Raw genomic sequence first — 144,179 nt, 5'->3', positions numbered from 1 at the left:
GTACAAGAACAAAAACAGAATACATCTCATGCTACTCCTCCACGTACAACCCTACCACAATGGAAAATAAACAACCAACAAACAACCTGCAAGCAAGGGCCAAGGTAAACTTGGACCAGAAAAGAATGTCAACCCCACATCATAAGACACAGAACACAGCAACTTGAAAGACATTTTCAGAAAGACCCCCACCAATAATCAGAGCTAAATTTGAATCCATAACCAGTTATACCCCTTAAATAAACAAAGACTGAGAAAAATACCCCATGTACAAACAACCAACCCACTACTATGACCAAGACCTAAGAAACCGTCCCATCAATTTAATTGAGCTCCTCAATTTAGAGAGCGAGAGGACCCAAATACAACATCAGCGAACAACAACCTCATCCTAGAGAGAACCTCAGGAAAAGAAAACCCAATAAACACCACCACGATCGAAATGCAAGAAAGGATAGACAACAACAAACAAAGAAAAACACATACACTACACGTCAGCCTATTCAAAGTAAGATCCATGGACAAACACAAAACAGGAATGTATGACCTCTTAAATGAGGGTGGAACCGACTCACTCTTTATCACAGAAACATGTCAATCAGACAAATACAAAACAATCACCCACCCAACCATACCAAACAACTTCAAACTAATACATGCCAACAGCGAAAACAAAAGTGGAGGTGAAACCACAATGGCACGTAAAGAACATATCTGCACCACAGCACTCTCTCCAAATGACACAGAATCTCTCCTAATCAACACCAAGCTCAATGACCAATCCAACTCTTCGTCCTGATCCACAGACCGCCATCCTACTACTCGAATTTTGCAACCAAACTCACTGACTCCATTGCCAACCTTTCCGCTTTTCATGTAAACATTATTGTCCTGGGAGATTTCAAAATTTGATTCAAAAGAGAAAACAAAACAACAGCAAACTCCCTCAGACCCTACTGGAAACGCTCCACTTCAGGCAAATAGTGAACAAACCCACCCATGGTGCCGGACCCAACCTGAGTTCAATTTTCTGCAGAGAAGGACTCTCGACCACTGCCCCACCTGTGTCAGTAATATGGAGTGATCACTACTCGATCCCATTCACTTTAAAACTTCCAAAACGCATATACCCCAGAAACACAGTACTGCTTACTACCAACAGAAGAAACTGGGGGAGTCTTGATCTAGAATCCCTAATGGTACTGATGGAATCGACCTAACCATATTGCCCGGAATATTGTTCAAGACTCTTTGCCTTGTCCACAAGGTTTCTTGGGCCAGGGCTCACAATACATCAAACTCTTTCTTCTAAAATACCTTCCTTCTCGAGCCCTTCGCTCAGATACCTCCAACTCTCTAAGGGTTAGATGCTTCTCCAGGCAGAGAGTGCCGGTATATCTCTCTCCTCTGCAGGTGCCTCCCTCTGAAATGGCCTCCCTGCCCCTCACAAACTTTAGCCGGACTACCTGACGTTCCAGAAGCAGCTCAAAACTTTCCTCTTCTCCTTTGATTTTTCTCTCTCCCTCCCCTACTGACCTACCTGACCTACCTGTCTGCTGTACTGACTGGTTTTTTGGCTACCCTGAGAGTTTCACTGGGTATCAGGCTCTTTCTTGATCAGTCACCCTTGCACTGCCTCTGGGCCAACCATGCACTTGGGGGCTGTAAATGTAACCCTACAGTCCCTTGTTCTCTTTGCACTACCCAGAGCCATGCTGCCCTGCACGTTTTCCCCTCCCCTCTCCCTTGCACTTTCCCCTTCCTTTCCCCTTGCACTTCTCGTTCTCACACATGCACGATCTGAATGACAGAAGGCCTAGTCAGATTGTTTGTCTTGTCCACCCTCTATCTTCCCTCCCTTGTCTTGTTACGCCTAGAAACACTTGTGTAAACGGGCGTTTTAAATTGCTTATCATATCAAACCAAACATCTACCAGCTAAATAGAATGACCCCAGACTTAGAGGGGGAAATAACAATGCCTGGATTACAGAGGCACTAGACTGAACAGCACCAGCACTACCCTTCAAAGCCACTGGCAAATTAAATGTCAGCATGATTGTTCACAGAAGAACTGAGGGAACTCAGAAAAACAAACCGCAAACTGGAGAAAATATGGAGAAACTAATACAATCAATCAGACAAAATGAAAAACCAATGACAACTCAGAATGTACAAATCACCAGTCCCTAAAGCAAAAAAAAAACATACTAGACCACAAGATTCCGATCGGAAAGAAACACACAAAAATAACTATTCAAAATCATCAAAAAAAATCAAACCTGGCATCTTGCAACAAAGGTACTATACTATCACACTCCCTATGTGGCAGCATCACTAACCACCTAAGAACACAAATAAACAAAATAGAAACAATTCAACAGAGCATGGATGCAAGCCACAGAACATTAAATGAACTTACGGAACCTCCAACAACCAGCACACCACCAACTGCAACTACACTTGATTGTTTTGAACAAATATACAAAGAAGATCTCGACTAATAAAATACACCAACCTCACTGGATCCCCCAGTGACACATGCCCACCAGGCAACTTCAAAAAAATCCTCAACAACAGAACCCCAGCATCATACTTCTGGCTTCTGATGAACCTATCTCTAAACACAAGAATAGTACCTAAACCCTTCAAATCAGCATTCATCAAGATCCTCCCAAAAAGCAAAACAGGAGGGGCAGAATATCCCACCAACTACAGACTGATATTGATCCTGCTCTCCCCTGTAAAATTATTGGAGAACCACATTTACAAAATCGTACTCAACCACACAGAAACCAATGGAATACTCAACTGCTTCCAAGTCGGCTTCAGACCCATGAGAGGAATTGAATCAGCACTTCTATCTATATGGGACAACCTAAAAATAAACACAATCAGACACACAACTCTAATCTAGAGACTGGAGGAATGCAGCATAAAAGACTCTGACCTACAATGGCTAAAAGCTCACTAACCAAACTGAAATAACTTACCACCATTTACTTCTAACACCAAAAACATTTCCTGCAGTGTACCACACATTTGTAGCCTCTCCCCACTCCTTTTCAACATATACATGGCCCTCTTAATGAAACTGATTCAAACACACGGTCTGACCACCTAAAACTACGCGTATGATACCCAGCTAATCTTCAAGATAACCTCAAACCAAGACCCCAACAACACCCACAACAAATGCCTTATGGACATATACACCTGGCTGACAACCAACAATTTCAAACTAGACCTGACCAAAACCAAAATATTAATCTTTCTCCCAAGAGGTTAAAGCAACAGACATAAAACTGAACTGACAAACAGACATGGGAACCCAACTAGAAGCATCTGCCATAATAAAAAAACCTGGGAATACTCATGGACAACCGACTCTCACTAGAACCACAAATCAACACAATAGCAAATAAATGCTTCTATCTCCTGAGACTAATTAGAGGGATCCTTCCCTACCTCTCCTTGCTACCCTTGCAATAATCACTTGGGTATTATTAATAATTGACTATGCAAACGTCCTCTACCTTGGAATGCCAGAGTGTCTCACTAAAAAACTCCAACACATCTAAAACACTGCAGCAAGGATACTCCTGAAACTAAACAGAGGAGACAACATCACACCAGCACTTAGAAGCCTATACTGGCTCCCAGTAAAAAAGAAAAAAAAACACATTCACTTCAAAGCTCTCTGCATCTCTCAAAATTCACTATATGGACAAGGAGCTGAATTCCTCCAAGCCGAAATCAACTGCTACCAACCAGGAGTAAACCTTAGATGAAGGAACAACCTCCAAATCTAAATAAAAAACTAAGAAAAAAGGACATTTGGAGGAACCACATTCTCCTGTCTAATAGCCAGTCTATGGAACTCAATCCCGAGGAAATAGGAATAATGGAAGATCACCTTACCTATCGAAACCGACTGAAAACCTGCATATTCAACTCACCATGACCAGCAGAAAAAACATGCATCCCCCACAGTAATCACTGCAGACCCAAGATAATCAAGGGACAGTAAATATCCTGGAAACAACAATAAAACAACCACACATTACTAACCACAAACCGCCCCTGCTCCTCGCTCCTCTCCAGCAAAACCCCACTCATATCTCACACATCCTTGCGATTCCGCACACCCCACATATACCTCACAAAACCATACAGGCCAGCCCTACCACACCGAACAGTCAATTCACACATCTGCCAAGTGAACAAACAGCCGCAAACAAACAGCCTAGACACTGGAGGTTACCCTCCGGACACAAACGCCCCAGTGCGCTCATTCGAATCACACTCAGAAAGCAGAAATGCACAGACACCAGTTTCTCATGGTTCTGCAAGCACCAACAGATTAGCACAACCTCTATCCTTATCCTTCTTTCCTCCTCACTAACCTACCCTACCCACTTTCTCACAGAGCCACGTGAGACCATGCAAATGGTAGAGGTGCGCGGTACAAATCAACTTAACATAACATTTGTGCATACATGTAAATATACCCCATTTACTTCAGGAGATGCGAGTACAGCCTTCCTATTGACTACATTTTGGAAATTCTAGTCTCAAAAATCTCCCAAATGGAGTGCTTCAGGGTGGCAAGGTTGGCATGTATGTTGGCGTTATGGGAGCAAGGGCCTGGGGAAGTGCTACGCTCTGGATGCAGGATTGTCCAGAAAGTTTTGGACACTAAGAACACAGAGGCATGGCCTGGCACTTCCACTGTTGATGTGCACCCTCTACCCCCTATCAAAGAGAAGGATGACAAGCATTTGCCGCGGATCCCAGGTATCTGTTATAATTTGTATTTCTGTAAACATTAAGACCGGGGGAAACATATTTTGCTAAGAGCTTTTGCATCGCCTGTATGGGAGACAGAAAAGTATAACAGTTTTTCCAGTCGTATGTTAAATATGGGCAATGCCGCAGGGCCGCCCAAGGCGAGGCAGGGTAACTGATGTTACCATGTGGCAGGCCTGGGAGGCCTGGGAGAGGGGCAGCCCCCACCCCCAAGCCTGCTCCCCCCCCACGGACACAGAGACACGCAGTCTCCAGCATACAAAAGCAAGGGAAGGGTGAGGTGTGAACAATCACCTCACCCTTCCACCAAGCAACAAGGTGCTAAGCACCAGGAAGGTATCTATCAAGCAGGGCGCAGGGTCAAGGACCTGCCCCCCCCCCTCCTGGGGGCATAGACAGTCAGCTACACCGGCCTGGGGGCTGGACTACAGCTCCCCCACTATGCACATCAAAGACCCAGGGCTCCCCTGGGTCTTATAAATAAGAGCAGCATTCTCTAAGAAAACACTACTTGTTTGTGGACCCTCAACGGGGACCCAAACAAACAGGAGGTTTGCTGTGCACTCAGCGTCCTCCATTCTTTGTTTCTTTACCACAAAACCCACCCACCCTACAAAAGAAGGGAGAAGAACAAAGAAAAAACGAAGAAGGACACTGTACGGTGACCACTACAAGTCGTGGGACAATAAGGCGGCACGGGCCAGATGGGGTAACCTTTGGACCCGGTGCCCAAAAGTATGATGATATTATGATATGTGATTATTGTTATTCCATAACAATATCTGCACAATAAAATCCTACGGCCTTTTATTGCCAAAAGTTGAGAAATGTGTGCTCTTGCTTATTACTGGTGAGTGTAAGCGTTCGGCCCATACAATTTGCATGCATATGGGTTCAGCAGTTACTATGTTCCGCTGGAGGACTCTAGACGCTGCTGCCTCTTGCAATACGTTTTTGGGAGAGAAGTGCTAGTGCAACGATGCATATCTAACTCTGCTATAAAATCACAAACCATTTTCCAATGTCTTTCATCATATTTGCATCATTCAATAACTTGTATTCATATTATGTAACATAATCATAAGTACATTAGGCAACTGATCACTGACACCAGCATAAGAACGGATTGTACTTAGCATGCTGCATATCATGCACACTACCATAATAACATTACAAACATGAAGTCCTGTGTCGATTTTAGTGCTACTGGGGGTTGGGATACGCAGATGCTACTGCTCATCTGCGTGGGCTCGTGAAAGCCCTATGTCTTATAATGTGCCTCTGCATATGGAGGGCATCCTGCAGAACAGCAGTCCGAGTTTCAGCCCGCACCGCACACGCATGGACAGGCAGGTTGCCCTTCCTGCCCTGGGCCCATTACAAATGCAACAGAAAGTATTCCGGGACACGCCCTTCACTATGCTGCAGGTTTTTCTGCTCATGCCTGCACACTGGAACCCTTTAAGGCTTCCAGAATTCAAGTAAGCACATGCACAGAAGAACATTGCGACACTGTGTGCCTCGACCCACAGCGTCTCGAATGCAACCAGTCGTGTGCAGGAGAAGACTGTGGTAGGGCTATAAATGGCGTGGTGAAGAATTGTGGAATTAAATTGGATGAGGCAGCAGCAAATCAGGGGACGTACGACAGAAGACAATTGTTTACGATATTTATACTAGAGGAAAACATGCCCTGGTACTAAAACACATGTTCAATGCACTGTAGCCAGAGGGCAAGATTAGTATTATTTTTTGCTTTAGTGCGAATTGCATGTGCAGTAGTGCAAGATTTCCGAAATAAGGCCTTCATTGTTTGCTGTGGCAATGATTGAATTGATGGAGCAAAAACACTATCGATTTGTAGTTTTGCCTAGAAGAGAGCTGAATAAGTCAGCTAGAGGCCATAAAAAGGAAAGCTTGCATTACTGCGAGTGCATAGCACTATGCCAAAAATTACCCTCGCACAGCAAAGCAAATTATCTCAATGCCTTTTTGCACGGGGGACTACTCCGCCCTAGAGCTGGGACTACGGATTGCATTGCCCTGGTGCAAAAATGCATTGAAAGAATTGTTGTTTTTTTCACCACTAGGACATTTTTTGCGCTAGTGCTAACTAGAAATTGCACGAGTGCAAAGTTTGTGTAATATGGCCCTTGATGCCAATAACAAAGTAATTTCCAAGGCATCGGACACTGCCACAGAGTCCTGTGGGTGAAACTTCCCTCAGTGCTAGCTCTGAGAGGTACAAAATGTAGGAAGGCAGAGGAACCGCTAAACATTGCATGCAACTTAAATATGCTGGATGAAGCTATTTCAGTCAGGTTGTAGGAGTGAACAATGTTTTCATCTGTTGTCCTTTCTAAGAACAAGTGAGCAGGTGAAAGGAAACAAAGTCATGGGCGCCTCAGCAGCGAGAAAAGTGTAGCATGCTGTCTAGTGTGTGCTGCACACCAGAAAGTGGTAGACTGTGGTATTTCTCCGGTCATGTTTTTCAGTAGATATTTCTCATAAGGTTGGGCATGATAAATTGGGTGCGGCACTACTAAATCACACTACAGTCCACACCTTAAACCAACACTATGCAAGAAGCACGTTACCATCTCATAAACCAAGTTGAACCTCTGACCCTGACCACCAAGTCGTTTTGCATAAGTCTGTCTATCCTTTCCATTGTGTGCCTATTGAAGCACATTACAGACTGACAGGCGGACACCCCTTCTATCTCGAGGAGAAACAGGCCGTATTAGATGAAATTTAAAAAAAACGGGTTTTATAGCCTTCATCATTTTAAGGGCAGAGCTAAATCTGTGGCCCCGCTTTTTACCAGCAAATAGCAGTGTGCTGCTGCTAACATGAATGAGACCGCTTCCACGAAAACAGGTGACTGCAAATTGCTTTTTTACAAAGACAGATGTTTTGTCACCGTCTTTTAATAGTCTGGCGTACTACTTTTTGATCACTTTGATTTGAGGGTTAGAGAAAGTAAAGTAATCGGCCCATTTCAAGACAGGATTACAATGGACAGCTCTGACCAAGTGAACAAACAGTTATTATGTGGTGGTGGCATGCAACGGGGGAAGTTGACAGCGGCACTCACTATAACCCCCTTCAGGAGGCATCACGGTAGGAAACCACACAAGGCCCCTATGCAGTAAACGAGGAATAGGCATTGAATTAATGGTAAGAGCTGGCAATGAGATCTACCTGAGTCGTGACGCAAATGCAGGAATGTCATATATGTATATCATGATCAGGACACTGACCAGCTCTCACAAATATTGTACAGCATGTAACTAGATCTTCAGCGGTGGCAAATCTTGGTAATAGACCCTGTGCAACTGGACCTTTCTATGGACCCTGGATATACAGCCCGTAAAGCAGACTTAACGATTTCTTATGCTCCAAATACAGTGGGAATAGCTTGAATTCAAAGGCATCTGTTCAAAGCTGAAGTCCAAAATCTCGCATGTAGGTCATCAAGATAGATATGTGCATGTTACCCTTTACAAGTCCAACAAGAGCATGTTCGCTCCCCTCCATGTCAGACAACACTTACAATCCCACTCACAGGAAATCACAGCACAGGAAATCAGAGCGCCATGGAAGTTCAGACCAGCGATGAACAGCGTCAACATTCTACCAGATTATAGTGGGGCACCACCAGTGGGGAATTCAATTGTGTAATGGGCAAAGTGAACTCCCCACGCCAGCATAGAAGCAGCATAATTACAGTATGCTCTGAAATATAAAGGACTCTTTGCAATTGAGTGGATATCACCAAAAGAAAGAAAAACACTAATAGGAAAACAACTATACAACGTGAGACGATGAAGATAGAGAGAGCTTTGCTGTAGCAGTCAAAAGCACTAAAATGGATGATATGTCAACTCTAACCCCAGGGGCCACTCACAACCAAACCAGTAACAAAATGTCACTGGGAGGAGATGCTTTATCAAGCTTTGGATTATCTCATCAGACTAGTCACCAGCTCGATCGAGATTTTAGTGGGCTGAAGAGATTTAGGTGTGAAATAGAATCACATTGGCAGATTAATTGAGCAATAGCTCAACTGTAAACTGTTCCTGCATTCCAGTATTTTTGATAGGAATGTGTTTTAGTGCTCCTGCATTTCAATTTATATAGTCATAACCAGTCCAAACTGATAGAAAACTTGTATATAACACACCTAGGTCACTGCAGCTTTTCTGAATATGCATATGCACATAATGCGTTTCTGATGGCCCCTACACCTCATTTCCTTAGAAACATGTTGAGGCATACATGTCATGTATTAGGGAAACAGGTCCTTAGTATACAAACAAACATAAGTACAACTTCATGCACATCAACCACATTTGTATGATCCATAAACCAATATATGTCAAGGGAGGCAATGTCATTCGGCGTCCAACATCATTCATTTTGGGATTAGCATATCCAGTCATTTGGAATGGGATTTGCATGTTGCCAGTCCAGCTGTGAAGATGAGGTTCCAATGAAAGAGGTATCATAGAGGATTGTTATGAAGTGTGATCAAAAGCTCAACAGTTAATCTTGGAAAGTTGTTTAAGCCTATTTGCCAATTATGTAAATGGACTTGAGTCATTAACATTCCCAATGTTTTCCCATGATGTGGTCAAATTAACCTGTGGAAGTAAAATTGACCCATACGAAAACATGAACAGATTGATCTGCAATTTGCAATAGTAGTACTCATCAATTGAAAATATGTGGGGTTTACAGTTTTTAAATAAGTCATGGTTATCTAAGAAAAAAAGAACAAAGTGGATACTCGCTGCCTAATTCACTCATAGGAGAGAGACATAGGTGCATGAAGAGACATCATTTTACTTGACTAGGTACTGTCTGATCTAGAATGTTTTCAAAAAAATGTGTACACATAAATGTACACCAGAAATGCAGAATCAGAAATCATGATTAGAACAAGGTTAGGGTTCGAGTCGACATGCATGTTTCAACACATGGTTGTTGCTCTTTCCCATGCTTTATCGCAACAAATTATTGCTTCTAAAGTTCTGCTGTGGTACAGAGTCAATATGCTCTTGTGATTGAAAAAAGTAAACATATTTAGTATGCTTATTGTAGCAGCCTTTAATTTTAAACCATGAAGTCATTCAGCTCAAACATATTGTATTTGTTTATTCATTACAAGTGTCCAGTTGAAAGAGTGTTCAGTCTACTATTGATATGGATTTACATTAGACGCGACATGTATGGTCTACCACTCTAGAGGGCAAGGGCAGTTAAGGGAAATCTGTTAGTTAACCTTTTCTGATACCTTTGTTCCTCAGATAAATATTGATCTAAAATAAAATCAAAGCCAAGGGGAGCAAGATACACATAAATCATAGTGTCACGAAACAGGCTCCATCAAGATAAGTAACTAAGACAGTACCTATATTTGTGTAGCTTTATCTCTGCGAAGAGTCAGCCAGATTCCCTTCTAACCAGGAAGGATTTGGTTTACTGGATTTTGTGCTATATTATACAGATTTAATACTAAAGTTCTAAGGGGATTGGCTGATAACAGATGACCTCATTTGCAGATTAAGTTAGAGTGTGATCTGATGAATTTGTTAGCATCAAGGAGTACTATACATTTAGAAAAGTTCAAGGAGGATGAGATATGTGTTGGCCAACAGAAGTAAGATTATATTGAGTGAGAACATGCTATGAATAGCAATCACTGCATGTACATGTGGTGCATGTCTGTTTAATTTGCATGTTGTCACCTTTGAGGTTCTTGCTCTAGTTCTTGTCATTTATGATCATAAATATGAACTTACACAAAAATCCTCAGATGTTTCTTTTCCTGCCCTGATAAAACCCTCATGAGTAGTACAGGGACAACCTATCTGTTCCAACTTAAAAAAAAACACCCACAATCTGGAGCTCGTTAGAAAGCTCATTTTGGAGAACACTGGTCAATCTTCTTAAATCGACGCCAATGGTCCTGATTAGGTGCAAATTGTGTCTGAATTCACTTGAGGCAATTGTCGCCCGAAACAGCATTATGCTATACAGGAAAATCTTTGATCCATTCAGTCCTTCGATCTTTGCGTTAGCAAGAACAGAGATGAGAAATGGATCTTGCAAAATGTTGAACCAATGGGAAAGAAAATGCAAAAAAAAAACTTGTGGCGTGTGGCAGCTCCATAGAAGAACTGATACAGAATCCAACAAAAAAAGATTAGACAAAACGGACTGGATTTCAACTTTGGACAAAGCGCTTAAATATAAGCTTCCATGTCATCTGCCACCAACGGCAAGAAACTAAATGAAACCCAGCCACTTTTAAAAGAGGCATCCCAACAAAAACTTGAGACACATTCTCTTAAGGGCACAGTTAAACCTCTTACCCTCCAACGAGATTATGAAAATAAGAGGGCTTTCGTCTACAAACAACTGTCGCTTCTGTGATACGCCTTTCGTGATTGAACAATACGGCACCTCTTAATGACATGCCCAGGAACTGCTCGCTTCAGATCTCCTTACCTGATACACCATCTGGCTAAGCCCCACATAGATGAAGAGAAACTATGGTGAACTCATACGGTCGGAGGAGAAAAGACCTCAGCGGTAAAAATCTTGGATCAGATCTTTCGAAGTATTGACACACTAAACTAAAAGATCTCGCCTATTCCCTTGGAGATATTGTGAACAGCTGAATCTTGGACTCTTCGTTAGTACTTTAACAAACTTGTTTTAATGAAAACTTCATGTAACTTTAAGATTTCAGTGTCTTGTAAAAATCGCTTTAGGTGATTAAATCTCGTAATAATAACAAAAATAAATAAATAAGAAAAACACCCACATTTCAGGTAGTCCAAACCCACATGTTATACATTAAGGAGCCATGTGGCTGAAGTTCATGCAGTCTTGTGCAGCTTTCAGGCATTGCACAAAATACAAAAATATAAGCAATAAACACACACATTTTAAAACAGATATAACAATAATAAATAAAACCATATGTAACCATATTAACATGATTATAATTATAATATACCAATGCACATACATATTTATATTGTTTGCTCCCTTCCTCTCAACCACAGGGAGTGGCAGATTTTAAGTCCCCCTCACCTTTAGAGGGTTTGGTTTCGGAGCCTGAAGCCCCCAATGTGGAAGAGTCTGCAGTCTTATCTGACTGCAACCTCTCTTCCGCTGATCCACAGGTAGGGGTAGGGCTAAGTCCAGTCCACTTTGTGGGTTCCATTTTAAAAACTAAAACTCGCTTTGCAGACCTTCCTCCAGCTTCTGCACTGCATTTTGTGATAATGCTGCCACTGCTTTCACTGCCAGAAACAGACTGACTTCCTGTTTCCTGTTTATATCTGCTTCCTGATGAAGTACGTCCAGTTACCTTTCGTGATTTAAGCACTTTGCCATGGTGTCCATCCATCTAGGCATCTAGAGCTAATGGCAGACAGAGCAAATGGCTCCTGCAACTATCTTTTCTTGTTTCATTCTTTGTCCCGGGTAAACCCTATTTTCCACTGCATGCCACTTACATGCCTGTAACAAAGCAAACAAACAACATTCAAATTAAACTCCAACAAATCACTCGACTTAAACAACAAATCACATGCACTTGCAAATGCCATGCAAAAGTAACCCATCACCTCCAAGAACTCCAATCCACCACCAATCGTACATAGAACCTTTTTGACATTGTCATGTCCCTCTCCAAACCACCGTCCACAACTTCCACACCCTCATCCATGTCAGTATGCAACTCATACATGGACTACTTCAACTCTAAAATACACAAAATCAGGAACGCCCTTTACTATCCCACTCCCAAACATTCCAACACATGGGACAACATCCACCCCATTGACAGAGACACCCTTATCACACGTACTGTTACAACAAAACACTTCCTGGGTGATGCACACCTCAAGCCACATTCAATGTCATTATCACCTTTGATTCACACTGGTTCAACATCACCAACTCCTGTTTCACACATAGGACTATCCCCTCTGCGCTCACAACTGGACAAACTTCCTCCCTCTTCAAAAAAAACCTCTGTCAACTCCACACTCACCGAAAACTACTGCCCCATTATTATCCTGCCATAGCTCACCAGAATCATGGAATGCATCATCACAACCCAACTGCAACAATACTTCACCACTAACAACCTCTGCAATCTGCAAACACACAGTGTCTCCATTCCCCTCATCATTCGAACCTCACCGCAGGCATGTATGGGGTCCTGTGCTTTCCTCCCTGTCTCCACTCCTCTTCAACCTATATGTATATTCCCTTGGACAAACACTTAGTAACACTATGTCTGTTGCCACCAATATGCAGACACACATATACAACTTCCAAATCTGTTCCCATGCACAACTCCACTCCCTTAAAAGCTGTCTCCATCATCACCACCTGGAAGCCACACCCTTCCACAAGTTCAACCCTTCTCAAAAGGAATGCCTCCTCATCTGTGCTCCCAGGCACAAACCCATCCATACCCCCTGGATCAAAGTACTTACCACGGACAACTCATACTTGTACCTCTCCACACCTGTCCGTTGGCTTCACCATCAACCCCCATCTTTCCTTCACTTACCACATAGCTACTGTTACTAACACATGCAATTTTCAACTTCACCTCCTATTTAAGATCAGACATGTCCTTCCCCCTGACAACTTCTAGACTGCAGTCCAAGTACTGATTCTGTCTAATCTGGACTACAGTAATGCCCTCCTGACCGAACTCCCCAACAACACTCTTGCCCCAGGCAAGCCATACAAAATGCAGCAGTAAGACTCATCCTCCACCTATTCGAACCTCCATGCATCACCCAGCTCTCACCCAGCACCAAGAGCTCGCCATAACCCAGCAAACAGTCTTCATATGACTCTCGATTTTATTCAAAACCATCCACCTCAAAACCCATCTTATCTTCATGACAAACTCATACCCATCACCCACACAAACACCAGCAAAGTAAGCTAGCATATTCTACACATTCCACACTGCAAACTAACATGCCAACAAAAACAAGCATTTACAGAGTGGGAAACCGGAGCCTGAAACACCCAACTGCCTCACACCTGCACTGCACACTCCATCACCAATTTCTGAAAAGCCTCAAAACAAACCTGCTTCCCCAGATGTAACCCAGCACCTTCACTTCTCCTGTCTATCCCAATCTTTCTAGTATCCAGGAAACATTTTCTAACTTCTGTTTCACCTTCCACTTTTGAAACTTTTAACCTTGTAAGGCACTCCAAGATACTCTGGAAAGGGATGGCTTTGACAAAAAAAAATTGAAATACTTTAAATAAAATAAATATAATAGAATGTTCCGGTCTATCAGAAAAAAAAATGTGTTTTTTTATTTTTGGATGTTTTATACTTTCTTCGACCTTCTGCAACATGAAAACACTTGAATGTTCTACAGAAGTAAAAGAAGGCCTAAAGGTGTTACGCCTCGCTTTTGCTCACACATTCCTCTCTCCTCCTTTTATAAAAATGACCACTTGCATGAAAAAATCAGACAAAACTAACTCAGCCTTAACAAGTGTGTATAGTGATACTTAATAAATGTCCTCCACAAGTCAGCCATATTATTTTCATGATTAAAGGGGATAATCCATATAGCTGCAATGAAGAAAAAATATCCAAGGCACATTGTTCAATGTTTTGGTTCTCATGTGATTACCCTGAAATGCTGTAAGAACCTGTGGTGGCAGCACCAGACTGATATGGCTAGTCTGCGTCTGCAATGGTGAAGACTTCCTGAAATAAGCAATGGCAATGCCAACAGTTTGGGCTTTTGTGTAGGGATATGAAAGGCACTTTCCAGGCACTGCCATGGTGGTATTTACTGGCCACTAATGATAATATGTGCAAACAATTTTTATTTTATTTTGTTAATATACATACAGCATGTTTGCTTTGTATATACAACATAAAACAGTACAATTGCATAATAAAACATGATAAAACATACATAAAACACAGTTCATTTATAAGAACCATACATCTACATTATTCTGTTTTTTTGTTTTAAAATCTAGGATACACTCCATATTCCAAATGATAGCATACGACAATATATACCAGGGTAAAAAAGGATGGAACTCAGCTTTCATATATGGCAAATATTTCAGTGCATTTCCTATGAAATCTAACCATAACGAAGATAACATTTGCAACATTCCCATTCATGAACATTTTCCACAATACCTTTGAATCATCAACGTAAAAACTATTGCAATATGCTTGCATATATTGATTTCTAATTCCGTTTAGACTTATACATACTGTTATTATGTGTTCAAGTGATTCAGTCATATTTTCACCACATAACCTTCAGTTACGCAAATTCATGGGTAGACCCGTCATTGCTCCAACACATCCTAACACATCCCCTTCATTGAATTTTAAGAGTAAGTATTGTCGGATAACCCATGCTTCAGGGAACGCCACAATATACTTAGGTGAACCGGTTCTCTCATTTATATACTCGATAAAAGGACCACTATGTTACTTACAGGCAGTGTGACCATATTATTTTCGTGATCATGCCCTTTAATCTTCTTTTTTATCTAATATTTTATTTGATAGATATTATTAGAGAGAAGATTAAGTTCACATCCATTTTTCCATTTATTAAAAATGGTGAATATTTTCCCCAAAGTTCCTATTGAACTAAAAGTATCAAGGCTAAGGAATGCTGCTGCATAGTCACAAGTGACAGTATGTTGCATAAGGTCATCAAGTCAACAGCACACATAAAAGATATATTGATCATTATCGACTCGATGCTTATAAACTCGAATTCAAGATAGAAAAATTCTACTGAAAGAGCTTGCAGCATACGGAACAATATCCTTAGCATCTTTGCTTCAAATATTCTTAGCTCTTTACTTAACGATTGGCCCCAAATCTCACTTCCATATGATAGCACCAGTAGAATTTTCATTGTGTATAATAGCAGAACGGTTTTAACGGAGTCTCCAACATTTCTGCCGATGAAAGCACTCACAATACCTACCAATTTCCAACATTTCATTTTAGTGTTTTCCCAGTGAGCCTTCCAATTCAATTTATGATCGATGACCAGACACAAATAGGTAAAGGTAGTGACACGCTCTAATTTCTTGGAGTCCAAAGTCCAACACAATGAGACCTGTTTTTTGTCACTTGCAAATATCATTATCTTACTTTTTCAGTGTTTATCTGTAGCCCATTTATTTTAGAAAAACATCCTATCCCATCAAGCAGGGATTGCAGTCCTTTTGGTTTATGATCGAGTAACAGGACATCATCGGCATACCCTAACCAACTAATGCGCTGGGTGTCTACCTTAATCGGATTTAACAACTGATGATTAAAAGACATAGTCAGATCAGCCAAGTATAAGTTAAATATGGTGGCTGCAACTAAACAGCCTTGTTTGACCCCGGTACCTGTAGGAATGGCTGCTGAAAGCAGTCCCTTACCATTCAAGCGCACCTTCACACTAGTATCAGAATGAAGGAGGGTCAACATCCTTAGTAAGCCACTCTGAATATTCAAGGCCTTAAGTTTATGCCACAAGATATTCCTGACCACCGTATCGAAAGCAGCACTGAAATCTATATAAGCAGCATATACTTTAGCTTTTCGACGAGTCCAGGAATATTCAATTGATGATATAAGTATATTGTGGTTAGTCCTAGACTTTGTTTGAAAACCAGTCTGGTATTTACTCAAAATATCAAAGTTGTTTATCCATGTATTTAAGTCAGTGAGTAATATCCTTGCAAACACCTTTGCAGGGATATCCAGCATCGCTACAAGTCTATAATTACGGGGATCACAATGCTGCCCCTTCTTATAGATTGGAAGGATGTGCCTCTCTCGCCAAGACATGTGCAGAACACCAGATTTCCCGATATCTAAGAATAAGTGCCATCAAGCTACAGCCCATAGGGAGGGATTTATTTTCATCAAACTATTATTAATCCCATCCGGGCCACATGCACAAGAAGCATTTAGATGTTCAATGATACTCTGTACATCTGAGCAGGTGGCTTGACATATCCACGGTACATCAGGGATCTTTATCTTAGTGTTTTTTTCATCAACTGTTCCCAACGTTTTTATAATGTGAATGGCTCATACTTCTTCAGGGATATTATTGATGGGTAGATTGTGTTTTTTCTTAGCTCTCAATTCTTTCCAAATAGAATCTGTGTCATTAGTAATGGCCAGATGTGCAATAATGAGCCATTGTTCATTTTCACATATTCGCTAATATTGTTTAAGCCATCTTCCGTATTCACATTTGGCTTTTTTAATTTTGATGTTAGTAGCTATTGCATCAGTATGCCAAGATGAAGACAGAAGCAGTGACGAGATAGTTAAATATAGACTTTTCTTTTCATAATTGATTTTTGCATCAAAGTTTCAATGTTTTTTCGTTAATTCCATATTAGTACGTTCCTGGGCTGATTTATACTCACGGGTGGAAGCCACCTGACTCTTAATAGGTTCAATAGTTTGGGTAAATATCTCACTTATGTTCTGCATACTCTTATCATTTTTTTGACAGCCCTCTGTTAGGCGGAAACCTGTGCAGTTCCCTCTGGGACCACTGCAAAAGATTTAGGACTACAGGCGTTGGCGGTGAACCCACTTGGTAGCAGTCTGCACCACACAGATTCACTTGGTAGCTGTGGCTGAGCAGTCAGACTTCTCTCAAGAAAAGTTGAGCAGTATGTGGAGTATACAAAATAGGGCAATTCTTCACAGCAAGACAAGCAAACACGCAACGAGGCTTAGTGTAAAGATATCAAGGTATTTATTTATAACACAACATCTAGGGAAAACACTAAAGCAAATCACGGCAAACAAATCAAACACAATTACTCTACGAAGTAGAAAACGATCAATCCCCCTAACAAAATATCGACAACTCTAGGTTCTACTGGTACCACTTATTTTCAGACAGAGGTGTATACCTCAACCTAGATGACACTCGAATATTAGTTAGGAAGGGAGAGAAAAAGATAGGCAGGTTATGAAATCAACACAGTTCAATCCTACGCGGATAAAATGCAAGGCAGGAAGGCAAGAATCATAATAGATCATAAAGTTCAGAGGCCAGGCCCACTCGGAGAGAGGCAAGGCGCGATGTCCCAAAAAGTCTCTAGTGGAGATGCATTTAAGTCTTTATAGCAAATTGTTATCGGCACATTGAACCAGTTCAGAACAAAGAATGAGCAAAGCTTGGAGGCGACCCAGCGGAACGGAGAGGATTAAGACACCTCACACGAACCGAAAGAAAGGGAAGCCAGGCGGAGTGCTCCGTCACAAGGCACCACCTTTTGGTCACGGTACAGGGGTAGTGGCTATCCGGTTGCCGAGGTGCTCTGCACGGGCAATTCGACCACTGCGTCCTGAGGCGAATAAAAAGCAAAGGGGACTGGTTGTTCCCACCAGTCAGGGGAAGAGACTCTCCGGCAGGGAGATCTCCTCTGTCGTCGGGAAGTGGTGAGTCGGCTCAGCAGGGCTCCACCGGAGGTGTCGTCGTTGCAGGTCGGCTCAGCGTTACCCTCGTCGGATTCTTAGGTCCTGTGGCGACTTCTGAAGATCCAGTCCCAAAAGCCCTGCTTTTATGCAGAATACCCCCATTCATTCAGCCTAGCTGTCTATCAACACATGCTAAGTGGTGAGCGGGAAGGCTCACCACCTGGGCCAATCACTCCAGAGTGCGACCGGAGTTGGCAAGGCAACTCGGTCCAGGGTGCCTAAACCCCCTCCCACACCCCTGTGGTAACCCAGACAGAATGGCACCACTTTGGAGGGTCTCTGTACAGAGCCCGCCAAAAGTGGAACAAAGGGCTCAACCTTTGGTTTAGGAGTCACAGAGACGAACACAGATGCCATTTTACAAACCGAGTTCTGGCAGAAAATACTACTCGATAAACTTATTTAAGATAAGTAGATCGGTGGTACGTCAGAGATTAATGAGAAAAAGTATCAATCTCCAACAATGGGACGAATCCCATAGGGTTATACTTGGGGTCGAACATAACAAGTAGTTTCCACTGCCACCAGCCAAAACTCGACGAGGGCGGATGGGACAGTGCCCCCTCGAGTAACAGATCCAGGAGTAATCGAATTACCCCTAGTAGTACGTCCACAATAAGATGGTTGGTACTAGTTCTGTTAGTAAATTTAGCTCTAGTAAAGCTAATGGTGACTTTACGTGCCCGGGGAGACAGTAGTCAGTCCCTGGGTGTGGAGTCTATGGTGGGGGACCCGCTAGGGCGCCCCCGTGTTACGGCACGTAGGGTGCGGTGTAACACACATAGAAAAACATATGAGACCCTATGGAGTAAAAGACCCCATAGCCCATTGAACACATTGACATTTCAAAAGGAATTACACACATATATGTCCAAGAGTGGGAGAGAAGAGTCTCACTCTTGGCAGGATGGAAAAAAAAGAAACTCCAGAAATCCAGCAAAGCTGCTGGGGGACTCACTAGGTTAGGAAATTCAGCCTAAACAGAGAATTCTCCCTAACACCCTCAATGAAGAGAGGCATCATTTGCTCACAGACAATCTTGCCTTTGGCTAGGTTAGTAGGGTGCCATTGGATTCAGTTTCCACGGTTATTAATATAAATATTGCCATTATTATCATAATTCATCACACATGAGATTGAATCTTGTGTTTTAAACAACACACATAAATGCAAATGATCACTCTCATCGCGTGAGGCAATCCCCATGTCAAGTACCCTATCCAGCCCACAATAATTTGTGAACACATAATCAAGTGTAGAGGCACTTCATCCACTTACACGCATGAAGCTGCGTTGTATAGCTCCGGGGCACAACCCATTCAAACTCCTCATTTGATATTCAATGAGCATATTAGTCCAAGGACTATAGGGAGGCTTTTTTTTGCTCATCCCACTGGGTCAAGATCTCCCACTTACTTCTGACACCTCATCTGGCAAAATGATGTTAGCATTAAAGTCACCCATCATATATAAGGGACATTTTTGTACATACTTCACCACAATAATTGTTACCGCCTTTAGGATAGCTTTTGTCATAACCCGAGACGGTGGATCATATACATCAATAATGACTATAGTAGTACCAGGTTTGAAAGCTTTCCTGCCAACACAGATGTGGAGTCACACTGGATCTCAACTAGGGACCAAGGTGGGTTGACTATAATCAGCAATCCACCTTTAGGCCTACCGAGGAGGCCTTTCAAAGTAGGTTTTTGTATTGTCACCCTTCCATCAAACAAAACTTTCTCAGCCATCCATGTTTCTTGTAGCACAATGATTTTAAACAAATCCATGTTACTCCATAGCCCATTGTCCCCAAATAAATGGCTAAAGCTTCTAGTATTCCAGGTGTATAATATGTCAGTGTCATTGGCTTAGCTGAGGCAGATGGGACTTAAAGGCGATAGGTAACCACTGCCAGTATCCCGAGTCATCATTCTTATCAACATTGATTATTACATTATTCAGACCATAGGGAATACTACTATTTAAATCACCATTAGAACACTGTGTAGTGTGACTGTGAGGAAGTTGAGATCCCTTACTATTGTTTCCCACATCAAAACAAGAAGAGGACTCCCCTAATTGCTTACCAGTGGCACTTATATTATTTGGAGTATTACCATTCAAAGCGGCTAATCTTGGCTTCACTGAGTGTATGTCTACTATTCCACAAGAAAAACCCATTCTGAAATATGTGCAAAATGGTGCAAGTACCTGGGCATTTAATAGCTGCACCTGGCATAGTCTGTCCTTTCGAGTCAATAGTCTAGGTTGTTCACCAGAACCGTTTACCTCTAAACTCAATATGCCCTAACCACAAATAAGGATGTCTACCTCTGCTACTGTCCCTACTAAGTGTAACAATACTTTGACAATATTAAACGATACTCCACAATACTTAATACCCACCCTCACACCCACAGTTGCTGTGTGACTGGGTCAATACTTACACTATGTGGTCTGCTGGCAATGGTCGGCTGCTGCGTCCCCCAAAGCTGCCACTTCCCCATCCTGGTCTGCCTCGCTGACCTCGGGAAGGACATTTTCCAAGCTGCCTCCTGGTGGCCTTTACATGGGTACGCGTTCCCCGTCGTTCTTGAAATATGTGAGGGTCCTACAGTCTCTCAGGTTCCGTGGTGGAGGTCACGGCTTTCGCAAACAGCCATCAGCTATGTTACCAACTTGTTGGGCGGGACTACCAACTATGCCAGAGCGAGGCTGTGGGTCCAGGGACTCGGTGGGCCCAGCACCCTCCCCAGAATAAACAGAGGACACAGTCAGATGGCAAGTACAAACTGCAGTGTATTTCAAATGAAACCAACAGGGATCAATACAAGAACACAGGAGGTTCCAGGTAAATCTCAATGCTTCATGGCATGCAGGTCGGTTGTGTATGACTCTAGTGTCATCACTTGAGCCTTGAGTATGAGGAATAGGATATTGAGAGTTCAATAACTAATACTGTCACCTATTGATGTTATTCTACTGGCTCTTACATGTCAGGTGGCTAGCTTGTTCCATCCCCAAGAAACTTTCTATTGCATTGTTGCAGAATAGTGGGCTTACCATTGGTTCTTGCCCTTTGCCATCTACCCCTGGGATTTTAAGCTGTGATTGGTTACAGCTGATGCCCCCATGCCTGGGACTGGATCGAGTTCTCAGCTCGCCATGCACCTGTTCAAGGTGATGTGAACAATTACATGTATTGTAACTTGTGTGTACCATCTTTGCCTATGAGACTATGCTCCTTACGTCACAATACTTGTTCCAGTCCACGTCTGGTTTGCTGGGATCGGCTCCTCCTTCCCACCATGGAAGACTGTCCATTGTCTCGCCTGGCTGTATCACGTCATTAGAGACCAGAAATGTGAGCTCTGCAGCTTACATTTATGAGGATTTATTCAGTTTCTCTGCAGCTGGTCGCTTCGTCGTCTTGATCTTGAAATGTGTCCTTGTATCTCTAAGATTGGCTGTGGGCCTGTCTTGCACATCTTGATCTCTGTGCAGCTTGAGTTAGCTCGGCCTGTCTCATTTTCAGTGGCTTGAGGCCTGCTGTAATTTTCCTAAACCTTATAATGCAGCTTCTACATTGTCCATGTTATGCTAAATTCCCTATAGGTTAGTTGTATGTGGTTCGATCAGGTTCCATATATATACTCCTGTATATCCACACAACAATAGTGACGTCAGTATCTTGGCTTCTTGGTGCTTAGTTAAGGCTGTCCATATAGGCGTCTCTGTCCACGATCACTGACTCTTCCCACACACATGGAAAGATTTGCATTGTATTCTGTCTGTCTGGCTGGCCGAGAGGTTATCTTTCAGTGTACTTGTCAATCATTGGTGCACTCAGGATCAGTCCAAAATTAAATGGTTGGCTGCAAGCATTTCTGGCCTTTCGTCTTGTCATGAATTTGGAGGAGAGAGGGGTGGTCTCGGGACCCCCAGAACTCCCTCTTCATCCAAAAACAAGAAATACTTCCGGAAACCAGTTATGCTCAGTCACAAAGCAACCAGCCTGGTGAGGTTACTCTAATGGTGATAATGGGCATGACGTTAACCCAGATGAAGCCTAGGGATTCCGGGTGTGTGCATCATGAATTGCCAGACTCTGGGAATCAGAGTCTGAAGATTATAACATGGGATATTAGAGTGATTCAGAATCAGGCCTGGCATCAGAGCCTTTCAAGCTATTTCGTTAGAATCAGGCACTATTCTTTGTGGGCCTAGGGATTCCGGGTGTGTGCATCATGAATTGCCAGACTCTGGAAATCAGAGTCTGAAGATTATAACATGGGATAATAGAGTGATTCAGAATCAGGCCTGGCATCACAGCCTTTCAAGCTATTTGGTTAGAATCAGGCACTATTCTTTGTGCCCCTACTTCAAATTTGACAGGAGAGCTTAATAACTTTTTTTAAGCAGTCATTTTGGGGTTTAAAGCTTTCCTGGCCACAGGATGAGGTCACAGGGGAGGAGCAGAAGGTATCCATATTTTCCTTAAAGACGCATCAGTCCTCACAAATTGAAGGCTTGTGCACTTTAATCATGCACTGTTGGCCAAAGACAGACCTTTCCAAAAACCGTTCAATAGTCACAAACATGGTTCACCCTTCTTTTAGCTCTTTGGAGTGGAGTATCTAATATGCCTGGAAATTAATAAAGTTCAACAGTGGAATCTATCAAACCTTAAAGCTAAAACCACGGGAATTACTCATTCAATTTGCATCAGGAAATGTATTCTACTATTATAAACTATGCACCACACAGCTGCCTACCCTAACAGAAGTCCTTTACCGAGTTTGCACTGAAATCACTCTTCTCATTCCTTATGATACGTTGATTTTGCGATCAGATAAGTGCGCCTGGGATTTTTTAAAAAACTCACCAACTGAAAATGCTTGTGCCTCAAAAAACATGTTTACCATTTTTCAACTGCCTTTTTTTGTTTAAAATCCTAAGACTACACCAGATCAATGCCTTTTTATTATGAACATATACAGGTACATTTTCACAGCTGTAAATCAGTGGCGGCTGGTGAATTTTTTAACTGGAGAGGCGGAAATATTTGTCTCAGATATGCCACAGCAACCGAACATAGCGAGAGAGCCCGCACCAATGAAGTGGGGTTCAGGGGGCTTCTGCCCTGAGAATCTTTTTTAAGTAATGGTTTCAAATGGATAATTTTAGAGCAAATTCTTTAGAAAAATTGGGTAAAAAAGCTAAACAGTTTGCAATTGGGTTTTGAAGGGTAACTCATGAGAAAAATCCAATAGATGGAGGTTATCAACAGTGCACAGAAGCATTTCTCCAATACATTTTCCTGAGGCCTTTTCCCTCAATGTGTGCCAGTATAAAACATTTTTACACTGGCTTTGCCCATACATTTCCATGCTGGCTGCACCATTATACCCCGGTATTCCCATATAAGAACATACTCATGTTTGATTCACACATAATGCCAGTAATGCTGCTATAAGAAAACATGTCCATGTTTGTTCTGACAATATATGGCAGTATCCCCACGTAAGAACATAGTGCAGTTGGTTTTGCCACTAAAAATGCATGCCAAAGTATGAAACTGGCTGTACTAAAATGCCAGTCAAGCGACATAATACTTATCATGCTTGCTTTATCATAGATGCCCAATCCAAAATGTCATACCAGAATAAGAAATGGCTATACTGCGTGCATAAAAGTGCCAATCTTGCTTCATAATAACACTTATCATGCTTGCTTTACCAAAGTTGCCAAATACATAATGTCATACCACAATAAGAAATGACTAGACTGGCTGCATTGAAATGGCAGTCTAGCCACATTATAACAATTATGCTTGTTTTATCAAAGATGCCAATACAAAATATCACACCACAGTAAGAATAATACCACTGATGCTGCTTGCTTTATCAAAGATGTCCAATACAAAATGTCATGCCTGCTCCATGGTGCACCAGCGCCTTGCACTCAGACATAATCACATTAATGATGGATGTGATTATGTGTGATTGTGAGGCGCAGGGGGTCCCAGAGGGCAGATGCATGTCAGGAATTGGGGTCCTAGGGTACAGCCCGTAAAAACTGCCATGCTCGCCCCCTGAGGCCCTGAGAGCCTCACAAGCATACATTCATTGTCTGCGTGTGAGGTGCTAGGGGGCCCAGTCATGGTATTTTTTACTGGACATCTATCAGATCCCCATTAATAAATGCACCTCACATGCAAAGAAAATCAATAATGTTTACATGCAAGGCACTGGTGGGCTTAGGGGTTCGGAATGACATTGCATGTGCAGTGCTAGGAAACCCAGCAGACTGGGCTGGCATTCCTTAATGGGCATACCCAGTAAAAAATACCATGCCTAACCCCTGGGCCCTAGTGCCTCACAAGCACACAATTAATGTGATTGAGTGTATGTGAGGTGCTGGGGGTCAGGGGTCAGGCATGGCATTTTTAACTGAACATCTATCATAGATGGCTAGTAATAAAAATGACATGCCTACCCCCTGAGTCCCTAGCTCTTCACACATGTATAAAATCAATGTGGTTATGTATGTATGCCAGACACTCATGGACCAGGGGACGGGCATGGTATTTTTTTTACTGGCTATCAATCATAGATTCCAGTAAAACAATACCATGCCATTCCCCTGGTCTTCACAGCACCAAACACATGCACACAATCAACGTTATTATGTGTGTATGCAAGATGCTGGAGTGCCCAGGGGGCAGACATGATTTGTTTTACGAGACATCTATGATAGATGTCCAGTAAAGAAATGCCATCCCTATCCCCTAGGCCCCACTGTGCCAACGCAGACACACGCACTCAAAGTGATTATGTGTATGTATGGCACTGGGGAGTCACAGGGGGCAGGTATGGTATTTTTTACTGGACATCTGGACATCTATTAAAAATGTCCAGTAAAAAAATACCATCCCTGTCCACTGGGCCCCAAGCTGAGTTTGGCCAGTGGGGAGGGGGGTTGTTCAACAAAGACATTTTCATTCACGCAATCACCCATCATCATGCCCTCACTCATAACACAAGCATACACACATCCATACACATATTTAAATAATAAATAAATTAAAATACAAACATATATTTACACAAAATACACACAGTAAGCACTCTCTCATTCCCACTAGCATCCATACATTCACATAACAACACAAGCATGCATGCATCCATACACATAATTTAAATAAAAAATACATGAACATGAACAAACTTACCTTCTGCCACGGGTACTGACGTTTCCTCTCCAGTGCTCCAGCCTCTGCTTGCATGAACAGGAATCAGGAAGCGTCCTTGTTCCTGTACATGAGTGCAGGGGCCTGAGAGTGGATGAGCAGAAGCCCCACTCTAGCATGCTCTGTCTGTATGTGCGAGGAACACCAGCTTGCACATACAGACATGTATGTTCACAGCCAGCATTCCCAATGAGCTATTCAAGGTTGAGGAAGCAAAACACCCCCAGCCTTGCATGGCTCATTGAGCTTGAACTGCTGGGGAACTGTAACTGTCAAAGGGAATCAAAGTTTCCCTTTGACATTTCAGAGCGCTCCCTCAGCTGAGGTTGTGCTCAGTGTTTCACTGTGCTGGCTCCTCCATAATGGGTAAGAGGGGGCCTCGCCCATTATGAATGAGTCACCCCTGCTGTAGATAAGAGGGCCCCCAGGCATCATTTTTTGGTTGTCCCACTACCCCCCAGCGCAATGTGTAAGAATGGCCTGAAGAATAGTGGTGGGGACGATGGAGGCTGAGCTTCCCTGTGGAACTTCTATTCCATGCAGCCGATGCATGTCCAGCCGTGGTTACTTTGGGCTTATTAACAGGACTTCAATGGAGGACACACACAGTGCTTCTAAATCTAGTGACTGAAGGCAGGCCTGTTAAGACATTTTTATTACACCAGCAGCATGTTTACAACTCCAATTATGAGAATCTATGACAATTACTTTACAACTATTAACTCCTGATTAATACTTGATATTAGCTTGTATTTTCCACCTATTTACATCTTGTTTTGTATATCCATTATATTGTAGACTTTTTATATTGGATTGCACCTGTTGAAGGGAACTTGATTTCCCGAAATGCGTTGTGCTGTTATTTTACGAACATAAAAGAAGACTGTGGATTAAGAATCTATTTTTGATGAGTGTCCTTTCTAACCTTACAAAAGTAATTATCTTTGACCACTTATGTGAATGTCACACTGAACAATAGTTTGTATTAATGATTGACTAACAATTGATAATAATATTGGCTGATCTTCAGCATAAAAGTTGTTTCGGGGGGCGGGGAGTATCTGAAACTCTTCAGACACCATTCCCTATTCTACAGCTCCAATTAAGTCATTAACTCGCAGAAGAGTGCTTTGAAAAAACAAAAACGAGTAGGCACTTCGACTGCAAAGTCTGATGGTAAGGCTTCAATAAAGCAAGCTCAAAGAATTCCCATGAGGAGCGAGTTTTGGGCAGAGAGAGGCAGGAATCGGGGGAATGGCCATAGGTATTGCCATGACCATGGGCAGTGAGTGGGTGGGCTCATAACCAAACAACGCCTATATTACCGATGTTCCTCCTCATATGTAATTTCTCTGTGTCCCTCATCATATGCCATTCCTCCCTATCTTTACTCTATTGAAGAAGTTTAGGCCAATAGGTGCTACAAGCTACACCTAAACATGGTGGTGGTAAAGGTTGCCCATAACACTGCCAGTGGTCAAGTCTAATTAAAAAACGTCCAGATATCACATTTTTGGGCTGTAAAAACCTGTGTATCAACTTCAAAAATACTGTTATTGTGCTGTCTGCTAAAGTCCCTGTATACATTATTTTAAGTTGAATTTATCATTTTTGCTATTCGGTGGTGCTGAAAGCACTGACTACATGCCAAAACTAATGGCATGGGAAGTGAAGACAGGAGAGGGATATGAATAGGGAAGCACAGCATAGGGGTGTTGTTTGGTTATTTATCCACTCATTGAACACCCATGGCCAAGCTATTCCCTATGGACCTTCCCACTCATTACCTGTGCCTCACTGAACAAACACATGCCTCTATGTTTATGTTGAGTGTAGCTCTGTGCTTTCTCAGTATCCGTCTGAAAGGTAATAGCTTTGTAACTGCTATAAACTGGCTGAACCAGCACCTGTAAACCTAAAGCCGCTTGATCTTTAAGCGTGCGTCTTTGCATCTAATCAGATTGCAGTTTGGCTCTTGTATTGGCATTTCCCAGGCGCTGCCATATTATGCCCAGGTGCAAGCACCCTTTGCCAGCTGTTGTCATCTTAAGGCCAGCTAGTACCATTATGGCAGTGGTTGGAAAATGTGGTTCCCTTCGCTGCACAAAAGTCAAAACTGCTGTCTTTCCCAATGCTTTTTTAAATGTAAACTCATATTGTTGGTCAAGGCATTATTAAAATGGCTATGCTTGCATTTTGAACTTCATATGAAATAATTGTGTCTGTAAAGCGTGTGTGCAGCGTGATAAACACACTATAGCCTAGACGTGTCTGGAGAAACACAGTTCCCTGCTTAATTAATTGGTCTCTGTCTCTCTCCGAAGGCGAGCAGGTTGAACACTTCTTGATGAGTGTGTCTGAATAATGAATGTTTGATGACTATCGAATTATACTTCTCCTAGCTGTGGGGAGCCATGACCCTCGCCATCCTTCGAAGATGTACACTAATTATTTCCCAACTATTTGTCACCCCTCCACGGGGTGGCTGCCTCTGTTGTAAATAAAGAACTTCCAATGGGGAACAGGGTTTGTAAATGAATGTATAAAAACACTGCCAGTTTATAGATGTGAAAGTTCTCCCCCTATTGACCATTAACCGGCCAATGAAGATTCATGTTAATACCCAGTAGAGTTTCAAAAGGATGAAATACCTGTGCGCATCAAGAACATGCACGCCTGTGCCCTCTGACCCTTAATTCGCTAGTGTGAAATATATTCCTTTTTGGAGAGAATCTAACCTAATTGAACAAACTTTGAAAACCAACACAGCGGGGGTGTTTTAAAACTGAAATTGCATCCTATGAGAAAGAAAACAAAGGATACAAACCAATCATTTTAAGAATGAAGTCTTACACCCGGGGATTTCATATTTTGAAAATGGGGCACTTGAGAAGCCTGCTGTGGAACAGAAAAGACTCAATGGAAACCCTCAAACACCACAGAATTAATAAGAGGGGGTATACGTGTGTGCAGAATGTATTTGACCTTATTATTTATTCATTTATTTGTGGCAGAAATGTTATTGTAGTGTGTTACAGTGAACACAGCTGACACTTTTCTCGTTGGCGAGCCAGTATACTACATGAAATATCTTGTACGTTCCTCCTACATTAATGCTTTGGATAAAGTATCCAGAATATTCCATTGTGAAGCCTGTAGCCTTTCAATATAGCACAAGGGCATTTGAGTCAACATAAATTATTGAAGGCATTAGCAATAACCCATTCCTTTAGCGCCATCTCTGCCGCTTTACCTTCGTGTCTGTAATAGTCACACCATGTCCGTCTAAGTTCCAGAAGATCTTTCAACCAGTTGTTTTAACTGGCCATTGTTTTGTACATTACACCGCTAGGACTACATCATGAACCACCAGTGAAACTGAAAACCAAAGTCCACTGAGCAGGCATGCGAGTTTATATTTCCTATCACCATGCAAAATGTACAAATGCAGGCTTGCACCTGATGTGTCTCCAAGCAAACAAAAAGCTGATTTTTGCCACAAGGTAATTTATTCCAAATCGATTTAAATAAGGCCATACTTGCTGACTTGCTGACATGAATAGTTGTTTGACCAGAGAGCTGCAATTTCCCTTCAGGGTCGATTGTTTTAGAAGAAACCTAAGAGGAAATTAAATGGGCTATTTGTGGGGTTAACTGAAGTACTGTGTTCAATAGGATGAATGACCACATGCAAAAATTGAATACTTTTGAAGTAATCAAAGAACATGTACAGGTACAGTCCTGTATTATTTCAGACTCACCAACAAAAAGCCTAGACCTTGAATATGACCAATGTCAGATGTTACCTGCACAAAACACTGCAATATTTGTCTCTATTGCAGATACATCTGAAAGTTGTGATTCCCCTAAAATGCATGTTTCTATGTGTGCTGAGGTAGCTATTATGACAAAGGTTGGAACAAACTTCTGCCAGCCTTGATTGCTGCCTGAAAAGGCTGCCTGCTATTCATTGTTCTTGCCGTAGCCCATAGGACTTGATGGCAGCCAATATACCTGTCCCGCGAGTTTGGGCAGACCGATTTCTGTTCATCAAGCCACAAAAAGTCACTGATTCTCTCATCAAGATCTTCTTTCGGACGTTTGTCAGCCTTAAAAAGGAACCAGATCATGCTGTGTGTTGGATTTGCTTGGCTTTAAGAGCATGAGTGCACAGGGCATACCCACAGCTTGCTGGTGATATGTCTTGGAAGTGTAGTACAATTGACTATTTGTGATCCCTATTTACCGATGTGTGTGTTAGTGTATGTAGTCACCCATTTGTTATCTTCCCTTTGTGCTCTTACTGTATCTCATACAAAATGATGTCGCCATCCGTTCCCCTTCGTGCCACCTGAACACATGTATAATAGCCAATACCCCTTTTTCTTTTAGCATTCCTAACCCCATGTGTCTGTGGTTGTTCTACTAGACGTTGTGTGAGTTCTTCCGTTTATTTCACTTACCTTGTCTTCAAATTACTTCCTCGAAAATATGGTTCTCTTTTCTATTCCAACTTGTTTTTGAATCCTAAAAGACTTTCACATTTGTGTGTAAAACAGATAATCTTTTCTATCATAGTCACTTTGTGTGTGGGAGAAACCAATGTGAATGTGTATGTTCCCCTGGTCTCCGTCGCTTTGTTATGATTATCTAATGTTAGCTCTTCCGAAGTTGGGAATTGAAATCATAAAGTGGACAAGGATTTTACAGATGGGGACGGGGGGAGGGGGAGACACCCGCCTCCCAACTTTAGAAATAAATTATCTATTTATTAAGTCAGAGCACAGGGTGCGGAGCTACAGAGGTGGTAGTCTGGCGGTATGAAATGCCGGTGCTCCGGCTCCCCTCACTGCACACATGTATGGAACCAGGAAGCTCTCCTCGTTCCTCTATGCATGGAGCATGGGGGCCAGAGGCCTGAAGGCCAGAGGAGCATCGAGTCCAGAGGTGCTCGGTAGGTTGGAAACAGGTAAGAAAACATATAGTTTTTGTATTGCTATATTGTCCGTGCATGTGTGTCTGTGAGGCTTTCAGGTGTCAGCATGTATGAATGTATTTAGGTATTTATGCAATGTGTGCATGCAAGGGTATGTCTGTGAAAGAGCATGTATGAGTGAGTTCAGAGTCAGTGGTGAGATGTATGCATGCGTAAGAGAGAGAGAGGCGATAGTGAGAGAGAAGGCGTGAGGAAGAAAGTGTTTTTGTATTTGTGTATTGTGCGTGCATGTGAAGGGCTTGGATAGGTGTATGCATGAATGTATGCATCTATGGCTGCATGCTAGGGGGTGTCTGTGCCAGTGTGTGTGCATGAATGTATGCCATTTTGGGTGCATGCAAGAGTGTGTCTGTAAGCGTGTGTTTATGAGTGAGTTCAGGGTGATTGGTGAGGTGTATGTATGTGGAACAGAGAGAGAGACCGCACGAGAAAGAGAGTGAGAGAAAGAGAAAACACGAAAGAGAATGAAACAGTGAATAAAAAAGGTGTATTCTTTTTTGTGTGTATTGTGCATGCGAGGGTGTTGGATGTGTGCATGTATAAATGTATCTATGCGCACAACCGACGCTGTGTCTAAGTGCCTCTATATATGAGTTCAAGATGAATAGTGAAGTATATGTATGGGTAACAGGGTGAGGCATAGAGCAAAACCAAACGAGAATGAGACAGTGAACAAAACATCTATATTTATATTTGTGTTTTGTGGGCCTATGTGAGGGTGTTGGGTGGGTGTATGTATGTATGTATGTATGTATGTATGAATAGGTGCATGCAAGAGTGTGTCTGTGTAAGCGTGTGTTTATGAGTGAGTTCAGGCTGATTGGTGAGGTGTTTGTATGTGTAACAGAGAGAGAGTCTTTTTTATATGTTTATTGTGCATGGATGTGACAGTGTTTGATGTGTGTATGTATGCATGTATATATGTGCGCAAGCAAGGCTGTGTCTGTATAAGTGTATGTTTATTTGCATAATTTAAGTAACTTTGAGTCTCGCCCTAAATTACTAGGGGAATTCAGGCATGGACCCCTTGCTCACTATTCTTAGAGAGGCACAGCTCCACCCTACTGATGAGGTCCAACCAGACCGAAACATGTGTCTGCGGTTTCTCTTGGTACTCTTGTTCAGAGTAGAGCTGCAGGCCCCAATTCAGATAACATGTGCTCGTGACACCTCTGTTCCTCAAACCACAATGTCTGCTTCTCCCAATCAATTCTTGGATTATGTCTTCTCAACCAGGGCATACCCAAAATCACACCAAACTGAGGTGCCGCTATCAGATCGAATGTAATTTCCTCTCTATGACCTGATGAGCATACCATCTCCAGTTTCTCTGTTTGCTTCCGAATTGGTCCTGATACCAACGGGGAACCATCCACTGACTGCACTCCTTCCATCCTCTCCTTATCCAGCACTGGTAATCCTAACTGTTCAGCCAAAGTAATGTCTACAAAATTTCCAGTAGCCCCTGAATCAACCATTGCCCATACCTCCTTCTTAGACAAGGCAAAACACAATGTCACCAATATATACAAATGAGAGGTTTTACTTCCAACCGTGTTTGCTACCCATCTGGGGAACCTTACTTCACTCAGGCCAGTCACCTGTGTTCCCCCTAAGGCCGGCCCATCTCTTTTCCCGTTTCTTTCTTGCTCTTGTCCCCACCTACCCCTCTCTGAGGAGTATTAGGGCAGGTACGGATAAAATGACCTGCCTGTCCCCAATACAGGCACAAATTGTTACTTTTACTCTGCTCTTTTTCTGCTGCTGATAGGGGTCCTCTGATGCTACCAATCTGCATGTGTTCCACCTCACTCAACCTTCCTCCTCTACACCTATCTAATCTCACAAACGGGGCAGCTTCTGGTCTTTTCCTGTCACCTTTGCTCTCATTCATTCTGTGATCCAATCTTAATGCTAAGTCTATCATAGCTGTACATGTCCTAGGTTGCGGCTCCACTTGAGCAATGGCATCCTTTAGTTCTTCCTTTAATCCTTGATAAAATAACACCGTTTGTTTAGCCTCTGGCCATTCCGTTTCAATCACCAATCTATTAAATTGGGTCACATACGTTACCAGGTATCTAGTGCCCTGCTTCAACCCTAACAATTCCTTATCTTGTGACAAAGACACCTCCCGCTGATCAAACAGCCTACCAAATTCTGGCAAAAACCCATCCCAATTATAGAGCAAAGGGTCATCATTTTGAACCTGGGGAATTGCCCAGGCCACCGCATCCCCTGTCAAATATGATATTACAAATGCCGTTCTGGCCTGAATGGTTTCAAACGCTGTGGGATTACACAGAGAATGCAATCTACATTACATAAGAAACATCATATACTTCCGAGGATCACCCGCAAACCATTCGGGTGCTGCTAAAGGTAGACTACTAGGAGGTTGAACAATGACTGTTGTGTTTTGACATGTAGATTGTTCTCTAGCCTTAGACCCACTAACCCCCTCCAAGGAGGTTTGCTGAGCCACCAAACCTTGTACTTGTGCCTTTAAATGATCAGACTCTTGACGTACATGCGCTAATTCTAACTGAATATCTTGAAGAGCCTTTAGCACATCGGCCAAAGGCGGAGGAGTCGGGTCCATTTGGCTTGGGTGGTTGTAAGTATCCCAATATGGGGGTGGCTTATTATGTAACAATGCACACAAAAATGGAGGAGAGAAATCGACACTCTCCCCTGAACCACAGAAGCCGAATGAATTCGACCCTCCCACCATGGTTGGCACAGGCGCCTGATATTATACACAGGACACCACGTGGCAGCCAATGGGGGGGGAGAGGAGTTAGGGAGAGGTTATGTATAGGGTGTTACGAAGTTAGGAACACCGGATAGAGGGTTAGGGAACTCCTAAATTGGATAGGGAAAAGGGAAGCACAGGGAAAAACCTCCCTATCTAGTTAATTACTCATAAGAAACCTTCTGTAATACTCTCTTAACCCTGCCTCCTGACCTACTTCCAAGATTATCTAAACACACCTTAATACGTGTGAACATGTAGCAAGATGAACATATAGCAAGCAAGGATGAATACAAACAATGGAATTATATTCTATATATGAAACACATAACACATGGCTGATTGGGCAAGCTAAAGCAACACATAACACATATAGTAGTAGTATACATGCACAGACAGGGAAACAATGGTGACGTTTTACACCAACAGCTCCTACTGAATGTCCTGTAACATATTTCCCCAGTGTACTGCTGAGTTAACTGCACTCAACACGTTTTGCCATAGACACATTGCTTGTTTGATGATGCAAAGCAGATGGACATAGAAGCAATCTGCTATGTGCCCTATAACATAAGCGGTTTCACTATTCACAGTCTTGACAAGTATCTGCTTAAAATACACTTTGCTTTCACCCCGCAATGTGCCCGGTACTTATCTGAGCTCCGAGCCGCCCCACGGGACCACTCAGAGCCTGAAGAGAATGCCGTGAAATCCGCCAGCCTGCCCGCCCGCTCCGTCCTCGCTACAGCGTCCTCACGAGCAATAATTAGATCTCCATTCCGTGAAAGTCGTTCAGCGTCCAGCTCCAGCCGCACCCAAAGGAAAAACAAGCCACACCTGCGTGTGCGCACGTTGCTGCCTATGCTGCCCTTCATCAATTGCAGCTGGCAACGCGCGCTTGTAGAACTACAGTACTTCCCACGGAATGCTGGGAAGTATAGTTTTTTTCCGCACCAGGCTTAATAAGCAAACCTAGTCACTCCCCTGCGGATCCAGCCCTTATTCCTGACAGCTCTCATTAATGCCAGGTCATTGATAGCCCATGCCACCGAAATTGTTGAGTTAATCAAAATAGGTGATTATGATTTCCTAGCTATAATGGAAACTTGGCTTCACCAAGCGGCTGGCCCTGCCATGATGCTGGCCTTGCCCCCCATGTTAATATTCTCAGAGAAGATAGAACCAATTTTTGAGGAGGAGGCATGGCCATTATTGCAAAAAACAACCTAACCATAAAAATAGAAACACCCTTGCATACCAAATCTTGTGAATCCTTAACTGCCAAACTCCTAACATCATCCTCTCAATCCATTAACATACACCTTATCTACAGGCCACCAGGCCCTATTAGAGCCTTTGAAGAGGACATCTCTATGATCCTTTCAAACAACCTAATAAATTCATCCCAAACTATCTTACTAGGAAATCTGAACTTAGGTTTCAATGACCACAAAGACCTGCAAGCAACTAATATATCTAATGTCCTCACAGAACTTGGATTCACCCAAAGAATATCACAACCTACCCATGAGAAAGGCCGAACACTTGACTGGGTAGCTGACCATAATTGCAATATAACTATTACCCCTGTCAGCCCACAAATTTGGACCAACCATGCGCTAATAGTATTCCTCATAAATGTAAAAACCACCCAACTTCAGGAAAACACATTAGCTCCCTCCATGCCAATGAGAAATAAAAAAAAAACATAACCACAGACAAACTACTACCACTAATCCTCCCAACCTTAAACTCTCTACCTGACACACTAGATCCTACATCTCTTGTTAACAAATTTAACTCAACCATGGGCAAAGCACTGGATACCATTGCCCCAAAAGCACTGGATACCATTGCCCCATTGAAACCGAGAAATAGCAAGCCCAGAGCACACCTAAATGCCTGGTTCACCCCATACCTTAAGTCACTAAGGAAAGAAAAACGCAGGTGCGAATCCTCCTGGAGACTGTTTCCATCAGAGACCAATAAAGCAGCCCTCATCAACGCCTCCAACAAATACACAAGTGAAATATGGAGAGCTAAAAAAGACAGCTTCGGCAATAGAATAATGCAGGCTAAATCTGGTATGAAAGAGTTATTCACTATTCTAAAGGAACTAGAAAACCCTATCCCAGTACCTGACAACTGTGACAAAAATAGAAAGTGGTGTTCCAACATCCAAAAAGCACTGAATGATAAAATTGCTACCCTCCAACTCAAAATAGAAAAAGAATATATATATATATATATATATATATATATATATATATATATATATATATATATATATATATATATATATATATGCCTCCTACTACCACCAATCAGAGGGGCAAACTACCCACTACTCCTAAACCTGAACCAATATTTAACTTCACTAAAGTAACCATCTTAGAGGTTGCGAAAATAATACTTTCGCTCAAACCTTCAAACTGCTGAGGTGACATCTGCCCAGCACAACTAATACAATATGCTGCAAGAGATCTATCACCATTTATATCCAAACTCATTAATGCTTCCTTTTCATCAGGCATGATACCAAATAATCTCAAGCAATCTTGGGTCCTCCCGCTCCTCAAGAAGCAAACCCTAGACCCGGCCATTCCTATAAACTACAGGCTGATTACAACAGTGCCATTTTTACTAAAAATCCTAGATAGAATGGCTTACCTGCAGATCCAAAAATTCTTGCAGCTGCATCAACTCCTAGGTACACGGCAATCAGGTTTTAGACCACAGCACGGTACCGAAACTGCACTCATCGATCTCAAAACCCAAGTCGACGAACTGAGAGACCAAGGAAAAACTGCCCTACTCCTCCTACTGGATCGCTCAGCAGTGTTTGACTTGGTGGATCATAAAGTGCTCTGTACTCACCTAGAATCTGCTGCTCATTTCTCCTCACATGCCATAGCATGGATCAAATCATTCTTAAGTGATAGAATCATGAGGGTTTTCTCTACTTCACCAGCGGCTGACCCTGTACCCATTACATGTGGTGTACCCCAGGGTACCTGCGTCTCCCCCACCATGTATAACATTTTCACTAAGCCCCTGTGTAATGATCTGGACCTTCTAGGTGTCACCTACACTAACTATGCAGATGACACCCAGATTCTCTTCCCACTTTCGGGGGATTATGAACAGGATGTGGCCTTGGTGAATAAGATATACCTCATCATCCAGGCATGGATGGCCCGTCACGGTCTATGCCTGAATGATTATAAAACAGAACTCATCATATTGGGGACTACACAAAACATAAAAAAACTGAACCCAGATTACTCCTCCTTTGTTATAGATGACCATCCCATCAAAGTAGCGAAAGAGGTAAAAACATTAGGTTTTTACCTCGACTCATGCCTTACTCTAACAAAGCAAGTGAATGCAATGGCCTCTGCTACCTCTTACACTTGCAAGTTGATCAGACCAGCAAAACCCTACTTGTCCACTACTAGCTGCCTCACACTGGCTAGAGCACTGGTAGTATCCAAATTGGATTATTGCAACGCTCTATACCTGGGGTCCAATAAACATAATATGCAAAAAATCCAAATACTGCAAAATAATGCTCTCAGAGCTTCCTTAGGAATCCCAAAAAGAGAGCACATATCAGAAGTCAGAAGACAGTCCAACTGGCTCTCTACAGCTGATAAAATTAAACAGAAAACAGCCTCAATGATTTAGCTTTCAAAAGCATCAATGATTTAGCACCCAAATATTTAATAGAAAGGTTCAAAAGAAGAACCACTAACAGACCCACTAGAGAAGCGTACACCAACTGTCTAGCCGTGCCTTCTTTCAAATTGACTACTGCCGGAGGAAACATTTTCCCGGTCAAAGCAGCCCAGTTGTGGAACTGCCTGCCAACCTCTCTAAGGTCTGACCAGTCCTACCTACACTCCAGACTAAACCTCATTAAATGGCTCAATGAAAACGACCAATAATCTAGCCTCCCTGACCACTTGAGTCTTGCCTAACTGAAACCCTGCTGCTCACCTTGCACTCTGCATACCTGTATATATATATATATATATATATATATATATATTTCCCCTTATTACGGATTGACATTTTCCTGTACATTGACTATCTGTGTATATATTTACTGTGCTGTACTTGTATCCGCATGCTGTCAACCATTCTTTTTGTAACTGTGTAATCTGCAACTATAACTTGTAAGCTTAAAGTATTCTTGACCACGCGCCCGGATACCTTCGGGTCTGGCGCGCACTACAAATAAATAAATTTAAAAAAAACAAACAAAAGAAAATGGGCATTTAGACAGAGTGAGGCAAAAGAAATGAAGACAAATGGTTTCTAAACATAGAATCTATGGTAACAAAAAGCAAAACATAAAATCAAACTGAATAATACGGAAGAAAACGTTTCTAATATTATTTATTTATTTATTTATTTATTAGCATTTGTAGAGCGCGCAGCAGCCCTTGGTCATCGCAGCTCTTGTTACAGAGGTGAAAACATGCTGGTTACAAGATACAAGACAGCGTATTTATAGTTAAACAGATTGTAAGTGAAAGACAGGACTTGGTTACATGTTCCTTGTGCAATTCACAGCGTGATCATAAACATAGCTTAGTTACAGGGCAGGACGTAGAAGGGAAAAAGGATGTGAAGGCTAATTGAACAGGGTGGTTTTAAGGGTTTTGCGGAAGGCAGAGAGAGAGGGTTCAGCTCTGAGGGCATTGGGTAGTGCGTTCCATAGTTTGGGAGCAATCTGTGGGAAGCTACTGCCTCGCGCTTTCATAATATAATAATACATTTAACACATTATTTGGTTCTATTGATTGTCAAAGATTCACCTATGCGTCAGTTGAGTAATAATAGATTTGCTCTACTGAATAGGATGACACATATGTTTTCCTTTTCCTTTCTGATACAGATGTAGCAAACTTGGATTAAGCTGTTCTGACCTTTGGTACCCAGAATTTGAATGATGTCTGTATCCCTTTTCCATTTAGGATTTATTGTTATGGTACTTAAATTATGACATTAAACTAGAGAGTCATTAAATGTTCTGTCAAATATGACACAGTAGTGCAGTTTATGTGATATATGGGATGATACAGTCTGTTTGAAAGTGTCTGGATCTCTTTATTAGGAGTTCCCTAAGTGATAGATACCTACATGAACATGTGGTGCATGGTTTTCAACTAGTTTAAATATGAAAAGGAATAGTGCAGGGGCTGGTTTGATGAATAAAAAAAAAACTACTATTTAACAAAGAATGCACATTTAAAAAAATGTAGGGCTATGAGACTAAGATTTTAATTTACGGGCAAATATTTAAATCCCTTAAATAGTTATGCATCACTTGAAAAACATGAACAATTAGAGGTGTTAGAGAACTTGTTTAAATGCTTTTTTAAATCTGTATTGGAATTTACATGTATAGTGATATCCACTGATAACATATGGATATCCAACAAGATTAATTTCAAACATAGTTAAATTAAATCAAATTGCAGAAGAGTTTAAATCCAAATAATGTTTTAAATACCTTTTAAAAAGGCTATAGACGGCATAGTAATGAATGCACGAGGAAGCAAATCTATAGACACTGGCATATATGAACTTAATGTTAAAGAATTGCAAAATGAATCAGCAGTAAATAATTTACATTGTCAGAGCAGACAATAGAGGTCCCAGGATCATAGGACATAGGGACCCTATGGAAGCTTTTCTAACATGAATATCATGATCTCCTTATTTGGGCAATTATATGGGTCTTCTTAACAAAACAAAATCTTCTGAGAATGCTTGTGCATGACAAGGAATGCCAGAAGAAAATTAAAGTCCTGTACTGAAAAAAGATGTTGACAAAAGCTAGATCATAGTCATAGGAAATCAATATAAGTAATAGATTAGTAAATACAGAAATGTGCCAGATTGAAAAGACAAAAGAGGAATTTAAGACAGTAGCCGCATATAATAAACCACACAAATGTTTCTCCCTAAGATGCACACATAATTTCATCTACTATCAGAGTCAGACTTAGGGCCTCATTACACGGTAGGCGGAGGACCAAGGTGCTATTAGCACCTTGGTCCATGCCGGTAAAATACCGGCACCACCTTGGAGGAAAGGGGAATTACTGCCCTATTCCAAGGTTGGCAGGGCAGTATTCCCTCTTCCCCCATTGCCCTTCCCCATTCCCATTTTTGCCCCATAGGGCTCTATTGGAATGGGGAAGGCGCTAATTACGGTGTCGCAAATTGCGGTACCGTAATTAGCACCCTGGTCCCTTTGCGGGTTGGTTTTTAACGCCTGCAAAAAGCAGGCGTTAAAGTCTCCAACCCGCAAAGGGACCTCGTAGTAAGGCGGTAAGGGTTAACGGTCACCGGTACCATTACCGGTGAACATTAACCCTTACCGCCGTCCGTGTAATGAGGCCCTTATTGTCATTGGCATCAGATGGGCCACGTAAATATGTCCAAATTCCTACATACAATACTTAGAATACTTAGACCAGAGGTTTTTAAACTCAAACCCTATGCCAGAGATGCAATACATGTTTTAGAGATTGTAAATGAACTAGAATGGAATGAAAACTACTTACTATGAATACTACTTACTACTTACTATGAAAACTACTTACTAGCAACAATGGATGTGAACGCACTTTGCACCTCAGTTGATCATAATCTAGCACTTTGTACTATAGTTTGTTTCTACCAAGATAAACCAGCCACATGTTTTTTTCATGAAGAGATGTTAAAAGAATTTCTGGAATTCATACTAAAGCAAAATGTGTTTATTTTCAATGATGAAATGTACAGTCAGACCAAAGGGATCGCAATGGGTGCATGCTTTGCACCATATTAGAAAATGTATTAATGGGCGAATTTGAAATCAAGCATGCAGTCAATGGAAATATTTTTGTGAATAGGGCAATTAACTGGATGAGATATGTTGATTATATCCTTACAATGTGCAATAGTATGGAAACAGACCTTTGTGACTTCAATACCTACTTAAAGAACAATACTTTTGGGTTACATTTCACCTACAGCTCCAGAAGGAGCAGCATTTCATGTTTGGATCTTACTATATATATATATCAAACACAATCAGACCATAACTCGTAGAACAAGCACAGCCGTCAATGCGGTTTTACATGCTCCGTGCTGTCATAAGAAAATCACAATTAAATGCATCCCGAAGGGGGAAATAATTAGAGCACACAGACATTTTGGATGAAATAGAACATTTTGACAGAGAAAGTAAAACAATTTGGAATAGATTTTTACAAAGGGGCTGTTGAGCAGATATGAACACATTGAAAATGATATAGTTTAATAGTTCTTGCACAGAATTACCTGCTACAAAGATAAAAAAGCCAGAGCAATCCAAAGAGAATGTGAAAATGATGACCTCATACACTAATGAGAGAGAAATTATGTATATAACATTTTAAACACACACTGGCACATATTAGAAATTGACACTAACTTGAAAGACTACATTTCACATAAGCCTACCATTGTGTATACCAAAGCCCATACACCCATGTGCAAACTTTGTCCAAGTGTCATAACAAATAAATACATTAGAATATGCCCAGTCTCATATACACACTGGTGAACCACTTAAAGGTTTTTTTTATAAATGTGGATCATGCAACATGTGCAGACATGCAATGAATAATACGCAAACTTTCAAAGCTAAGAATAATCAAATACTTAATATTACTGATCTTATCAAATGTAGAACCACATGTCATTAAACTTGTATGTAAAATGGTATATGTGGGAAGTACCATCAGAGAAGTCCGAATGAGAGAGCATCTAAATATGATTTGAACACAAGATAGAAAACTACCACTGGCAGATCTCTGGCAACATGAACATCAAATGTACCAGAAAATGGAAATTAGATTCATTGGAATCAAACCTGATACCAGAGGGATGATCATTGATGAGGAACTCAGGCAACAGGAGCAAGAATGATCTGTGTCTTTGGTATACCAATTGATGTCTTAAATAGTAATCATGAAATGCATGTCTTTTTTTAGGGAAAATATTATATCACTAATGTTTAATAATATTAGGTGGTCTTTTTCATGGAATGGTAAGTGTCTTGGATTGAAGAAAACACGGCAAATAGGCATCTTAATATACTAGAATAATAGTGTGTTCAATAGACTGTTGATATTTAAGATATTTGTACCCTATATATAAACAACACTATCGCATATCCAAACTATATAAGTCTGTTTTAGGACATTATAGTAATCATCATTAATCCACAGTGCCTTTTCTGTTTTGCAGAGTAAACACTTGCACTTGGTGATTTGGCATATTTTAATTTTCTTAAAACTAAAACCATCAGGACAAATCAGAAACCTAAAATACAATATATAGGTCTGTATTGTAAGCATACAGGTTACATAAGGAACAACCATATCATAAAATAAATGTTTGCAATCCATACATCTGACCTATAATAACACTGTAGCGCTGATTGTTGTGTGACTTCACCGGCACCAGTGTGTCATCAATCAACAATGGTATATTTAGATTTTAAGATGGTAGTGTTTGCGAATACGCTGAATGTCAAGAAAACTGAAAGATTGTTTTGAAACTTCCCCAAATTCATAGGCACTAAACTATGGACATTGCAGGAATGACTCTATTCCCCAAAATCCACTAGAACAATACCAGTGTCCTTAATGATACAATTCTCCACAATTTAACTTGTAGAAACAACTATATCATTTGGGCCAAGAAATGTGAATACCAGAAGGTCCTGTAATAACATGAATTAAGTCAACTGTTTAGGTATGCATGGAACCAAATCTTCTTTTCCAAACAGCAGATGTTGTGTGCTTGTTCAATATTACACCTAAGCAAAATAAATAAGGCTTCACATTAAATCTTAAAATTAATAACAGTGATGTCTCAAATAAAAGTAAAGACAACCAAATGTGTGTGATAGTAGACACGATATAGTGTCCTGGCTCAAAAAATCCAATCACAGGAGAATATTTGGAATAATAAAGAAATGCTCAATTTGGTAAGCAAAACGTTTTTTTATTCTCTCATATGCAGACATACTTTTTTTCCTCTAATGTGTAAACATATTGAGTATGTTATCCATTGCAGAATAGACATTACTGTCTTTTTATCCATGTATCCGTAACATTTTAATCATAGGAAAAACACTATTATTTGTGATTCTCTACTGAGATAACATCCATAATGCAATAGCTGCTTGGAGTTGGGAATTCAGGCTCATTAACAGTCAAACAAAGACTGTAATAACTAATGCAACCTTCAATTTACATTTTGACTTTAGAAATAAGTGGACTCCACTTATCATTCAGACAATGGGCCTCATTATGTCCCAGGCACTAAGTGTTTAACGGCTCCGTAAAAGGCTGCGGTGCCGTTAAACACCTAGCGCCTAATTACGAGGTCCCTTTGCGGGACCTGACCTTAACAGCTGGTTTTACCCGCAAAGGGACCTTGGTGCTAATTACAGTACCGCAATTTGCGGTACCGTAATTTGCGCCTTCCCCATTCCCATTGAGCCCTATGGGGTAAAAATGGGAAAGGGGAAGGGCCATGGCGGCATGGGGAATTACCCCCCCACCAACCTCGGAATGGGGTGGTAATTCCCCATTCCGCCATGGCGTACTCCGGCATGGACCATGGTGCTAATAGCACCATGGTTTAGCGCCGGAGTCCTAATGAGGCCCAATGTTAACACAACTAAGGGCCTGGTTCTGAGCTTGTGCTAAATATAGTGTGGAAAGATACCATTATCCCCTCCAGTTTCCAGCACTACACTTTTGATGTGGGTGCAAATTTTGATGGGGAAATGCTGTGCTTTCCAGCAGCAAAAGCTGCTTAAATCTACAGTTTCCATAGTAACATGTGTACCAGTTGCAAGACTACATCTTTTCTCTTTTAAGAAAGTTAAATTATAGGTAATTATATTTGTATAAACAGAAAAAGTATGCAGCAGCATTTGACTGCACCTCACAAGTGCCATATTTTAACTCTTCTTTTGACATGCTAAAGTAGTGCTTTTCAAAGGAGAATCCCTTCATAGTGCCTGCCCTGCATTTCTCATGGCCGCTATGGATGTTGTCAAGCAGTAAATCAAGCACATGCTAAAGTCATTGCTTTGGTTCCAGACCAACACATTGGGCCTCATTACGAGGCTGGTGGTAGCCATGCATGTAATACAGGCACGGCTGCCGCCGGTATTCATTTTTCTCAGACGCCCAGAAATCGGCAATTATTGGTTCATTATGGCCTTGCCGGACCCGGTATTTGCCCATTCCTGGGCGCTGGAAAAAATTCTTCCCCATTCCCATTTGAGCCCCGCAGGGCTCAATGGGAATGGGGAGGTCAGATGCACCGGCACCGTCTATAACAATAAAAATGCATGTTGGTTTATGTGTGGTGTCATGCTGAAGTGATGTCACCTAGCATTTTGAGATGACTTCCCCATTGGGTTGAGACCTTGCCCCACCCCCACACACTTCAGTAGTGGAACCTCTGGCTGAAAAATGCAACTGTTTAGAAGGTTATCTAAAGCAATGGTAGTGGTAATGTTTCATTCTGACCATTATATGCATCAATCAACAGTTTGGCCAAACTCACCCTGACTGTGACGGTTGTGCCAAGATGTGGGTACCAAGCTTCCTGAGCCTTGAATCCGAGGCTGCACCTAGCTCATAAGGCTTAATGAATAAACATAATTTCTGGGGTAGTTCAGTGTCTCATGTTGAATGATTCTGACTTATCAGTTCATGATGTGCTGTCCTGTTTGGGATGGGACCACAATGATTTGCATATAATATTTAGCAATCTACAAATCCATAGTAGACTAAACAATTTGAAGGAGAAGGCAGAGTGGGAGGAGGAGTAGAAAGTGAAAGGAGTCCATGAGCCACAGGTGGTAAATGGTGCTAGGAGAAGACTTTGTGATAAAAGCTGACTCAATGCTGGAGAACATTGTAGCTGTAGATAAACTAGAGTTGTTGCTGTACAATGCTTTAATCAACTTTTCAAAAGGGTATAGTGGTAGTTCAGGGAGGAGGTTCAGGAGCAGTGTTCAACTGGCCGTAATCTGACAAGGAGAGGGACAAAGTGATGCTACTAGAGGAGATACAAAATCAGATAAAATTATATAGAGGTTATTCACTGGATGTTTGAAACATATTGAAAATGAAACAATGTTTTACGGAGTCCAAAGTCAATATTACCTAGGCTGAATCAAGTGTAAACCAAAAAAGAAAGATTGTGAAGTAGTTGTGTGATATGGGCTTATAAGACTGTTTGAACATCATACTCAGCTTCTGCTTATTTGAAATAGTGTTCTTCATTGCTTGGGGTGATACCATGTTTTCTAAAGAAGCTGTTTAGAGGTTTCCAATTGTGTTTTTTGCTGTTGTCGTCTTGTTTAGCAGTGACTAGGCTAGTCAAACTATTCCGTTTGAAGCTCTTTTTTCAGAGGTCAGGAGTGCCAAAAATATTCAAGGTTACAACGGTGTATCCTGTTGTGAGTTGGTACTCTGTGCATTTCTCTATTTATAACATAGCAGGGCTCAGGAACACATCAACAGTAGCAAGCATGCTAATAAAATCTATAACCAATCAGTACCACTGCAGTCAGTCACTATAGTTAGAGCACAAGAGCAACATTTAATGTGCAAAAGGTAGGGTCTTGGGTGTCATGGTGACAGTCTTCTTGTGAAAAGGCTTCAGCAGGGTCTTCTGTGTTCACACGAGTCCTGTACCTGGTGCTCTGTCATATGGCGATACAAAGATGTGGTATTCATGTTGGTTCCAGAATTTCCCTGGCACAACGTTTTATTGCAAAGAGTCTATTTGGGATGATGTTCTCATTGTTGGCCCTGTAGTATGAAAATCTTCCACACTTTGGACTTTCTTGCTGAGGCAAGAACATGTGGACTCACATGGTATTCTTTAAGCAAATGTTCTGGTGTCAGTGGTGGGGTTGTTGCAGTGTCACACACTGTTATTTTTGACCTTCAGATCTGACAGATTTTTGGATTCACATTTTCAAATGTTTAATTGTGGAAGGTGTTACTTAAAACTAATATACCATTACAAAAAGAAAGACTCTGTACAAAGATGAAGGTGGAAAAGTTGTTTTTCTTTTTCTTCCCTTGTGTTCTGTAACTGTGAAATTGCCTTTATCCTCCTTGTGCCCCTCTCAATCACTGTTTTCCCAAATCAAATGTTGGGGTCAGGACTCAAATAGATCATCGCCTTTATCTTGTTTGTCATCATCATCATCACCACCACCACCATGATCATCATCCACAGACACATCAACAATGTATGTGTGCAGGTGGTGATGGTGGAAAGCCGAAATATCACACATTCCGCACCTCTGAACTTGATTCTCCTGGCTTGAAATTAGATGTAATCTGTAACTCTTTTCCACAGGTCTGAACCTCCTGCACATGACTTCCTCCACCCTGACACTTGTAGGTGCTACAAACATGTTGGACATTATGCATCTCAGAATGATCACCTCTCCATAGCCATAATAATATGGCATGTTGCAGACTCAGCTGAAGTCACCAAAAGTACTCTCCTAAATATAAACAATGGTTAGACCTTTCCTACCCAAGCAAAGCTTATGTTCTCAAGCTAAAATGAAATGATGATTCATTCAGCTACAAATAATGAATCCAACAGTTATTAATAAAAGAAAATTCATTTTTGTTTTTAAATTTGCAACATGGCAAGCAACAATAATTTGTCTGGCCATACAAAGGTTGTATACTGGGATACAGACTGCTGGATATGATTTCAACTTGCCCTTAAAGAATTGGCCAGCTTTTTCTCTGCAAGCACGCGTTTTTTATGGCTTCTAAATGATGGCACACTCAGTGAAAGACAATCAGGGACGTCATTTAGGGGTCGCCAGGGGTTGCACTTGTGGAGCATAAAAAAAGAATATAAAAAAATGGCACTCAAAGAACTGCATTTATAAAATAGGTGTTGGGCTGTGGCCAATGTCACGTGGCTCTTTGTTTCTAGAGTGGTTGGATTCCTTGATCAAACTTCTTAAAAAAACAGGTGGTTCCACAAGTGTAACACTTTGAGCAATGACCCCAAATAAGAAAGAATATGAATAGCAAATAATTTGTCTTTCTGGAATTCTATACAATAATTGCTAGGCTCATTAAAGGTTTATTTCAGGTACATCAGGGGGCCGGTCACTGAATTAGTCTGTTCTTAAACACCTCAATTTCACAATGCAGACAAAATACTCCAAAAAGCATTTAGAGTAGAATAAGCATCCATTTCGGACTATGTATTTTGCTTTTTGCACGTTGCAGTTATAGCATGTTTTTTTCTGCCAATACATATGGTGATTCATTCTTGTTTGAAATGTGTATCACTTTACAACGATATTGCAACCATATTTTACATATTGCACTTAGGAACAATGCTATGTGATGCCACTTCCTGTTTTGTCCAGGGGATAAAGATCATGTTCTATTGCTTCCCATGACGTCACTTTGAGGCGAGGTCAAATGACATCACTTCCTGTGATGTCATCAGAAGTCGAGGGTCATGTGATGTCACTTCCACTTCCCCTGGCATTTTGGGGAAATGACATCCCCAAAGACAATGGTTCTGAATCCGAGAATGCCAGTATCCTGGCAGCATTCAGTCAGGCAGCATTGCCGCCAGATTACGGGTGCCGGCGGGACGCTGTTCATCCCCATTCATGAAGTCCCATATGACTCCATTAGGGTATTTGATCTCATTACCGCCAACATCAACCCATGCCCGTCTAAAGAAAACATCCAGGACAACCCTCTGAAACTTGAGAGATCTCTCGGGCCATCACCCATGCGGCCAATGTGTAGCGTGTAAATCTACCAAGAAAGTCAAAACGTTCAAGATTGGCAATAAAGATTGGACACTGAGGCACTTTTCCAATTGCAAAACCATCAATGCAATATACCTGATTGAGTGTCCCTGTGGCCTAAGGTACGTGGGTCAGACACAAAGACCAGTTAATAAATGGATAAATGAACACTGTTCATGTATTCGGTGTAAAACACAGAATGCCCCTTTGGTCTCCCACTTCCTAGAGCAACGCCACAACCCTGATGATATGACCTGGTGGGTTATTGATAAACTGGAGAGTAACACTAACATCAAAAATGCTCTGAAGCACAAGGAAGCTTGGTGGATTTTCAAACTCCAGACACTGACACATGGCCTCAATGAGGCAAAAGTGACTTGGGATTAAAAGGTAACTAGAGACCTGTGAGGTCTCACTGAGGGATAGACCATACCCTCTAGACACTCTGTTACCAATCAGTAGTGTGCTTTGCCATCCTACAGGAATAGCTGTCTATCCTTTCGTTTCGATTCACTAAAGGTAGTCTGTGATTTGACCACTGCCATGTCCAGTGGTACACGTCTCTCCATTAGGTGCCTTGTCATCTCACAGGAATAGTAGTCTATTCTTTCGTTTTGACTCACTACAGGAAGTCTGTGATTTGACTACTGCCATGCCCAGTGTTTCATGTCTCTCTGGGGCAAATATAGCGGTAGTAGCCTGCCGCTCGATCTGCCCCTGCGATGCATAATATGCATCCTTTCGAACCTGGACGCTCCCAGATCATGGGGTATCTCTCATCGTTCCCCTATGTGTTTCCAGTGCCTCTAAGCTTTTGTTGGAAAGGCAAAACTTAGCGTCTCTCCGTGTATGACTCCATTCGCACACGTCACCACTCCGTCAGTGCGTGCATACAAGTTTGCTACCATGACAACGGGAGCCTCTGTCGCTAGACGCATGCGTGGGGTTCTATTTATTTCACTAACTACCCACGCATGCGCAGTACATTATTTCCAGGGAACAGCTCCACCGAGAGACCAGGATTAGCTCCGGCCATAACGGAGACAAACGTGGTATTTGTCTCCCTCCACCCGCTCTCAGGTAAGCACTTCTACCCATCCGGCGAAACCCGCCCCGAACATTCTTTCTACAGTAGGCTGCTCCGCGTCTCTGTTTCCTTATATGTATTGACCCGGGCTCTCCTCTCTCTCTCTCATAGCTGCCTTCCGATACTAGGGAGTCGCAGACAGCCTGTTCCATCCGGCAGCACACCAGTCCATCCAGACCCTGCTGCTGCACCAGGGCCTGCGCTACCTAAATTGGCACTTAAGGTACTACGCCCGGTGTCCTGCTTTTTTGCACTAACTGTATTGCGCTTTATACCAAGCCCTACTACAGGGTTGGGCTACATGTAGAGGATGTGACATGGGGATTTGCTCATTCCTCTTTCGTCTCTCCCTTCTCTTCTCTCCTAGAATTTTACGTTCTGTGTTACTTGTCCTGATTACAGTAGGATGCTTGAACTTTCACGTGTAGATGCTTTTACAAGTGGAACCACACCTACATGGCATTGACAGCTTCTTAGAATAAAACTGGAACTCTCCCCGCCGTGAACACACCCACAGGTTGGTCCTTCAGCAGCTCCAATATTGTATACAAATCCGATTTTTACTGATTTGGTCAATACTAATAGATCAATATCCTTTTTATAATGTTAATTCAATCAAGCCAGCACTTTGGTGCTTTTTTAATAGAAATTGAGATCCAATTCTAGTTCTCAACCCTCTTTCCTGCTTTCTCTCTTGTCTTTTTCTTGTTATCATACAGAGATCTCCAAACCTGAGGCCCAGACGAAGGCGTTCCATTCTTCAGCCGAAACGCCCCAAGGCCAAGCACAATCTGTGCACCGTTGACCTGTACAACCTGATAGGGGGCCCCTCCCCCTGGCGTAGACCGATGGTCTTGGTCCTCTGACTTTTCAATTGATTTGTATACCTTGATTTGACCATTTGCACCTTCTTGAATGCAGTGGGGTAATTTTAGCACCTGGCTGCATTGAGGGATGATGCAATCGGTGTTCCTTTTCCTATCTCCCTGGTTGACTGTGTATGAATCACGAGCAATTGTTTTTATCATACCGATTGGGTACCGCTCTGTTTGAATTTATTTCTTTACACCTGTGGGTTACCCATCTTTAGGTTAGACTTATTGACTAGCCTCTGTTCAAACATGGGGACCAAGTAATTGGTCAGTACACTTATCGCAATTGTGTCAAAGAATGATGAAACCATTTTTTGAAATATATCAAAAAGCAAAACCGTATCTGTTTTTTGTTCAGTATGCATCAGTTTACTATTTCCTTTTCTTTACTGCACTATTAGATGTTACTAACCCCACCTACTGTGCGAACAATTAATAGTGTTGTATTCATGCCTTATTTCTCTGTTTAGGAATGAGACAGTTTTGGAGTGTATATTTATTTCGTTGTTGGTGAATTTGAAAAAAACAATAAATTGTATTTAAGTACTACTGAGCAGAAGTTATTTCCTAGCCTCTCAGCTTTGTTTTGGTTTGATGATTTAACAAAATATTTAAAGGTTATTGAGCTTACGTTTTGAAGCTCTGTGTCCAAGTTTCCTTAAAATAGTATAATTAAGACACTCCAACATTAGGAGAGTGTTGATAAATATATCTGTGGTTGGAGCTCTTCTTTGTTCCATATTGTTTCTTAGCCCTTTTTTCCTTCCACAGTAGGGGCTATCCCTTCAGTTATAAAAGGTGGCGGTAATGATGGCTTTTATTGCCGATAGGGCACCTGGCTAACCTCCAGATTTTAGCTGAATGTGACCCAGGCAGCCCACCGGCAAACCCATAGTCGGTCGGTCTGGTAAAAGGCTGGTATCCATGAATACCAGCACTTTTTTACCAAACCGCCAGACTCGGAATGAGACCCAATAAATACTTTATCTTTGCTAACAATAATTCTAATTTTCAATTTTTTTTATTTGGGACTTCACGGGCAGGAATTATTTTGTCTAGCTACACAAAGGTAGTGCACTGAGTTATAGACTCTCCTGCTTCCAATTAAGTATTCAACTTTTAACGTAAAACATGCTTTATCTAATTATTAAAAATTACATAGTAAGTTACCGTCAGTTAAGTAACGAAATCAGTATTCCTACCTCCAAAGAATTAAAAGACGATTCCTGTACAATTTTCAACAATTGTCTCTCTCTGCAAATAGATGGAGCTCTAAGTTACAGACACTGAACTTTTGCATTTATCGACTATTTTCTGTGGCCACAAAAAGTGCACTCTTCTTCCTGCCTCCAAACAATTTGGGCATGTGCTTTCCCTACCTAAGAACAATTACATGTGTTTATTGAATTCAAGGTGGTCAGTGGGATGCATTAACAGTAGTTAAAATACGTTGGTCTATCACATTTCAAATGTCTTGCTTTCCCTCAACTAAATCCCATATTGATTACTGTGAGTGAAGTATATTTTAATGTTCTGCCTCTCCCTCATAACAGTCCAATCCATTTCCTGCCCCACGTTCCCCAACAGAAAGCTATTCCCTCAAACTAACTCAGCAGCTCTTGCCATTCCCTGCGTCTGTCTCCCCAAAGACTGAATCTGAAATCGAAACTGAATTCCCTAATTATATTATGTTGGTCTGAACCACTAGAAACATTTGCCCACCCTGCTACTGTCCAGTATAGCTGTATTCTTGAAATACACTCAGTATTGAAATGTGTTGGTTTATGACCAAGCAAGTTCACTCATTCTGAGTATTATTGTTTTAAAGTTCACATTGTTTCTATAGGTAACATTGCTCACCTCATGTTTAAGCTGTACATTATTTTTCATCACTCATTTCAAAGACTGGTCTGTTTGTCCTACATGAATTGTATGCATCACCTCTGTATACTAGATAAAAATGCTGTGATTTTGGCATGGTTAGTAGGCAGATGTGGGTCAATGATACGTATTGGTCATGTTCATTTATAAAGCACCTATACACAAGCCAAGTGTTTCAAGGCGCTCAAGGAGGGAGGGAACAGGGGGGAATAACAACAGTCATTCAGAGTCCTTGAGTTTCTGAACGATAACCAGTTTTCCAAGGCAGAGTAAGTGCATATAATAGAAAATGGAACTGTCAGATATACTTTTCACAGAATAGGTCATCAGCCAGGGCGGCATCATCAATCACAGCCTCTGCGATGGCCTTCTTGGTGACTTCATTCCTACACATTATTAAATATAAGCCGATGATGGAATAGCCATGACATTTAAACAGAAGGAAAGAAGAAAACAGGTTCCTCCAATTTAACATACAGGTCGCTCCGGGGTGCTTCAACACAGTCGGGAGTTTAGTAATTATCTAGAAAAATACTATTGAAAAATGCAATACATTTTCCTTTTTATGACACATTGCCAATGCTACTTAATACACATCGTATCACTATTTACAAATAAAAATATGAATTTGGGTAGCACTGATGTATTGAAATCTCTTTCTTCAAACATCTAAATCTTCAAACTGAACAGTTAGAAAATGCCAGTTAAAAAAATAAAAGTAAGAGGCACAGCCTTTGTAAAGTTACATTCTATGTGATTTGTAGTCCTTGCAAATAATAAGCAATTTGCACATTTTGCATTAATATTGTCTCAGAAAAGGACAAAAATTGTTGTTTCTTTACTTATGTTGTCAATACTTGCATAGGTAAATGTGCAGGGTGAGTGTGTCTTCTGCCCAGAAGGCGGTTTCAAATTAGAGTCATAAAATGTATTTTTACACATTTAAATGTTTATTGCACTCAATTCAAATATGCTGCCCACCACAGAAAAACTAGAGCAAGCTGTCCATAACAATCCTTGAACATTAGTTACTGCACGAATGAGCCCACTGGCAGTTGTAGCATGTACTGCAAAAACAGGTTCATTGCAGCCTCTTCCACTTTTCATATCTGTATGTACAGTAAATGCTTGAGATTAATCTCGTAAAAACCCTTCAATTATTGTTAAATTACAAGTTTAAAATGAGTTTTTTTCAATGCACCTTGGATTGTTTCCCCATGACCCAATAATTACAATATGGTAATACAGCAACAGTTTATCACACACAAATGTTGTAGAACACATAGTACATACAATGTGCTACTTATGAGGGTCCAAAAAAATGTATGTGTCAAACCTTAAGTAGGTATATCTTCCAAACCATGTTCTACAACTAACTATATTTTCTTTTCTTTACTGACAAACACAGATGTTCCCTTATTACCATGTAAAACTAAGCACACTATTTTAGCCATGGCCAGCAGCCATATTGTTGCAGGATTTTAACCAAAAGCAAAATGCAATTGTGGCCATGGCCATTGGCCAGTTTGTTTGGGCCATGCCCCAAACAATCTGGTCAATGGCCATGGCCACAACAATATGTATTGTTATTACTACTTAAGCAATAAGCCCTGAGTCGGGGCAGCATTATCTGAAGTGGTAATGCCCACCTGCGAGGGCCGTATTGCTATTAGTTCCCCGGCCTGTAAAACAGGGGTACTAAAAGAAGTTATGGCATTTTGGAACAGAAAAAAAAGAACATTAAAAAATGGCACCGGGGAAGGGAAAATGTAGTCTGTTTTCCCTTTCCATGGTGGCCATTGAAAATAAATGTTAAAAGTAAACAAAAAAAAAGGCTGCCATGGAAAGGAAGAAGGGACTATCTTTAGTCCCTTCTTTCCCTTCTTCCTTTCCATGACGGCCTCGCGCTGGGGACAGAAGTGTTCCCAGCGTGTCCGCTCCCGAAATGGACAGAAAAGAAGGTAAGTGGGGGTGGGCGCGGAGGAAATTCTGCAGATGGGGGACGAGGGATGGAAAGACTTACGCGAGGGGAGATGGCGGCCGCCAGCCCTGAGGAGGTTCAGGGCAGCAGGATTACTGTCTGGTAATGCCTGTGTTTATGAGCCTCCTCATTGGTTGGGAGGGAACAATATTCCCTTGTTACTATGTTCAACTAAGTGCACTATTGTAGATATGACCATCATTCACTCCTTAGACTGCCTCACCTACCTTACACTGCATCACCTAAACACCCCACCACTATTTTACGTACACTCACGACACAGTGCAATTGACACTCACTAACCAAAACCTCACATTCTCCAGAAATGGCCTTCACAATTTGCTGCTCCTACCTTCCTCCTACTGGTCTATTGGTCTATCATCTCCTCTTCCTCTGGCCTCACCCAACCAACCCACAGCTTCCATTTACCTGTTCCTTTTTGTATGCTTCCCCTCTGCTTGCCATTGTTTTACACACCCTTTCAAATCTGACCCTGTTTTCCCAGCCTGAGCGGTGACACAATTAGGAACATTTTTTACATAGTGGGCTAGGTCACACCCCTTTTCTCCACGTGGACCCATTGCAGAATAATGATGGTCTCCGATGGTGTTCAATACCCATGTTCATGTTAGAGGCTTGCCCAAATGCTGGTTCTATATCTTTCCTCTGGCTCTCAGACGCTGGCTTCAGAACTCTGACAGAGAGGTATTTTGGAGGGTTGCTTTGGTTTTTTTGTGTCCCAGCCTCTGCTGACATGATTCAGACTGCATGAGGAACTGGAGGAATGCACTCTCTATGGGACTGAACAACTGGGAAATATATTTATTTGGTACATTGATCACACTATCACCCTGCTGCTTCTGCTAAAATCTCAACATTGCTGAACAAAGAGGAGGGATCTTCCCTGGTGGGTAATGGATAATGCTTCTTTGTAAAGCACCTATACATAAGGCAAGTGTTTCGAAGCGCTCAAGGGTGGAGGGAACAAGGGGAAAAATATCAGTCATTTAGTGCCCTTGAATTTCTGAACGATACAAGTCTGCACAGGCAGAGAAAGTACATATAGTACAGTTAATGGTGTAAATGAAAGCACATAGGTCTGATGATGATTCTGCAGTAGTTTTCCAAGTGCATTTAGGCACCAGCATGCAAGGAGGGGAGACAGGTAAGACTAGATATACGATTTTCAAAGGCATGGCACATTCAGATCGTGCAAGTACGCAGATGGTGCAGGAGAGGGAGGGGGCAGGGGGGAGTCAAGTGCAGACTGTCACTAAGAAACTGGGGTAAGTGCTGAGAGATGCCACTCTCATGGGTCATAAACCAAGTGCAGCAGTGATGAAGCAAGTGCAGGCCCAGAGGCAATTACGAGGGGACAGGTGAGGGTACTGGGGACCTGTGAGACTCTGAGGTACACCCGGCGGCCAGTCAGCAAGCCATGTGGAAAAGGAGTGGGGAGGGATAGAGTGGAGAGAGAGGTTAACAGGGTAGAGGGAGAGAGAAGGAAGAGGAGAAAAGGAATGTCTTAAGGAGTTTCCTTAACCTAAGGAGATCAGGCTTATGACAGAGGGCTGCAGAGAGGCTGTTCCAGAGGGAGGCCCCTGCTGAAGATAAAGATCTCCCTCCAAAACTCTGCTTGGGGAACCGGCTCACTCGCAGAAGGTTGGAGGTAGGTGAGCGGAGGGTTCGGGAAGGAAATTATTTAGGTAGGCATCATTGCAGATAGGTGGGTCCCAGGCCCCAGAAAACCTTGTGGACAATGCAGCGGATCTTGAACTTGAAACTTGAACTTGATCTTGAACTGGTGCCAAGCTTTTGTAGAATTGTCAGGATATGGCTGGTTGTGCTCTTTTCTCAGCAATCACACCTTGTGGAACTAATGGTGGGACTCTATTCTCTTACTCATCCAAACAGCTCTGAATCATTAGGCTTCTTCAATCACCCACTGCTTTCCCAGGCAAACATGACCCTTTAGTGGGAATTTCCAGTTTGTATGGCCTTCACCAATGTGGGTTTATAGAGCTGCCAGAGGACCTTGTGTAGATATGGGGGCAGGGAGCTTATAAACTGCTCCAATACCAAGATGCCCTTCACCATTTCCTAGGTCTTATCCAAGAGCCACTTGTCGAGTAGGTCCTTTACTCGTCAGGACAGCTGTTGCAGAGCTTCACCTTGATGCAGGCATAAGCGAGGAAGGCAAAATCAATAATGCTTCTGGTCTTGCTCAAACTGTTGAAGATGCCTCTTTTCAAATCCTCTTATGGGGTTTTCCCATCAGGAATTAGTGCTTGAAAGGTTTGTTGGGCTTCCCCAGTCAACAGCAGGAAAATATATTTGGTACAACGATCATGGTGCTTCCACAATCCTCTCAAAGTTGTTGAAAAATGAGGCAGGATCTTCTCTGCTGTCAAGCTTTTTTAGAACCATCAGGGAATGTCTGGTTGTTCTCTTTTCTCAGCAGTCACACCTTGTAGAGCTGTCAAGATCTCCTGGTGGTGGCAACTAATGGTGAGTTGGCATTTACTAGAGCCCATATAATGTCCTCCATGGGAATTGTGGGGCATCCACTGTCATGACAAATATGATCTGTTCCAGCACCTGGGGACTCCACTTTCTCTCTGTGATATGTTTTGTTCTTGTGCATTTATATAGCACCTTATATACCATTGGTATGATTTCAAAGGGTTGAACGCCCTTGGGGAACGTGGTCCAGGTCAAAGGAGAAAGGAGGGTAGTATAAGTGCTTGTGTGCACTCAGTATGTATGCAGCCAGTGCGTTGCGTAGCTGCATTCTAATGAGAGGCCTGGTGTAGTGGCTGTGTGAGGTCAGTAGAATGTGTGCAGCAAGGCCATTGACCTCATGTCTGCATTCTGGCGGTGGTGGCGCTTCTGTCTGATATTATGTGTGCATCTAGGCCAATTTGTTTGTGGTGTATAGCTGCGTTCTAAAGACTGTTAAGGTGTTCATGGAGGTGAGTAGGTATGTGTGTAGTTAGGCCAAATTGATCTAGGGGTATAGATGAATTCTATTGTTTGTTAGTGTAGAGGAGAGAGTGAGCCTATTGGTATGTGCGAGTGTCTGTGCGGATTGATTGGAGGCCCCTGTTTTTGATTTCCTTCCAGTGTTTGCTGAGTTGACCATGGGCCTCATTACGACTCTGGCGTTAAGGGTTTAACGGCGCCGTAAAAGGTGTCGGCGCCGTTAAACCCTTAACACCTGATTACGAGGTCCCTTTGCGGGACCCGACCTTAACGGCTGGTTTTTCCAGCCGTTAAAGTAGGGACCCGCAAAGGGACTTTGGTGCTAATAACGGTTCCGCAATTTGCGGTACTGTTATTAGCGCCTTCCCCATTCCCATTGAGCCCTATGGGGAAAAAATGGGAATGGGGAAGGACCATGGCGGCATGGGGAATTACCGCCCCACCAACCTCGGAATGGGGTGGTAATTCCCCATTCCGCCATGGCGGACACCGGCTATTAGCACCATGGTCCTCCGCCTGGGTCGTAATGAGGCCGCATGTGTTTTCTGGAGGAGCATTGGTTCTCCAAGAGAAATACTTTGTCCCCCTCCAAGGAAGAGGGTTTACTCTACTGGTGGAACGTGGGACTACTTTCCGGACATGTCAATGTGCTCCCCCTGGCTTTCGCATGCTTTATCTGACAGGACTTTTACCTCGCCTATTTATTTGGTCAAATAGGATCGTATTTTTCTCCTTGGCCAGGGTGATGTCTTTGTCGATCTTGTAAAGCGCTGTTGGATAGCTGTCTGAACCAGCTCACTCAAAGGAACCTTCTGGTTGCTCTGGTACCGGGTTGTGAGATTTAAAAATTCCAATTGTATTCCTCACTCCCAGTGGTCTCTGTCCCAGGGCTCAGTACTGGTGGTTTTGCAGGAGTCTCCTGTTATAGAATGTTTGTCCATTTTCCTTTGATGTTGGGCCACCTCTGTTTCAGGGTCTACAGCATCCCACTTCTAACAACACGTGCCACGAAACTCAATGAGGGACTTCATAGCTTTACCTACTCCACCAGGTTGTTAGTGTACTGAAAGGGTATGGGATTGTGCCCTGCAGATGCGATGCTTGATTCAGTCTTTCTTCTTTCTTGATCACTTTTTTCCTTTGTCTCTATCGTTACCTGTGCCTACACTCCCTTTCCAGTTTCAAATGTACCTACTCTATCCCCCCTTCTGTTCTGTCCCTCGGATGTCTCTCATACCTTCAAGGGCTTGCCACCACCCTTTGAGGTTACTCCTCCATCCTCCTTGCTACTACTGCTTCTGCCTTGCTACTACTCCCTACTTCACACTACTACTCCCCCTTCACTCTACTACTACAACTCTGCCCACCACATACTTAATCACTCTCCTTTAACACAGCCCCAAAACTTAACATTTACACCTAACTCTAACTCACCCACCACTCTTCCACACACACTCACAAAACAGTACCACTTTTACTCACTAACCAATTCCTCATCTTCTCCAGAATTAAACTCCACAGTGTGCTGCTCGTACATTCCTCCTACTTTTCTCTTAGCCTGCCATCCCCTCTTTATTTGACATTACTGCAACAACCCACAACTTCCACCTTCCTGACCCACTTGTTATGCACCCCTCAACATGCCATATGGTTACGACCTGTCCAATCTTGCCAGGTCTTCCCCACCCGGATGATGACACAATCAGTTAAATCTTTAAATAGCGGGCTCGGCCCCACCTGTTTTCTCCACTTGGGGTCATCATAGAACAATGTTACTGGCCTGAGGTGTTCAATGTCCATGTTAATGTTATGGGGCTTGGTCCTGGGCTCTCCTCTGGTTCATGCAGTTTAATTGGGGTTTTTATTCCCGTGGCTTTGTCCCCGGTGGTCCAGGGAGTGTAGTGCTGGCTGTGTTGAGATGCCACCAGAGATGGGGAGCATGGCCTGTCTGCTCTCCCAGCCGCTTAGTTGATGAAATGCTGGTTTTCTCTCTCTTGGCTGTGTCTCGCACTCTGGTATCAGACAGCTGCCAGTGTGGGATGTTGGAGGGTTTGTTTCATTTATTCGGGTCCCAGCCTCTGCTGACATTAGGCATACAAAATGTAGCTCTGGTGGGATGCTCTCTCTTTGGTACTGTTTGCCTTGGCTCTGAACACATAGGTTTCACTCTAGAAAGGCCAACACGAGTATGTCAAGCATTTATTTACATGCATGTTGTGTGACATAGGGTAATGCCTAGTAGCATGCTGGCACGAGCATAACTAAGAACTCGGGCTCGCTCAACTGCCACTGTTATCCTCAGGGCTGGGGCATGCTCTGGATTGCTCTCTGTTAGCACTCCCACGCCTTGCTGAGAGGGGGTGCCAATCCTCTCTTACTGGCTTTGTCACATGTGCAAATTGCACGTGCACTGGTGAAACGTGTTTTACTAAGGACTGGGTGGCTGAAGGAACTGTTGGAATATCTTTGCATGTATCTATGCATGAACAATTGCCTTGCCGTCAATGCAGTTGACATCAGCACTCCGTTGTGCTATGCAACCTACACGGTTAGACACTGTTTGCACCACCTCGTTTAATTAGTAATTCCATATTATATGTGCCAACTAAATATATACCTGTATATCAATCTGTTTCCTTTCTTTTAGACAGACCAAAGGTTATTGTTCATTAAATCCCTTTAGATACAAAATATCGCAAAGGTTTTTGAGCGTCTCTCTTTTACTTCCTCAAAGTTACTTCAGTATGTTTTAAAACCCCCAAATCATACATGTGCAATTGAGCAACCAAATGAATTGAAGGCTAGACAATTAATTGGCTTCATGCATACAATATATTTATTAGGCTCAACAGTACACATTCTGATTTATCTAGTGGTTTTGTAACTCCAAACTGGCCACATGAACACTTTAGCATATACAATACTTTGACGATTCTGCACACTGCACGGGCCCCTGTTACAGAACCTTTTCACTAGTGCAAGTGCAATTGTGCAGGTAATTAGTACTTGTGCAAACATTGTTGTAGTGCAACACAAAAACATGTATGTATCCATTTTTCAATGAGGGCAATGTTTTCTTTAGTGATAATAGAGTTCTCTTTAAGTGCTGTGAAACATTCCATGGTGCGGGAATATGTGTTTTTACACTAGGGCAATATTTGCCCAAGTGCTTGTACCTTGAAAAACTGCCATGCTGTTTACACCAGGGACCAGATTACATAAATTGCCCATGCCACATTCCTATTTAGCATGCACATTTTCTCTGAATTAGCACCATTCCGTACTTAATTTTAGGCATTGCTGATTTTTCACTTCTGTGCTTTTTACTCTCCTCGTGTTTAAACAACTGTTCTTTTAAGATGTTAGAAATGTTTCATTGCTGTCCATACAGTTTCATTATCGTTAATTTGTATACAGAACCTGCATCACAGATTTAGTCCAGACCCCTTAACTTGCGCCCACTCTAACCATGTGCAAGTGGCATAACCGGTATGCATATAGTGTGTTTGAGCATAGAGTTTGAGAATGTTAGTGCTGGGAGATTAGTAAAGGGTCCAGCAATCAACTTGGAACATCCATCAGTTTGGCCAGGGCAAAGTCTCGGAAACGGGGGCAAATCGGAGACATCTGTGTAGTGTTGCCTTTAAGGTAAGGCTGGTGAGAAGATGTCCTAAGGCATCCTGGAGTGGACCGTTATCACTGTGCAGCAACTGGATCTGGTGAGAGTGGGGAACATGTGAAGGTAGGTGTGGAAGACATAGGGAGCAAGCTGCAGTGGGAACACGTAGACATTGGGTGTCAATCATTTCATAGGTGAGTTCAGAGTAGGGATTCCAGAGGGAGCAAAGTCCTAGTGGGGTCCTAGGAACAACTCAGCATGCTGCAGTGGGAAAGTGCAATATCTAGGTGACAGTCATATATATTTATTTATTTGTACATGTATAAAGCGTGTAAAACCCACAGGCATCAAGGTTCTGGTTGCATGGGGGAAAGAGGAGGGAACGGGAGTGCGAGCAGGGAAAGTGAATTACATTGGGCATTGGATATTAATTTCATTAGGCACCAAGGGACATAATCATTCTACCACAACAGGGTGCAAAACATCAGAAAAGCAAAAAATAATTTGGAAACACAGAAGCACAATTCCATTGGGACTCCTCGTAGCATATCTCAATGAGCAGTATGATGTAAAGTAGAAAGCAAAATAGTGAGCAGGTAAGCAAACAAACAAAAGTGATGCAATCAATCTAGTCACATAAAGAAAGGCATAACGTTTCCTAGTTAGGCATTGTACGTGTATAGCGAGGCATAACATGGCATTAGAAATCATATTAAAGCAAGAAAATGCTTATCAAGACAAAACAGTCTGTCTCATTTCCACACTCCTACCACTGGACTCTGCAGATAGCTCCCACCTCACTCTCAATTTGAGACTGTAAACCCCTGTATCTTTCTCTCTCCCACTCTTTCAATCTCTCAAAGGACCTTGAAGTTAGCAGATGATGCTGGTGACTTCACTCAATATCATAAGCGGAGTGCAAAGAGTTATTGGAAGAATGAACATTTACTTAAAAGAAGTCTGTGGGAGCCAGGAAAAACCCAGGTTTTCCCATCACCTCCCTGAGACTGTGGGTGGTCAGAATGTGCAGCAGCGCAAACTTTACTCTAACCTGCTCAGGTGCCGTGCAGAATGGGCCCTTCTGTGACTTTTGCTCATCAGGGTAACACATTATTGAGGCTAAGGCCAGGGTCTGTGGTTGCTCCAAGTAGTGCTCCAAGTAGTAGCATAGACAAGTCTCTACAAAAGGCCCCAAGCCCCAAGTCACTCTCCCACAGTGCAGAAAGCCAGAGGTCAAAACTTAATCATAGCACTAACTCACTCGCTCATGAGCCACCTCTGTAACCTCAGTTTCAGAATAACACTGCAACCTCGCAGGCTGTTCTTTCCTGATTAGATATATATCACCAACAAATACACATTTGTTTGTCAAATGGTATTGTTTGCAATCCATTATTTCCCAAAATCGGTCAAAAAGATCCCGGAATAACTTGGAGCCACAATACAACCCAGCAAATGGCTTCACCCCACTTTTCAAGATAATATCCAACTTAAATAAAATGATTTGCATTTTAGCACATATTTCGAGAGTAAAAATATGACATGATAGTTCATCCACTTCATATTATGATTGTTCAGTATTATTTTGACATTCAAAGCTATTATTCTAATTGGGTCTGCCAGTGTAGGGGGTGAATCTATTTTCTTTCTGACTGCTTCTGTATCATCTGTACGAAATGTGCGCATCTTCACTATTGCTTGAAGAAGCAATTCAGAATACTTAGCCAACTATTGGAAGATACTGTCAATTCCTGTTAAAACAGTCTCCCAGCTGGTTGATGGCCATCTTGGTGTATCTTTGAAATTCTGGACAAAACAGACTACTAAAAGGGGACTTTTCAAATTCTGACTAAACCCCCTTTCTTTAACTAAATATTTTTACCACACATGAGGAGTAACTCATTTGAATGGCAACATGTATCCATCATTCCTTCCTCCACTATGAAGCAATATGTTCACCCTTCTTAGAAAGGACTAACCCAAAAGTGTGATGGTGTGTTTCACCACCTTGAACAGTTATTGGTATGACACACTTCACTCAAAAGTCTGGAAACTGATAAATAACAGACTTTCCCCACAAGAGCACGGCCTGCAGGAATATAAATCACCTGACAGGCCAGGGGCTTGAGTAAAAAGGCGGGAGCGGCAACAACAGAGCTAGAGGAAAGAACAATAACAATAGTTCAGTACAGCAGTCAAATATGCCAACCTTGGTAAGAACCACCCTCACCTTCCCACTCTTACCTGCTCCGAGAAAGAAGAGACCAGAAACCTACTTAGTGCCAAAAGAGTCAGTAAGTTGTGAGAGAGTTCAGAAATCCAGAGAGTATGTGTTGACAGTCCACAATCCCAGAGAGTCAGTGTGCATTCACCTAACCTGGGCGGCACGAGGGCGCAAGCTAAAGCAAGGGGTCCCAAGAATAATCCTCTGGAGTTCAGCAGAGCGTCCACAGACAAGTGATGGATAGGTGACCAGTGGTGATGTCAGGAGAGCGTCCAAAAGGTCACCTGCTTTCCAGAATAGGAATCCTTAATGATTTACCAAAGCGTCCAGGGTGTTGCCAAAAAATAAAATAAATAAACCACAAAAATGTGACAGGGAAGGGAGTCTTAGGAAGTTTGCGTGTGACAAGGAAGGCTGGTATGAAAGTAAACAGGGAGATGCAATGTGTGAAAGGTGGCTGTTAAAGACGTGGAAACTGCATAAAGAATAAGCGCTGGTACATGAACAGAATCCGGGATCTGAGTAATGTTAATACGGGGCGAGGCAGGCAAGACAGTCCATATATGCAAAAAACAGTGTCCGGTAACCGAGGGATCAATCAGAGGGAGCCGGGGCCGGAGATCAAAGTGACTTCCAGGGACAGTAATCCATAGTAGCAGGCAGGGTCAAAGAAATCCAGAGTCACGTTGAACAAACAAACAGAAACAAGCGCACTCGAAACTGGCACAAATCACAGTTTAGGAGCACCTGAGCCACGGTTCAGGTAACCATAAATAGATGATGCGCGTAAGGACGTGGAAACCACGTTGTGCATGCCTCACATGACTGCAATGATTATGACTTGTTCCTGGCGGAGCATATGGGAGATGTAGTCCGCGTAGGACCGCAGAACCTGCAACGGTGATGGAGGTTCCAGGGCAAACTCCAGATGGCATGAGATGTGTCCAAATGCTGCTGCCGTCGCACAGGGACCCAGGGAATGACAGTATCCCCCCCGCAAAGGATGCCGTCTCCTGCCGTCCTGCAGGCGTTCCTGCCAGAAGGTGCGTAGGAGCAGAGGAGCATGCAGGTTGGAGGCCGGCTCCTAGGTCCTATCCTCAGGGCCATAGCCCTTCCAATCAATTAGATAAGAAAGCACCCCACTTCGCAGTCGGGTGTCCAGAATAGCGTGCACCTCACCCTTGCACAGAGAGCGGAGCCGTGGCAACCGGAATCCTGGTGCCGGGTACAAAAGGACGAAGCAGGGAGACATGGAACACAGGATGAACTCACCAATAAGATGGAATTTTCAAACGAACAGCAGCAGGATTGAGACAGTTTAAAACTTCATAAGGACCCACATAACAGGGCAATAGCTTCCGCTTACCCCGAATGGCGAGGTGTTTCGTGGCGAGCCATACACGATCCCCTCAGGCATACAAAGGAGCCGGCGCGCAATGTTTGTCCACCTGTTCCTTTGTTCGAGACTGTGCAGCCCGTAGGTGACAAAGAACTGAGATACGTACGGCAAGAAGGGAATCTCTCGTGGTCTTAGCCGCAGGTATTTGGTCCAAGGAAGGCAGACCGGTGGCAGGACCCTTGAATGTAAACCGTGTAGGGTTTAAAATGGGGAACAACCCACTGACGAGTGTCTGGAGTTGTTATACGCAAATTCAGCAATCCCCAAAACAGACAACCAAATTGACTGATGTTGTAGGCATAGGCAATGGAGGTACGGTTCCATGGTAGCGTTAGTTCGCTCGGTTTGTCCATCCATCTGCGGATGATAAGCAAAGGATAGTCGAGCATCAATGCCTAATGCATTGGTTAGGGCGCGCCAAAAGCGCGATGTAAACTGTGAGCCATGGTCAGATATCATTACTGTAGGAAGCCCAAAAAATCGGCCCACATGATCGAAAAACAGGGTTGCCAACAAGGGGGGCTGTCAGAACACCAGGACATGGTATAAACATGCCATTTTGGTAAACCTGTCGACTACCACAAGTATTGCCGACATACCCTTGACTACGGGAAGATCCACCACAAAGTCCAGAGTAACGATATACCAAGGGTACGGATGTAAGGGCATGTTCATCAGAAGGCCCATGGGTTTCCACGGTTGTTGCGTGCATTGAGTACAGTTCGCACACATGGAGACCTATAGGTCGGTTTCTTTTTTCATTCCAGGCCACTAACACCATCAGTGTAACAGTTCATTTGTTTTAGTCCGACCTGTATGTGCTGCCAGCTTGGAGATATGCAACGATTTGAGAGCCATTCTCCTGGACCTATTGTCCGGAAGATACAATAGTCCCTGAAACAAGCATAGCTCCCAACCCATCAAGAGATGAGGCGTGGTCCCTGGCCCATTGCCGTACCACGTCCAAGAGAGATGGAGAAGCCGAACAGACACAAACCACCGAACCAGTGGGTAGAATCCGCGTCGGTAGTTTCTGGGTGTCGAAATCAGTACCTATACGGGATAGGGTGTCAGCCTTCCCGTGCAGAGGGCCAGGGTGGTAGGTAACTGTGAAGTCAAACAGCGTGAAAAACAGATGTCAACGTATTTGCCGGGCGTTGGTGCATTTTGCATGGGACAGGGCTTGAAGATTCTGATGATCAGTATACACCGTTACTGGGTGTCTCACCCCCAAAAGGTGATGCCTCCATTCCTTAAACGCAGCTCGGATGGCCAAGAGTTCTCTGACCATTATTGTCATGAACAGCCGACCCTGGCGGGTATGGAGAAGGTGGAAATGGTAGACGGACACCGCCTTTGTAAACTTCAGGCGCATTCTAGTCTTTCAGCCTATAAATACCCGGAAGAAGCTAACGCGCATGCGTTGCAACTTTCCAGTGCTACGGGAAGGTTTTTCCTAACGCTCTGTGTGTTTTCCTTTCTACCCGTTTTCAGACGGGATCCCTTCCTTCTCCTTTCCGGCTTTCATGCCCTTCCCTCCTTTTGACTTCTTCCCAGTACGTTGTTCCCTGTATCTCGTACTTTCTACCTGTTCCGTGCTTCCCTGTTCATTTACCCGTGTGCTATGCTTACCTTCGTCTGACCACTCCTCTGTTGGATTCCCCACCTGGCAATCTTTGTTGTACTGTTGCTGTTCCATTTCGCCGAACTCCTGCTAATGCTCGCATTCGCATCACAGTGCATCCTGGGAATTGAAGTCTTCAGCTGGTATACGCCGTCACAATTTATCAGGGTTTTTTCGACAAGCTTTTTCCCTGGTCTGGGGTGGGCTCCCTAGGGTCCCCGCTGCCAGATTTACCCACATTTCTGGCAGAGTGGCTTCCGGTGGAGCCCATACCTGCAACTACAAGCAGAAGGGAAGGATTTACCAGAAGGAGACCAGCGAAACTTGGCGACAAAGAAGGAAAGGACTCTCCTCAGGCGAGACGGAAGAATCCTCTACGGCTCATACCAATTCAGGTGAGGAGAGGGTCGGGGAACCTGGTGTTACCACACAGTCCATACCTGAGAGATTGCAACGCCCAAAAATGGCCTCCCTTGAACAGTTTCAGGAAATGGTAAATGCCATTCAGGCTCTGACCACAGAAGTGCAGTCCCTGAGAGCGGATAATTCCGCACTCAGACAAACAGTCCAACAAATCCAACAAGCAGGGCAGCATGCCCTACAACAAGATAACTATCGTGGAGAATTGCCTCCCATTCCATTACCTTGTGGGAAATATGACGGTAATCCCAAAAAGATTAAAGAATTCTTGGACGCTTGTATTATCCAGTTTACCTTTCGGCCTAGAACCTATGATTTAGATAAAACAAGGGTGGGATTTCTGGTTTCCAATTTGACAGGAAATGCCCTTGCATGGGCCACTCCTCTGGTGACAAGTGCAGATCCAATTCTCACTGATTATTCCGGTTTTGTCCAAAGATTCCGGAACAGATTCGAAAGACCCGAAGTAGGGTATTCGGCATATGAAAATCTGTTGGACATCCGCCAAGGTTCTTTTGATGTCCAGACATACGTCACGGGTTTTCAAAGGATAGCTGCCGAAGCTGGATGGCCAGAGACGGCCCAACAAACCATCTTCAGAAGAGGACTCCGTGAGGATATCAAGGATGAACTGGCGAGAGTAGCCAGACCGAATACCTTTCAAGAATTGATTTCACTAGCTCTACAAATAGAGTTTCGCATGGCCGAAAGGAAAGCAGAAAGAAGAAGACCAAGAACCTTCGTTCCAGGTCCAAACCCCTCCTCAATACCTGAAAAAGGATCCATGGAAGAGCCGATGCAAATCGGATTCACCACAAGAGGACCGCTTTCCACCAGTGAACGCAAGAGACGGAAGGACCTTGGGTTATGCATGTACTGTGGTTCAAATGGTCATCTGTTACGGGATTGTACTGAAATCCCTCTCAGAAGACAGGGAAACGAAAGACCCCAACCTTAAACAGGGAAAGGGAAGGGGTGAATAACGTAAATCCCTGTCACCCAGCACAGCCTCCGGTTTTGAATAATAACTGTTTGCTGGTTATCAAGGTCCAGATCGAGTGGGTCGAACATGAACCGGTGACATGTCTAGCCATGGTTGATTGCGGAGCTGCCGGCAACTTCGTGGACGATAAATGGGCTCTGGACCAACAGATTCCTAGACACCCCAAGATACGACCTATAACCGTAGAAGGGGTAGATGGTAGCCCGTTAACCTCCGGTCCCATCAGTCATGAAACTCAGGATCTTAAGATCACAATGGCTTCCCATCAAGAATATCTAACTTTCGATTTGATCAGGGCGGCACATTTTCCAGTGATACTAGGCATACCCTGGTTGAGGAAACATAACCCGTATATCGATTGGAGTCTTAACACAGTGGACTTCAGATCCCAGTATTGTGAACAACATTGTCTTACTGCAGAAAGTACAAGGTGCGTACAAGCAGCACTACACCCTTCTAATAGTATTCACATGATCCCAGCACCCTACCAAGAGTTTGTAGATGTGTTCACTGACACACAACCCCGCCTACTACCTCCTCATCGCAAGGAAGATTGCAAGATCGACCTGATTCCAGACGCAGTCGTTCCTTTCAGAAGAATGTTTCCTTTGTCCTTACCTGAGAAATAAGCCCTAAAGGAGTATCTTGCAACCAATTTAAAGAATGGTCTCATCAGCGAGTCGTCATCATCAGCTGGAGCTTCACTTTTTTTGTGTCCAAAAAAGGGACGACTGAGTTAAGACCCTGTATAGACTACAGAGGCTTGAACAGTCTTACGGTGCGGGACAGATACCCTATGCCCCTAATTAAGGACATCTTAGAAGCGGTTCAGGGAGCTCGAATATTCACGAAACTAGACCTAAGAGGGGCTTACCACCTCTTACGTCTCCGTGAAGGGGACGAGTGGAAGACTGCTTTCCGGACACCACTAGGTCATTATGAATATAGGGTTATGCCATTTGGCTTAGTCAATGCACCTGCTCAATTCCAGCGTTTTATGGACAATGTTTTTGCGGATATGCTATTCTCTTCAGTAGTAGTCTACCTAGACGATATATTGGTGTATTCTACAAACCTGGACGAACATCGCACATTGGTTATAGAGGTTCTACACAGATTAAGAAGACACAGTCTATTAGCTAAGCCCGAAAAGTGCGTCTTTGAAGCAACCACGGTCCCTTATTTGGGTTTTGTTTTATCCGCTGACAATGTACAGATGGACCCAGCTAAGACTAAAGCAATCACCCAGTGGTCCATACCCTCCAACGTGAAGGAAGTTCAAAGATTCCTAGGACTTGCAAACTTCTATAGAAAATTCATACCGAACTTCTCAATGATTATTCTACCCATAACGAATTTGCTAAAGAAAGGAGTCAAATTTATTTGGGACACAAGCACCGAACAAGCCTTCCAAGTATTGAAAGAGGCATTTGTAAGTGCCCCTATTTTGAGACAACCGGACCAGACCAGACCGTTTATCGTGGAGACCGATGCATCCCAAGGTGCGATTGGGGCTGCTCTTCTACAGAAGGAAGAAGATGATTTGGAACACCCTGTCTCCTATTACTCACGGACGTTAAGTCCAAGTGAAAGGAACTATTCAGTCCTAGAAAAGGAGCTTCTAGCTATTCGTCAGGCCTGCAAAGAATGGAGACATCTCCTCCAAGGTTCCGTGGTCCCCTTCCTAGTTCGCACAGATCATCGAAACCTTAAGGTCTTACAACAGATGGAGTGTCGTAATTCAAGACATGCCAGATGGGCCTACTACTTTTCACAGTTTGATTTTTCTATCACCTATCTTCCAGGGAAAGAGAATACTCTAGCAGATGCCCTTTCTCGCAGCTTTTGCGAAGAAGCAGAAGAGCCACACGAACAGGAACTCATACTAGCAGGAAAGACATTCATCCACACAATTAACTCTTTTCTGCAGAAGGTACAGGCAGGACAACAAAGAAACCCCAGTACGGAAACGAGTCTTAACGAGAAAGGTGGTTTTCTCTTCAAAAACGATGCCCTGTTTTTACCTACCCGAGACCTACAAACACAGGCGGTATCATGGTGCCATGATATTCCGTCAGCAGGACATAAGGGTCAGAGGGCCACGATAGAACTTACATCCCGTCATTTTTGGTGGCCTTCTCTGATCAAAGACGTAAAAGAATATGTAGCGACTTGTCCAGTGTGCGCTCAGAGTAAATACTCCTGCCATAAACCTTTGGGTCTTCTTCAACAAGAAGCACCTCCAGGTGGTCCATGGCAACATATTTCTACGGATTTCATTGTGGATTTACCAGACTCATGTGGAAACACCGCCATAAGGGTCACAGTGGACTCCTTTAGTAAACTGGCCCACTTTTCTCCACTTAAAGGACTCCCTACTGCCAGTGTTACCGCAGAAGTTTTCTTGAAGGACATAGTGAGGCTGCATGGACTCCCCAACATTATCGTCTCCGACAGAGGGACACAATTTACATCCAAGTTCTGGACCGTTCTGTGCAACATGTTAGGTATAACGAGAGCACTTTCTTCAGGATTCCATCCAGAAAGCAACGGACAAACAGAACGTCTAAACGCCACCTTAGAACAGTATGTTAGATGTTTTTGTAACCAGGAACAGGATAACTGGCTCCATCTCTTGCCGCTGGCTGAATTCTCATATAACAATGCCATCCATACATCCATTGGAATGAGTCCCTTTAAGTGCACCTACGGATACGAACCCAAGCATATACCACTGTCTGGTTTGCCTCCTACCAATACACCTTCAGTAGATCAATTACTGGACACGATACAAAGATTGCAGCGGGAGACGTCCACTAATCTCAAGAAGGCCCGACAAGACTGCAAGAGATGGGCGGATCCCAAAAGGAGCCCGAACCCTCAGTGGGAAATAGGAGACCGCGTATGGTTGTCTAGTAAATACTTACCCAGATGGGTTCGTCCAGGAAAGTTTGCACCCAGATTTCTGGGTCCCTTCCGGATAACAGCTAAGATCAATCCAGTAGCATTCAAGCTAAATCTCCCATCTAGTCTCAAGAGGGTTCATCCAGTCTTCCATACGTCGCTTCTTAAAGCCTACCGTGAAGATCCCCATTCTAGAAAGATACAAAGACCACCGCAGAAGACCCCAGATTCTACAAAGGAATATGAAGTATCCGGCATTCTCGATTCCAGATACAAGAAGGGAGTTCTGCAGTACCTGGTCTTTTGGAAAGGGTATCCAAAGACCGAATGCACATGGGAACCACTTAGGAACATTTCTGCTCCTAAATTGCTTCGAATGTTCCATTATCTCCATCCCGGAAAACCGGGAGGGAGAGCACTGAAGAGGGGTCATACTGTCATGAACAGCCGACCCTGGCGGGTATGGAGAAGGTGGAAATGGTAGACGGACACCGCCTTTGTAAACTTCAGGCGCATTCTAGTCTTTCAGCCTATAAATACCCGGAAGAAGCTAACGCGCATGCGTTGCAACTTTCCAGTGCTACGGGAAGGTTTTTCCTAACGCTCCGTGTGTTTTCCTTTCTACCCGTTTTCAGACGGGATCCCTTCCTTCTCCTTTCCGGCTTTCATGCCCTTCCCTCCTTTTGACTTCTTCCCAGTACGTTGTTCCCTGTGTCTCGTACTTTCTACCTGTTCCGTGCTTCCCTGTTCATTTACCCGTGTGCTATGCTTACCTTCGTCTGACCACTCCTCTGTTGGATTCCCCACCTGGAAATCTTTGTTGTACTGTTGCTGTTCCATTTCGCCGAACTCCTGCTAATGCTCGCATTCGCATCACAGTGCATCCTGGGAATTGAAGTCTTCAGCTGGTATACGCCGTCACAATTTACCAGGGTTTTTTCGACAAGCTTTTTCCCTGGTCTGGGGTGGGCTCCCTAGGGTCCCCGCTGCCAGATTTACCCACATTTCTGGCAGAGTGGCTTCCGGTGGAGCCCATACCTGCAACTACAAGCAGAAAGGAAGGATTTACCAGAAGGAGACCAGCGAAACTTGGCGACAAAGAAGGAAAGGACTCTCCTCAGGCGAGACGGAAGAATCCTCTACGGCTCATACCAATTCAGGTGAGGAGAGGGTCGGGGAACCTGGTGTTACCACACAGTCCATACCTGAGAATTATAGTATAATTGTGTTCTGCTGGCGACAGCTTCGGGGAGTAGTATGCTACTGGATGCAGCTGCTGCGTAGAGGGACAGACCTGTGAAAGGATAGCCCCCACTGCAATAGCAGAGGCATCGGCTTTGCCAATAAAAGGGAGAGACGTGTTGGGATGCTGCAGAAGAGGGGCGGTAGTAAAGGCTTCTTTCAGGGCGTGGAAAGCAGATTGTGCATTAGAATCCCAAAGGAACGGGACATTAGGGCTGGTAAGGCGAGTAAGAGAGGCCGCAATTTCAGAAAACGAGACTATGAATCGCCTGTAAAAGTTTGAAAAACCCAAGAAGGACTGCAGTGCTTTCACTGAGGTCAGAACAGGCCAGTCCAACACCACCTGGACTTTAGAAGCACACATGTGCACTCCTTTTGCGGATATTTGAAACCCCAAGAACTCAAATGAGGATGCGTGGAAAACACATTTCTCCAGTTTTGCATATAAGGAGTGCTCCCAGAGGCGTTGTAGAACAGAGCAGACATGCCGGACATGCTGTTGTAGAGAGTTCGAAACAACCAATTTATCATCCAGATATATCACTACATAGCAGTCTAACATGTCTCTGAATATATCATTAACAAAGTGCTGGAAAGTGGCTGGGGCGTTGCAAAGCCCAAAGGGAATAACACAGTATTCATATAGGCCAAATTTAGTCTTGAACGCAGTTTTCCACTCGTCCCCGCTTCGCATTCTGACCAGATTATAAGCCCCTCTTAAATCAAGCTTAGTGAAAATGGTGGACGAGGTCAATTTGTCAGCCAGTTCTCATCTGAGAGGCAGTGGGTATTGGTTTTTAACACTGATCTTATTAAGGGCCCTATAGTCCACACAAGGTCGTAGGTCCCCCTCTTTCCTGGGTACAAAGAAAATCGGGGAAACCGCAGGGGACCGAGATGGCCGTATGTGTCCCAAATGCAAAGCGCTGTCCACGTATTCTCGCAGATAGTCTTCTTCTTTTTGTGTCAAAGAATAGACACGACTATGCGGGATGACTGCCCCAGGTACCAAATCAATGGGGCAGTCGTAACTCCGATGTGCAGGGAGTTTTTCGGAAAGCCCTTTGTCAAAAACATCAGTATATTCCCTATACACCGAGGGGAGTTCCGAAGTAAGGTTTCGCAATATGGCACTGACTGAAGGAACATTAGCGACCATTGCCAAGCAAGGTGACAGAATCGGTACATCTTAAGGGCACAGATGCTACTTGCTACAATATGCAGAAGAGAAATGCACTGTCTGCTGGATCCAGTCGATAGCAGGGTTATGGGTTTGTAGCCAAGATAGACCTAGTATGATCCCAAACTGGGGAGCAGAGATAAGATCAAACACAATATGCTTAGAATGGCCTTCTGGAGTAGACATCCGAAGGGGCCCTGTCTTTTCTGTTACTTGTCCTGAAATTAGATGAGAGCCATCTACTGCATGTACTTCCTCAGGTCTCCTTGGACAATATAGGTAACCCATGGCTGTTGGCCAACTGTACGTCCATGTAGTTACTGCTGGCACCTGAGTCAATCATGACTGGGCTAGAAAAGGACACAGAACCTGGGGCTGTGAAACACATGGAAAGGAACATATGAGAGGTGAAATGGTGCTCCCCCGAGCCATCTGTTAACTGACTCGTCCTGCAGGCCCGGGTTAAGGACGAGTCTTGGCATTTCCTGCCATTCTAATTGGTCTCTTGGGGAATATCCAAATGAAATGACCTGCTTGGCCACAATAGAAGCATAAATTGTTGGTCAAGCGCCTCTCCCGTTCCGCCTTCGTTAACGGGCCTCTGGTTGCCCCTATTTGCATAGGTTCCACTTCTCCCGACAAAGCAAGAGAACTTGCCTCAGACTTGGACAAGGTGCGGAGATCAGGGATCAGGCGTTCTCCACGTCTCTGCAGAAGCTGGGCGTCAACCTGCAAGACTAGATCCAACAATTCCAGAAAACCAGATGGTACTGCTGGTACCACTGATAAGGCATCTTTAAGTTCGTCAGAGAGCCCTCTGTAGAAGACGGCTGCTTTCCTCTGTTCTGGCCACATAGTCTCGGCCGCTAATTGGTTAAAGCGAGCGAGATAGGTTAAGAGATCAGCCTTGCCCTGAGTAATGGCAACAAACTCAAGGTCAGAAGCCTGTGCCTTATGTCGCAAATCAAAAACAGCGTTCATGGCTTGGATGAGGGCATCGAAATCATACAGAGCCGGGTTGTTTGCTTCTTACAGAGGGTTAGCGTAGGCTGCTGCAGTCCCACCCAAATGGGACAGAACAAAAGCCGTCTTAGTCATGGCGTCCGGAAACGCTAATGGACGACAAAGAAAATGCAGATGCCATTGATTCACAAAAGTCTGGTAGGTATTAGGGTCACCCATAAAGCGTTCCGGTGGAGCCAAAGGAAAAGGCCCAGGCAAAACAAAAGGGGTTGGAGCAGGTGGTTGGACTTGAGGTACTGGAGGGTTTATGGCTGCTGCGGCCTCACTGAATTCCTCATTGGGAGGTAGTGGTTGTACAAAGCTCTGTAATACGTCCATACGCTGATGTAAGGTTGCATGGGCAGATGCCATGTCATTGCGCAAAGCAGAAAAAGCCTGCATGAGTGCCGCCATTGGATCCGCTCCTAGATCCATGTCCGACAGGCATTAATAGGCTCCTAAATCTGTCACCACCTTGAACAGTTATTGGTATGACACACTTCACTCAAAAGTCTGGAAACTGATGAATAACAGACTTTCCTCACAATAGCGCAGCATGCAGGAGTGTAAATCACCTTACAGGCCAGGGGCTTGAGTGAAAAGGCGGGAGCAGCAACAACAGAGCTAGAGGAAAGAACAATAAAAATAGTTCAGTACAGCAGTCAAATATGCGAACCTTGGTAAGAACCACCCTCACCTTCCCACTCTTACCTGCTCAGAGAAAGAAGAGACCAGATACCTACTTGGTGCCAAAAGAGTCAGTCAGTTGTGTGAGAGTTCAGAAATCCAGAGAGTACTTGTTGACAGTCCACAATCCCAGAGAGTCAATGTGCATTCACCTAACCCGGGCGGCACGAGGGCGTAAGCTAAAGCAAGGGGTCCCAAGAATAATCCTCTAGAGTTCAGCAGAGCATCCACAGATAAGCAATGGATAGGTGACCAGTGGTGATGTCAGGAGAGCGTCCAAAAGGTCACCTGCTTTCCAGAATAGGAATCCTTAATGATTCAGCAAAGCGTCCAGGGTGTTGCCAAAAATAAAATAAATAAACCACAAAAAAGTGACAGGGAAGGTAGTGTTAGGAAGTTTGCGTGTGACAAGGAAGGCTGGTATGAAAGTAAACAGGGAGATGCAATGTGTGAAAGGTGGCTGTTAAAGACGTGGAAACTGCATAAAGAATAAGCGCTGGTACATGAACAGAATCCGGGATCTGAGTAATGTTAATACGGGGCGAGGCAGGCAAGACAGTCCATATATGCAAAAAACAGTGTCCGATAACCGAGGGATCAATCAGAGGGAGCCGGGGCAGGAGATCAAAGTGACTTCCAGGGACAGTAATCCGTAGTAGCAGGCAGGGTCAAAGAAATCCAGAGTCACGTTGAACAAACAAACAGAAACAAGCGCACTCGAAACTGGCACAAAACACAGTTTAGAAGCACCTGAGCCACGGTTCAGGTTACCATAAATAGATGATGCGCGTAAGGACGTGGAAACCACGTTGTGCATGCTTCACGTGACTGCAATGATTATGACTTGTTCCTGGCGGAGCATATGGGAGATGTAGTCCGCGTAGGACCGCAGAACCTGCAACGGTGATGGAGGCGCCAGGGCAAACTCCAGATGGCATGAGGTGTGTCGAAATGCTGCTGCCGTCGCACAGGGACCCAGGGAATGACAGTATCCCCCCGCAAAGGATGCCGTCTCCTGCCGTCCTGCAGCCATTCCTGCCAGAAGGTGCATAGGAGCAGAGGAGCATGCAGGTTGGAGGCCGGCTCCCAGGTCTTATCCTCAGGGCCATAGCCCTTCCAATCAATTAGATAAGAAAGCACCCCACTTAGCAGTCGGGTGTTCAGAATAGCGTGCACCTCACCCTTGCACAGAGAGCGGAGCCGGGGCAACCGGAATCCTGGTGCCGGGTACAAAAGGACGAAGCAGGGAGACATGGAACACAGGATGAACTCGCCAATAAAATGGAATTTTCAAACGAACAGCAGCAGGATTGAGACAGTGTAAAACTTCATAAGGACCCACATAACAGGGCAATAGCTTCCGCTTACCCCGAATGGCGAGGTGTTTCGTGGCGAGCCATACACGATCCCCTCGGGCATACAAAGGAGCCGGCGCGCAATGTTTGTCCACCTGTTCCTTTGTTCGAGACTGTGCAGCCCGTAGGTGACAAAGAACTGAGATACGTACGGCAAGAAGGGAATCTCTCGTGGTCTTAGCCGCAGGTATTTGGTCCAAGGAAGGCAGACCGGTGGCAGGACCCTTGAATGTAAACCGTGTAGGGTATAAAATGGGGAACAACCCACTGACGAGTGTCTGGAGTTGTTATACGCAAATTCAGCAATCCCCAAAACAGACAATCAAATTGACTGATGTTGTAGGCATAGGCAATGGAGGTACGGTTCCATGGTAGCGTTAGTTCGCTCGGTTTGTCCATCCATCTGCGGATGATAAGCAAAGGATAGTCGAGCATCAATGCCTAATGCATTGGTTAGGGCGCGCCAAAAGCGCGATGTAAACTGTGAGCCATGGTCAGATATCATTACTGTAGGAAGCCCAAAAAATCGGCCCACATGATCGAAAAACAGGGTTGCCAACAAGGGGGGCTGTCAGAACACCAGGACATGGTATAAACATGCCATTTTGGTAAACCTGTCGACTACCACAAGTATTGCCGACATACCCTTGACTACGGGAAGATCCACCACAAAGTCCAGAGTAACGATATACCAAGGGTACGGATGTAAGGGCATGTTCATCAGAAGGCCCATGGGTTTCCACGGTTGTTGCGTGCATTGAGTACAGTTCGCACACATGGAGACCTATAGGTCGGTTTCTTTTTTCATTCCAGGCCACTAACACCATCACTGTAACAGTTCATTTGTTTTAGTCCGACCTGTATGTGCTGCCAGCTTGGAGTTATGCAACGATTTGAGAGCCATTCTCCTGGACCTATTGTCCGGAAGATACAATAGTCCCTGGACATAAGGAAGACCTGAAACAAGCATAGCTCCCAACCCATCAAGAGATGAGGCGTGATCCCTGGCCCGTTGCCGTACCACGTCCAAGAGAGATGGAGAAGCCGAACAGACACAAACCACCGAACCAGTGGGTAGAATCCGCGTCGCTAGTTTCTGGGTGTCGAAATCAGTACCTATACGGGATAGGGTGTCAGCCTTCCCGTGCAGAGGGCCAGGGTGGTAGGTAACTGTGAAGTCAAACAGCGTGAAAAACAGGTGCCAACGTATTTGCCGGGCGTTGGTGCATTTTGCATGGGACAGGGCTTGAAGATTCTGATGATCAGTATACACCGTTACCGGGTGTCTCACCCCCAAAAGGTGATGCCTCCATTCCTTAAACGCAGCTCGGATGGCCAAGAGTTCTCTGACCATTATAGTATAATTGTGTTCTGCTGGCCACAGCTTCGGGGAGTAGTATGCTACTGGATGCAGCTGCTGCGTAGAGGGACAGACCTTTGAAAGGAGAGCCCCCACTGCAATAGCAGAGGCATCGGCTTTGCCAATAAAAGGGAGAGACGTGTTGGGATGCTGCAGAAGAGGGGCGGTAGTAAAGGCTTCTTTCAGGGCGTGGAAAGCAGATTGTGCATTAGAATCCCAAAGGAACGGGACATTAGGGCTGGTAAGGCGAGTAAGAGAGGCCGCAATTTCAGAAAACGAGACTATGAATCGCCTGTAAAAGTTTGAAAAACCCAAGAAGGACTGCAGTGCTTTCACTGTGGTCAGAACAGGCCAGTCCAACACCACCTGGACTTTAGAAGCACACATGTGCACTCCTTTTGCGGATATTTGAAACCCCAAGAACTCAAATGAGGATGCGTGGAAAACACATTTCTCCAGTTTTGCATATAAGGAGTGCTCCCAGAGGCGTTGTAGAACAGAGCAGACATGCCGGACATGCTGTTGTAGAGAGTTCGAAACAACGAATTTATCATCCAGATATATCACTACATAGCAGTCTAACATGTCTCTGAATATATCATTAACAAAGTGCTGGAAAGTGGCTGGGGCGTTGCAAAGCCCAAAGGGAATAACACAGTATTCATGTAGGCCAAATTTAGTCTTGAACGCAGTTTTCCACTCGTCCCCGCTTCGCATTCTGACCAGATTATAAGCCCCTCTTAAATCAAGCTTAGTGAAAATGGTGGACGAGGTCAATTTGTCAGCCAGTTCTGATCTGAGAGGCAGTGGGTATTGGTTTTTAACACTGATCTTATTAAGGGCCCTATAGTCCACACAAGGTCGTAGGTCCCCCTCTTTCCTGGGTACAAAGAAAATCGGGGAAACCGCAGGGGACCGAGATGGCCGTATGTGTCCCAAATGCAAAGCGCTGTCCACGTATTCTCGCAGATAGTCTTCTTCTTTTTGTGTCAAAGAATAGACACGACCATGCGGGATGACTGCCCCAGGTACCAAATCAATGGGGCAGTCGTAACTCCGATGTGCAGGGAGTTTTTCGGAAAGCCCTTTGTCAAAAACATCAGTATATTCCCTATACACCGAGGGGAGTTCCGAAGTAAGGTTTCGCAATATGGCACTGACTGAAGGAACATTAGCGACCATTGCCAAGCAAGGTGACAGAATCGGTACATCTTAAGGGCACAGATGCTACTTGCTACAATATGCAGAAGAGAAATGCACTGTCTGCTGGATCCAGTCGATAGCAGGGAATGGGTTTGTAGCCAAGATAGACCTAGTATGATCCCAAACTGGGGAGCAGAGATAAGATCAAACACAATATGCTTAGAATGGCCTTCTGGAGTAGACATCCAAAGGGGCCCTGTCTTTTCTGTTACTTGTCCTGAAATTAGATGAGAGCCATCTACTGCATGTACTTCCTCAGGTCTCCTTGGACAATATAGGTAACCCATGGCTGTTGGCCAACTGTACGTCCATGTAGTTACCGCTGGCACCTGAGTCAATCATGACTGGGCTAGAAAAGGACACAGAACCTGGGGCTGTGAAACACATGGAAAGGAACATATGAGAGGTGAAATGGTGCTCCCCCGAGCCATCTGTAAACTGACTCGTCCTGCAGGCCCGGGTTAAGGACGAGTCTTGGCATTTCCTGCCATTCTAATTGGTCTCTTGGGGCATATCCAAATGAAATGACCTGCTTGGCCACAATAGAAGCATAAATTGTTGGTCAAGCGCCTCTCCCGTTCCGCCTTGGTTAACGGGCCTCTGGTTGCCCCTATTTGCATAGGTTCCACTTCTCCCGACAAAGCAAGAGAACTTGCCTCAGACTTGGACAAGGTGTGGAGATCAGGGATCAGGCATTCTCCACGTCTCTGCAGAAGCTGGGCGTCAACCTGCAAGACTAGATCCAACAATTCCAGAAAACCAGATGGTACTGCTGGTACCACTGATAAGGCATCCTTAAGTTCGTCAGAGAGCCCTCTGTAGAAGACGGCTGCTTTCCTCTGTTCTGGCCACATAGTCTCGGCCGCTAATTGGTTAAAGCGAGCGAGATAGGTTAAGAGATCAGCCTTGCCCTGAGTAATGGCAACAAACTCAAGGTCAGAAGCCTGTGCCTTATGTCGCAAATCAAAAACAGCGTTCATGGCTTGGATGAGGGCATCGAAATCATAAAGAGCCGGGTTGTTTGCTTCTAACAGAGGGTTAGCCTAGGCTGCTGCAGTCCCACCCAAATGGGACAGAACAAAAGCCGTCTTAGTCATGGCGTCCGGAAACGCTAATGGACGACAAAGAAAATGCAGATGCCATTGATTCACAAAAGTCCGGTAGGTATTAGGGTCACCCATAAAGCGTTCCGGTGGAGCCAAAGGAAAAGGCCCAGGCAAAACAAAAGGGGTTGGAGCAGGTGGTTGGACTTGAGGTACTGGAGGGTTTATGGCTGCTGCGGCCTCACTGAATTCCTCATTGGGAGGTAGTGGTTGTACAAAGCTCTGTAATACGTCCATACGCTGATGTAAGGTTGCATGGGCAGATGCCATGTCATTGCGCAAAGCAGAAAAAGCCTGCATGAGTGCCGCCATTGGATCCGCTCCTAGATCCATGTCCGACAGGCATTAATAGGCTCCTAAATCTGTCACCACCTTGAACAGTTATTGGTATGACACACTTCACTCAAAAGTCTGGAAACTGATGAATAACAGACTTTCCTCACAATAGCGCAGCATGCAGGAGTGTAAATCACCTTACAGGCCAGGGGCTTGAGTGAAAAGGCAGGAGCAGCAACAACAGAGCTAGAGGAAAGAACAATAAAAATAGTTCAGTACAGCAGTCAAATATGCCAACCTTGGTAAGAACCACCCTCACCTTCCCACTCTTACCTGCTCAGAGAAAGAAGAGACCAGATACCTACCTGGTGCCAAAAGAGTCAGTCAGTTGTGTGAGAGTTCAGAAATCCAGAGAGTACTTGTTGACAGTCCACAATCCCAGAGAGTCAATGTGCATTCACCTAACCCGGGCGGCACGAGGGCGTAAGCTAAAGCAAGGGGTCCCAAGAATAATCCTCTAGAGTTCAGCAGAGCATCCACAGATAAGCAATGGATAGGTGACCAGTGGTGATGTCAGGAGAGCGTCCAAAAGGTCACCTGCTTTCCAGAATAGGAATCCTTAATGATTCAGCAAAGCGTCCAGGGTGTTGCCAAAAATAAAATAAATAAACCACAAAAAAGTGACAGGGAAGGTAGTGTTAGGAAGTTTGCGTGTGACAAGGAAGGCTGGTATGAAAGTAAACAGGGAGATGCAATGTGTGAAAGGTGGCTGTTAAAGACGTGGAAACTGCATAAAGAATAAGCGCTGGTACATGAACAGAATCCGGGATCTGAGTAATGTTAATACGGGGCGAGGCAGGCAAGACAGTCCATATATGCAAAAAACAGTGTCCGATAACCGAGGGATCAATCAGAGGGAGCCGGGGCAGGAGATCAAAGTGACTTCCAGGGACAGTAATCCGTAGTAGCAGGCAGGGTCAAAGAAATCCAGAGTCACGTTGAACAAACAAACAGAAACAAGCGCACTCGAAACTGGCACAAAACACAGTTTAGAAGCACCTGAGCCACGGTTCAGGTTACCATAAATAGATGATGCGCGTAAGGACGTGGAAACCAGGTTGTGCATGCTTCACGTGACTGCAATGATTATGACTTGTTCCTGGCGGAGCATATGGGAGATGTAGTCCGCGTAGGACCGCAGAACCTGCAACGGTGATGGAGGCGCCAGGGCAAACTCCAGATGGCATGAGGTGTGTCGAAATGCTGCTGCCGTCGCACAGGGACCCAGGGAATGACAGTATCCCCCCGCAAAGGATGCCGTCTCCTGCCGTCCTGCAGGCATTCCTGCCAGAAGGTGCGTAGGAGCAGAGGAGCATGCAGGTTGGAGGCCGGCTCCCAGGTCCTATCCTCAGGGCCATAGCCCTTCCAATCAATTAGATAAGAAAGCACCCCACTTAGCAGTCGGGTGTCCAGAATAGCGTGCACCTCACCCTTGCACAGAGAGCGGAGCCGGGGCAACCGGAATCCTGGTGCCGGGTACAAAAGGACGAAGCAGGGAGACATGGAACACAGGATGAACTCGCCAATAAAATGGAATTTTCAAACGAACAGCAGCAGGATTGAGACAGTGTAAAACTTCATAAGGACCCACATAACAGGGCAATAGCTTCCGCTTACCCCGAATGGCAAGGTGTTTCGTGGCGAGCCATACACGATCCCCTCGGGCATACAAAGGAGCCGGCGCGCAATGTTTGTCCACCTGTTCCTTTGTTCGAGACTGTGCAGCCCGTAGGTGACAAAGAACTGAGATACGTACGGCAAGAAGGGAATCTCTCGTGGTCTTAGCCGCAGGTATTTGGTCCAAGGAAGGCAGACCGGTGGCAGGACCCTTGAATGTAAACCGTGTAGGGTGTAAAATGGGGAACAACCCACTGACGAGTGTCTGGAGTTGTTATACGCAAATTCAGCAATCCCCAAAACAGACAACCAAATTGACTGATGTTGTAGGCATAGGCAATGGAGGTACGGTTCCATGGTAGCGTTAGTTCGCTCGGTTTGTCCATCCATCTGCGGATGATAAGCAAAGGATAGTCGAGCATCAATGCCTAATGCATTGGTTAGGGCGCGCCAAAAGCGCGATGTAAACTGTGAGCCATGGTCAGATATCATTACTGTAGGAAGCCCAAAAAATCGGCCCACATGATCGAAAAACAGGGTTGCCAACAAGGGGGGCTGTCAGAACACCAGGACATGGTATAAACATGCCATTTTGGTAAACCTGTCGACTACCACAAGTATTGCCGACATACCCTTGACTACGGGAAGATCCACCACAAAGTCCAGAGTAACGATATACCAAGGGTACGGATGTAAGGGCATGTTCATCAGAAGGCCCATGGGTTTCCACGGTGTTGTGTGCATTGAGTACAGTTCGCACACATGGAGACCTATAGGTCGGTTTCTTTTTTCATTCCAGGCCACTAACACCATCAGTGTAACAGTTCATTTGTTTTAGTCCGACCTGTATGTGCTGCCAGCTTGGAGTTATGCAACGATTTGAGAGCCATTCTCCTGGACCTATTGTCCAGAAGATACAATAGTCCCTGGACATAAGGAAGACCTGAAACAAGCATAGCTCCCAACCCATCAAGAGATGAGGCGTGATCCCTGGCCCGTTGCCGTACCACGTCCAAGAGAGATGGAGAAGCCGAACAGACACAAACCACCGAACCAGTGGGTAGAATCCGCGTTGCTAGTTTCTGGGTGTCGAAATCAGTACCTATATGGGATAGGGTGTCAGCCTTCCCATGCAGAGGGCCAGGGTGGTAGGTAACTGTGAAGTCAAACAGCGTGAAAAACAGGTGCCAACGTATTTGCCGGGCGTTGGTGCATTTTGCATGGGACAGGGCTTGAAGATTCTGATGATCAGTATACACCGTTACCGGGTGTCTCACCCCCAAAAGGTGATGCCTCCATTCCTTAAACGCAGCTCGGATGGCCAAGAGTTCTCTGACCATTATAGTATAATTGTGTTCTGCTGGCCACAGCTTCGGGGAGTAGTATGCTACTGGATGCAGCTGCTGCGTAGAGGGACAGACCTTTGAAAGGAGAGCCCCCACTGCAATAGCAGAGGCATCGGCTTTGCCAATAAAAGGGAGAGACGTGTTGGGATGCTGTAGAAGAGGGGCGGTAGTAAAGGCTTCTTTCAGGGCGTGGAAAGCAGATTGTGCATTAGAATCCCAAAGGAACGGGACACTAGGGCTGGTAAGGCGAGTAAGAGAGGCCGCAATTTCAGAAAACGAGACTATGAATCGCCTGTAAAAGTTTGAAAAACCCAAGAAGGACTGCAGTGCTTTCACTGTGGTCAGAACAGGCCAGTCCAACACCACCTGGACTTTAGAAGCACACATGTGCACTCCTTTTGCGGATATTTGAAACCCCAAGAACTCAAATGAGGATGCGTGGAAAACACATTTCTCCAGTTTTGCATATAAGGAGTGCTCCCAGAGGCGTTGTAGAACAGAGCAGACATGCCGGACATGCTGTTGTAGAGAGTTCGAAACAACCAATTTATCATCCAGATATATCACTACATAGCAGTCTAACATGTCTCTGAATATATCATTAACAAAGTGCTGGAAAGTGGCTGGGGCGTTGCAAAGCCCAAAGGGAATAACACAGTATTCATGTAGGCCAAATTTAGTCTTGAACGCAGTTTTCCACTCGTCCCCGCTTCGCATTCTGACCAGATTATAAGCCCCTCTTAAATCAAGCTTAGTGAAAATGGTGGACGAGGTCAATTTGTCAGCCAGTTCTGATCTGAGAGGCAGTGGGTATTGGTTTTTAACACTGATCTTATTAAGGGCCCTGTAGTCCACACAAGGTCGTAGGTCCCCCTCTTTCCTGGGTACAAAGAAAATCGGGGAAACCGCAGGGGACCGAGATGGCCGTATGTGTCCCAAATGCAAAGCGCTGTCCACGTATTCTCGCAGATAGTCTTCTTCTTTTTGTGTCAAAGAATAGACACGACCATGCGGGATGACTGCCCCAGGTACCAAATCAATGGGGCAGTCGTAACTCCGATGTGCAGGGAGTTTTTCGGAAAGCCCTTTGTCAAAAACATCAGTATATTCCCTATACACCGAGGGGAGTTCCGAAGTAAGGTTTCGCAATATGGCACTGACTGAAGGAACATTAGCCACCATTGCCAAGCAAGGTGACAGAATCGGTACATCTTAAGGGCACAGATGCTACTTGCTACAATATGCAGAAGAGAAATGCACTGTCTGCTGGATCCAGTCGATAGCAGGGAATGGGTTTGTAGCCAAGATAGACCTAGTATGATCCCAAACTGGGGAGCAGAGATAAGATCAAACACAATATGCTTAGAATGGTCTTCTGGAGTAGACATCCAAAGGGGCCCTGTCTTTTCTGTTACTTGTCCTGAAATTAGATGAGAGCCATCTACTGCATGTACTTCCTCAGGTCTCCTTAGACAATATAGGTAACCCATGGCTGTTGGCCAACTGTACGTCCATGTAGTTACCGCTGGCACCTGAGTCAATCATGACTGGGCTAGAAAAGGACACAGAACCTGGGGCTGTGAAACACATGGAAAGGAACATATGAGAGGTGAAATGGTGCTCCCCCGAGCCATCTGTAAACTGACTCGTCCTGCAGGCCCGGGTTAAGGACGAGTCTTGGCATTTCCTGCCATTCTAATTGGTCTCTTGGGGCATATCCAAATGAAATGACCTGCTTGGCCACAATAGAAGCATAAATTGTTGGTCAAGCGCCTCTCCCGTTCCGCCTTGGTTAACGGGCCTCTGGTTGCCCCTATTTGCATAGGTTCCACTTCTCCCGACAAAGCAAGAGAACTTGCCTCAGACTTGGACAAGGTGTGGAGATCAGGGATCAGGCGTTCTCCACGTCTCTGCAGAAGCTGGGCGTCAACCTGCAAGACTAGATCCAACAATTCCAGAAAACCAGATGGTACTGCTGGTACCACTGATAAGGCATCTTTAAGTTCGTCAGAGAGCCCTCTGTAGAAGACGGCTGCTTTCCTCTGTTCTGGCCACATAGTCTCGGCCGCTAATTGGTTAAAGCGAGCGAGATAGGTTAAGAGATCAGCCTTGCCCTGAGTAATGGCAACAAACTCAAGGTCAGAAGCCTGTGCCTTATGTCGCAAATCAAAAACAGCGTTCATGGCTTGGATGAGGGCATCGAAATCATAAAGAGCCGGGTTGTTTGCTTCTAACAGAGGGTTAGCCTAGGCTGCTGCAGTCCCACCCAAATGGGACAGAACAAAAGCCGTCTTAGTCATGGCGTCCGGAAACGATAATGGACGACAAAGAAAATGCAGATGCCATTGATTCACAAAAGTCTGGTAGGTATTAGGGTCACCCATAAAGCGTTCCGGTGGAGCCAAAGGAAAAGGCCCAGGCAAAACAAAAGGGGTTGGAGCAGGTGGTTGGACTTGAGGTACTGGAGGGTTTATGGCTGCTGCGGCCTCACTGAATTCCTCATTGGGAGGTAGTGGTTGTACAAAGCTCTGTAATACGTCCATACGCTGATGTAAGGTTGCATGGGCAGATGCCATGTCATTGCGCAAAGCAGAAAAAGCCTGCATGAGTGCCGCCATTGGATCCGCTCCTAGATCCATGTCCGACAGGCATTAATAGGCTCCTAAATCTGTCACCACCTTGAACAGTTATTGGTATGACACACTTCACTCAAAAGTCTGGAAACTGATGAATAACAGACTTTCCTCACAATAGCGCAGCATGCAGGAGTGTAAATCACCTTACAGGCCAGGGGCTTGAGTGAAAAGGCGGGAGCAGCAACAACAGAGCTAGAGGAAAGAACAATAAAAATAGTTCAGTACAGCAGTCAAATATGCCAACCTTGGTAAGAACCACCCTCACCTTCCCACTCTTACCTGCTCAGAGAAAGAAGAGACCAGATACCTACTTGGTGCCAAAAGAGTCAGTCAGTTGTGTGAGAGTTCAGAAATCCAGAGAGTACTTGTTGACAGTCCACAATCCCAGAGAGTCAATGTGCATTCACGAGGGCGTAAGCTAAAGCAAGGGGTCCCAAGAATAATCCTCTAGAGTTCAGCAGAGCATCCACAGATAAGCAATGGATAGGTGACCAGTGGTGATGTCAGGAGAGCGTCCAAAAGGTCACCTGCTTTCCAGAATAGGAATCCTTAATGATTCAGCAAAGCGTCCAGGGTGTTGCCAAAAATAAAATAAATAAACCACAAAAAAGTGACAGGGAAGGGAGTGTTAGGAAGTTTGCGTGTGACAAGGAAGGCTGGTATGAAAGTAAACAGGGAGATGCAATGTGTGAAAGGTGGCTGTTAAAGACGTGGAAACTGCATAAAGAATAAGCGCTGGTACATGAACAGAATCCGGGATCCAAGTAATGTTAATACGGGGCGAGGCAGGCAAGACAGTCCATATATGCAAAAAACAGTGTCCGGTAACCGAGGGATCAATCAGAGGGAGCCGGGTTTAGGAGATCAAAGGGACTTCCAGGGGCAGTAATACGTAGTAGCAGGCAGGGTCTTTCTCAAGGTCTATACCTCCCCCATGTCTGCAGCATTAATCATGTTTATCTCCTCAGACTCATTTAGAAAAAACAGTTTTCCAAATGATTTACCACTTAATTCACCCACTCCAAAGCCAAACTGGAATACCTCAAATACAAAGTTGGGTACATTACACTAAGCCGAACTTTGATACCTTGTATATGTAAATGACCCAAAACAGCGTTCTACCAAACAACCAAATGCTCTTATTCCTCTACCAGAGTCTCTGATCCCCCTTCAACACTTTCAAATAACTGTTGAGCATCCTCATGTGACACCACACTCCACATGCCCTTACATGATCCACTCCCTCCCCAACAGCTGATACTCTGCCTGCATCGCTTTTAGGCCTTGGTATCTCTCTCTTCTGTGGCATACCACACAGCTCTGCCTATTTTCCCATCACTTTAAAGTCTACATATACTCATTGCATCTCATCAGTTCCTTTAAAATCCAAATACGTATCTTGCTGGACAGTAGTGACCACTCTAATTCTCTCCCATTTTCCAATTGATTGGATACTATCCATGCATGCATGCAAGCCATCTCGGATAACCTGAATGGGGATGACACCAACATGCTGCTTTGATCTCTACAATTCCTCTATCAGGGACCAATGTCTTCCCACCACCCCACAAAAGGCACTTTAATGATGCCAAGATACTTGCTTTCTACCTGATACCACCTTCTTTCTAATCCTGCGAGTTGAATTTGTTGTGAGCGTGTGCCTTTCCTACTTGTGGACGCTAAAGACAGTATCTGATATTAATTTCACAGGTTCACTGCAATCAAAGTATTCAGGGCATTTCACTTAACTATGACAATAGCTTTTATCTTGATCTACCCTACTCTACTTCCTTTACTACACAGTGTGTTGGAAATTCCTTTAGTAATTTTTGTCTGTGAACTGTCTACCTGTCACACAAGTTAAAGTTAAAGTCATCCTGCATTGTTCAATTGTTCAGTTGTTCAATGCCTCAACAATAAAATGGTTCCTTCATTCCACTTTCAGACACTGCACCCTGCCTAGACCAATTTATTTTCTCTTATACAAAATCATAATGATTTAAAGTCACAGTCGTGTGGCAGAGAATTTTCCCCACACATAAGGTCTTTCTTGGCCGAGTGCATCTCTCTTTCTGCAAGGCTTCTTCACAGCTAATCTACTCCCTTTTATTTTTCTCTGTTATTCCCACATTTCTCACTCTGGTGCCTCATCACGCTTGCAGTTAACGCTGCACGTTGTACATCTCTGTGTCACTTAGCTAGCTATAAAACAGTGTAAATGTGCACGCAGCACCCACAACGCCAAAACACGTGTCTTGGCCTGGACTGCCCCTGTGGGTGGGACAAAGACTGATATGCAATTGGATATTTCTCCTCTGTGAAGGGTGCAGTGAGCTATAATATGGTTATAGACCCCTCTTGACTGGAAGAAATTCCATAGAACAGGGTCTTTGACCCATGTCCTTTGTCAGTAGAGGGGCTCCCACATTCCTTTTCAATTTTTTAAAACCTGGAGTTTCACTCTAAATAACTAAGGGGAATCCAGATGTGGACCTCTGGCTCACTGTGTCTTAGAGAGACTCAGCTTCTCCTCACTGAGGAGGCCCAACAAGGCCCAAACACATGTCTGGGGTTGCTGATGGTACTCTTGTTCAGAGGAGAATTGCCTAGCATTTCGGTGCTGGACCGCCCTTGTGGGTGGGATAAAGACTGATATGCAATTGGATATTTCTCCTCTGTGAAGGGTGCAGTGAGCTAAACGTGATTGTAGACCCTCCAGAGTGGAAGAAATTACATAGAACAGGGTATTTGACCCTTGTTCGTTCACAGTAGAGGGGCACCCACACTCCCTCTTAATTTAAGGCACATAGGTTGTCCTTAATGAACCTGTCCACTTTAAACATCGTACAATAGTATCCTTATTAATGCAGTGTAAGAATTGTTTGGTTGTTGTCCAAATATGTCAGTCAAAGATTTCAACATTGTTTGTGTCAGTGGCTCCCATTTATGGCACAACTGTAAAGAACCTTTGCAAATCAATTAGCATCTTCCTACATGTGGCAGTGCACATCCCTCATGGACTCCTCAGACAAAATCTTTCCTTCAATAAATTCGTTCTCAAACCTGAACTGTTGTCATCTTGGTATATAGGACACCGAATATCAAGTCGGCTATAGTTGAACTAAAAAGTCTAATTTGCAACCCATTGGCTAGCTTGTGGGTGGTGGTTGTCTATCACTGGCCTATTGATCCTGAGTTGTGCAATGTTTCTGTTATTTCACACTCCATTGGGTGTTCTTCATTATTAGTAGCAGAAGTTTACCTTGATGTTGTCTCCTCTATGGTTACTGTTTATTTTCCATGTCTGGGGTACAGGACTGTACTTGCATGAGAGTGTGGTCTAGCTGTGACAAAATGACTTCTGCTCTGCAGGAGTATAAGGATAAGTAGTAGCTAAATATACTGCTCAACCCCCATACTTCTACAAACCAACATTGATCCCAATCATAAAGGTAAAATAAACACATCCAAGAGATATACCTCCTACACCTTTTTTGTAGCGTGGGCTGAGAGGTTATACTCTCAGAAGGAATGTGAATATAATCCAGTAGCAACCAAAACAACAAAGTAAAAGCAATCCAAAGTAAAACAGAATGTCCAATCAGGGTTCTATAAAACTATATATACATTAAACAAAAACTCCAATGAACAGATACATTTAAAAACACTATAAAAGCCGGGTAGTCAGTTGCAATCAGGAGCTCGGTGCCGATCAAGTGCAGTGTTCGGGTCATACAGTTTGGATGGTTCACCAGGGTCAGATCGGGTGTCAAGACAGTTCAAGATGTTGGTAACCACTGGTTCGGGTCAGCGAGTGATGTGATGCTCCAGCGGTTCGAGTCCATGTCCGTCGGTTTGATACAGTGGGCCTCATTACGACCCAGGCGGTCCGGAAATAACGGTGGCGGTAAACCCGCTGCCACCGTTGTTTCCGGACCGCCTGAGTCCGACCCCTGCAGGCGGGAGGTGATGTTCCCGCGAGGTCTGACCTGGCGGGTTTAACACCTCCCGCATGCAGGCGGACAAGGAAACACCGGCAGCATTACGACATGCTGCCGGTGTTTCCATGATATTTCCATCGAGTCCCATAGGACTCAATGGGAATGGGGATTTACACCATTCCACCTCCGTGATTCCCGGAAAACCGGAGTTGTAATGCCCTGGTAATTCCGGGAATCACAGAGGCAGAATGGTAATACGAGTCCGGCGTTAACCAGGCGGTTTTACCGCCTCGGTTAACGCCAGACTCGTAATGAGGCCCAGTGACTTTGGTGCTTCGGTGCAGTCTGAAGAAGTTGTGATTCCAAATAGGTCTGCAGCGACGAGCATGTTTTTTGAGCCAAACAGGTGATGTGCTCTACTTGGCACAATGCAGTGTTGAGCCGCTACAACAGTTGTGATGCAGTAGCAAATTGAGTTTGATGGAGGGCCAATACCAGCACCGGCAAGTCCCTCTGGTTTGAGTGCGGTGAACACAGATGGAATAAGGTTTGTCTGGTTTGAGGTAGCAGAACAGGAAGCTTTTGCTGATCTGGTCCTCCAGATGCTGTGAGATACACTTCAGGGACTCTAGAAAAGGATGGATCTGTTCATTTTCTGCTCTGCCAGCCTAGGGAGGTTTGGCAGAGAGTGGCAAGTTCTGGTCCTCAGCAAACGTCACACCTAATGTGCCCTTGGAGACTGTAGAGAGCAGAGATTGCCTCTACCTTGGACTGCTCCTTGTTCACCTCAATGGGTGAGGGCTTTGGATAGGTCAACTCTTCCAAAAGAGGTCCAAATGAATTCTCTATAAGTGTTTGTCCTAAAGTGAAACAAAGAAAGAGTGAGTGATCCCCACTTTTATAGGTGAAAGCCCACAGGTGATTGGACTAAAACAAGTCTGGTTTAAAGGGTTCAATCCTTGAGACAAGTGGCCTTTGCCTGCTAACATCAAATTCAAAGTTCTTTATGCTTAGACCCCTGATTGGTCATCTCACCCAGCCCTACACAGTGTAATCACCAAGTAGCACACTGCTCGCCTCCTTTACATCAGAGCTGCAGGTGAGCTAGAATTTGGAAAAAGACCCTCCTGGGCCTTTGTTTGTTGCCCCGTTTTGGAAGCCCCTGTCACGGCACGCAATCTGCACTTGTCCCGGCACCTCTGTTTCCCTTCCCAACCCTCCTCCTGCCTCCCGGCATGCCCCTGACCCCTGATTGGTCATCTCGCCTAGCACTACGCGGTGTAATCACTGCGTAGCACTCTGCTCACCACCTTTACATCGGGGCTGCAGGTCAGCTAGAGTTTGGAAAAAGACCCTCCTGGGCCTTTGTCTGTTGTCCCCTTTTGGAAGCCCCTGTCCCGGCCTGCACTCTGCGCTTGTCCCGGCACCTCTGTTTCCCTTGCCAACTCTCCTCCTGCCTCCCAGCCTGCCTCGACCTCTGATTGGTCCTATATGTCCTTTCACCAGCCTCCCTATGGCAGCCCTCTGCCTGGCAGCCCCTGCGGCTAAGGGCCCCGAGGCAAAGGGCGGCTTCTACATTGGCAGCTCCAAGGTGTGTCTGCAGGTGTCAGCAGGGGAAGCCAGTGGCCAGCTGTCAACCAGCAGCAACTGCGCAGGTAGGTGTGGCACAGGTGGGGCGTATAGCAATCACTGTACTCTGGAACCCCTGCCACTCTACTTACTCTCAAACTCCTTCAGAGTAGGATGTCAAAACTATCCAGCTTAACAGCCAGAGAGGATTGTGAATGTTAGACATTACCACAGGTAGTTCAAATGGTGAATATTGGCTTGTGTCACATCTAGACAGGACTGCTGCATTCTCTAGCTGTGTTCTCTCCCGTATGTAAACTGCTATGTGAAACTTAGGCGTCCCCCACTATACAGGACTTTCAAATCTAGGTGTGTTGTCCCTTGTAATCTTGAACTCATACTGCGTTGTGAAATTTAAACTGCATTGTGAGACTTAGGCCTCTCTCCCACTATACTCCTGTACTCAAACTGCATTATGAAACTTAGGCCTCCCCTACTATACAGGAATTTCAATGCTAGGTGTGTTGTCCCTTGTAATCTTGTACTCAAACTGCATTGTGAAACTTAGGCCTTTCTCCCACTATACTCTTGAACTCAAAATGCATTGTGAAACTTGGGCCTCTTTCCCACTATTCTCTTGTACTCAAACTGCATTGTGAGACTTAAACTGCATTGTGAAATGTATGCCTCTCTCCCACTATACTCCTGTACTCAAACTGCATTGTGAAACTTGGGCCCCTCTTCCACTATTCTCTTGTACTCAAACTGCATTGTGAAACTTGGGCCTATATCCCACTATGCAGGACACTCAAATATAAGTATGTTGTCTCTTGTACTCTTGTATTCCAACTGCATTGTGAAATGTAGGCCTCTCTCCCACTATACTCTTTTATTCAACTGCATTGTGAAACTCGGGCCTCTCTCCCACTATTCTCTTATACACAAACTGCATTGTGAGACTTGGTGTTCTCTCGCAATGTGCGGGATTCTGAAATCTAGGTGTGTTGCCCCTTGTGATCTTGTACTCAAACTGCATTGTGAGACTTGGGCCTCTCTCCCACTGTGCGTGTTTCTCAAATCTAGGTGTGTTGTCACTTGTAATCTCGTATTCAAACTGCATTTTGAAACTTAAAACTGCATTGTGAAACTTGGGCCTCTCTCCCACTATTCTCTTGTACTCAAACTGCATTGTGAGACTTGGGCATCTCTCACACTGTGCGGGATTCTCAAATCTAGGTGTGTTGTCCCTTGCAATCTTCTACTCAAACTGCATTGTGAAACTTGGGTCTCTATCCCACTATGCAGGACACTGAAATCTAGGCATGTTGTCTCTTGTACTCTTGTATTCCAACTGCATTGTGAAATGTAGGCCTCCCTCCCACTATACTCTTGTATTCAAACTGCATTTTGAAACTCAGGCCTCTCTCCCACTATTCTCTGATACTCAAACTGCATTGTGAGACTTGGTCTTCTCTCACACTGTGCGGGATTCTCAAGTCTAGGTGTGTTGTCCCTTGTAATCTTGTACTCAAACTGCATTGTGAAACTTAAACTGCATTGTGAAACTTAGGGGACGTTAACCAAGCAAAGAGTGAGAAAATGAAAGCGAAGTCCATTTAGCGCTCCTGGCTAAAAATCTCATCGAAGAACTCTATATCAACAAGACTCCGAAGCCACTTTGAGAGCCATCTGCACAAAAAATTCGAAAGAATTTTGGACATTATTAAACTCCAAGTCATTTACCAGAAGTGCAAGTATTCAAAACGCTGTTGGAGAAGTAACTTGGGACAAGTACATAAAGAAAACCTTTGGTCTACCTTGGGGCCAGAAGCCCGCTACACTGGAGAGTCAAGATGTACCTTGGGCTAAAATAAGCGATCAAGAAGAAATTTTTGACCTAATCATCAACCTGAAAAACTCAAGGGCTCCCGGCCCCGAAGGTATTACAAACATAGACCTGAAATCCAACCCAGAAGCTTGGTCCTCTTTTATCAGTCAAGTCTTCTCAAGATGCGCGGAATCAAAATCAATTCCTGCTTCTTGGACCACAGCCACAATCGTACCCATATACAAGAAGGGGGACATCAACGATCCAGTGAACTATCGCCCCATAGCGCTCCTTGATCCAATAGGAAAGCTATTTGGCGCTTTGCTACTGAAAAGATTCCAACAATGGGCCCTGAACGCCGCATGCAATGATCAATTTCAATCTGGATTTAAAAAAAAATTGGGAATTACAGCCAATATTCTTCTGATAAGTATACTCAAAATCAAAACGCTTGAAGGAGGGCCTAGGTTACATCTGGCCTTCAATGGCTTTTCCCAAGCATTCGACAGAGTTGACAGGACCGTGCTTTGGAGGAAACTGAAAACTTGGTCTTGCCCTGAGTCCATACTGAACCCCATTAAAGCACTACACATGAACACGAAAGTCCATGTTAAACTGAACTACCAAGGTCTGCTATCAAAACCAATAGCGACCCAAAGAGTGTCAAGCAGGGATGCCCCTTGGCTCCCTCCCTCTTCTTGGCCTACCTCGGCGATTTTTAAACATCAGAAACCTCTGTGAGAGCCTTCCCACCCCGGGTGGGTCAACACACCATCAGTAGACTTCTCTATGCTGACGACCTTATACTGATCGATCAAACACCCATAGGCCTACAGCGCCAACTGGACAACCTGTAAGAGGACACAACAGCTAACAACCTGGAAGTAAACAAAAGTAAAACAAAAATAGTTACTTTGGAAAAATCAACGAAGAAAACCGAAAAACTGAAGTGGTTTTTTCAATCAGAGGAGATCGAAAAAGTCCAAAACTTCAAGTACCTGGGCATTGTGCTGGACAACACCAAAAAACAAACAGCCATGCAAGAACATCAGAGAACAAAAACCAGGAAACTCTCCTCACAAGGTAAAGCTATCGACCAAAAGCTATGCCACTTTTCTACGATCCCGGCAATTGACTTTTACAAAATGAAGGTGGTTCCTGCTCTAACCTACGGTACAGAAGCAATGATACTGCTCCCGCGTGAAATTTGGCCAAAACTCGAAGCCTATTACTGGCGAACTGTTCTCGGCATTCCTACTTCTACGCCTGTAGCATCAATTCGAAGGGAACTGAGTCTTCTGTCCTTGCTAGGGACGTTGAACTGTAACTCACTAAGACTTTACAGAAAAATCTTACTTCCTGAAAGTCCATTGCTATACAGACTGGTCAAAATCGAACTAGCAGCCGAGTCCAACAAAATTCTACAATCCTGGAAGGCCTACATCTCAAGACTGCTAAAAGAAATTGAATGTGACGAAAACGACTTGATCACAAACCCGGTAAAACTCCTGAAAAAAACTAAAAAGCTAGACTGGATTATGACGCTGGCAAAAGCTTCAGAAAATAAGCTAACCCAACACTTGCCACCGAACACAAAGAAACTGAATAAACTACAGGGATACATCAAACAATTTCCCAACAGAAAAGCAAGAAACTGTATCCTAAGAGTGAGATTGAATTTGTTGCCTACAAATGAAAGTAGAGCCATTAGGGGTACGTCAAATCTATCACACTGCAGACTATGTCGCAATACGAAAAAGAGACAGTTCGACATCTCCTACTGGGTTGCCCAGAAACTAAATCAATCAGGACCGCCTACATGCGACATTTCTCATCGGACCCTTTTTTAGACAGTGAACTTTGTTGGTGGTCAAGAATGACTAGTGGAGATAAACCGACTTGGCTAACGGCTACCATGCAAATAGTTCACCAAATCATGGCATAACTGGACACTTTGACCTCTCCAGTAATGACAGCAGTAAATCAGGATGCAATGTTTGCCTTCTCAATCTCGCGAAACCCTGAGGCAGCAGCTTCGAGTGAATAGACATCATGATTAACCATATCTTCCACTCACTAATACCAGCCTGAAGAGGCCGTAGAAGGCTGAAAATCCTAGCAATTTTGCTTCTTTCGTAAATGAAATCAACAAAAAGACATTTAACAGACACGGACAGTGATAAATTCTTTGTAAAACTCAATCGTTTTATTTTGATTCACAAAAATAAAACAAAAAAAAAATGTGAAACTTAGGGGACCTTTACCCCCAGAGTTACAACTGTGCCTAAGTCTACTAGCTCAGCCAATGACAGCTTTTGGTTAAACTTTTCTGAACTGCACAAACACAAGACACTTCAATGCAGATTTTACTACAGGATGCAACAGTAGCCAATAGTTTCCAACTGGGTGGAAATTACACATTGCTGTATTTTCTTTTGTCCCAACATTTAATTAATTTCCCAATCACTTCCTCTTGGGAATCTTATCTTTTCAAGCTTATCAGCAGGAAAAGTACCCGAGAGACAATATTGTAGCCAAGAACCACAATTGTTTTCCTTGTATTGATGCACATTTCAAACACTCTAATCGTCGTGACCTCTGACACTGAATCAGCTATCACTTGACTAAAACATTGCCATATTGGATGACCATGTCAATATGTATGATCTTAGAACACTTTAATGTATCATCTTCAACTATTTGGAAATAATAGTTAATGATTCTTGAACAACTGAGCCTGCATATGTTCATACTTTGAGAGGATTATTGACTATCTGTAGTGCATATAGCAAACATAACATATGTATAATTTACCTCTGTCTTGACATTCCTTTTAATCAATATACAGCACTTTTACTATTAATTGTAATATCATCTGGCATAAAATGCAAACCTTGGTGAATTTTAGACAGTTTGTCTTGGTGAGTGACTGCGGTTTATTTTACTGTATATCTTTTTTCCACACCCTGATAGGCCTAGAAACAAACTAATAGCACATCTCCGCTCTCTCCAAGGTGTGACACTAGATAGAAATAGCACTGGCCATGTGCACTTTTTTGGTTGTGCTGAGTGTATGGTCAGATATGATGGTGCATTAAAGCTTTTCTGCACTTCCATGGTCTTCATAGTTACAGTGTTGGTTCTGAATTGGTTTAGATGTTCACCTCCAAGAGCAGATGAGTTGTGGGGGCTGGATTTAAATCTCATGTTCAACAAAGAGATTTTGATTTGGCACTGTTATTTTAATGTTATTTTGATTGTATTTCACTGTTGACAAATGGAACAACAACAGACGTACTTTAGACAATGTGGAGTCAAAGCATATTATCTCTTGAGGCAGGGATTTGCTTCCAAATTTTTTAGTGGATGCAGCTGAAGGAATTCAGCCAACTTCAATGTCCCAAGTTTGGAGTCCATTGACATCTCATATTGAGTATTAGTCGCTCTCCACAAACAGTCACAGGTTTTAATTACAAAAAAAGTAAAGAAAAACACACCAACGTTTTTTTGCACCTTTACTCATTTGTTTCTGATTGAGTTCAGAGCTCTGGTGGGTTGCTCTTGCATCGTTGCAATCCACTTTCAACTTGTGTAGTACAGTACATTCATAGTCACATTACAGTGCGATGGCCACCTAGAGTGCCAAGTATCTGTTTTTGTGAAAACCTCTGTATGATGTTACTTGCATGACATGTATCCCCCTCCCCAATTGTAACACTTCTGAATAGTCTAATGGCGTCTCTTTACTGAAATGCACACAACAATTTGGGCTGTATTTCTGAGGTTTGATCACCATTTTCAGTTTGCCTGTGGTAATTGTACCCACCCCAAATTCAGATAGTACACTTTAAATAATTAAACCTCAGACTTTTTCTCTTCATATGTACCCTGCATATTTTCTTCCCATCCCGTTTATATGTATTGAAGAGAAACAGTAATTTGTTGTGCATTGCAACTTGTGAGATATTTTAGCTTGTGTACCTGCTGTACACTCTCCACTTTTTGCGTACTTCAACATGCTTAAAATCTTAAGCTCATTGATGAACACCAAGCTGACAAAGCTTTTTAGCACTGGATATTTCATAACACCAACCCATCAAGGGTTCCTCTCTCTGGGGATTTCCCTAATATGGACTTCCATATATAACCATATCCGTGTGAAACCACACACACAGTAGATGAGAATCAATATTGAAAACACTTTGGTGTTGTACTATATATTGCCTTACATCAGCGTGGTGTACTACAAAGTATAGAAGACAGGGGTCCCAATACGTCAACCATCATCATTTAGAAGGCTATACTCCTTATATTTAGACCATAATTGTGCCATTTGTATAGACTTTTATTTACAAATCAATGAACACATTCAGCTCTCCCTTTTATCCTTTCAAAAATATGTTTGCACATATTTGAACACCAACATTCCTGCATAGATTTTTCTGCAAGTGCCCATACCACATCATTGACTCCCTGAGTAGGGAAGATGATGAGTAACATGTAAGTCACTTCAAATCTCTGCTGCCCTCCTGTCATGGTATGAATGCAATACACTGTAATTTCACATGCACAGCAAGCTCTGGGCTGGAAATGGAAGAATGAAAATTGAGACTTTCCTAGGATCATGGAAGTGTTAGTGTTGATTTATGCTGTGCTTATGCCATGTGTTTCTACGGTATGCATACTTGACAATATTATCCATTCCAATCTGTAGGCGTGTATCCAGTACTGTGTTTTGCTTTCCATTCTCTGCATTGCAATCTTAGTTTTATAACGGGAAAACCAGTTTTAGAAGACCCAGAAGTCAAAAGAAATGTCAAGGGTAGTCTTACTGATATCACCCACCAAAAGAGTTAAACTTAAGGTGCTAAAATGCATGCTTCCTTTAATTCTGTGCTGATATCTACTGTTTATGCACAGTACAGTTACGCTGATTGTTTATGTAAATAGCAGGGTGTGATGGACTGAGGCTGCTGGGCCTTTGATGATGCTGCAACATGTGGTTAAATAAGCAGCTTTACATGTTGTGCAGTGTGGCTCTGCATTGTTTTGACACACAGTACTGTAATGGTTTGATCTGTTAAGGTTTAAGCTATCACATATGATCCATGATGTGAATTAGGAGAAACAGATGATCAAACCAAATCAGTGGATTCATACAGGTACACGTGAAGACTTCAAAAACATGCTGCTCAGAGACAAGAGACCTGTTGTACTTGACCAGTTTATCAGAACAGTGTTTCGGAGGAGAGAGCACCTGTTTACTAAAACACAAACAAAGCACTCAGTGAAAGTCAATATTTGCAGAATCATCTCCAAGAATGGTCCAGGTGCCATAGTCATATTTGCAGAGAACATTTGCACAATCGTCTTCAAGGAGCACATCTTTTGTGGTGCATTGGTTACACAAGTGCAAATATGTTATTCCTACGATACCCACAGAGTAACAGGAACTTGTTCCAAAATATTGATTGGTGCATGGTTTCATAAACGGACAAGGTCTTTGATGGTTCCCCGCTCTGCAATAGTCTTCAGACTGAAACCTTAATATTATATCGGTGCCCCTCAAAGAATATTAAAAGTGGGTTCATAAACCCATGAACCAGACTTCCTAATCTGGCATGAACACATTCTGGTTTCAAGTACTTGCACAAGACATTTGTTGCATGATAGTTGCCCATGTTAAAGAGCTATTACTAGTGGTTGTTGAATGGAATAGGGCAGCAAAAATATGTAATGTGTACATTTGTTGTGAATTTGAATGCATGTTCTATGAATTTGATAATTTTTTTGCCTGTAATGCTGACAAATTAAAACACAAATGTGATCCTGTTGCAGCACGCTGTATGTCATTTTCAATTTGGCACCTATTGGAGAAAAAGGTGGTGTGGGAGCATGGTGGAATGTGGGACTTTGCAGATTTTGGTCATGCAATATTTCCTGGATCATCATAGTGGCATGTGGGCAGTGTGGATTGGTCAGAGGAGGGTCGGATCTAATGGGTACAAGAGCTGAGTTCATGCAAAAAATAGGCAGAGAGACAGTGACAGTTAAAAGGTGGCCATTGTTTCTGGTAGGCACATATTGTGCTTGGGGCTGCACAGTCCAATGGCAGTTGTCCTGGAAGGTGGGGGATTGAGGGCTGCCTGCAGGTGCTGGGTTCTTAGGCAGGCACTATAAGTCCTTGCGGCTGAAGTCTTGCTACATTAGTTGTAGAGAAAAACAAACAGTAAAATACAGCTTGATTTGAATTCATAAACGATGGACCTGATCCCTCACCCAAAAAAAAAAAAAAACATGGAATCATGCCGAAGCAAGTAACAATCAATACTGAGCACATTCACTTGCGTTGATGGCTTCTTTCTTATTAGCTTACAGAAATTGGGGTACTAAACCAACATATTAGATTTAGATGGAAGCATGTCCCATAAACAGGGACTATATTAAAACAATAATGAATATATCAATAAATAACAACAACATACAATATTCTAAGTAGTGTTGACCATATAGGACAAAAATAAAATTGATGGAGAGGACCAAACCCTGGTCTCCAGCAGAGGTTCAGCCAGTTCATGAGAAATTCTACAAGCTTGAATCTTGTATGGGCTGAATGACAGGCAACTGGATGCATGTGTGTTTGAAAGGACGTCTATATGACACACTTCATCTCATCACATTTCTTTTGAGATCAGGGCTAGTGAATGAATGTGCATGTGCTGCCTCCCCCATTGGACGACAAGGGTTTACCATGGAGTAGTAGTAAAATTCCTTTATTTCGACAGTACACTGTCATTAATCTTTTGCATGGAAACGCATGCATCAATAATCAATTTACATGCAAACAATAATAATACAAAATCATTGCCGTATGAATATCGGTTTGTAACCATGTACCATTGATATTAAATCACCCCTTGAATCTCACAATGAACATGTTTTAAAATATATCTTCCATCATCTCAAATAATGTATATACTTGATTACAACTGAAGAAAATGCATTACCACTCTAATAAAGTGAGAGATCAATCAAGCATAATTTGACCTAAACGAGGATGCACTTTATAATCTTACATACCAAATCCACATCATTTTTGGTAAAGTTGTATTAAGGCATGTAGGTAGTTTAATGATAAACAGTGCCTCGAAAATATTGACAAAATATGTTGGTGAGACAGCATATTGTGCCAATAAAAAGGAGTGGTTTGTACAAATGTTTCCATCAAGTACATTTATAACATGTTATTTTGGACTTTAAACCACCCCACTTTACCCTTGAAAGATAGGCCTGGCTTCTCTACCATCACTGCTGTTAGATGAGCAAGATAGGCTGAAGAAGCCCTGTAGGCAATATCTGACCTAGAACATGAGAAAAAAACATCTAACAATACTATGTATTATCTCGTGAATTTATGGTTGCATGTTGTCTTTCAGCTCATGAAAATAGTCATATGTAGAAATGTTACTCTCAAGTATAGTAATATATTACACTGTACTTTGAAACACCTCCCTCCACAGCTAAGGGTTAGGGTAGGCTTCTCGGCTATTGCTAATGATTAAGAAAGCATTGCAGGATATCACAGGACCACCCCAGAGAATGCCCGCCATCCATCTAGAGACCTCATTAACTTAAACTAGGGAGTACCCCAGCTATTAATCCCTTAAAGTCTGGAAATCTACACATAGTCGTAACAATGTAGCTCATTGTTGATGATGACTGCTTAGGACTTGGGTTAGGAAAAGACAACATGTCCTTGACTATTCAGTCGTCTCTAATTGCTTAAGAAACACATCTGATCCAGTTCCGGGGCTGTCTGGCCTAACTGCTCTTATAGACCTCTCTTCTAACTTCATTGCTTTCAGTTTTTTAAACTGTGTTACTATACCGGAATGTTTTTTGTATTCATTAGTACAAGTGATTGTATACTGAACTACTCACACTCCATCTGATTTCTGAACACCTCACTCCTATCAGGTATCTTTTCCCTTTGTGCGCTTTGGAACACGTTCTTTGCGATTCCTAGCTATGCAAAACAGCAATAAAATAATGTCTCCCTTTCCAAGGCAGCCATCAAAAAGATAGGAAAAAAGTAAACAAATAAAATGGCCCTCATGGAAAGGGAGAAGGGACTTCACCTAGTCCCTTCCCATGATGGGCTGTCACAGATCAGGAGCGGATGTGCTGGATGTGCTGGGGTCTGAAGTGTTCCAAGCGTGTCCGCTCTTGAAATGGAAAAAAAAAAAGAAGGTAAGTGGGAGTGGGAGGGCTGGTTAGGGAATTCAGGGGACGGGGTGCGGGAGAAGACTTACCTGATTACCCATCGAGGGGTGATCAGGGCAGTGGGTTTACCATGTGGTAATGTGGCATTCTGAGCCTCCCAATTGGCTGGGAGGGCACCCTTCCCCCCTGACTGGGTACTAATACTGCATATTTCAGATTTATGTTCAATCATTTCATAGCCATCCACTCATGAACACCAATGATGATGTCTGATTTGTATGAAAGTCTTTCAATTTTATTTTGGTTCATTCTCCATATTAGTCTTGCAGAGACCTTAGCCACCGATGCATTTCGGTCCGTGGACCTTCCTACGGGCATGCTCTGTGCTTAAATAAAAGGATGTTGATAAAAATATATGCCTGTTTCTGCCAGTGTGGTGTGGCTATCCAAATATAAATGTATTCCTCAGGTCCTTATTGGATCATCCCAAAAAATATAAGTCTGGTGGTGGATCACCACATGTGGATGAGCTGACTCCATTTCTACAGGTCACCAGTGGACTCAACAGCACTGAGCAGGTAGTTGCAGTGGGAGGCATGGACACCTGTGCAGCCTCTTCAGGTAGATGCCATGTGTGCATGTCATGTATGCCTCTATCTTCAAATGTTATGCTGGTAAATGTTGTGATACAGTTTTCCTGGATACTTCTGACCCATCCATGAGTACTACAGTAATGGTTCATGGCCACTTTCATCACAGTTTGTGCATCCTACAATGTGGATGTTTGTGCTGCTGATATTGATCTTACAACACACTTTACTGTATCCATTTTTTATAACAGCGACAATACACTAATATGTGGAAATGGCCAGCAAGATACGCCACTGACAAGCTCAAAGTGTCATGATTGTGGATAGTGCATTGTGAGCACAATTTTGGACTCACATGCAGTGTCACCAAGCAGTGGACAATGTCAAAGTTATCCATTCACTGGCCCTGGCAGCCAGTGGACATGGATAAGGTACATTGGCAGTGCAATGTTGAATGAGGTTGTGTTCCAGGCAGGAGTTGCAGTGGTTGGACATGAGATGTTTGAGTGTTGTCAGTGGTCATGCAGTGACCATGCAAGTGCACACTGGTCATGTCCATGTTTCACTCTCGTCACACATAGTTCAGATGCATGTGGGTGTGGGTAACCACAAATCTGGCTTTGGACAATGTGGCAAAGGGGATGATGGGAATACTGGGAACACTATGCCTGCAAGCAGGTTTGGTCAGCAGGAGTGAACGTGATACTTCCACATTCTGCAAGTAGGCATGGTTTACGTAGAGTGGAGTTCAGCAATGAGGCACAGACCTCTATCTGTCTATTGTTAGGCCTTCCACTCTCACACATGGCTGTATGTAATTATGGACACACACTCCCCCAATCTGCGGCTTTATGCAGGGCCTAATATGCACTGGCATAATTACACAGAGCATTGAATGTCAGTCATTTGTGCCCAGTCTCAATGTGTGATGTATGCATGGTTGGCCCTAATGCATCTGCATGCATTTGATCCACATATGCATGTTCAGCCAGATAGGTAAGCTTCTCAATATTTTTGCATGACTTTGTGCAAGTGAGAAAACAGCAGATAAGGAGATGGAGTAGGAGGAGCAGGAGATGGATGAGGCAAAAGCATCAACCAGTGCAGTCCTGGGTGCTGTGCCTGGCGAGAATCCCCTCATGTTGCAGAACATCATAAGCAGGCCTGACAACTCTTTAGATGATGCTGCCAAATCTGATGTGGAGGGAATAATGAGGGACATGGTGGAGGGTACACCACTGGGTAGTCTGGATGCCATGGACCTCCATGAGTTCCTTGAGGCTGCTGAGGAAGAGATCCAGGATACCCTGGGCCCGGCAGTGGGAAGCCCTGTGTCAATGGTGGCTTCAGTTTCTGCAAGATTTCCTTTGCCCATCATGGAGCTAGCCATGAAGGCTGGTGTCAGTTGGAGGGTTGTAGACTGCCAGCCAATGACAGTGTACTCACTGCAATGGGCCTGGGCTTCAGCATCCTGGCTTGGTAGGCTCTGCACAAGTGTTTGACGTGTGTCCGCCAGACACTCGGAGTGGGAGGAAGAGTTACTGCATGCAAGTGCCCAAAGGGGAGAGGTCCTGCAGGAGATGGCCAGGGCCAGGGACATCGATCGCCTTGCAGAAAATGCCATCCCCTCAAATGCTGCACATGCTGCACACACTGCCAAAACTCTGCCTATTGCAGCAGGTGAGGAGTGAGAACATGCAGCAATGATGGTTCGACTTTGAGGTAATCCCTGCATAATGAGTTGTTAGCCTCAAGGGACCACCAAGAGCATGAGTTGAACACATTGACGAAAAAATGCATGTGGAGATATTGGCCTCAAGGCAATCCCAATGTCAAGACATGAAATCCCAGAGTAAATCCCTGGAGGCAGAGATGTTGGCTTTAAGAGAGTCCTGCCATCAAGACACAGATTCCTTGAAGCAATCTCTGCAGGATGAAATGTTTGCCACAATGGACAACCTCCACCAAGAGATGGATTCTTTGAGACAATCTCTCAACATGCAGTTGGAGACCTCAGGGTCGCCATGCATGATGACAATTTATTTATTTTATTTATTCATTTTAATTTTTCTAACGCGCCGCACACCCAAAGGTCTCAGGGTGCACATAAAAGAAACAAGAATAACAACAAAAAAAGAAGAACCAGAGGAAGAGTAACGGAGTAAACAGTTAAAGCGGTAGGTCTTGATATCTTTTTGAAATCCGTCAGAGTGTTTATCTTCCTCAGGTCAGGAAGTATGGAATTCCAGGCTAGGGGAGCTTAGACATTGAACGTAGTACCTCTGAATCTCTCAAGTCTGAATTTGGGTTGGTGGAGTCCCACCTGCTCAGAAGAGCTAGGGCGGCAAATGGGTTGGTGGACCCTAGTGTGATCTGAGAGGTATGAGGGAGCTTCATGATTCAGGCACTTGTGACTCAGTGTTAGAACTTCATGAGTGACACAATGTTTCACCGTGAGCCAATGAGGCTCCCTTCGAGCGTCAGAGAAATGTCTACGCCTCGTAAGACCATAAGTAGCACAGACTTTGATTACCTGCAATGCTGTGAGATTAGCCTGGTAGGTGCCAAGAAACAGACTGTTGCAATAGTCCAGGCGTGAGTTGATAAGTACTGCATCAAGAAGAGAGATGTTTTTAGGTGAGACAAAAGGCCGAATATGGCCAAGCAATTTGTCAATATAGCCACAGGAGGCCCGTAGATATGCAATTTGGGGCTTCATGGTGAGTTTGGTGTCAAACATGACTCAGAGGGCCTGATCACGACTTGGCCGTTACCGCCGGCGGTATTACTGGCTGGCGGAAATAGCCCTACTGCCGAACTCCCCGGCGCTAATAGCGCCGGAACACGAGTTTGGCGGTAAAGTAATTCCCCATTCCCCATTGAGCCCATTCGGGAATGCCCCATTCCTCATTGGGCTCAATGGGGAATTTTCGCGCTCTTACCGCTGGCGGATTTCCCGCCGGTGGTAATAGTGCGAATTTTCGGCAGATTTCCCCCCAGCTCAGAGCTGGGGCGAAATCCGCCGAAGCCCTGATTCGGCGGACCATTAAATCCGGCGGTATTAGCACTACTGCCGGATTTAAGGGTTACCGCCGAAGTCGAGATCAGGCCCAGAGAGTGTTAACACTCTTGGCCACTGGTATGGTGGCCTCAGCAGTGGTGAAGCTTTGGTAGTCTGCAGGTAGTGTTTTTAGCCTTGGCCCGGAGGCGATATTCAGAAGTTCAGTTCTGTCTGAATTTAGGCCAAGGGCGTGGCAACCATCCAAGCCTGAATTGAACCATAGATATTATCAAGTGACGCTGCATCTTGTGCATAGATGCCCGAAAGACCAAGACCACCTGGATGTCATCCATATAGTTAGTCTACTGAACATCCAGGCTGTCCAGGATCATCAGCAAAGGTAAAATGTAAATGTTAAAGAGGGTCGGGAACTGCAGGAACCCTGAGGAACCCCACAAGAGATGGTTGCTGGGGTAGATTATGGATCCTCCACAGCAACCCTTGCACCACGAGGCCCCAAGAGTGAAGCGACCCACTGTGTGGCAACACCCAAGCAAACCACCAGATCCCACAGCCTAGAGACCTAAAGAGAGCTATCCACAAGGTCAAAAGCTGCTGAGAGATTTAACAGCATCAGGTGAGCAGGGTGGCCATCATCCACAATGTTGGAGAGATTAGATGTTAAACCCAGCAGGGGGGTTTCAGTGCCATGTCTGGCTCTAAAACCTGACTGTTGTGGGCCAAGAATGTCATTGCTCTCAAAAAGTCCTGTAGCTGAAGGTGCTCAACCCAGTCCAAGATTTTAAGCAGAAAGGGCACGTTTGTGATGGGGTGATAATTCTTTGCCTAGAAAGAATCGAGATTATTCTTTTTCAAGAGGGGAGTGATCCAGGCTTCGTTAAAAAATAGGCGTATGTGGTATTCAGCAAAGGAAAGATTTACCAGCTTCATGACCCAAGGCACTAAGATATCCAAGCAGTTCTTAAAGATGTCAGAGGGGCAGATGTCACCACAATGAACCGTGGGCTTTAAAGCACCTATACTTTTAGCTATTTCTGCCTCAGTACAGGGTGTAAAGAAGAACTAATTGCTTGTTGCAGGAAGAAGGGTATAATTATTGACCCATGAAGAGGGAGAAATGGCCGAGGTGGAAGGAATAGCCCTCAATTGCTCACAGATGGAATCCTGATGTTTTGTTATTTTGAGCTTGAATTCATCATGAATTCCTTGACACTAGGCAGAGTCTTTGTTGGGCACTGGGACTATCTTTGGCCAATTGAGACATCCATCACTAGGACCTTGGTGTGCCTGAGCCAGTGGAGTGAGCATGCATTTTTTCAATTTGAGAGTGCACGTTTTTGTACTTTTTTTTACCCTCATCCAAGGTGGACTGTATTCTTTATTTATGTCCTTGTCCATGGTAGACTGTATTATCTTTGGGCCTTCATTTCAGGGCCATTTTGCTCTTGAGGGCAGTGAGTCAACTTCTCGTGGCAGTGGGCACAATTTTGCACTGTGGGGCTGCACATGCAACCATGCTCAGTGGAGTCAACTGAAAACATTGGCATGCCATAAACATGCAGGGGATCTGTGATGCCAAGAAGCACATCCATCATGTTAATTGAGAATTACCCAGAATGCACGCATGATAGCTACATCTTGTGTCATTCCCCTATAGACCAGGCTCTGGCACTGGGAAACTTTGGCAACATGTGGCTTCTTAGTGAGTATCAACCATCACACACACAAAAGCAGTCACATGACATGCAGAAAAACAAGAAGTTATACTACATGTAACCAAAAATCAATGTACTCTTTTTTTCAGAGCAAAGTGGCTACCCGCTGTCACCATTCCTGTTGACACCGATCAGGAATTTGGCCACCCAGATGAGGCAGCCTACAACGCAGCACTGATTGCTACTAGGGGCATAGTGTAGTGCACATTCAGAGTGCTGAAGTCAAGCTTCCGCTCCCTTGACCACTCAGGTGGAGTATTGACATGTGCACCAACTGTAGTATGCAAAATCATTGTGGGATGTTGTGTCCTGCATAATATATCCCCACATCATTGGGATGTGGGGTAGAGGTGCAGGATTGCAAGCTACCTTCATCCACAGGCATCACCCATTCCCTAAGAAAGCCAAAGGTCACAAGTACTGTGCATACGCCAACCAGATTGTACACACCGCTTCACATAACCTACACCCCTGTGGAACACATAACCTTAAAGCCACATCCCTGATAGCCTTCAATGATGAAATCTGGCAACTCCAGCTGGCCCATAACAACGCTGTGAGAATGCATTCTTAGATTGACAAACTGAGTGTGCCCCATAAGATAGGATTTCACATCAACCTAACTGACATACATGGTATAAAGTGACAAACCATTTGCACGTGCATTTCAAATTGAAAAGAAAGTGTCCATGTCACAGGCTCAGTATTCAGAATATTTCACACCCAGCCTCTGACACAAAGTCTCCATTCCATATGTTCTCCTTAGTTGAGTTGCTTGCATCACGTGCAACCAAAATTCTCACTTAGGGCCACATAGGGCAACTACTTACCTTTAAGAACTTCTTGGCCACTGCTTGCACACTGACCCTTTCCCCTCTCCCTGGCTTACTTTCATCCTTCACCCCTCCCCCTATTGCAGACTGCCATGCAACATGCACCCCTTACTCTCACCTCCATCAGGTTTTGATCCCCCCAGTGGCCCACACCCTCCTTCACACATCTTTGGTGCACCCAACTGCCGCCATCTGCCATGCCAATGGCCACTCACTTTCGTGCTCATCTGAGTGCCACCTTGATGCTGGGTCCCTCAGCACAAATTTTGCTGGTCCTACTCACCTCCGGTCCCTTCCGTCATGTGCGTGCTCCTGCTATGGGAATAAACAACAGCTGCCCAGCTGCTGTACCTGTTTACCTTCCTTTCACTGTTCCCACTTCCCCGCAATCCCATCCCTACCCCTGCTACTTACATCAATTTACCTCATTCCCACTATCTAACTCACTTTAATGTTCTCTTCCTCCCCCAGTAATCATCATGTCCTTCCTCTAAATACATCAATGTCCCCTCACCACTCCTGTAGCACCCTATAGCAATTAACACCCACATACCCCTAGTGACTGTCTTTCCACATCTGTTCTAAATGGATGAGGACTGGCCCACCAACTGCCCTGCTGATCATGGCACGTGTGGGCATACCACCTGATGCCCCCATCTCTATCTCCAATCATGGTAAATCCCCACTCTTCCTTTGCTGCCCTGCCACCACCCGTGGCAAGATTGTACCAGTTTCCCTGTAATCTGTGGCCAAGTTGGTTGGTGGAGCCCTGTCCATACACCCAAACCCCTTCCCGCTCCCTCGAGTGCACCATGTTCCCCTTTCATGAACATATGCCAACAACGCCTTTCCATATCCCTCAGAAATACCCACCCTGCAGTGCCTCTGGCACCCTCAACCCCTACTGCTCCATATGTGTCCTTCTGCCCCATCCTCCATCATCACAGTAACCACATCCTCTGTCAGCACCCCAACACCCTATCAAGACCTTCAACAGTACCAATGCCGATGCCAAATACCCCTACTCAACTCGCACCCTCCTCCTCTGGGTTCACAAACCACCAATTTGGCAATCCATGTGCCAGTGCACCCAAGTCTGAGGCATCGCCCCTCCACCTGTTCTGTCATGGCTGCCACCAACTTATCCAGCTCCCTCAAACATGCCCTACCAATGAGACCAGGCTCAGCAGCTCTCGGGTTCCATGACCACCCATTCCCTCCAGTACTATACACCCCTGACCACTAGGCCATCCAACGGCTGTCCGAGTTCTGTTAAGGCAAAGGCCCCTTTACTAAATCCTAGGGACAAACACAACCTTTACACCCTTGGTGTCAATCACCCTATGACACTTTCCATTGTCTAACCCCTAACTCTAGTAACCCTCTGTTGGTTTTCCCTGACAAACACAGATTGGTGCAATTGAGTGGATAATTGTTCTGAATCATGTTGGCTGCCCACATCTTTTTTAACATGGAGGTCATTGTAGTGTCCTGCCCTCTTTCAACATGATATTCCCTCCTTGCTCCACATTCTATATGCCAATAGCTGTAAGGCAAGTGTTCAAGTTGAAGACACCTCCGATGTAAGTTTTCCATTGACAGGTTTCTAGCCTTATCTCAGCACTGCCTCAGAAACTATGGAGCCCTAGTTAACAATTCTACAGCACTCAGACCTCATTGAACCTCAGCTTTAGTATTTTTCTATCAACTTTAAAAAATCAGGGAGAGAAAAAGATCAATAACACATAAGTTATCAAATGGGATTTATGTATCTGCTGCTGGGGTGTTTCTGTAACCTGCCGACCACCTTCTTGATCCCTGGCTGTAATAACAGCCACCTTCACCCCTCAAACATTCCTCCCAAATTTGATGATTTTGTAGGAGTTTTCGAACCATTCACACTTCTCTCAACCAAAATTGAAATTCTTGTAAGCCTTTAATTTCATGGACAATCTGAGTGATTCAAAATGCTTTTAGGAACCAAAGGGCTATTCAAGGCACTTCTCAGGCCCCAATACCACTGTAAGATAGCTCGGTGGGTTAATAGGCCTTCTGCAGACATATCTGTGCAATCTCAGATTGTTTGAAGGGGGCACGTACATTCAGTCTTTCACTCTTCTGAAGTTGACGAAATGAAAACCAGTGGGTTGGCAAATTATTCCTAATGTTGCCTAGTGAAACAAATCATTAGTTGCATGTAAGGCATAGAAATTAAAACCAAACATCTGTAATGATAACTGCTCTTTCTACAAGCTGGTAGGTAGACACAATAAAAAAAGCATTGGCAATGCCAATAGTTTTGGCGTTTACTATTGTTCTTTGAATTTTGTATTTATAGGCACCTAGGGGTAAGGAGAGTGAAAAGTTTGAAAGGTGGTTGTGACAAGGGGTGCAGGTGTGCAATAGAGTGAGAGGAGGAATAGAGTAAGGAAGGAAGCAATTGATAGAGGGCGCCACTGATGATGAGCACGATGAAATATGGGTGAGAAAGGGTATGAGTGAGAGGGTGATAAATAACTTGAGAGTGTGAGAGGAAGGATGAGAGGGGATAGGGAGAGGAGGGTAAAGAGAGGTGGTAGGGTTGAGTAGAGAAAGCAGGGGTAATGTGGGTAAATGGGGGTATAAAGAGGTGGGTGTGTTGGGTGGAGGTAGAGTTTGCGTTGGGTGGATGTGTGTAGAGACAGAGGGGGTAGGGAAGCTGGGCTAGAGAGTGGGGGTAGGGTAGGTGGTGATAGAGAACGTGGGGGTAGGGTGGGTGGTGGTAGATAGAGTGGGGTTACAGGGTGGGCGGGGAAGCAAGAGTGGGTGTAGGGTGGTTGAGTTGGAGAGTATATTTCACTGGAGGGAATGCCTAGAATATTAGGATCTGGGGTGAGAATACTGTATACAATAGCGTTTTCCTAATAGATTCATTTAAGAGCAAAGTACTGTGCATTCATTTTTTATTTTTCAACATTCAATAATGTCTCCAAATTATCAGTGTTGTAAGCAACAATTAAATACAATCACAACTTATGTATTTTTCAACTTATTTTGTATGTAAGTAGGGAGCTGGTCTATCAATCCCCAACCTCTTACCTTTTTCTTTTTTCTTGTAGCTACTTTGAAAGAATCCCGTTTTCTTCGAGTTCAAAATATGCTCTCACAGCTACTCATATATTCCAAATTTCATATATGATGGCATATATCCAATTCTAGGTCTAACAGTACATAAGGCGTGAATCAATATGCATAGGTTTGAGGTACATACAGACACATAGTGGGTCTTTTAATCCTACATTACATAGAGAAGAATTTGTGATCAGCTGTATATAACATAAACATTTAACATTATGTGAGTCTAAAAGTGCATACAACTATAATTAAGCATCTACTATTCCAGTCTTTGCTTTAGGTATATATTCCCCATATTCTGGTGGGTCTGGGCTCCCAAGGGATCTCTTGTGAGCAAGACTTAGAAGTTTCTATGAGGCTCGATGTCACTAATTATAAGAAGGAACACCCAGGCAGGGCTTTGTCGTTATGGATCCTTCCACTTCTTTAGACATTTCGGCAGATTATCGTTTGGTCTGCCTTCATCTGGACCTGGTCGTTCAAATCCCTGATAAAATCCCTGGGGGCTATTTGTGGTTGCTTCCATTGGACTCAAATGCACCAATCGAGACGGAGTTCATACTGAGAGCCTAGTGTACAAAATTGATGGACGTTATAGAATTAATTTGCTCTCATAACTTCAGCTCTTTATTTGCTGTGAGGATCCATGTGCTCTGAACTGTAGTCATGAGTTTAGTATAAGTAGCCTGTGTTGAGTATTATGAGCGTGATCATAGTGATGCTGCATGCTGCTGGGAGGTGTGATTGCAGGCTGGCAGTGCGCGATGAAGCCTGTAGTGTCTTTCACGCTGACCGGGTAAGGGGGTGAGGTAGCGAGAGCAGGAGATTTTTATGGTACATTTGGAGCAGATGTTTAAATTATGTTACTTGCCGTGTAGATTATTACTGTACTGGCACAAAGAGGTTGCAATTACTTTGCTGTGGCTGCACGTACACTGACGTTACTTCCTGCAGCATTACACACTAAAAATGCTAATTAGTCCACCAACTTACATTTGTAGGACTTTTAGTCTGTATTACTAATGGGGTATTTTACAATGCTATATCCAAGTTGCAATGCTGTTGTGCCTGACTCTATCCAACACACCAACAAGCTAATTTTTTAAGCAGTAAAAACCTTAGTTGGCGGATCAGCAAAACCAACCACCAGAAGGGCACATGCATCAAGCCCTAGAAAGCAGGAGTGTCCAAGGACATGGCAATATCTTATCTGTGTGCCATTAGGAGCTCTGCACACTCCTGAGAAATTCAACACGGGGCCCAGACACCCGGTTCATGCACACACAGAACACAGGCACAGGAGCATACCTTTACCTTACCGGAATGCAGTACAAGGCGACATCAGTGGTGTTTTAACAGGTTATAATGAAGAACATAACAGGAGCGCCTCCTGGTAGGGTATATGAACGTGCAACCTTTCACTGTGTGCTACACGAATATTTGACGTTTGTGGTTTACAAGCATGAAAATGTTACGATTCTCGGTGCACTCCTTTACATCCCCAATTTGTCTGTAGTTAAAATATCTCACAGCGAAGAAGGGACCTTAGATGAGCAATACAGCACATTTTATGTAAATAAGGAAATGTGGGTGCTCGTGGGCTGGAGACAAGATGTTACTAGTCTCACGAGGCTAAGGTGCCTTCTCATTCCACGTGGCAAAGCTGTTGACAGAAGCAGCAGTTAGATGTCACCGACCCCGGGATGAGGGGTCACACTCACAGCCAATTACAAGTTCCCCCATAGAGCCCCTCACCACAGAGCGCAAATTACTTCGTTCAGGGGAGGGGGAGACGTGGCTGTAGCCCCATAGACCACCGAAAAGAACACCCCTGTAACTCACAGCTGCCTTCGGTTCAGTGGCCATTCTGTTTCAAGGCATGAGTACCGCCATCCTTCTCGAGCAAGCCTGGGAGCTGTAGGCATGGCACAAAGCCAAGGCAAGTTTAACAAAAGTACAAGCCAAACCCGGTTAACCAGAATACTGTCAGAACCCGTCAACACCAAAGTTGCTCACGTAGAGTAGTCAACGAGTTCTTCTGACCAATGTACCCCTCAAGGTGATAAAACACGCAGAGGAGTCAATTAGCTGGAAGAAAGGAACACCAGCTGCTGGTTGGAGTGTCTTCCTGGATCCCACCAGATGTCATGCATGAATAGGACAGCGGTGAATGGTCAGTCGTGAGCTACAACAAGGAAAAGCAAGCAATGAATACCTAGTTGGCGTGAGGCAGAAAAATACAATGCAAAAAGTAAATTGACTTACTGGGTAAAAAGGAATATTGGATTTTCAGAAAGTAGATAACCCAGGAGGAGAACAACTGTGGTGTATAGGCGTTCCTGCGAAAATAAAGCAGGACCCGTCAATACTAAACAAAAACACCAAGGATAATTGAACAATAGCGGACAGGACTTACCACAGCACAAAAGATCCAAAAGGAATCAGGTGATGGCAGTCAGAATACAAGGCTATCACGACGGCACATGGACGCCTAAACTAAGGTGACCCAGTCTCTAGTTCCAGTGGGGGTCACCGGGCCCGCCGGCACGTGACGCCTAAAAACGAAGCACACTGTCAGCAGTCTCAAGTCACTGTGTGCAAGATACTGAGCCATCATACACCATAGATAGAAAAATCCCGGTAACCAAATCCAAACGTCGTCCAAAACAATCCCAGCAGAGTGCCAGTCAGTTCACAGAGGAGCAAATTCAATGGCAAAATGAAATCCAGGCGAAGTCCTTGAAACAATCCAACTCGAAACCAAGACAGCAAACAGAGTCAAAACCAGAAGGCAGAGGGAAGTACAAAGCGGTCTGAATTCGGCAACAGGCAAAAACTACAAAGGGGCAGAAGCGAGGCAGTCCGTGGGATGTCCAAAGGTCCAGGAAACAAAAGCAACAGGAACATAGCACTTCTGTGATTCAAAACCAGAAGCACTGAGCACCAGAATAGCCATGCTCTTATTGGACGGCATTGTCATGTGATCGAGAGGTAACGCGTGATGTGCAACGTGAACGTATTGAGGCAGCCAATTTCCATGGTAACCTCCAATGCTCGAATAGTCTAGCTCGCCCAGTCATGAAGACCCATGATCGGATCTCCTTGCACATAGCAGTAGTAAACATTTTACGAATACAATGTCCACGCGTGATCGCCATAGTGCCCCTTGATGCATTACCCTTGCCTGATATTGATTGAGCATTATAATGTGCGGCTAGACGCGTAGAGCGTTTCATGACAAATACCAACCGAGACCGTGAGCAAGAAAATGGGAAACGGAATATAACTCGATTGCAGCGAATGCAGGAAGAAAGAAAGACAAAAAAGAGATGAAAGATGAACTTCTCAAGCCTTGTGCGTGCTACCCGTGCAATACACTAATGTGTCATTGTTTTGTTATTCTATAAATTTCTTAAGGAAATGTCAAAGGTATGATTTCTGTTAGAACTCTGTGCATGCCACCGTCAACCTCGTAAAACACCTAGATCAGTCGGGCGCGGTCAGGGGCAACGTCTTAGCACAGAAGAGCAAATTGACTTAGTGGCTCTTCTGCAGTTCCCTCCAGCCTTCACCAAGTATCATGTTGCACATTGGGCAATAGCTTGGAACTCATTAAAGTGCAGGTGAAAAGGGCAGAACCACAGCCCTCCTTGTAAAAACAAGGCCCATCTGGTGCTGTGGTCATTTCATCACCAAGTGTCAGCAAATTGCCATGCCAAAGCCATTACCTGCTCCCGAACTCCCTGTTACACATATTGGCCATTGGTCCCTTTGGCACCGTAGCCACTTATGCGGATTGATCAGATTGAGCACATCCAAGATGGAGGACTGCTGTACTACCTGGGCGGAGAGCAGCGGTTCAGTCTCTGCACGTCTGCCAGAGACTCCAGGGATCGCTCACGTGATTCCTTATACGGAACCGAGAACCGGTTTCCTTCGCATCGCTACTGTTGTTGCAGACGCTCCGTTCTATCTGCAGGTTCTCCCGTTCGCCCAAGCTCCTCGACTGCTCACTCCAGATTACCGCATTCCCTTTTGTTCCGCTAGTTCAGCTTCATCCCTCCAGGGATCCTGTTTCCTAGTGACTCCAGTTCAGGGATGCTTGTAATAACCCCATGATTCTTAAGTAATGCTGCGCTACTAGAGGAAGCCTTCCCGCATCTAGTATGAGTCCAGGCTTTGGTGAGAATCATCAGCGCGGCTATCCATTCACCAGTACTCAGACTCATCCAGGGTTTTCTTCCCCAGAAGGTTTCCCTGACGGTCGTGTCCTTTCCCCCCGGGTTTTTATCTCCGGGTAGGGAGGGACAGGTCGGTTGGGGGAGCTTTCACTTACGGCATTGGCTCTTCCATCGGATATTCAGCTGTCTGCCAAGGTGAGATTGTATTTGCTTTTACAACTGTATAGTTACAATTGTATTGAGAAGTGAACAGTAACAGTCTAACACTATAAGTGTAACAGTTAGCAACGCCTTTTCTTTTAAGTAATTGGCAGACAGTAATACCATGGAACAGCAAATGCAGCAGCTCATGGCTGCCATGCAATCAATGTCATTGGAAATGCAGTCCCTCAAACAAGATAATGCCCAATTGTGACAACAAGTTGCCCGGGCATTTTCAGATTCACCCCCATCTACATTACATACGGGCAAGTTCGACGGTGACCCACATAAACTCAAGGAATTTCTAGACAGTTGCACCGTTCAGTTTACATTTAAATCCCTCTTCTTTGCAACTGACAAGGATAAAGTGGGTTTTGTGATATCCCATCTTTCTGGACCCGCTTTAGCCTGGGCTATCCCATTAGTGACATCAAACAATGCTATTCTAGATTCCTACCCAGCCTTTACAAATTGTTTAAAGTCATTGTTTAGCAGACAAGAGATTTCCGTAGCAACCCAAGAGAGACTTCTCGACCTTAAACAAGACAGTAGGGATCTTTTGGCATACATTACACAATTCAAACAGTTGTCCTCCGAGACGGGTTGGCCAGATGATGGATTTCTTACTTTGTTTAGACGAAGGCTGTCCGACGAGCTCAAAGATGAAGTCTCTAAAGTCCCTCATCCTGCTAATCTAGCAGACATGATTACCCTTACCATGCAAATACAATATTGAATACAAGAACGATCTCATGAAAGAAGAAAACATAAAAAGGTATTCGACCGCATATCGAACATTCTCCAATCCCTAGTAAACAGGTCCTAGCCGAAGAACCTATGCAGAAAGGTTCAGTGAGAGGACTTCTGTCTGCTAATGAGAGAGATGAAAATCACTGGGCCTGTGCATGTATTGTGGATCCTCTTCCCACATATTGCGGGATTGCCCTATTGTACCTCCCCGTCGTACTCATGTTTCAAGTTTGGGAAACTCCAAAACCCTACCGTATGGGGAACAGTGGTAGGAGTTTATCACTCAGGTTCCAGACATAAAATGAGCTTGACCGTAGAGACCTCTTCAACCACTCAAACCATGGTTATCGTATCTTTGACTATCATGTTACCAGACCAAGATCTATAAGGAATACCCGCGTTAATTGATTGTGGAGCAGCAGAAAATTTCCTAGGTGATAAATGGGCCACGGAACATGGGATATCCTGTATACCTAAGAAAATTGTTACGCCAATCCAGGGAGTTGACGGAAGTCCTTTGAGCTCAGGTCCCATACGAGAACAGACTGAACCAGTCACTTGCATGATTGCTGCGCACAAGGAGATCTTCGTTTTTGACCTCATAAAAGCTGCCCACTTTCCGGTAATTCTGGGTCTCCCTTGGTTAAGGGTTCATAACCCCTTTATAAACTGGACAGCTGGGACTCTTTTTCTAGGGTCTGAATATTGTGTACACCATTACCTATCCCATGAGTCAGTAGGCATCCATATTCCAACAGAAGTTTCCAACTCCCCAAATGTACCTACCATTAACCAGCTAGAAATCATTCCTGAATGCCATAGCAAATTTCAATCGGTATTCGCAACACCTGAATTTCCTACTCTACCTCCACACAGGAGAGACAACTGTCATATTGATCTACTTCCTGACCAACCTATTCCTTTCGGACGGATGTATGTTCTCTCTCAACAAGAAAAGGCTGCTCTAAAGGACTACCTCCAATCCAATCTCTGTAATGGACTCATTACAGAATCTGTTTCCCCAGCGGGCGCTTCTCTTTTTTTTATTCCTAGGAAAGACTCTGATGAACTCGACCATGCATTGATTATCGGGGCCTTAATAGGATTACCATAGCAGACAAATATCCTATGCCTTTAATACCTGACATCCTCGAAGCAGTACGGGGGGCTGCTTTCTATACTAAACTGGATCTCAGAGGGGCATATCATCTCATTCGTATCGCCCCAGGGGATGAGTGGAAAACAGCCTTTCGGATGCCTTTTAGACATTACGAATATCACGTAATGCCATTTGGATTGGTAAACGCACCAGCGATTTTCCAACGATTTATGGACCATCGGTTTGCAGACATTCTGTTTCATTTCGTCATCATCTACCTAGACGATATTCTAGTTTATTCATCTAACAGAGAAGACCACATTAGACATGTGAACATTGTTCTTGAACGTCTCCAGTCCAACCATCTATAATGTAAGGTGTCTAAGTGTGAATTTCACCAAAATCAAGTGACTTATTTAGGGTTTGTGTTGTCTGGTCAGGGCATATCCATGGATCCAAAAAAAGTATCAGCTGTATTAGAATGGCCTGCTCCATCCAGTGTAAAAGAAATCCAATGATTCTTGGGGTTCGCAAACTTTTAAAGAAAATTAATTCCCTGATTCTCGGAGATAATTTTACCCATAACCCAACTCCTGAAAAAAGGGGTTCCATATTCCTGGGATGAACCGGCACAAAAAGCATTCCAGACCTTAAGGACAATGTTCACATCTGCATCCATCTTGACTACTCCCAACCAGTCCAGGCAATTCATCGTGGAGACTGATGCTTCCCAACACGCATTAGGTGCGGTGTTACTACAACTCTCGGACCAGGGAGATGAAAGACCAGTGGCGTATCTTTCTAAAACCTTTAATGCTTCGGAACAGAACTATTCAGTTCTTGAGAAAGAGCTGCTAGCTATAAAGAGAGCTTTCGAAGAATGGAGGCATTTGTTATTGGGATCACCGTTCCCGGTGGAAGTCCGCACAGACCACCAAAATCTTAGAGTACTGCAACATGCACATACTAACAACAGTCGACAAGCCCGCTGGGCATATTTTTTCCTTCCGTTCCGGATAGCATTCACTTTCCTTCCGGGAAAACATAACTTAAGGGCGGATGCTCTTTCTTGCAAAGACTCACCTACTACTCGATTTTGTCCAGAAAAATTGTTTCCCAATGCAAGCTTTATCGCCGTTGTTACTGATTTCCTACAAGAGCTGAAATCCGCTACCTCATTAAACAAACTACTTTGCGAAAGAATCGCTTCTACTCATCATCTTACTCGGGAAAACAAATATTATTTTCATGGACCTCAGGTCTTTGTTCCAACATCTTTGTTACAGCAAGAAGTGTTGCACATGTGCCACGACTCCCGAGAGGCAGGCCATCAAGGCTTTCAATCTACTTTGGAGCTAATTCAACGGCATTTCTGGTGGCCGGATATCAGATGAGACATTCAACACTATGTAGCAGCTTGTGCCGTGTGTTCACAATCCAAGATTCCACGAGTACCACCCTTGGGATTATTAACATGGATGCCTATTCCAGAAAGACCTTGACAAATTATCTCTACAGATTTTATAATGGATCTTCCCCCTTCTGGTAACAAAACCGCCATAATGGTCACTATAGACTACTTCACTAAATTGGCTCATTTTACACCCTTACTCAAACTGCCTGGAGCTGCACAGATGGCCAAGATCTTTCTCTCTGAAATCTTTTCCTGACACGGCCTCCCAGATACTATTGTGTCGGACAGGGGTTCTCAATACACTTCACTCTTCTGGCAAAAGGTCTGTCATACTTTAGGGAGTAAACAAGCCCTCAGCTCGGGATACCATCCCCAGACTAACGGTCAAACTGAATGCCTGAATCAAACCCTGGAGGGTTACTTGCAATGCTTTGTGTCGGCTGCTCAAGATAATTGAGTGGAATTACTACCATTTGTGGAGTTTGCCTATAATAATGCCAAACATTCCGCTCTGCAAACCAGTCCCTTTCATTGTTCATATGGATATCACCCTTCATTTGTTCCCTCAGTCACTACTTCTTCTAACTGTCCAGGGGTGGATACCCTTATCTCAGACATAAAATAAGGTCATAAATTTGCCAGACTGTCACTGCAAACAGCTCAAGACCGGGCAAAGAAGTATGCAGATCATCATCGCTGGGACGCTCCGATCCTAACAGTGGGAGATTCAGTTTGGTTGGCATCCCGGTTCTTACCCTGTCATTTGGTTCCATCTAAACTTTCTCCTCGATTTTTTGGACCTTTTAAAGTGATATCCCTGGTGGGCTCAGTTGCCGTTAAACTAGCACTACCCTCTTCATGGTCACGTATACATCCTGTGTTTCATCTATCACAGGTCAAATTGGCAGTACAAGACCGTTTTCATCAGTTTCGCAAAGTTCCACCACCTTCGGTCTCGACTGACACAGGTCCTGAATTTGAGGTAGCCAGCATCTGTGATTCATGTTATCACAGGGGTCGATTGCAATTCCTCATGGATTGGAAAGGGTATTCTCCTGCTGAAAGGACCTGGGAACCTGCTTCTGGGGTCCACGCACCCCGGTTGGTACAATGTTTTTTCCGGCTACATCCGGGGAAGCCGGGGTCGCCCCCCAGGAGAAGGGGGCATACTGTCACACATATGGGCCGTTGGTCCCTTTGGCACCGTAGCCGCTTATGCGGATTGATCAGATTGAGCACATCCAAGATGGAGGATCGCTGTACTACCTGGGCGGAGAGCAGCGGTTCAGTCTCTGCACGTCTGCCAGAGACGCCGGGGATCACTCACGTGATTCCTTATACGGAACCGAGATCCGGTTTCCTTCGCATCGCTACTGTTGTTGCAGGCGCTCCATTCTATCTGCAGGTTCTCCCGTTCGCCCAAGCTCCTCGACTGCTCACTCCAGATTACTGTGTTCCCTTTCTTTCCACTAGTTCAGCTTCATACCTCCGGGGATCCTGTTTCCTAGTGACTCCAGTTCAGGGATGCTGGTTATAACCCCCTGATTCTTAAGTAATGCTGCACTACTAGAGGAAGCCTTCCCGCATCCAGTACCAGTCCAGGCTTTGGTGAGAATCCATTCACCAGTACTCAGACTCGTCCAGGGTTTTCTTCCCAAGAGGGTTTCCCTGACGGTCGTGTTCTTTCCCCCCGGGTTTTATCTCCGTGTAGGGAGGGACAGGTCGGTTTGGTAGAGCTTTCACTTACTGCATTGGCTCTTCCATCGGATATTCAGCTGTCTGCCAAGGTGAGATCGTATTTGCTTTTACAACTGTATAGTTACAATTGCATTGAGAAGTGAACAGTAATAGTCTAACATTATCAGTGTAACACTCCCCCATCTACTTACTCTTTTACATTACCAATTTTTGGGGATTTAGGTGTTGCTAGCACCACCAAATGCTCCAAAAACAAAAAATGAAACTGGCTAAGCATGAGATGTTGGCAGTGACTTCAAAAGATAACCATCAGCATTCTTTATTTCCCTCTGCAAGTGAAGACCTGGTCGAATAATGAGGACAGGGACTGGCCCAGTAGGAAGTGCATCTCCTTCTCTGAATCAGGCATGTGATTGCAACTCTGACAATCCCTCAGCCAGTACACCCCAATCAGCACTCAGCCAGTGTTTTGTATTAAAGCAGTGCTTCTGCTGCAGCAAATCCCATTTTGTGAAACAATATGTTCACATGATGTGGGAGTTTTCTTCTTTTGCTCAGGGCCTGAACACTCACAAGTGGACAAAACCTTTTTCAGAATTGTCCCCAAGACTGAAGTTAGTATTCATCACCAAAGAAATACAACAGTTACCAATAGCATCTGATGGCGAAGGCACATGATACCCCGATAATAAACACGATAATTGAAATATCTTTTTTGCAAGTATAAAAGTCTCTTCGGAGCATCCCAAAACGAGCGCCCAATCCGCTCAGCTTCAAGGCGAACACAGGCAGTCAAACAGCTTGGCATCTCGTGTGATCTATTTCAGAACAATCTTTTCATTCAATTCGCCCAGCACTTTTCCAGTCAATTTGCATTATAGTTCACAGACACTGGAATCGGTGTTGCTGCGCCGCAAAGGCTCATTATCAGTCAGCAGGAGTTCCAAGCATGATTCAAGTTTGCCAATCATTTCATCAAATAGACGGTAATAGGTATGTGTTATCATATATCGCAATCCAGCAGCCATTGCACACTTATCGTTCCTTCATTTGATATGCTTCATTGTCGAAGCCATTATCACACAATGTCATGTTGTTAAACCGATAGCTCCGCCGTGCGATTTTACAGTTAGGAAAAAGACAGGGCACTATGTATAGCATCAGCGTTTAAAGAGAACAAAAACATATTCTATTCTATATTATAGATATGATTGAAAAGATAACACTAGTGATGCCATCGTATGTAAATGGTATGCTACCACGTTACTTGTGTTGCTTATTTGCGCAGTATTTGTTCATAGAAGGACCTATGTGTATGTAGGTAGGGAGTGGGTAGAATTTAGACACATACTTTGCATTTCTGTGATACCGGAATAATATCCTGTTTGTCTTAATTTCTCCTAAGAAGAATACAACTTTCACTGAATAATTACTTGTTAAAGCAAGTCAGTAAACACCTGTGTATCAAGGGTCCGCAGGTGCCCTTTATTAATAAGGGTGGTTCTCCTGCATACAGTTCAGAGCCAATATTCGCAAATGGATTTGATTATATACCTCTCCTCATCCAATCATAATGCTTGGATGGAGTCTATAATCTTGGGCATAGAGCTCATAACACATATTCTGATTTGAAAAGCAGTCCAAATTCAGGTGCTTTCCTTTTTAGTTGCACATCTCCATCTGCTAATAGACTTATGTACCTCAGGATAGAGTCATGGCCAGTTAGGATAATGACAGTGGCCCAATTTATAGCCTTCGATTTTGCCTCGACAATAACTTGGGTGTAGGTCAATATCCTTCAATCTTGACCTCTCTCTCGTATTAGTGGTGTACATTGCCAATGTGTAAAGAAAAGCAGCTATTGTATTCAAAAGGTTAGACAAATCTTCTTTAATAAACAGAATGTATAGCCTCACTGAATGCTTAGTAAACAATTGAAATCCAAACATACTGGAATTTACGCATGAAGTTAAACCAGTTTATGTAAAGGTATTGAAAGCGAGCGTCACAAAAATCTTCCATTTTAGCAATTCACAATTTTTATCATCAATTTGTTGCGTACTGCATTCAAATCTCTACTTTGTTGGCCACTTCAGGCATCTGATTTCTCAAGTATATTGGAAAAGAAACTGGAACCACTGTATTCAAATGGATTCTGAGGCCATGTAGAGGTAAGTCCTTTATTAGACTTGAGATTAGATGTTGAGTGTAGGACCGTCGCTCCTCAGCGCTCCCAGTCCACCAGCAACTGTCCCCAGTTCCAAGCAGGCCTTCCATGTTCTGCTTGGAACTGATGACAGGATCACATCATAACATATCTCCCTCACTTACATGACTACACACAACCAGTTGAGATGGTCCTGCATCAGTGACACATGAAATATAACACAAGTAACTTGAAAGTTTTGAAATCATTAGTCTTGAAAACATTTTATTTATTTTTTTATACTTGATTAACCTTTTATACTTGATTAACCTTCAAGGTTTTTACAAGAATAGACGCTTTAACTTTCTGTCTTTGGTCTACTTTTCTTTGTCTGCCGTTGCCAAAATCAAGACCATTATTTTCACAGTAGCCGACACCCACGCTGTCTTTCGGCCTCCAATTAGTCTTGACCACCAGAGATCTTCGTCAAAAATGTGAGCTGAGGCTAAGATGGTCTTCAAGTAGGGTTGCCTGATATTCTCCACACATGGGCATGATAGAAGGAGGTGCCTCTTTGTTTCAACCTCGTTTGGGATTTTGCAAAATCTGCATTTGTTTGAGCTCGACATGCCTCTGATGACCAGAATTTCGTTGGTATGGAGAAGATTTAATCATGCTCTTAAAAAGGTGTTTCTTAGCTTCCGTTTTGGATATTTACCCACGAATGGTTGCGGCACGTGAGGTTTCTGAGTCTCGTACAGGAAGTGCGAGACCAGGTTATAGGTTGCCGCTTGCTCGCACTTTGTAATCCAGTCTAATTCATTACTTTTTTGTGAATCTTTGTGGGATTTTCAATCAGGTCTTGTCTAGAGCATTGGATCACTTCTAATTTGGCTTCTTGCTCTGCTGTCCAATGGTTTAGAACGGTGCAGCGTCGCCCCTCCAACTCATTGGGCCTCATTAGGACCCAGGCGGACTTCGCGGTGCTAAATGCACCGCGAAGCATGGCGGAAAGCCGCCGATAGCGCCATGGGGGTTGGCGGATTTACCGCCCCATTCCGACCTCGGCGGAGCGGTAAATCCCCAATCCCCATTCTGCCCTTCCCCATTCCCATTTTTGCCCCATAGGGTATAATGGGAGTGGGGAAGGAGTTAATTACGCCACCGTAAAATACGGTGGCGTAATTAACAACGAGGTCCCGTAGCGCCATGGTTTTCTCCGCCTGGTAAAACCAGGCGGAAAAGGCCGCCATGGTGCTACGGGAACTCGTAGTATGGCGGAGAGGTACGCCATGCACTACGCTGGCGTAACACCCTCTCCGCCAGGGTCCTAATGAGGCCCATTGTTAATTGCTGCCAGTAACTTGGGGCAGTTATCCAACAAGAGTTTCCTGTACAACATCATGGTGTTTCTTTCCACCACCGATTGTAATGACAGCTAGCTCAGTTTGCTCCTTATTAGAACCATGAGCATAGAGTTTGGCAAGTTCAGCACTTTCCTCCAAAAGTGGCTTTCAAGTGTTAGCCAGATCTTCTTGGGTAGGCTTGGCAAAGCTTCCACTCCATATGTGTGAGATGGAACAACCTTTGCTTTGTAAAAGTCTATAACCGGTACTAAAGAGAAGCGCCCAAACTTCTTATCAATGGCTTTTGCCTGAGATGTTAGGCTCTTAGTTTTTTCTTGCAGGGAGTTTTGCATGGCACTCGCGTGTTTGGAACTGTCTAGCGTGATGCCCAAATACTTGGTCTATTACTTTCTCAATGTGTTTGCCCTCCAGGCGCCAGATGAAGTTGTCCGCTTTTCCTTTGCCCTTTCCAATTGATAAGATTTTTGTTTTTGATTTGCTCATTTCTAGGTGGTTTTCTGTGATGTATTCAGCAAAGTTGGACAGCTGTCTCTGTAGGCCAATGGCTGTTTGGTCAAGAGGAATGATATAATCCGCATACAAGATCCTTGATATTTTTACCTGACCAAGTTGAGGGGGGAAAGCTCTGACCCTAGCCTCTGTTTCTTTGTAATCTCCCATATAGGCCAAAAAGAGTGCCGGTGCCAGAGGGCAGCCTTGTTTTACCCTGCAATTTGTGAGTATTTCTTCAGATAGAGACCCATGATGGTTTAGGCGAACTTGCAATCTGGTGTTATTGTGGAGTGCTATAATTGATAGTAGTATTTCAGCCAGGCAGTTCCACGTCCTTAGCTTCTCCCACAATCTCAGACTATCTACTTGATTGAAGGCTTGACTTAGATCAATGAAAGCCATGAAAATTCGTGGACCTCCTGCCAACACTTTACTTTTCAAGATACTCAGCGATAGTATGTTTATTTTGGTACCAACGTTCTTCTTGAAACTGGACTGGAGTGGGTCATCACAAGGTGCACCACTTGACCATGTTTGAAATTGGCGTTGTAGCAATGACCCATATACTGTTCCAATCACGTCCAGTAGTGCCATGGGACAAAAGTTCTTAGGATTGTCTCTATTTCCCTTTTTAAAGGTAGGAACTACCACTGAGGAAGTCCAAGATTTAGGTAATTCCTTGGCTTTTGTAGATCTTTAGAAAACCTGGCTGATGAACAATGACCATTCCTCCGGATGCTGTTTCAAATGCATGTTTTTCAGCCAATCAGGGCTTGGGGTTCTTGAGTTTTTAAGTTTCTTCAGGACTTCCAAGATTTCCTGTCTGTCATGTACCTCCACCCAGGGCAACACATCTTGTTCCTGTAAGCTCTTTTGTGCCACAGATGTACCATAGAAGAGACTTTTATAGTGTATCATCCAAATATCTTCTCCTATGCTATTTATTAATGCGTCGCTCGTAGTTCACTCTGTAGAATTGATCAGGGCCCGAAATTTGTGACAGTTTTTGCCCCGGACAAGCCTCAACTTTTCCTCTGAGTCCTTTTAATACAAGGTGAGGCGATAGGATTTGAGACAGGTCTTATAGTGCTTGAGTGCGGCGGCTAGAGCTTGTCTGTTTGCCTCAGAGCTGTTATGAGCTAACAATCTTCTTAACTTTCTTAAGGGGCGTCTTTTTGCGACTAGTATTGGATCATATTTATGGATAGACTTTTCTGTGTCCACACCTCAGTTCAATTTTATTTTTTTGAAGATGTTAAGCAGTGAGGAGTAGTCTGGTTGAGAATGTGCCTCTTCGATATTGCCGACTGGACATAGTTACTGGTCAGGGTGATGATGTTATTTGCACTCAATGAAAGACGGTTCCCTTTGGTGTTTATTTCCAAATTGGAGTTGAGCATGACTTTATCAACAAAAAAGGATGACCATGTTGCACTCAGTAAATTGTGGTCCCTTTTAAAAATGTGGAAGGATGCAATTGTCTCAAGTAACGGGGTTGAGGTGAAAATATAGTTAATTGTAGCCGATGAGTTGATTCCTTCCCAGGTTGGAGTGCGGTTTGTTCAAGCGTAGGTGGTGTCAAGATTAACTAGGTCTCTAGAGGTCATCAGAGAAAGCCAAGCTTTACCACGCATCTATGCCTGGGTCCCAGGAGGCCGTGTAGACTTCTTTGTGCAGACTGCGTTTAAATCCCCGCAGATGAAGAGGTGTGGTTTGGCATAATCAATATATGAGCAGTTGATTTATTTCTCCATCATATCCAGGAAGTCATTATTGGCAATAGCATCGGGATTCCAGTAAGTGTTCATAATAATGGCTGATGCTACCTATTGCTTGCCTATTTCTGAATTCCATTAGTTCCAGTTCACTTGAACTGTTAGTAGGAAGAGAGACGATGTTAAGATTTTTGACATTTTCATCCCTTTCCCTGAGCGTATTGCAGTTAGCAGGCCTGATGATGGCTGCCCTTTTGTACCTTTTTTTGCTGGAGCCAAACCTAGATCAAACCCGTCTAGAATTGGCTTCTCTGTTAACCATGTTTCCTGGAGGCACAGGATTTCAAAAGAAGCCAAATTTATATCTCCCGGGACTGTGAGGTGTTCTTTCAGTTTTCTCGACCGCCTCTTGCTGTTCTTCATTGCTTTGCTTTCAAATTTGGGTTGCTCTTTCTACTTGGCTAAATTGAGGTTTGTTGTCTTTGTCCTTAAATGGTCTTCTTACCGTCACCTGAGGCATTTCAATAGGCGTCTCCTGGGGTTGAGGTTGGTAACGCTTAGTTAGGTTGCTTTCAGATGGAGAACTATTGCTCATGTTGGTGTCTTTTCTTGTCAGCAAACTTGAGTATTTTTGACTGAATCTTTAAGTGTCCTGAAGTTGTTGGTCTCTAGGTCTGTCGGTTTCTCTGAGATCATAACCTTGTTTTAGGAGATTTCCCATGGAGTCTCGTAGCATCTGTTTTACAGATCTAGAAGTTATGAAAAGGTATGTTATCACCTGTCAGCCTTCATTACTAGGCTCCACTATTTTGTAGGTCATTAGATTCCACTGATCTGAGTTTTGGTACGCTATGAAGAAGTTCCATTACTGTTCTTCTGTTAAGAATGAAATATTCTCTGCTGTTACTTATTTGTTCCAGTTTGAAAGCTGGGTTTAGTTTCTTCACTGTGTGGCCTCTAGGTTTTGTTGCAGAACCTCTGCCTCGGTTTTCTGTTTCTTGAATTTCAGCTCTCCTCGGTTCTCGACAGCCTTCTGTGGTGGATCGTTTCCTCTGCGATCCTCGTGGCGTGACCAGTTTTTCTGGGAGTTTTCTTATGTTTTTCACAGGACTGTGGCTTAATGAGGTCAATGCTTTTGAGTGATAATGTTGTTGAGATCCTTCAGCGGATTTCACGTGTTCAATTTGTGCTGCCTTCTTGCAATATTCCTCCATTGTTAGGAAAAAGGATCAATCTTTTGCCTCATTGGGGTTTGTGTCCGTTGTGATTTCGTGTCTCTGGTCTTTAGAGCTGTCTGAGGGCGGGGTATCACTTGGTGTTTTCGCCCGAGATTCATCGAGATGTTGACTTAAGTTTATTAAAGCTTCGTCCATCAGGAAGTCCTTTGTCGTTTTTGATGTTTCTCGTGGACTAGTTGTCTCGACCAAGTCGATGCAGAGGGACAAATGGCTCTCTTTAGGCTCCACGCCACTAGAGTTGCGTGTCACTGCTGGCCTCACTTTCTTGCCCCACTTAGTATTTGGTTTGTCGGCCGGCCTCTTTTCCGACAGTGGTAAGCGGAAGATTAGTTGTTTCTCCCTCCTCAGTGTTTCTTTTTGGTTTATCTTAGAGTCAGCAAAGATTGGGAAGTCTTTGTTCAACATAGGATCCTTTTCCTTATTATTAGCTTTTTCAAGATTGGCTGGCAGTATTGATTCATTTTCTTTGCACACACAGTTGTGCAGCTGGTTCACTGCAGATTGGCTGTGTTTTTTGCCTTTATCTTTAGTTTCTCTTGAGGGATTGGTAATCCTCTCAGGCACTTTGTTCTTTTTTTGAGCTGAGTTTTTGGGTGAATTTTCGCTCAGCCCAGGACTGATTATTGTGTTAGGTGTTGCTTGATTTAATTAATTTCCAGTGCGCAAAGACTGACACCCTACCTGTTGAAGAGTTGATGAGGCTGCTTGCTTCTGATCCCTGGAGTTCTCCTGTCGTGCTGTAGTGGATTGGACTCTTTCTAGTTGTTTTTCTATTGCCGCAATGTAGCCCTCTAAGTATAGAAGTTTGGAGTGCATCATTGCTGAAATTGTACTGTGATCTTTTAAAGTGTCGTTTATCGACTTGTACAGTTTTGTGAAGGGAGCAAGGACCACCGTTACAGCTGACATAATTGTCAAGATGTCGAGGTTTTTCTTTGGTGAATTTGCAGATGTAGTTTCTGGTAGTTCACTAAGGGGGTAATTCATGGAATTCAGCGCACAAGTGGTGCACGCAGCTGGCACACAGAGTGCGTATGCGGCAGTCTGCACCAGCCGCGTGCGCACAGTGTATTCATAGATTTCAACATCCATAACCAGCCGTGGCGCAGAGTGGTGCAGCAACCCTGCATCAGCACCAGTAACGCCCCCAACCCCGCCCTGTGCACCAAAAACATTGCACAAATCCCCTACATGGCGCAAAGGCCAGTGGACCAGCATACAGCCCCCCAACCACGAAAACGCTTGGAAAACTCCCCGTGCACCCCTCGGAATATGCGTACCCCGCTCGCGCTATCGAAAATGCATGTAAAAGTCCACGCGCACCCCTCGTAATACACCTACCCCACCCACGCTAGCGAAAATGTGTGTAAAAGTCCACACGCACCCCCGGAATACACGTACGCCGCCCGCAATAGCGAAAACGCATGTAAAAGTCCACACACACTCCTGGAATACGCACAGGCAGCCCATCCACCCTCCCCATGCCCCACAGGCAGCCCATCCACCCTCCCCATACCCAACAAGCAGCCCACAGTACAGGGGGGACTTTTTTCATGCATTTTACCCAATGCAAGTGGGGTACGTGTATTCCGCGGGTGCGCATGGACTTTTACACGTGTTTTCGCTAGAGCGAGTGTGTACGTGTATCCCGGAGGTGCGTGTGGACTTTTATACGGATTTTCGTTAGCGTGGGCAGGGTACGTGTATTCTGGGGGTGCGCATGGACTTTTACACGCAATTTGGCAGTGTGGGCCCTCCTGGGTGTGCCCTTTCCCCCCTCCACATGCCCTGCAGGCAGCCCACACCACAGGGGACTAGCCTACACCCCTGGGCATGCCCCACAGGCAGCCCACACCACTGGGGACTAGCCTACACCTCTGGGAGAGCCCCGCAGGCAGCCCACACCACAGGGGACTAGCCTACACCCTTGGGCATGCCCATCAGGCAGCCCACACCAAAGGGGACTAGCCTACACCCCTGGGCATGTGCCACAGGCAGCCCACACCACAGGGGACTACCCTACACCCCTGGGCATGCCCCGCAGGCATCCCACACCACAGGGGACTAGCCTACTCCCCTGCGCATGCCCCATGGACAGCCCACATGGCACCATGTACTCGGGAGCACCGACACATGTCCCCCACCCACCCAGCAGTGACAGGCACCTGCCAGCAGGCCCCGACTCATGTCCCCCTGCATCTCCACCCACCCAGCAGTGACAGGCACCTGCCAGCAGGCCCCGACTCATATCCCCCTGCACCCCCACCCACCCAGCAGTGACGGGCACCTACCAGCAGGCCCCAACTCATGTCCCCCTGCACCCCTACCCACCCCCATTGACGGGCACCTGCCAGCAGGCCCGACTCATGGACCCTGCACCTCGACCCACCCGGCAGTGACGAGCAACTGCCAGCAGATCCCGCACCAAAAAAAAAGGTTCTAACAAAATGGAGCCATGTCCCTAATGCCAACCCAAATCCCCCTTGCCCCCCAGTACAAGCATGCAACCATCCACAGCACCCACTCCCATATTACCAATGCCATGACAGTCTTAAAAGAACCACCATGCCCATGCATGAATGCACAACAGAGCCACACATTGGCAACACATGACTGAGGCAATGTTCATTGAGACATGCACAAAACCAATGATAGAACACAACACCAATCATGAAGTTAGAAAACATGTATTAAAAACATAATAAAGGAAATCAAACGGCCCCGAACACCTTCAAATACCTGGGAGTGGACATTTACCACGACACCATGGAAACACATGCAGGTAACACACAAGTAGCCCTAGACAAAATCGAAAACGCCATGAAATTCTGGCAGACGTTGCCGTTGGGCATGATAGGCCGGGCGGCACTGCTAAAAATGACGGTCCTACCCCGACTCTTATATTACTTTACAAACATCCCACATAACATACCAAGGTCCTTCTTCAAACGCCTACACACCATGGCGAGAACCTTCCTGTGGGGAGGGAGGAGAAACAAGGTGGCACTAGACACACTACAAAGAAGCTACGAATGGGGGGGCATTAAACTCCCAGATTTTGAATACTACTACTTGGCAGCACAACTCCAATTTGTGGTGAGATGGCTGGGTGAAGAGACCTCGATAGACACAATACTTATGGGACCAACACTCCGGAGATACCACCTGAGAGAACTACTATGGATAAAAGCCGCCCAAGCCAAAGACCTACCCAATATGGCCCAACTAGGCCGGACACTATGGAAAAGAGCCTGGAAGATACAAGGCATACGAGACCCCTGCTCAAGACATATCCCACTGGCGGGGCTGGTAGACACCCGAGTGGCCAGCCTGGCCACATATAGAGCACAATGGGAGGACAGAGGAGTAGCACAAGTAGGGGACCTGTGGCGTGACGGACAATGGGTTGAATTCCAGACTCTGATGGATGAACAAGATGTACACAGGGGCCAATTCATCCTGTACAATAGCCTAGTTCGGACAATAAAGGAGAGGTGGAACACCATGCCGGAGCCTGAGGACACCGAAGGAGAACTAGATGCATGGTATGATGTTTCCGAGGGAGGACACACTGTGTCCAGACTCTACGAGCAACTACTGGGATACACCAACAAAAAGACATTAAAAGCACGAACGAAATGGGAGGAAGAACTACAACAACCCTTCGAAGATGAGGAATGGAACAAAGTCCTCACGTACACAAAAAAGGTGTCCAGGAACGCCAGGTTTAGACAACTGCAAATCTACATAGTGCATAGAGCATACCTAACTCCCAAGAGAATGTCGAGGATGGGAGACGGACAGACCCGGTGCTGCCCGCGCTGCGGAGACGAACAAGCCGACATGGTGCACATGTTCTGGTCATGCCCGCAGATAACAGACTTCTGGAATATGGTGAAAGAAAAGGCGCTGACAGCAGATATACATATGCCGGCAAGATCGCCAGCAACATATTTATTGGGCCTGTTCCCAAGGGGGCACCGGCAGATGTCACATGTGGCTAAAATGAAAGACTTGATGACAATATTAGCGAAGCGCCGCATAGCGATGGCATGGAACAAGAGCGAAGGCCCCTCGAGGGAGGGCTGGTGGGCCGACCTACAAAAATGGGCAATAGCAGAGACAGCAGTCTGGGCGAGAGCCACGCAGAAGGGGGAGAGCAACAGTGGGACCAGACTACTGGCATGGAACTCTCTGGTGCAGGACCTGTTTGGCAGCAGAAGCAGGGATGACACGGACGACCCAAGCGACTCAGGAAATTAAGAAATTGGCCCGCCCACGCCGACGGGGCACCACATAACTTAGAGAAAGGGAAGAAATGGGAAGAAGGAGACGAGATCAGGACCAACGCACACACTGAACAATGCAATCCTACCTGGAAAGGCCAGCGAATACACACATGGACGAAAGCAGAGGAAACTCCCAGGGAAAGAAGGGAGGTCGCCAAGAGACCGGCCCCCCACTATAAACTCGACATCTGTTTGAGCCAGGCCCGAGGAGGCATCGGACCATGAACATACTGCGGCTGCCTTTGGGGAGAGGGAGGGGGGAGGAAGAGGGAAGAGGGAAGAAAGGGGGTTATGTTATGTTGTAAAACCAATAAAAAGAAGTTAAAAAAAAAAAAAAATAAATAAAGGAAATCAAACTTGAAAATCAATATACAATGACAGAGATGACCAACAAAAATGGTAATCCAATGAAACAAAAATGAACGTCATATTGAATATAAAAGTAGTCCATTGCCAATGTCAATAAGAAAAAAAATAATCCAAATAAAAGAAAACCATTGATCCATGGGAAAAGTGAAAAAGAAAGTATGTACAAGTCTGCAACTATATACAATGGAAGTCCAAATGGTCCATGATCCACAAACAAATGGAAACCTACAAAAAGGTCCTATGAATAAAAAACTATATACAAGAAGTGGAGCAATGTCCATGAACTCCAAAATAAAAGAAAAACCAAAGGAAACCTAACACTAATGAGCTATGTACAATGGCGGAGGGCAAGTCCAACGGCTCACTTGTTGATGTTCCGGCCCAGGGCATCATCGAACTCCATGCCGATGTCCTCGAGGCGGGTCTCTTCCTTGGCCTTGAGGTCTCGCAAGGATGCAGTCATGGCCTGTTCCAACTCCCTGCGAGTTGCCTCGAGGCACTCAGCCCGCCTCAATGCCCTGCACATGGAGTTCTCCGCCCTGACCATAGTGAGCCGTGCCTCCTCTGCCCGCCGCCGCTCCCCATCTATCTGCTGGCCCAACCGCTGCCACACGGAAGGCACTCCCAATTGTGGGATGTTTTTCCCCCACTAGTCCAGGCCCTGCAACATTACTGTGCACTGCTTGCATCAGGAACATCAGAATGGCCGCTGGAAAGCATTCCGCTCGCTAAAAATCACCTAGAAGTGCCCAGTAAAAATCTGAAAAAATAGGCCGCCATCCACTTTTGCCTATGTCATTGGTAACACAGGAGACCACTGCCAAAACCCATCACTTGGCTGCCTACAGAGCAAGGCTGATTGCAAAAGAAACACAGAGCTGTGTGAAAATCAATTTTTCTTGGTTGTCAAATTTGGAAAAATCATGGCTCACAAACCACCCTAAAGATCCAACCTCCTTGTTGGGTGTTAAAAATCATTCTACTTCAATAATCCACATAAATACAATGTCCACAGAAGTACATTTATCAGAAGATAATCCAGATTTAAGATTGCTTGCTTGGAAATTTATGTTGAAAATGGGCGCAATACCGTTACTCACCTCTGTCGGAAGCTGACGATTTCTAAAACCTGTCATGTTTAAAGTAGTACATTGAACTCAAAGTATGCCAAAGAAAGACTTGCTATGAGAAGCCTAAAAGGTGGATACATTTCAAAACTTTATTTTAAAAAGGCTTGAATTAAGAAATTGGTTGATATATTTGTTAAAAATTTAATTTATATTTTAGGACAAGACAATTTCAGACATTGGGCCTCATTAAACGGATGGCGGAGAACCATGGTGCTATTAGTGCCATGGTTCATGCCGGTAAAATACCGGCACTGCCTTGGTGGAAAGGGGAATTACCGCCCCATTCCAAGGTTGGCGGGGCAGTAATTCCCCCTTCCACCATTGCCCTTCCCCATTCCCATTTTTGCCCCATAGGGCTCAATGGGAATGGTGAAGGCGCTAATTACCGTACCGCAAATTGCGGTACCGTAATTAGCTCCCTGGGTCCCTTTGCGGGTTGGTTTTTAACGCCTGCTAAAAGCAGGCGTTAAATCCCCCAACCCGCAAAGGGACCTCGTAGTAAGGCGGTAAGGATTTACCGGTACCGGTATTTTACCGGTACCGGTAAATCCTTACCGCCATCTGTGTAATGAGGCCCATTGTGTTTAAAAGTTAAGGTTTTCCACACTGAGCTTCAAACACATTCCACACCTTCTCCCTAAACAAAGGAATCTTTTCCCCTGTGCTCTGCTGAGTATCCGACAGGCAAGTGTGAAAGGAAATGGGAGGGGCACTCTGGCATGTTGCTCTGAGTGAAGACAAAGGACTCCCTTTAGCTGAATGAAGATGCTAATTCGGGTGTGACTGACACCAACTGCCCTGGCAGGAAGAAGACCAAGTGACTCTCTGACTCAGCCGAGCCTTGGAGGGGAGCCAGACTGAAAATGTGGATTTGAAACTGAAGTAACTGTATGTTTAAGAAAAAGACTTATAGCACATTTTACGGAACTGATAGAAATATGGGATTTACAGGTTATTAAAATGAAAAATTTGCTCACAGTTTAAAACTAATCTGAAATTTGTGCGATGTTCTGAGACTGAACTATCAAAATGTGGACTTTGTAACAGTTGTGATTATGTGAAAAATATGGAAACTTACAGGAATATGCCAAGATGGGATGTGCATGTATGTGTAAAAAATTGTACAGATCCGAAAATGTGTAACCAACCAAAAGTGCGAAAAATTGTCATTTATGAACCAAAACTCATAGGAAGATAAGATTTGGACAGAAACGTACCTTAGGCAATCTGTGATGTGTATATGTATTATCAACAAGTTTGTGACATTGGAAATGTGTTTTTTGGGAAAAATAGATTTTCTGGGTAAAAGCAAAGGGGAGGAATTTTTCTGGGCCCTAAACACTGTGTCACTCTGACACGTGATGACACCTCATGATACACTGTTCCCTTCTCAAATCAGGGGAGGGGGAATTCTCTGACGTATCAGATGCTTAGAGGGTTGGGCATTGTATAATCAGACTCCCCACCCCTTTGGAAAATGGATAAATAGGGACTGCTGAGGACAGGCAAGAGCCACACATTCACTCATCACTGATGTACCGGCGAAACTCTCTGCAGGAAGAACCCATCTGTAAATCCAGACTCCAGAACCAGACTCCAGAAAGCTGAAGCAGAGGCCTAACCCAAAAAGCTGAACCCTTTTCAGCAGGCCTTTAAAATCTAGCAACCTGACTTAACCCCTAAACTTCCATGGGGCCTAACCTAACTGATCCAACAGCCTGGCTGAGCTGTTGTGCTGCTTCTGGCCAAGAACCCTTGCTAGAACCCAAGATCCAGATCAGTCCAGTAGAGCTGTAACCCAGAACCCATCAGATCCAGTCCAAGAGGCCGTGCAGACCAGAGTGCCTTGCTGAGAGCAGAACCAAGCGCCTGAGACCTGTCAGGTGGCGAGCGAATCCCAGCCAAACCCTTGACCAGATCTTTGACGGGCCCATTCCATTCCAAACCCATAGTAGTGAGTATTTAGTATAGAACTGTCCATAGTCATCTCTTAGTTTAAAGTAATCCTATTCAATCCATTTCAACTTTCCAGAATTGCATTATAGAATTGTGTGCCCATCCTGAATCCTTCTCATCATATAGTCTGTGATAATTGTAGTGATAATCATCTGTGCACTGATATTTCTCTGAAGAAAGTCAAGTGTCCTGGTGGACAAAAGTCAGAGCGGAAGGCGCTGTTCTGGTGGTTGCCCCATTGGGTTTCTTGCACTTTCATGGCCCTTTAGTATAAGTCCATCTTGGTTCCTAATCTTTAAAGCGCATCTTTCATTTTGAAATCTTGACTCTTTTCTAAGAAAAATCTACCTTCACTAAAACCTCTGTAACTTTTGAACCATACATCCTAGAAAGGACATTTAAATGTCATCTTGAAGCTAACATCCTCAGCTTCCAATCAAACCCAATTCCTTATATTTCTTCCATAATCGTGTTTCTCACACGCAGAAAAGTTGCCGCACATTTGCATCTGGCTCAATTTCACTCCATGTAAAATAGCTATTTCTTGATTTCAACTTCTGAATTTCGTTTTCCATCTGTATAATTCTACAATCATTGCTAGTGTTAACCTGAACCAATCCAAAGCCACTCTCACTAGTTCTGAATTCAATTTAGCAAATTAAAATCATTTTAGTATTTTTCCATACATTACATATTACATTTAAAAGCAATTGATCTGTTTAAAATCATTACTGTTCTCTCTAAGCTTGCTGGGGGGGAATCAGGATTGAAACTGCAATTGTTGATAGTTATTCCTGAAACCTGTGTGCCCTCATTCCATCTCTTCATATTGCATATTGGGGGGAGTGAGTAATAACAGGGGAAAAGAGTGATTACATTGCCTTTGGTTGAATTCATATCACGTTTGATTTCTGTGTTGCATTCTTTCCTATCCTTGCATTTCCTTGAACCCATACAAAGTTATTCTCTGCTACATTATTCTTCCTATTCCTACTCCTAATTAATTAAAGAGATTGTAGATATTGTAATATCACCCATTGCTGATCATTGTTCATATTCATAAGTGTGATATTCAGATATTGTTCATATCTATAAAAGTGTGATATATATATATATATATGTATAGTTCAATTCTTCAAATACATCTTTTAATTTGCAAAACAAACCTACTTCTTGGCTCAGTGAGGCCGGGGGGATTCAAAGAGAGGGCCGTTATATAAGGGTACATCATGCAGAATTAAAAGAACTTTTGACATAAAAATATATAAATATGGGTTTCCATTGGTCATTCCACACTAGGTATTGACTTAGTTGGAGTGCTGGGTTGAAACCGCTTACACAATCCAGGGTCCTCCTGCCCTACGGCCGATGCCTGCCCCTGTGATGTTGAAGGCCCAAGCCATCATGGCTCCTACCCTGAGCCTGCTGCTGCCATGCATGTGCCCTGCTGGTCGATGCCTACACATCCTCCTCTTGCTGGTGTCCAGTTGTTGGGATAGTCACCCCTGCTGGACCTCCGACTCCCGACTGTGGCAGGGACGTGTCCTCGACCAGCCTGGCCGCTGATTCAGGGGAAGCTCCACATGGTGCCCAAGTGATACTTGGGCAGGCAGATGGCACGGGGGACGACTGGCGCATCGGGAGTTCAGTTGAGGAAGGGGTCGCTATAAGATCCAGCACACGGAGGAACCCAGCCTTGCTGACCCGTCCTAGTAGGTCGATACGGTCAATTAGGTATTCGAAATGACGTGCATTGTCCTCACGAGGACCCTGCACGTCATCTCGAATACCATGTTGATGCAACGCCACCCCAGCTAGGACAGGCTCAGCATGGTCCCGGATTGCCACATCCGCAGTGAGAGGAAGGCCAGTTGTTGTATGCACATTCCCTCCCTGAAAACGGGTCTGGATGGAGGCTTCCCTGCTGGTGCCGAATGATGCAGTCACAGGTTTGGGGACAGGATTACACACAGGCACCTTTGTGGCATCCTGTGCTACCTCCTGTGCCTGCCCCTGGACTGCACCACTGGCACCAGTAGAATTCCCCCCTCTGGGCCCCATGCATGGGTCTTCCACGGCCTCCTCCTCAACCGAACCCCCCACCAACCTTGATGACTCCGTGCCATCTACCTCCATAGGCCCCTGTGGGGGCTCAGCTGCCCCTTCTGCTGCCAAGGATTCCACCTCCAACCTCTGCCTCTTGGACCTTCCCTCGGCAGCTGCGGCTGCGGATACGGCTCCAGAATTCTCACTCCCCAAAGAGATGACAACCTGGTAGGGGAGCTGGGCCTTCCGTCTCCGGATGGTGGTGGTATCCCTGCCACTGTGCTCCACAGCACCATCTCCGCCCTCTTTATCAGTTGATGCTGCAGACAGGGAGAGACAGAACACAGGCATCAGGGCACTGTACAATGGTCTGATACACACATGACGGTTGCACTTGAGTGGCAGTATCAAACTTCACATATGGCATCACACTCCCCAACATACATATCATTAGAACCCACACATATGCGCAAATTAACAGGAATGGTGCAGCAGGCAGCAGCATCCATACACATACAACAGCATGAACATCTGAAGGTTAGCCTTATGTCACATGCAACACAGGGAGTGCCAAACACATGCACAAACGCCACCAGACATACATGCATCTGTACATCGCCACCACCTGTCACAGTGAAATCATCCGCAACTATGTCACATCTGCCAATCAGCTTCCTACATGTCGGTGTCGCATGCATCCATGGTGTATCACAGTCGCACACATGTCAAATACACACACACGCATATGTACACCATGCACGTACATAAAGGTGGAAGCAGCATCCATGTGTTATGCTGATATGTGTGCGTCTCCTCATGCATTCGTGCATCATGCATTGGAACACATACACCATGGATGTGCCTCACACATGACTGGACTCACATGCGGCAGGCTCATGTCCCTGCACATACACATCCATACATGGGCCTTTCAAGGCATATGTCCAAGCTGCACACACCTGGCAGACCTCAACATACACTGCGTCCAATCAGTACAGATGGACACTTACCGCTTGACTCCGGACGGGTATGCCTCTCAAGGACCTGGAGGTGAAGCACTGGGTGTATACGTTCCAGGACCCTCATCTGGTCATTGGTAAGGCAGACCCAGCACCCCTCTGCATCCGCTGCCTCCAAGAGGCGCCGGGCCTTCCTGAGGGTCCTGCACCTGAAGTCCTCCCAGCGCTTCCGGACGTGTCGTATGTCACAGGCTGCCACCCCCCCACGTTGATGGCAGCCACAATGTCCTTCCAGATCCTCTTCCATCCATCATTGTTGGCGCGTGGTCTTCCGAAGAGGGAATAATAATGAACCAGGACTTGCTCCACCAGGATACCAACTTCTGCAGCACTGAAGCTGGTAGCCCTCTGCCTCTCTGGCTGGGGGTTGCCAGTGGTCTCCGATGGTGTTTGCCCCGACATGGTAACCCCCGAGGCAGGTGTGGGTGGGCAACTGGGTCCTGGTGCTGGGCTGTGGAGCGATGCAACTTAGTCAGGAGTCTTCTGTTCCAACAGGGGTGGTCACAGAAACTGGACCCCTGCAGATGACTGACGTGCAGGCACCACATAGCAGGGCACGTGGACAGCAGGCAGGCAGCGGCAGATGGCTAGTGGGAGTCGGGTCAGGGCACTGGGGCAGTCATTCAGCCTTCTGGGCAGGAGCATGGTCTTTCGTGTGTTGTCGCGTTGCTGCTTGATACAGAGTGATTTGGCATGTGAAAAAACAGCACGCCCGCATGTTAATGAGTGCAATTCGACGAAAGGGCCTAAGCGCATAAGTGACGTGACGCACGCAAGCATTTCCCTCAGCATGGGTTAAAGGTGAGCAGGGTCAGCATTTTGCTGTATGTGCCTTTTGTGGAGACCGACGTGTGTTGCTACTTCTGGTTGTTTTTCGCGCGCCATCACAACTTCACAGCGGATCAAGGATGTATCTCTTCTTTTGGTGGGGGTATTGGCTACACGTGTTTTTCATTATCACGCTAGTCAGACGGTGAGTTGTGCACTCTATTTTTCCCACTGCGGGTGCCCCTGTGTATTGAATATCCATTTTCGAGGTCATAGTAGCCTGCGTGTCCCACGCGTATGTGTTTTTTATGTCCCTGCATGCCACCGCGTACTGCCGGAGGTTAATTCCACACACGTGGGCTACCGGGGGTTGTGTGCATGGTTTTACTGCAGTTTTGGGGTGTGAGCGTTGCGTGACCCGTCACTTTATCACCGGGGTCACATACAGCCTTGCAAGTGCACAGGGGTGCTGTTAACATCTTGTATTCCACCCTCATCACCCCAATTGCCCAGGACAATTGTCGTGTACACCTCCCATTGGCACTACTACATCTGTGCCCGCACTACTCCATCTGTGCCATGGTTGGGAGGCCATGAAAGGTGAGGGGTGCCTCAGCTGGGCGAACTCCACGTGGCAGGTGTGGTCAGGGATGTGGCTGGGATGAGCAGGGAGTAGGGTGTCCAGGGTGGCTGCAGAGGAGGAAGAGGCAGGGGTGCGTCAGTTCGGCACGATCTTGTGCCACGTGTTGGTGCAGTCATGCCACCACCCCCTGTGGTTCCGGGAGATGCAGTTCTTGCATCTGGCACTGGCACCCATGTGACCCAGCAGTCCGTTTCACCGACTGCCACGGGCCCAAGGATAGTGGTAGCTGCAGGTGCAGCTGTGGACACCACCACCCAGGCTCAGGGTCTGCCAGCGCATGCTGCGTTGGCACCTGAAGAGTCCCAGGATGATTTCCAGGAGGTCAGGAGGCAAATGGGAAGTGCACGCAGGGCTGCCCTGACCGAGGCACATGTCCCTGGGGCAGAATTGTCATCTGCTTCCCCGAGCAGACGGGTGTTGGCAAGCGCATGGGCAGATGCAGCCGACAGCACCCCGGCTGTGAGTCTACCATCCAGAACAGGCCCAGTCAGTTACCTTAGCACAGCAGATGTTGCTGCGCAGGGTCAAGTCAGGGGCACCCAGCAGCCACCCACGCAAGTCAGGGCTTTCATCCTTGTTCCACCTGCCACTCCCTTGGTTCAATCCACCAGCACCACTGTCCATACTGATTAGGGTGGAATTTGCCAGTCAGGGTCCGGACCACTGTCCAAGAGAAGGAAGGCTGCACCTGCAGTAAAGGCTGGGATACCAGACACGGCTCTGGCCTCCGGCACGTCAAGGAAGAAGCCTTTCTGCATGTAGGAACTGGCGTCCTTGTGGACTACATATCGGGAAACGACCGTGATATGCTAGTGGGCCTGAATTGTCACACTACGGATGCCCAGCATATGTCCCACTGGAAGCATGTTGAGGAGAGTGTCAGTGCATTTGGACATGAGGTGCGCACAGCTCAGGAGTGCGAAAAGCATTGGGATGACCTCCGACGCTGTGCTAAGGCGAAGCGTGCCTCCAATTATGCCATGACTCAGGTGACTGGCAGTGGGTCACCACCATCTCACTCTGCACGGGTTGATCGTTGCGGAGTTCATACCGGCAGAATTGTACAAAGGAGTGGGAAAGATGCTGGACTTTGATGCCCTGTCCAGTGAGTGTTGTCGCGGGTTTGTCCAGACCATGTGTGGTTTGCTTGTGTGATGTGTTGTGCCTGACTGCCACTACATGCTATGTGTACATGATTTTCATGTGCGAGTCATGCATTGCTTCACTGATGCGTGCCTGCTGTGCAGGATGCTGGACATGTACAGCAGACACACCTGCACCCTGCTCACATGCTAGTCACCCGGCTGCCTCTCCGGTCCATGTTCCAGCTCACTGGCCCTTCTGCATGTAGCCTGGGGTGTCTTTCCACTCAGCACTGGGACTATGTCATTGTATGACTGACATGCATGTGTGTTCTGCCTGCATGCAGGTACTCCACGTAGGAATGCTCCCTTGCCGCTCCACCCCCCTGCACCATAATTTCACCATGGCACTGGTGGGTATCATGTTGGAGTACTGCACAGCCCCGTTCAACGCTCCTGTGTACATGCACACTTCCCCCTGCCAACCTGCCAGACACATATAGTGGTGTACATCCTTTGTCCTTGATGCAGGGAGTCTCACTCAGACTGTGCAGATGGCTGATGCTGTGCAGGGACATGAGTGCCCATTCATGCTCCGTGTGCATTCCATGCATGCCCCTATGTGTCTTGCCCAGATGATCATTGTAGTATGTGTCCAGGATGACAGACATTTAATGGCATTTGCTCATCCATTCCAAGCCCACTCTGGCTCAGTCCTGCATCATGCACATGTTTAGGGTGTCAGTTTGTATGGGGCAGAGGCCTCCCCCTGTTTCAGACCCCCAGACTCTGTTCAACTGGTGTAGAGGCTTCTGCACACATGGGTGTACTACTGAGTGTTCCTCATGTGTCCTGCTTACTGTCCCATTCTGATTTGCTGTGTTGTCAGTTGACTCAGATGATGCAATTGATGCTAGTCAACACTGTCTGCCAATACACAGGTCTCTGGTCACCCTTTCGTTGCCATGCAATGCCTCCCTGCATTTTCACTTGGGGTGGGGGGTTGCCTGTAGCCATGCAACCCATTGCATGCACATTGCATGTGATGCCTGAACTTACCCTTACACTGCCTTCGTGTTTATTGATTGGCATCATAATGTACTTGTTCAGATAGTGGGTAAGGTACACATGTTCTGCACTGCATCAACCCACTTCAGAGCCGTGTTACACCGTTCTACATGCCTACTCACTTCTGCAATGTGAAAGTGACCTGGCATGTATGTTCAGATTTTCATCCCTTCTTTGTCATGAATGCCACGGGCACAGGTGTATCCTGTGACACATGTACTGAGTATTGGAACTCCCTGGTGGGTGTTTAGGAAAGTTGATCAGTCAATCTGCAGCCTATACCGACTGGTATAGGGCACAGATTGAATGTAGCCTGCCAATCGGGTTTTAGTGACTGTGGAGCTACCTTCACGTGTGTATGTGTACACTTTCACATACATCAAAGCAAGCAGTGTTGTAGCTGCTTCCTTTGCAGTATTGGATGCTGTTCATGTTCACAATACAGGTGTATAGGGAAAGGGGTGTTTTTGAATGCTTTCACATGTACATATGCAAGCAACTTCAACGTTGTTTGGTGCAACATTGTGGCTACTCACTTATGTGTGTGTGAAAGTGTTCATTTACACATGTGTCTTCCGCAGCTTTTTTGTTGACTGACTAATATGTAGTTGATTGACTTTAATGCTGGTGAGATTTCAACATTGCGCACGTCATGTTGAACTGGCATAATCCTGAAGGTGCACTATTGTGCAGTATGTGTACGCCCATGCCCACTTAGCTAATATGGTGGGGGCTGGCTGTGAAGAATTTACACACGGAATAATGGAATACGGCACATTCATAGCACTATGTGCTCAATCAGGCCCTGAGGGGTGTTCTGGAGGCTTCATGGCCTGCAGCTCAGACCGTACTGGGTGTTATGGTCCCTCATGCCTGGTTGCAGGCCCTTGCTTTGCTCGGGACATTCACTATATCTACATGGCCCATGACACCCGGTATGGGCCGAGCTGCAGATGGATGAAGCTATATCAGTGATGATGGTTTAGTGATGCATGTGTACATGCATATTACGTGTGTCATTGTGTGTTTGGATTCACTTGCAGCTGTGGTCAATTTGCAGTTCAGACATGCTTATGATATGTGCCATCTCTTTGTTGCCATCTGTCTTTTCTGCCTGTGGCATGTGCCTGACAGAGGTGTTGTCTGATGGAGGTCATATACCACATTTTCTACTTGTGTAGGCTTTGCTATTTAGACCCATCAATTTCTGCTTTTGGGATGTGTTTGTATATCAATGCAACTGGATGCATGCCAGGTTCTCATTTGTGTGTGACATGTCTGCTTCATGTGCTGGCTGTCTATGTGATGTCTATGTGTGTGTGGGTTATGTGCTTCTGACATGTGTACTTATGTTTGTTTTTTCCACTTTTCAGATGATGACGCAATAGAGCCACAGGATGGTGATGCCAGGCCAGACACAGGGTTGCTATCACACGAGAACCCCGGCACAAGTGGAGTTCGTGGGGTGGTAGACCACGAGAACCCACTTGTGCTCTAGACCATCGTGTCTAGGCCTGGCAATGAGTCTAGCCCAGATGATCACTCTAATGACAATGTCGAGTTGGATGAGCGTCATGTCCATTCGTCAACGGTGAGTGATTCTGATTTGGATGATACTCTGTTTGTGACACCTGCACTGAGGGGCCAGATGGTGGTGGGACCTTCACCTGTGGTGGATTGGGACGCACGGTCACACTCCACACCAGTTGCTGATGTTCCTGGGGTATCACATCAACAGTGGAATGTAGTCCTGCAGCCGCGGGCGGTGCCAACCCAAAAAGGACCGCGGCTCCTTGGGCCCCATGAGTGGCAAGCCCAGCAACGCGGTGGCCGTGCACCACCGGGGTATACTCAGTGGGAGAAGCCATGGTTGCCAATTCCGAACACCAGGGAGCAGCAATTGATAATATCGCTCAGAGCATGGAACGTGTGGCCCAATCCGTGCTTCCCCCTGCTAGGCAGTTGGATCTCCAGCAGCGGGCGGCACAGTCCACGGCCCACTCGCTCACGCTGGGCATGGTGGCCTCAGACAGGGCACGCCGGGCTGAAATGGTGTCTCTGCATCAAGCAATTGCTGCTCACGCAGAGGCACACAGGGAGGCCCTGAGGGATGACCATAATTCCCTCCGATCTACTCTGGGTGTGCTCTTGATGTCCCAGAGCAGCGGGCAGAGGAGAGGTTGGAGCAGCTTGAGAATACCATCTCGGCTGAGCTACATGCTTGCTGGGAGGTTTCCCAGATGTCATGCCAGACCATGCAGAACTCCGTGTTACACGTGCTACCTTGCAAGAGGAAGCACGCATATCACGGGAGGTTCTGCATGCTGACCTACGTGTCATTGCCGCACAGAACCAGGCTTACCTGTCCTGCAGACTTGCTGGTGACGAGGGGCAAGCTGCGCATAGGTGTGGTCAGGGTACTGTGCTACGTCCACCTGTTGAGTCAGAGGGTGAGGAGGATAACAACTTATCTCCCACACAGGTCAAGCCGTGCAGGCGTTGAGCCCATGGAGGTTTATTTTTTTATCTCAACATCATTGCATGTGGGTGTTGAGGTGCACCCTGTGCCTCCCCCCTCCTTGGTGCCTCCCCCAGTTCGTATGTAGCCATTTTTGATTTTTATAGTTAGTTTAATTAGTTAATATAGTTTAAAATTGCTTGTCTATTGTGCATTCATGTGACGGTGTAGTGCTTTGTGACTTTTGAAAGCATCCACTGTCTGTTCCAGCTTGGCCCTACAAGCCTGTCTTGTGTATGTGTTTGCAGCTTGGGGTCCTGACTCACCTGTGCCACCCCTGCTTCCACTATCCTTGGGCTCGCAAGGATGGTTCGGTGTTACAACCATTTACACAAGGGCATTGCACTGTCTTCATATCTGTGGCCTGTCTGCTGCTGTACTACTTGTGTTAACACCCCTAGTGGGGATTATGTATGTTTTCTCCACGGCATGTCTGCAATCAATTTTGGTGAGTACATAATTGATATGTCCATTCATTGATGTGGATGCATGTTCTTTGCTTGCCTGTATATGTGCCTGATGCATTTCATGCTGTACATAGTAGCCTGCACCCTTTGGCTGTCAAAGTCACACAGATGATGGGAGGAGGTCAGATGAAGGTCTCAGACATGGCCCAGTGACAACCAGCATGAAGACACACACACACAGGAAACTTTCCAGCCTTATTGAAAGCTTGTATGCCCTTTCTGCAGGAAAATGATCCCCCAGGCTACCTTTCCCAGCAGACACTGGGCCACAGCAACCTGGCCACATTGGGTGGTGCACATGTGCGCATGCGTGCACAAGCAGAAGCACAGGGCTTGTGCTCAGACGTCCGACAGAAGCAGACGTGTTTCCAGGAGCTCCAAGCAAGCTGGGCAGCACGAGGGGCCACACCCCAGCCGACCTTCCTCCAGGCCCCTCGCACATGCATGCTAAGTAGCGCCAGTGCTGGGGAGCTTGGCCAGGCATTGGGGAAGAAGCGGACAGTACAGCTAAGCCACATTGAGGAACAAATGCCAAGCGGCTTTACAAGTTGTCAGGGGCACAGGCAGGGTGCGTCGCCCATATCCTCGAGTCCCCCTGCTCCATAGAAGCTGAGTTATTAGCGCAGTAGTGTTCCTACCAGAAACTAATACAGCGCATGGGGGCACCCAGCAACGCACAGACTCAAGTACATTGCATGTCATTTGCATATGCAAATTGCCACGTACGCTACCTATTGAAATCCGCGGCTGGCAGACGACAACTTGTACTGAAGTCGCACCTTGCCACACGCGTCTAGCAGCTCACCCAAAGACCATTCTATCATGTGTGATTCCTAACACATTGGTCTTCCATTTACTGCGGGGCCACGTGCGGCTGCCTTACCGCATTGACAGTGTATGAACCATCACAGTGCAAGCAAAATTATGCGAACAAAGCAGCAGACAAGAGTGTTTGGGGAGAAGTCACTAAGTTTGAGGCATGAATGGTGTTGTGTGTGAAAACACACACAGAATAGTAACTCACACTCTCTTTGCAGTATTGAACTGCTCCTGTTACTGGACCTGAGAGTGCGCAGGCAGGAGGGCAGCACGCACCCCAAAGATAAGTCTCTCTTTGGCTTGCATTTTAACCATTTTGTACAATGTGCATGTAGAACATGGTTTCTCTGATTGAGTATGTGTTATTGTCAATAGTTGTATTTTGTCTTTTGCCTACTTTCCCTTGCCCATCCACCTCCCCTCTCCTGACCCTCTTTCTGGTTATCCTGAATACTGATGCCTATCCAAACAACGGATCCCTGACCCTCTTTCCCCGCTGGGGTCTCGGAGGCCTGTGTAAGTTTTACCTTGCAGGCGC

Source organism: Ambystoma mexicanum, chromosome 5p (genome assembly GCF_040938575.1).
Source record: "Ambystoma mexicanum isolate Mex_15411 chromosome 5p, UKY_AmexF1_1, whole genome shotgun sequence".
NCBI classification, from domain to species: domain Eukaryota; kingdom Metazoa; phylum Chordata; class Amphibia; order Caudata; family Ambystomatidae; genus Ambystoma; species Ambystoma mexicanum.
The sequence above is the reverse complement of the archived record's forward strand: the minus strand, read 5'-3'. Positions refer to the sequence as shown.